At 41.7% G+C, this 144,179-nt stretch overlaps 3 protein-coding genes across 9 annotated transcripts; all 3 read right to left on the reverse strand.

Annotated features, from left to right (window-relative positions):
- Positions 1-1,079: 1,079 nt before the first annotated feature.
- LOC141782187 (contactin-associated protein-like 5) lies at positions 1,080-65,140 on the reverse strand. 4 transcript variants are annotated; one of them, XM_074658250.1, is made up of 24 exons: positions 64,936-65,140; positions 43,140-43,250; positions 40,479-40,672; positions 36,760-36,907; positions 35,034-35,237; positions 34,036-34,220; positions 32,731-32,874; positions 29,987-30,260; positions 24,377-24,520; positions 24,064-24,223; positions 20,205-20,311; positions 18,097-18,216; positions 17,586-17,786; positions 15,937-16,093; positions 13,540-13,667; positions 11,931-12,101; positions 9,946-10,161; positions 9,170-9,406; positions 7,623-7,850; positions 7,123-7,256; positions 5,064-5,151; positions 4,050-4,253; positions 2,207-2,281; positions 1,080-1,341 (listed from the first exon to the last, which is right to left on the reverse strand). In XM_074658250.1, the coding sequence occupies exons 1-24, from the start codon at positions 64,994-64,996 to the stop codon at positions 1,124-1,126; spliced, it is 3,909 nt and encodes a 1,302-aa protein (XP_074514351.1). In that variant the 5' UTR covers positions 64,997-65,140; the 3' UTR covers positions 1,080-1,123. The 4 variants fall into 4 exon arrangements, with proteins under 4 accessions (XP_074514351.1, XP_074514352.1, XP_074514355.1 ...); XM_074658251.1 differs by lacking the exon at positions 64,936-65,140 and adding an exon at positions 50,449-50,732 and having other exon boundaries at positions 1,119-1,341; XM_074658254.1 differs by lacking the exons at positions 40,479-40,672; positions 43,140-43,250; positions 64,936-65,140 and adding an exon at positions 37,222-37,379 and having other exon boundaries at positions 1,119-1,341.
- Positions 65,141-73,350: 8,210 nt separating this feature from the next.
- LOC141782225 (uncharacterized) lies at positions 73,351-81,724 on the reverse strand. 4 transcript variants are annotated; one of them, XM_074658315.1, is made up of 7 exons: positions 81,593-81,724; positions 77,423-77,442; positions 76,594-76,654; positions 76,202-76,489; positions 74,186-74,326; positions 74,002-74,088; positions 73,351-73,925 (listed from the first exon to the last, which is right to left on the reverse strand). In XM_074658315.1, the coding sequence occupies exons 3-7, from the start codon at positions 76,646-76,648 to the stop codon at positions 73,849-73,851; spliced, it is 648 nt and encodes a 215-aa protein (XP_074514416.1). In that variant the 5' UTR covers positions 76,649-76,654; positions 77,423-77,442; positions 81,593-81,724; the 3' UTR covers positions 73,351-73,848. The 4 variants fall into 4 exon arrangements, with proteins under 4 accessions (XP_074514416.1, XP_074514421.1, XP_074514418.1 ...); XM_074658320.1 differs by having other exon boundaries at positions 74,186-74,313; positions 76,198-76,489; XM_074658317.1 differs by having other exon boundaries at positions 74,186-74,319; positions 76,198-76,489.
- Positions 81,725-115,740: 34,016 nt separating this feature from the next.
- LOC141782076 (uncharacterized) lies at positions 115,741-120,108 on the reverse strand. The gene is made up of 8 exons (XM_074658117.1): positions 119,941-120,108; positions 117,955-118,656; positions 117,694-117,765; positions 117,317-117,555; positions 116,870-116,923; positions 116,645-116,755; positions 116,403-116,480; positions 115,741-116,295 (listed from the first exon to the last, which is right to left on the reverse strand). Exons 1-4 carry the CDS (start codon positions 120,101-120,103, stop codon positions 117,491-117,493), a joined length of 1,002 nt encoding a protein of 333 aa, XP_074514218.1. The 5' UTR covers positions 120,104-120,108; the 3' UTR covers positions 115,741-116,295; positions 116,403-116,480; positions 116,645-116,755; positions 116,870-116,923; positions 117,317-117,490.
- Between the last annotated feature and the right edge of the window lie 24,071 nt (positions 120,109-144,179).

Here is a 144,179-nt window from a genome sequence, read left to right on the forward strand (position 1 = left end):
AACAGTGCAGTGCAAAACAACTCAGTCGCCCAACGGTCAAATGGCTGATGTGGTTGAGTGACAGGGTGATCAATGTTTTCTACCTTCTTCTATCTATTTTCTATCGTGGGCTAAATTATCTTTTTCTACAAGTTCTTGCATATGGAAATGGGATTCCCTCATTCATTCTAAAATGTTGAAAGAAAAACTTGGAGTACATATTAGGCACTCGTACAGTAGGCAGTATTGGCCCCCTGTTCCTCTTCCCTGTCAACACCACAACATTCACCGACATACTAAAAGACGGCAGCGAATGTGGACATGTCCTACAGGCCAGGCCTACTTCTCTTGATTTCCAGATATCATTAAGTATATTCTACTAAAATGTGGAAATATTCAGCATTTAGAGTTAGTTAGAAAATGTTCATTCATGTTGTGCAGCATGTTTTGTTCATTCCTTTTTCGTCTTTCATTCATCTGCTGGTTTAGAGCAGTGGCTCCGTTTCTCACAGTTTCGGCAATGTCTGACACACATGTAGAGATTCATCCTCAGCAGGGAGGTCCAAGAGTGTTCATAGTGTCCCTGGTCAACGTGCAGGTCCACAGCTCAGAGATCTGTGTTTGTTAGGAACTCTGCAACAAAGCACCCACATTAACAGAGCACTGAACACCGTCACATCTCCCTCATGTGGTCAGATGTAGTACTCCATGTAGTCAGATGTAGTACTCCAGGTGGTCAGATGTAGTGAGATGTATTCATTCATGTAGTCAGATGCAGTACTCTTTAATATGGTCAGATATAGTGAGATGTATTCATTCATGTATTCAGATGTAGTACTCCTTCATGTAGTCAGATGTAGTACTCATTTGTGTAGTGAGATGTAGTACTCCTTCTAGTCACATGTCAAACTCTTTCATGTAGTCAGATGTAGTAGTACTCCTTCATGTAGTCAGATGTAGTAGTCCATGTAGTCGGATGTAGTACTCTTTCGTAAAATCAGATGTAGTACTCTTTAATGTAACCAGATGTAGTACTCCATGTAGTCAGATGTAGTACTCCATCATGTAGTCAGATGTAGTTTTCTTTAATGTAGCCAGATGTAGTACTCCTTCATGTAGTCAGATGTAGTACTCCTTCATGTAGTCAGATGTAGTACTCCTTCATGTTGTCCCTGTTGTGAAGGTGCAGCTCTGTCCTGTCTTCTGTCCTGTCCTCTGTCCTGTCCTCTGTCCTCTCCAGACTATGGCGGTGCTCCTTTTCCTTCATGCTGTTGTTGCTCCTCTGGGCCCGCCGCCGGTACAGGAGGCGAGTCACACCGGCTAGGATGCAGGCTGTGATGAACACCACCGCTGTCACAACACCTGAGGACAGAGAGGACACACACATTAGCAGGTGCCAGTCCAGTTACAAGTACAAATACTCTGTGTGGGTTCCAGATCAAATATAGCATATTTGTTTCAGTTAAACCAACTTCCAAACAATCCATTATTTATCCGATTCAGGGTCACGGCTGGAGCCGATCCCAGCTGACATTGGGTGAAGGCGGGGTACACCCTAGACAGGTCGCCAGACTATCACAGGGTTGACACATGGAGACAGACAACCATTCACGCTCACATTTAGACTCACAATTTAGAGTCAACAATGAACCTGCATGTCTTTGGACTGTGGGAGGAAACTGGAGAACCCGGAGAAAACCCACGCTAACACACTAACGAGGGGAGAACATGCAAACTCCACACAGAACACAAACTGGATTCAAACATGCGACCCTCTTGCTGTGAGGCGACACCACCTTGCACCACCGTGCAGCCCCTTTACCAAATTAAGTGACCAAAATATTATGGAAAACAAGTGCGCTTAGCTGTCGACCTTCTCTGAGCAGACTTATGCAAGACGCTGCTGGTTTAACATCGACACACCCTATACCACGCCTCTCCCACTGGGTTACACAACGAGTCACCAAGATACTGAACCGACGGCGACGCGGTCGAGGAAACCGACGTGCACCATATGAAAATGTCAGATGGCAGATGTTACGCTGTGTTCCGTGCCAGCACCAAAATAGAGCCCACAGTGTAAATAAGCTTGAGCTAAAAATTGCCAGAAATGGTAACAGACCAGAAGTAATTATTAAGATGGAGGCAGATTGGAGAGATTGACAAAAAATAACTGTTGGGACAAATATTCAAAAACCAAATAAATGAGCATAAAAGGAAAACAGACCTGCTATTACAGCCACATCATTTTGGGTATCACCGCCACGCTGCTCCTTATCTTTCTTTGTTGTTCCAGCTTGATCTGTCGAAACAGAAGTGAGAAATGAATTAACTTTGTATATGAGCAAATATACAGTGCTGTTTTCATTCTGTTAGCTCCACAACAGTGTAAAAGAATGAGGAACAGCAGAAAGTTGTCTGTTCAGTGTGATATCATTCCTGAATTATTCCCGAAATGTAGGCTAACGATGACACAGATATCGAACAAGTATAAATGTCTCAAAGCTGTGCAGCATCATGCAGACAAATTAATGTGGAGGCAGATTAAAGAATGAACGATAGATTTTAGTTTTGCTCCTTTGTTCGGGGATGAATCAACACATTCACACTCCCAACTCCTCAAATATCGACACTTGGTTAGTGGGCCTAAGCTTCAAACTATGACGCTCTAGGTTTCCCTCTAGCATCAGTTTTGGACATGTATTAGCTTGTTATATGAACAGTGTCTTCAAAATAAACTTGTGTTTTCACAGGAAGTTAGGTTGAGGCAACAAAACCACTTAGTTAGAGTTAGGAAACAGTCGTGGTTGACATTAACTTAACTGACTAATGACTCATGTGACTAACGACTGACCTGGACTCGGTAAACTGGTATTTCTATTAAATGTTGAACTGAGTTGCACCACTGGTGACCGGTAAATCCCGAAGTGACGTATTTTGTTGAACGGACTGAGCTGTATTGAACTGAAAACCTTATAAACTGAACTGATGAACTAGACTGTAGCGTGACAAAAGAATACCGAAAGATGAAAATAACAATGAAATAATTCCTTAATTCTTGGAACACAACAAGAGCACTCTGACTAGTCAAGTTTGTTCATTGAAGTACGGATTTGTTCATTGAAGTACGGGTCAAAGGTCCTGATGTCTGGTCTCTCCCAAAAGACTCAGAGAAGTGGTTTAGACACCAGTAAGACATTATGATCAGAATCAGAATAAAACTAATTCTGCCATTAAAACGTACATAAATTAATATGCTATATTTAACAAATCGTCTGAAAAGAACTGCAAATTGTGTACGGGTAGGGTCTTTCAAGCAGAATTGGAGAAACAAGAGAAGAAACAAAGGAGGTTTTATGGCCTCCTCCCTGGGTTTTACAATTATCTACACTCCTGAGATGTTGGACCCTGGCACACTAAAACACATGCAGCTGTGAATAAGTGACATTTAATACAAATTAACATGTATTTGAATTGATGTGGGCGGCTGTGGCTCAGAGGGTAGAGCAGGTTGTCCACCAATCGGAAGGTCGGTGGTTCGATCCCCGGCTGCTCCGGGTCACATGTCGATGTGTCCTTGAGCAAGACACTTAACCCTAAATTGCTCCCGGAGGCATAGCCATCGGTGTGTGAATGAGTATTTAGATTAAATCCTGATGGGCAAAGTTGGCACCTTAGTAACCTCTGCCATCAGTGTATGAATGTGTGTGTGAGTGGGTGAATACTGACATGTAGTGTAAAGCGCTTTGAGTGGTCGGAAGACTAGAAAAGCGCTATATAAGTCCAAGTCCATTTACCATTTACCATGTGTTATGCTTTGCCAATAATAGAAAGTTGTTGACATAACAAATTAAACCAAAGCAAGTTAAAATATTATAAGATGTAGATCAAAACCTTCCTTTTATATTAAGCACTTCGTAAGATCTTGCCAGCCTACATATAGATTATTACAATGCGTCCCTAGAGATCTTAAACAGAAATTCGGGTGCACACTAATGCCACAAGTAATCTTATATTTAGTTTTTGATTGGCTGAGTCTAGCTGCGTTTGACTGACAGCGTGGGTGTTACCTCGCAGATTGTTGGATGTGATGGAGTCTGCCAGTGCTCCACAATTTGACTGGACCAGTGGACCCCGGATGGTGACCAATGAGCTCCCTCGATTCAGCAGCGCTGCTTTCAGAGGAGCCACATGGTTGAACTGGACTGAGGAGAGGCAGCCAATGAAACCCTTCAAACCTGCTTGAACTACCTCTTCTTGGAAGTTGTCTCTGCCTGGATAGATGGATAGATGGATAGATGGATAGATGGATAGGATATAGGAAAGATAATATAGTACAATGCAGAGCCAAGCTGTGACCAACAGATTACATCTTACATTGTTTGATTTTCTGTCAGACAGGATGACACGGTAAATGGTACCATGATACAGTGTTGCATGTGTGACAGCTCTTCATCTGACAGCTCACTGTGTCTGCTTATACTATTCCTCCCTGCAATATTTTAAACTGATCCACTGACAAAATAGCGCCGGAAATGTGCATATTTTGCAGTGTAGGCCGATGTTATCGGACAGCAGCATCGCTAACAAAGCACTGCTAACCTCACTGCCAGATACAGTGCAAATCCTGGGTACGCTCATGCATACACACACAAATGAGCATATTGATCAGCCATCTAAAAAAGTTATCTACGCCTTTGGGAGAGGTATTGATACCGAACCTCGTCCGGGGACTAGTATTGAAACCCAGCCGAAGTGGAACAAAACAAAAGGTTTATTTGCACTACTTGGTCAGCAGATACGTTTTAAATATCACAGGGAGGAATAGTACAAACAGAAACAGCAACAGTGAGCTGCATGGTTACACTGTGTGACAGTCAAAAATGGCTTGGCATGTCAAGGCACGGCTGAAGTGGGCTCACGCAAAAAGGCTTTTCATGTACATGGTGTCGTCTACTTATTTGGAGTGCAGTGATCTCGGAGTACCGAGTGAAGAACGGAGAGGAAATGGTTGCAGGAAATGACACATTCTGTTGACTCAACCTTTTCTCAGGGAAAGCTTATAACATGATGAGATGACTTACTGATGACTTTGCCCAATGTCAAAGATCTGATTAGGATCAGGTCTGCATCAGATGACAGCGTGTACTTTCTGTGGACGTCCTGGTCGATCTGGGGGAGTGGACAGTAATCAAAGAAAAAGCTTGTTACAAGAGATCTGAAGACAGCAGCAGCAGCACATTGAGATACAAACCACAGCCACATCAGCCCTTAATTAGCTTTTAAGTGCTTCAGACGTTCCACTTCTGCACTTGCTAACTCAGATGCAGATTGGAGAATCAGTGCTGAACTGGAGATTTGTGATGCATAGAACCAAAGAGATCTTTACTTTTTTTTTATACGCTCGCCAAAAGGACCATCGTTTTTGTGAGCTCTCTAAATCCCTGTGGTGTTTTTTCTTGTTGATCTGCCAAGTCTGAAATGCCTGTGGTGGTAACATTTATAGATGACGTCTCTGCTGACTTCACTGCAGATTAAATGGAAATTGTATTTATTCATTTAATTAATTAGTCTGACATCTCACAATCACATTGCTCCTGTAGGGGTTTGGCTCACTGATACGACACTTGTTTGATGTTCATGTTTTGTGATAATGTGTTGTCACAGATTACTTAAATATAAATTTTAAACATTAAACATACTACAAATATATTAGCATTGTATGTCTTTTTTTATTTTTATTTTTTTATTGTGCAAGCAGTTATGTAATCTAAATTATTGTTGTAATTTTACTTTAAATTGTGTTGTTATTTTTTCATGACAAAGGTGCTAATCATAAATTGCTTTACTCAAATTCTTTTGATTGACAAGTATGCACAATTATGCAATTATATGCTCGTTAAATTTTCTACAACAAGCCCCACACTGTTGCAAAATAATCATCAAACTTGTGGTTTAGATTAATTATTCAACACAGTTTGACAGACAACAATGAGGAAAAATATCAGGATTGCCAAACTGTCAGGCAGTGTGTCAAGATGGGGAGATCCCTGTGTTAAAGGCCATGATTGTCACTATAAAGGGTGAAGAATAACCCAAAATCATGCACACTCATACACTCAAAGGCGTACCTGCCTGCTTAACTTGCACTCACCTAACATAGATAATCTAGTTAGGTGTATAAGCAGGTGTGGTGTTGAGTGAAGCTACAGCGGTCAGGAGCGCAGCACTATCGAGCAACGTGTGACTCTACACCTAACACGCGCGTCGTGTCTAGTGTGGCGTATCAGTGTATGAGGCGTGAAACGTTTCAGCACACTGACATAAAACGCCTCACTAGCCGAGCGCCTACTGAAGACACCTGAGAACTGACCAAACCTCTGAATGCACGCCAAAAATCGATATAGACTCACAATGGAGACACAGATGTTACACACATGTGATGTAAGTGTAGCGCTGGGGAGGGTGGTTTTTCAAATCAATGTGGTATGAGTATGGTGCGTTATTTGTGCCAGAGGACGAGATAACTTAGCTAACTGAGAGGAGAACTGACGTGTCTATTTTCGTTGGTGCCTCCCTCGATTTTGATGTGTTGATGTTGTTGTTGAAATACTCAAGTTTCGTAATTATGAGAAAAGAGCTCATAATTAAAGGTTAAGAAAAGGTTGTGGTGGTTATCAATCATCGCTATTTGAGAAGATAGAGGCATCATGGCTCTACCGGATTTAATTAGCCTATTAGATACTGATGTCACTGAATAATGTGGATGGTACAACATCTGCAGGCATCTAAAGTCCATGGGATTGTACAAGTGGAAATAGGTTTGACCTGCTCAATGTAGCTCTGTTCCTTCAGGAGCAGGCAAACCAGTACAGGGGGCTTCATGGATGCAAAGTCATGCATGTCAAATGCACCAATGGCTCTCACCCTATTCTGTGACCTCAATAGGGACTTCAGCTGTAACCTCGGAGTAAACATTCTTATCATACTTAATTGCATATTTCATTGCCAACATTTTTGTGTTTCTGTTACAATATCTGTGTCAACTATCTTGTGGTTAGGTTCTGTAGTAGAATATGTGCACAGTTAATAGCAAAGTGAAGAGCTCACAGCCTAGCCACATGAATGACTTCCATCGCTCACCTGCACATAGAGGTATTTGCCCTCGCGGTGGATTCTGATTCGGTGGAGTCGTCCATCTGCCAGGCTGCTGATTACGGGACTGAACACGTCTGGGTTCCTGTGTGTCTGCAGGTGATACCAGATCTGCAGACTTCCTACACTCAAAACCACACAAACAGCATGAGAAGATGCAGCTGGCCATGAAACAGACCTTGGAAATCCATATATGAATGCTCTGGATGGTTTAAGTCTGTGCTGGTAAATGTTGCTATCCAACCGCCACCTGACACAGGGTTGCTGCACAGTTTTTGAAATTAAATTCAATGCTTTTTAATACCTCAACAAAGAAAAAATGTTCACCCTCAGTGCTGCTGAATGAATGCATATGGGCTATATGTTTGAAATACAATAATGTTAAAGGTGCTAAATCTTTCTTCATTTCTTATGTATGGCAGTATTGTGTTCATGCATGCTGTTTGCTCGTGTTTAGTGTACTGTGAAATGTCAGATGTGTTGTGTACCGTTGTGAGCCAGGATGATAGAAATGTACTGCTGGCCAAAGGTGCTGACAGTCAGCAGCATGGCGGGGCTCTGGGAGGTAATGAAGCTGAAGGCCACGTGCTCTCTGGCCCTGCTGCTGCTTTCTCTGGAAACACCGGAGGCCTGCAAGCTTCTGTTCTGCATCACCGAGAAGGGCTCCTGGAAGGTAAAGGTCACCGAGGACTTTCTGTCGAAGGACATCGACACCTCTGTGCACACAAACGGGACAGGAGATAAATTATAGACAAACATAGCTCATTATTCATCATCACAGTGACACTCTAAAGTCCAGCTAGCCTCCCTTAGAGGTTGAAGTGTGTATTACACTCGGCAATAAGAGTTGAGTTTGACAGAACGTACAACATACTGATGATGTGCCTGTTCTTAGAAAAAAAAGTGCACTTTGCGCAAGAGGAAAGGTCATAGGGTCACTAAAATGTAAAGGATTGGAATCAGATTTTATGACTACTAGATTTTATACTATGTATTTGACTAGCCATTAGATTGGGACATTTCTTGTGTAGTGGACATTTTGGCCTAATCATAGTACTAAAGGAAAGGTCCTTTCTGTGATGTTGCAAATGGAGCTGCTGTGATGCAAAACTAATTTCAGACCTGTCTGACAATAAAGTATTATCGTATTATCGTATCTTATAGTACCATGACCGCCAAGATTGTATTGGCATGTTTCGGCATGGCAATTTAGTTCAGTAGTTGTTAGGATAGTGTCAGGTGGAACATCCTCTGAGGCACCCGACACTGTAACATCACCTCCTTTATTCTATCATCCATCTCTGTGACTGTCATGTCCTACTATTCACCTTCTCCCTTCATGGGCCACTTCGCTTTTACATGATTTATTTTGGCATCTAACTTCATGTCACAGCGTTCCCTCTTTATTTCTGTCACAGTACAGCGCTGCTCTGATTACACGTCTTGGCAGCCGTATTCTAATAGTTTCGATGCCCCTAATGTGATTTTTTTTGCGCCACTCCACAGCAGAGCACTAAAACAAGGCTACAGGCCACTTCTACAACGGTCACCGTTGCATCATTAACCAAGGACCTTAGTACAAACTGCCTGGTACTTGTGAGACCACATTGATCCTGGTGGTCTCCTGCTGTCATTTTTCAGAGAAGTTGTGTGCAGCTGAACCTTCGGGCGGGGCTGCCCAACAGAAACAACATGCAGTAGTCAATCAGTGATGCCTTCATTCCTTCAGGGTCAGAGCAGAGTCAACATCCATCTGAACAAACACTGTTCTGTGCTCATATTTTGGTCTTACACATTTGACGTGTAGGTAACAGCATGTTCTTCAAGATTAGAGCTGTGGATTTTATTTGAAGGTGATTGTTTGCATTGTATAATCTAAATTAACTATTATTAATTAGTCTCCTGGATGAAAGTTTGTTTGACACATCCATCACCCCGACCTGCTCCATATGCAGACTATCATTACAAAAGTATTTGTGATACATCAGAAAACAATGCAGTTTTGTTGGTAATTTTTGAAGAGAGAGCACTGCACCTTCTTTACAGGTGGGTCCTCCGTAGGCTGACTGCGAACAGTCGCAGGTGTAGCCGCCGCTCTTCTCGATACACCTCCCTCTGTTATGGCAGAGGCTGGAGCCGCTGCAGTAACCGGGACAACCGGAGCTCACCCCCGTCACCATCTTGGCCCTCTCCTCCAGGTCATAGGTCACACCGTTGACGGTCAGAGTCCTGATGCAGCCCAGGAAGCCTCTCTGCTGGGACGCTGTTCCTCCTGGGAACAACCATCACACACCGTTTACTGCACGGCACAGATTCTACCACGGCTTTTATCAAGGATGAGGAGGATTTAGCCTACTGCTTTTCATTCCACAGACCATTTCTGGAAGCACTCGCCTCATTAAAAGTCCGTTATGGACTAATGTGGATCAGGTTAAACTTCTGTATCATAATGTAGTCATTCCACACCGCTTTAATTTAATTTACAGGAAGTGAAAATTAACTTATGTGATTCTTTTTGTGTTAGTTTAATAGAGTTTAACATTCAGTATGTTTATATGCAGGTTACTCAGGGAAACCAGGTTACACAGGCAGGCTAATGGAAGAACGCAAACGCGTAGTAGCATGCGCTGTAGTAGCTGGTTACTGTACATCCCCATAGACATGCAGCAGGTCAGTAATCACATTTCTTCCCGTAATACACACCTGTATTAGCAGTAGATTTTTTGTTTTTTGGTGTGTGTGTGTGTCACATCACTGACTAATCTCATTTTATCTGAAATCCCTCTGTTCTCTGGTCACAAGCTGTCGTACCTACAAACAGCTGGCCGTTGAGGCGTAAGCGGCGATGCCCGTCAGCTGGAGCCTTCAGAGAGCGAAGAAGCTGGTCGACCTGCAACGACACCTCCTTTACGTTCCGTTCCGCCCTCACGTAGTGCCACTGTCTGTCGTTCAGGGGGAGGTGGGACTTCACAGCCAGGACTACTGGACCGTTTCCCACGTCAAAGGAGAAGGTCACCGCTGAAGGTGCTGGGAAGTCGCATAAACACACACACAGCAGCAGCAGGGTCAGATTGAATTTTGTGCTTGTTTCTTTATGTTCTACTATATCAGTGATATAATGCCGCTGGGCTTGATGACCTGTATGGATTTATGAGGGGGCTCGGCTGACAGCTTTTCAATATTTCACCAAGCGGCTGTTGCTGCAGGAATCTGTGGTGAAGAATTAAGGCTCCAAACACCCTGTGGAAAAGTCAGCTCTCCTTCCTACAGCTCTATTAATGACACGTAAAAGGTCATACAGCAGCAACTACAACTAAAATCCTACCTATATGATTCAAGGTATAGGTGTGGATGATCCGTGTCATATAAATACAAAATGTTGCATTCGCATATTTTGACAACACATCATTCTAGCAAAGAACACACACACCTACAGTATATGTTTCCTATATATTCAGGTTGTCTCCTAAGAATTGGCGTCCAGGCATAATTTAATGGATCTCTGTTTTGTCCACCTCAGCTCCTACGGTCGCTGATGCTCTCCTTAATGTCAGCCAGGCTCTATACTGCAAGCAGTGACAACTAGAGTGTGTTAATGTTAAAAAATGATTTGGTAGCACTGTTCTGACACCCGGGTTGGCAAAATACATGGATTTGCTGAACTTCGAACTATCAAAGATCCTCAAGAGGCTTTACCTTTTGTAAATAGGAATTTGTTCTTAAAGCTGAAGTAGGCGAGAATGGAGCAAATATGATTAAAAAAAGTTATTTTTATAAAACACTATATCGTGACAGTACATGAAACAGGTAACCTGGAAATAATCATGTGCGTCTGTGTCCTCCGGTGCTCCTAACGGCATCTGCAAGATTTCACAGACCGGAGGAAAACAAGCAGTCAGAGCTGATCTGAGGTCTGCTGTCCATCTGCTGTCTATGAGAGCTGGCTGTCAAACGAAGTCCGAACTCCGATCAAACGGTCAAACTAGGCAGCGCTGATCAAATATGAATCAATATTATGTTACTGTAATGCCTATTTCTCGGTTTAGCTGTAAAATGAGAAAGTTTGTGTCGCGGTAGCCATTGTGAATTCTCTTGAAGGAACGCCAAACTATCAGTCACATGACCGGAGCACAGCCAATAGGAACGCTCTCTCAATGAAATGACCTGTGATTGGTCAAAGTCTCCCGTCACGGGCTAGATTTTCTAAAGCCTGAAAACAGAGCCATGAGGAGGAGCAGAAGTCTAGTTATCTATCAGAACACTTGAATTACAATATGCTGAAAGGTTATTATGGAAGTTTTGCCCAATGATGCCAAAAACATACTGCATACTGCCACTTTAATTGCCTTGCCTGGTTAAATAAAGGTTTAAAAGATCAGTGTACAAAACATTGAGCTAACAGCTTCCCATGTTTAGCTGGTACAGACCGCTGCTTTCACCACTTGAAATGGAACGTTGCAGCGGTTGCTGCCGTAAAGTCTACTTTTTTGATGCCTATAATCATTGTTTTTGACACCGTCACAGGTGAGTTAATTCAATTACATTTAATTACATTCAATTACATGTACTGAGGACATTGTTAGTGGTGGCGTTGCACTGGACTGCTTTATATGCAGAGGTAGAGTTTGGACTCTTTGGTTATCTCACGATTCGATTCAGAATCCATTCTGTGAAAGCAAAAGAGGTTTTTGTGTGGTGCTGCTGATTACTGTTCACATGCCTCACGCTCTCCTCTGTCCTGTTTCATATCAGTTTTATTCCTCTTATTGGAGGGTGTCTGTTAAGCATTCACTCACAGCTGAGTTCCACTCGGATGAAGTCTCCATGGCCCAGGTTCTCCAGAAAGACTCCAGAGGGAGCGCTAGTCTTGAAGTAGAAGGAGATGTCAGAGGTGAGCTCAGCGTGCAGGGTGGAGAAGGGGAGGGAGGAGGACTCCTGGTAGAAGGACGCTGCGTTCCAGATGGACACTGAAAGACAAATCAAAGAAGAAGAGTACAGGAGCAGGCTTCATAGCAGGAGGCTGACAGCAAGGCAAAATCATCAACAAACACAGTATGTGACGAGGTGGGATGAGAACGTCTTGCAGCAGACATGACTTAAAGCTACAGTTGGTAACTTTAATAAAAATAGCTTTTTGTCATATTTGCTCAAACTGTCACTATATCCTGACAGTCCTGTGCTCCTAGCCTGAGAATCAAAGCCTCCATCTGCAGCCATAAGCCCAAACCAAAGAACGTATATCGCTAAGAAATTAAAGTCAATTGTTCGTTCAATTGCAGCGTCAGCTTCCAGGAGCAAAGCTACGCTTCCGCCATTTTGGACTGAAAGTGACTACCGGATGTGGGTAAAACGTCCGGCTACAAAGTGCCGTACATAAGTAAAACAAAATTATTTCTATTTTGTTGCCATAATTTTAATGTCTCTACCGAAATGGCCAGCGTTCAACAATAAAAAAATATTATAAATATGCATACTATTATAACTATTTACTTACTTACTTACTTACTAACTTACTTATTAAACTTTTTCCCTTTCCTTTTTTAAACTGCTTCCCAGAGGAGCATAAAGTGAGTGATGGACATAAATAGAAGTTAGTAAAATCCAGCACACAGATTTTGAGAGCAATCTCAATCTTTTTCATGTCAAGGAACTCCAAAATAGACCACAGACCATGGATGTATAAGAGGTTGTGTCCGGTGCTTTTGCCCTGCGTGTTAGTAAATAGACTACAGCTACATTAAATTCTGTTGATGTCATGCTTCTAGCACTACTAGCTACTGGCCGATAGCCGGTTGTTTGGGAACAGAGACGTTAATACATCCACCACGGTACAGGCTAACAGCATACAGCCCATGGGTGTATTACAAGATAATGAAAGTGATGAATTACAGCCAATATATCCATTATTACAGCCGCAGACAGCTAGCAGGAAGCTGGCAGAACGGGATGTGTCATATGAGCGTGCAGGGTGGTGCAGTCCCGTGGTTCTGATGCACGTTCATTATGCCGAGGGAAAATAACTCTGGATTTGTCTATTATTGAATTTTCCAACTTTTAGGACATAATGATTAAAATGAAGGCTAATTAAGTGTTCATACTGGGAAGTTGATTCACCTAAAAAAAAATTATTGGCTGAGTTACAGACGCCTCTTTCCCCATGTAAGTCTATGAGGAAAAGTATTTTTGGGCCCAATGGCATCACAGATAATAATTAAAATGACTCTCTGATTTACATACGTCTCTTTATACATCCATGGCTATGGACTTATTGGTGTTTTCAGTCCAAAATGGCGGCAGCGCTACCGCAGCGCCATCTAGCGGCCATTGTCAAAAAAAATCCTCAGAGTTTCGCCTCTTTGCTTCTATACTCTTTGCCCAAACTGGAGCTTCTACACGATCACCTACTGTCTCCATAACAACGCAGAGGGCCAATTTGGTAGACAGCCTCCGAGCCTGTTCTGTCGGTGTCTCCGATCACGATGTGGCTCACCGGCAGGTGGTCTTTGTAGGAGAGGACTCCCGTGTCATTAGCCCTGTGACAGAAAATAACAGAGTGCCGTCTCAGAGCCCAGATAAAGGAATGTAATCCTCTGCAGAGTAAACACATGAGAACAGAGTGATACATCACAATGCAGACAAGCGCCTGTGGAAAAATGCAAATTAAGTTCCCTAATGTAATATCTGAGAGAGGACTGGCTGAGGTAGAAGATTAATATACAGTATTCAAAGAGTTTCAGAGTGTAATACACCAAAACTGCTTGAAATCATGACTCGTTTGATCCTACTTTCAGTAATTTATGAACTGTAATTAATCATTTGAAAGCAAACGGTGGAAACAGGTTAAAATATTCTCTAATGTGATTCTGAGTGTTTAATCTCAAAGGGCTCCCACCCGGAGTAGCACACAGGTAATGTTTAGTTGGCCTAAATTCAACACTTCCTTTACAGATGCTTCACATTGAAAGCCTTCTAGAACCTCAAAGGGTATTTCCTGGTAGTTATTTGGCCTGAAACGTTGCAGAAATTGTTGATATAATTATGCACACATATATGTACACAATACATAAAATATACTGCAGTATACTGTACATATATTTAAACATTTTTAAATATATAAAATGTGCGTTGTTTTTTCATAATTCTGAGCAATAAGAATAATGTACCACACTCATGCATATTTTCCTAAAGTGGTCAGGTATGACCATTTTACAGATGTACTGAGAGTACTGTCATATCTGTGTTCCCAAAGCAAGGTGTAAACAAAGGTTCTGAGGGAAAGCAAAGACACAGTGGGTGGCCGTAGTGTGTCACTTCATTGTTTGCCAGACACCGTAAGACATAAAAAGAACAATAAGGAAGATGACCACAACACACTAAGCCCCCAGGAAGAGTGCCGGGCTTTAGAGACATAGCGGCCAAACAGTGGAATTACAACTTCCGGGTCCATCACATGATGCCATTGGGCACAAAAAGAGTTTTCCCCATAGACTTACATTGGGAAAGAGACGTCTGTAAAGCGATTTTGTTTTTAGGTAAATCAACTTCGCAGTATGAACGATTAAATAGCCCTTATTTAAATCATTAGGTCCTAAACGTTGTAAAATGCACTAATAGCGAAGGAGGAAATGTTAGTTCGCTTGCTCATGGGGCCCCACAGATGCAGAAGATCTGGGTAATTCTATACTCGGCAGTCAAACCATTTTTGCTTCATGTGCCACTGAGCAACTTTCATAGAACTGAACGGGGCCTCCAACGCTGTATCCAGTTCTCTTAATACATCCATGCAATAAACAAAAATGCAACAGCCACGGCAGAGTAAGAAAAGAATAATCCTTGGTCCAACAATAACACAAAGGAAAGAAGCAAAGCCTCGGAGAGCTGTCATTGCTGTTTGTGGCCGCAACTCAATATCCTAACATTAGGATGATGACTGCTACAAAGTCAACTAACGTTAGAGTTATCTTTCTTTAGAGGAGGCATAGGTAACACTAAGCTACACGCAGCGTAGTGGTGTCAGCGGCCTTGTCAGTGGGGTGTGGGTCGAGGACATACTGTATGTATGGTGGTGTCATGGTCTATGCCTTGTCCGTTCATGCGGTTTTATCTCTCGGACATGTCGGGCTCCTTTTCAGGGTCTGTGCTCGCTGGAACGATACAGAACTGGTGAAAAGGGTGAGGTGTGTCTGTCAGTTTTCTTGCACCTGACCCCCCTCTGTGCATAAGGCATCTACATGTTCCTGTGATCCTTGATGACTTGGGGAATGTGGAGTGCAGGGTGTCTACTCTGTTTTTGACCTCTGCAGGATTAGGTCATGACTTTACCCAAATCAGTCGCATACTATCTGGGTTGGCTAGGGCCCCCTACTTCTCCGCTGCGGCAGCCTACATTAGAAAGAATTAGGTGGGCTAATAATCCTTAGCTGTTTGGATTTGTATGGTTAGGTCGATGTGGTGTCACGGCAGGGCGTACATCCATCGGTCTTATGTGAGTTAAAACAAAGGTTACGATATTGTAACCCTAGTTCTATAAGCACAGGTGGAGCCCTCTACCAAGGAGGACCTGCTGCTCCTGCGCCGATAGCTGAAGAGGGCATGGGATACTGTGGTAATGCATATATTCGGTAGGCACATCCTGATTGGCTTACTACGTTTATGCAAATCTCAGCGGCAAATGCATGCTTGTGATTGGAGGAAGGTATTACCCATAGAGTCCAGTAGAGGGCTCCACCTGTGCTTATAAAATTAGGGTTATAATATCGTAACGTTCGTTACTGTTGTGTATATTGTCTTTGTTTTATGTACCATGTGTCTGTGTCGGCGTCACAGTTGCAGAAGTAGTTCATGTCGATGCAGTTCTCCTTCAGGCTGCAGGAGCACTGCTGGACTCCAGACAGGAAGCCTCCCCAGTAGCTACGCCGCTCTCCTCCCTGGTCCAACCACCAGGACAACGGGCGGCCGTCTGCAAACAAACATCACACAGTCGGAGAAGTAGGTCCTGGATTCACTGTAATAACACCAGAGCACATGCAGCAAAGACCTGAAAATGACTGTGGGGCATATCTATACAAGACTAGGTGGAAAACCAGTATATGGCTGGACCGTGTATCGTCAATGTGCTAAATTGTGGCCAAATTGTAACAGGAATAGTCAGTGGTGATGTCTATAATGTGAAGTCCTAGATATTAAATGTTCATCTTCAATTTTCTGTAGTGGCCCCAGTAATATTTAAATGTACTGTATAATGTATATAATATAATGTGTATAATATCACATGAAATTGTTTTGCTACATTTGAGTCATATAATTGCGGACTGTCTGCGCTGTGATGTGTGCACAGTGTTTCTTGTGGAACAAGAGGTTTGTTGCAGGAGCCTGTATGGAGGTAGAACAGTGACAGTCATTTTTGGTATCGAAAATCAAATTTGACATTGAAAAAGGAAACACTGGCACAGAAAAAAGTTCCGCTGAAAAATAAAAAACACCGGCAGGCTCCGGTACCGTAACTGCATGAATAGAAACACATCAAAATCGAAATGGCGGTTGGCTTGACCGCAGTAAGCCTCTGGTGTTGCCGTACATCTTACCAGAAAAGTACAGACCTGTGAATAATCATCCTATCAATTAACTTTGTATTACTAAAATGTATCAAAGAATTTAACAGGTATTTATTACATGCTTATTGGGAAATAGCGTAATGTGATTATTAAATAATGTTGGGGTCATTTTCAATACATTTTGGGATAAATGCTGGGCAAATTTGGAGGTAATTTCAGAGAGATTTCAGATACGTAACTTGGTAATTATCACCTACTTACCATGACATTTGCAGACCTGTAAGCCGGGTTCTTTTTGAGCTCAGGTGAATAAACACTGCTGTATTTCCCTCATAAATTAGCAGGATTACCGAAATGAACATGATCATGTCAAATAGGTCATTAGGAAAGGCTGCTGAGTGTGTAGGAAACGGGGGTTTGTTTGTGTTCACACGGTCGGCAGAGCGATTGACAGCCTTTGACATCTTTCCACAGAAGAAGTCTGTGCTCAGACAACAAAGGCAACCACTGAGCAAATTAGGGCAGCAGCAGACAGATCCATACAGCTTGTTCTCTCTCTTTGATCTGCTGTGATAATGGACTTGTTTGTTTGCGTTCACAAGGCACCGAGGGAATGGTGGAAATTCAGGACTTCATGAATGTTTCATGATTTGGGAGCAAATGTGTGATGTTCGGGACAGCAAAGGCTCCCAGAGCAATTCAAGATGAATTTACACAGACAGGATTGGAGATTGACTTTCAAGTTATTGTAAGAACACGGCGAGAATAACAATGCAGGAGGTAGAGTGTGAGTTGTGGTTCATGAGGTCAGAATGGGGTTTCCTCAGTGTAACACAAAAGGGATGGAGGAGGAGAGAGGGAAACATTTAGAGAATTATTTTTTTCCTTTCTTTTTACCTTTGGTGTTGAAGAGGCGGGACTTCCTGCAGTTGTAAACCACTTCCTGTTGGCACTGCTCCGACCCCGTTATGATGGTGCGCAGTTGTTCGGCCGAGGCGCTGTAGTTTAACGACATGATGTGAGGCTTTTGCAGAGACGAGCCCTGGACTCTGACTGGAGCTGTGATGTTATGGGTCAGTACTGTCCACACCCTCTCCTCTAAATACACACACACACACACACACACACACACAAATAAAACGTAACATAAAGATAAAGTACAATTCATTGAGCTTTACAAAACACATTGAGGTCACACAAATGAAGTTCCAAACTGTCAGGAATTGTTGTCAGGAAGCATGTCGAATGACGTATGTAATGATTTCTTCTGGATAGTGAAGTGTCAGCGCTGTAGATCGATGCAGTGTGATCTGTGAGAGACTTGACTCTTAGCTCTCAAGCTCTGGTCCCGGCGGAACTCTGAGAGAGTAAAGGTGACAACATGCATGGTAGAGTCCGGTGAACTCACCTGTCATGTTGCAGTAGACCTGTGCGGGCCCCAGGGGGCCGCTCCCATCGGGATCGATGGAGTAGAAGCCAGAGGAGCTGCCAATCAGCTTGTAGGCCTCACAGGATGACTCATAGATGGCTGGAAGGAGCACACAGTTTGTTTCTTCAGGAAAAGTATTTCTGGATGTTAGATATTTATGACTAAATAAGCAAGATCCGGGAGTATAGATAGATACTTTATTCCCCGGGGAGGAAATTGTATGTTACTTGGTGACACACATCATGATTTCTGTGAGATCGACAATCACTGTCTACTCTTTCTCCCTCTTTGAGTTTCTGTTTTAATATCTTCACTCTTATAATCTTCACTCCTTCACATATCTACTGTGCAGCAGAATGCAGGTCCTTTTCCTATCGTTCTCCCTTCCTCTAGAATAATCTACCTGCTGACATCAGACTGTATATTGACTATATATTGACATCACATCAGCAACATTACTACACTTTTAATGTTCGTATCTGTAGAATATGTCACTGACATGAAAAAAAGTAAAGATTTATTTTTAAATCAACATTTCCTGCTTCCCTTTCAAGATAAAAGCCCTGAAGCATTTGTTTTTCTGTGGACAGAATTCCTTCATTTGTTAAAACAAGGCTTTTATTCTGTTGTAGGGCATGCAGTGATTTGCAGAGCTCCATGAATGAATAAAGAACGGGGTTTTAATTGTGAATTATTACTATTATTTACAAATGAGCACACGCTTCTTAACCTTTTCTAAAATAAATATAAATGACATGTATAATGAAATGAAATGGCCATTACGAAAGGCAAACTATGTGTAAAGAAAGGGCTGGCAGCAGCAGAAAAGCTGCCGTTGTGGACGACACACGCGTGAAACACGCATTTATTATAAATATAATATATAATAATTCAATATAATATAACAAAATAATATTCTCTCTCTCCTCTCTTTCCCCCTAGAAAATAAAAGTAATGTGTAGAAATAATAACTATTGCAAAACCAACCATGTTTTTTCTTTTCTTCTGACCCAATATTTGCAATATACTGTATAAGGCAAACCAAATTGGACAAAGCACAACTGTGAAGTTGGAAAAAAGAGGAGCCTACTTTTAATTCAGGGGGTGTGTTTTTTCTGTCACGTTCCGTCTGACATGCAAGGACAGCTGCATCTGCCTGCATATAAACAGGTAATCAGCATTCTGGGGGCACAGGAAGTTCAACCAGAATCCTACAGACAGCTCTGCTGAATATAAAGGTGATGTCAAGAGTTGACACCAAGAAGGAAAAACTCCAACATGCAAGTGTGAGTCTGGAGATATTTATTTTTGTTGTTCTGGACTACAACCACATTTACTGTAGTTGTGTGCACGAGGTTTCCTGTGCAACATGGGATTATTACTGATTATATTTCAGCTGCGCTCACTTTCAGTTACTTTAATCTCAAAATAAAGTGGTTTAGATCATCTAGATAAACTGTTGTTTCATTTCCAACCTGTCTAATCGTTTTAGTGGCCCCCCTGTTCCCAGAGCTCTGCTGTTAACATGGTGAGTACAAGGTTATCATTACTGATAGAAACAAAGGAATTGAAAGTCAGAAAGTATTGAGAGATCGTCTAACACATTGTTGGCTCTGGTATTTTCATGGGATTTGTTGCAAATAAGAAAAAAGAACACAGAATATCACCAGACTTATCATTTTAAGTAAAAGAAATCAGGCAGTTCAGTAAGAATATTGCTAATAAAAGTAAACTTGTTTCAAATATTTTCTAAAATCAGTTTTCCTTTACTATACTTTTCTGTTCTAGGATACAAACCCTTATTTCTGTAAAATTCTTGAAAAAAAGTTGATAAATAGAGAGAAAAGGTTGACATATTTACACTTTACTTAAAGGAAATATGTTTTTTAGAATTTAAACAAAAATTGCTGGATAAAAATAATTTTACAGTCTGTCCCTTCGTATCAAATTAAATTGTTTTTATCGGTCATTCTCCTTTTTTATCCCTTTTGAGTTTGTTATGAGTATAATTAATAGTTATGAGTATAAGTTTCTCACTGAAACAATAGAAAACATGAAGTCAAAGAAAGTGAGACAAAGTGACTCACAGTTGTGACAGGTGGCTCCAGAGTAGCTGGTCCCGGAACAGTCGCAGGAGAAGGAGCTCCAGGACTGCCAACACCGACCTCCATGTTCACACAGGTTAGGAAGACACCTGCAACGTAGGACATAAGTGTTACTTTTAATAAATTTGACCTGTTTATCCATCTCCATAGTACAGTAGTTAGGTTAATGTAAGCAAGCTGGCTCAAAGATGGATTTTTACTGAAACAAATAGAATAAATATTTGGATTTATACAGTATTTTACACACAAGGTCAAGGGCCGTCCTGCCTTGGATGCCTACAATGTAGGTTTTTATAGTTTAAAGTTTTTATAGTTCAGGGTCATGGTTGATATTGTAACAAGTGGTTAATGTTGTGTTTAACATTATGAAAGCCACGTTTAACATTGTAACACATGGTTAACGTGAAAAGGTCGCGGTTAACGTTGTAACGCGTGGTTAATGTTGTGAAACGGTTGCGGTTTAGTTTGTGTTGTGGTTAACGTTGGGAAACGGTAGTGGTTAACGTTGGGAAATGGTTGCCTTTAACATTGTAACAAGTGGTTAACATTGTGAAACAGTTGTGGGTACATTTAGGCAACAAAACCACTGACTCATGGTAAGGAAAAACATCATGGTCTAGCTTGAAATAAGTATGCTTGTAATGCAACGTAAGCTACGGAGGTAACGTCATGTGACTCAGTGACGTAGTGTAGCATCACGTGACATAACATCAGGTGACATAACGTCATGTGACATAACATCAACATTTGGTTTCACAAATGTTTGTTTGACCCGTCCACCACCCCTCCCTCTCGCCTTTAGTGGACTTTGTCGTTCCTTATACTATGTCAGCTGCTTTGAGCGTCTAATATTGATGCGAATGTATTTATATTGGAGTTAGTCTAGAGGTGCATCTGTTACAGACGCTAAAGGATGCCTTCTGTTGTCGATATCAAGACGCCGAGGGCAACTGCCCAATCATTGGTATTTGACGCCCTGAGAGTGAGATCAGGCTGAAGTGAAAGATTACTGAGTCTTTCTTCCACTTGCTTCATTATCAACAATCTCCATCAGCATTAGAAACTTGTAGGAGCAAACCCAAGCAACCTAAGCTGACCAATCAAAGTTGTTGCGGTCCCGACGTGGTGTCTCCACTGTAGCCCCGACATGTAGTTACATGACAAGGTACACATCACCTAAACTGGCTACACACGACCTCTTAACACACCTTAATGAAGATAAATAAACTGAAACAAAGTAACAAACAACTGCAATCGCATGTTATAAGTCACTATGGAAATGTGTGTCTTCTAAATTAATGTTATATAATGCAATAATATCAAAGAAAAACCTAACAAAACACAAAGGAGGAGATGCCAAACATAGTATTACAGATACACTTCTTGGGAGATTTTATTTTTTTTTAGCAGCAATGTCGGTTGGTCCACCACTTTGGCCCAGACTGAAATATCTCAACAGTTATGGGATGGATTGCAGTGAAATGTGGTACAGATTTTCATGGTCCCCATAACTTTAGTGATCCCCTGACTTTTCATCTAGTGCCATCTTCAGGTACAGATTTTAATTTGACCAAATACCTGCAAAACAAATGACGTTCCCATCAGCCTCAGCTGTACGTTTTCTTAAGATTAAAAACATGTCAGTAGGAACATGGAGGTTTTATTTATACAAATGACATTTAAAAAACAAAATGCTCTAATAATTTATGTTTTAATTTATCCGCTCGTTTTTTTTCACACAATGTCTTCAGGAGTTGTAGCAGTAATCGTTTCTGTTGTTCTGCACCATGTACTGTCTTTGCTTAGAACAAACTTCACAGTCTGCTAAAGGCAATTCAGCAATTTTGATCAGAGTTTTCCTGGAGACAGTGTCAGAGCAACAGTTAAAGCATAAACAAATACTTGATGGAAAAATTAAAGGTCACACAAACCCCCGAGGTGATGTGATGACGTGATATTTTTCCGTTGTTAAGACGCTGTGGTGTTTTCTCCAAAAATAAAAGCATTACTCCTGGACCAGAGTTCATGTTGACTGGATTAGAACACAATAAGCACTTGAAGGAAACTCCAAACTGCTCTTTTTTGATTACAGTCCCCTCCTCAACCCTGCTTCATTTTCACATAATTGCCATCCTTTCTGGCATGCATCTATAATTTAATACTCTAATCTCTCAGCATCATTAATTGCAGCAGAACGGGCCAGCCGCAGCTCAGATAAGGTTGCAGCAGTTTAATTACCATCAAGCTTTTTCTATTGTTTGTGCTCACAGCTGCTCTCACGGGTCATTAAATAACAGTAGCTGACCTGCAGAAGTGCGCTTTTGCCAAAAAATTGAGTCTTGAAGTTTAAATGGACATAGAGGAGAGAGGAGATTAAGTCCCATAAAGGTTAATGTTCCCATCTTCTTGACAAAAGCACAAAACTGACCGTGGTCATGATCCTAAAACAGGCAGAAAATAAACATGAACCACAATCAGGCCAGCCATTATGAATTATGAACAGAGGGACAGACTTTCCAAATTGGGCCCCTCATCCACCCCGACTCCAGGTCTTGTAGATTCACATACCAGTGTCTTCACTCCAGCTTTAAAAATGAGCCTGCTACAGCTGGATATATTTGCTAGTCTGCCTAGCACCTCACCTTTCAGCTTCACCTGTCATATACCTGCTGCTTCTTCATACTTTTCTTTGGCCAAAGATTTGTCCATTGCCTCTCTGATCCTTTAATTTTCTTGTTCTCTCTGTACCCTGGCTTTTATTTTTTTTAGCTACAGGACATGAGTAGTTCATGAGAGTAACAAAAGCAGAAATTGGATATAATGGAAAAATTGAAAAAAGAAATAAAGAAAGATCTTATTTACATTAAAATGTTTTACCTTCAAATGGTCATCCTTTAAGACATCATGAAGGCTTCACTAGTCTCCACTACTATCTCACCGGATCAGTTGTTTTACTCACCGACAGTACAACGACCGATCTGGTACTTTAAGCTCAGGAACGTGCAACATTTGACAATTAGCACTATGTCAAAGTATAGCTGAGGATGATGGGAATATCATTAGTTTTGCAGTTTTTTGGTCATAAAACAAAGTAGGCTATATGACAAATTCACATTTGAACCTGATGATGGCAGTAGAGGGAAAACTCAGAATCACCGGAGTCATCAGGCTTCATGGCCCTTAGTCTAGAGTCTAGACTAAGGGCCATGAATATTTGCACCACATTTTAAATTCAGAGCATTAATATAGCAGCAAACAACTATTGTCCATGTAAAGATATAGAGGAGTAATGTCTACCTGAGTCTATTATATCAGCATTAAGTGGGACACTTGGGGGTATTGGCAAACAAACACTAACCAAAGTTCCAAGGATTCATCCTCTGGGTACCATGAATATTTAGATAATTATGTCAGGACAGAATATTATACATTTCAGTCTGGACCAAAGTGATAGGTGCATTCATGATGGTTTATCACCTGAGTACCCAAATATGTGATAAATACAGTATGTAATATACAGTAATATTCATAGGATGTTTTTCAAATTTAGAAGTTGACCAAGATCCCCTAAACTCAGATAAACAACTGATCTGGATACCAAGTAGAACACACTGGTTGTGTCATTTAAATTCAAGCAAAGGAAGGCTGCTTTTCTTGGCCTCATTTGAATGAGCTTTTGACATGAGACTGGCTTGATCAGCCTACCATGAAATATATTCAGTGTGAAATGCAGATGAACAAGTCACTGAATTTGGATACAGCTGACGTGTATCTGTGAGAGCTGTCCTTAGTTTCTAAGTATATTCAGCTATGAATGAGAACACCCAAACAACTTCTTTACCTGTCTCTTATGTTGCAGGTGTCAAACTGAAGCCCGTTATAATTCCCAAGCAATCCTTGTTGGACATGATTGAGGTTCATTGGCTGGCTGTTGACGGATATGAGGCGCATGCAGCCCTGGAAGGCCAGAGTCGGGTTCTGACAGCCCGCAGGAGAACAGCCTGTGTGGAGATGACACACATCAAGTACAAAGATCTTTATCTTAACATGCTACAGGACAACAGAAACCTTTGAAGGGTTATTCTGACAGTGTATGCAAGTCTGACAAATAAAGGCATCTCTCCAGTACAACTACACTTTGAGCATCCACACACCTCCAAAGTAGAAGCTGCCTCTGGCTTCCAGTTGTTCCCACTGTTCAATGGTGGCGGCCGGCTCACTGTCCAGAGTCAGAGTGATGTGTAGACTTCTGGTGTCGAGACTCACAGAGTGCCACAGTCCATCATTGACTCTATGACCTACAAACAGAGGGAAGGGCTCCACGTCACTGCCGATGAAAACGGTATCGTTGTCTACTCTTTGCAAGTTAAGGGTTCTGTCACACAGCATTTATAAGAGCAACATCGTGGTCCAAAATAATTGAATCATCTCTCAATCACCTGTCCCCTTAATGTATCTTGATTTACCTTTGGACAAGCCATTGTGGAAGTGTAAAAGAAAACACTTTGGTTTGGTGGAATTTCATTAATTTTCTGTAGTAATCCCGGGTTCTCAGACACAAATTGTTCATGGAGAGAAAGTCTGACATTATACAGTATATTAATACTGTAACAACCATGTCAGTCAAGGCAACCAGCAAGTATGGTACAGAGAGAGCTTGAGGAATTGTGCACACCACATACATCCTTTATACGAGTTGACCTCTTATCTTGAACATAACCTGCACCGGAGCAGGTTAGGTGTTCAGCATCAGTTACCATGGCGATCTGCCCCACCGTCGCAGGACTGAAAACCCTGGAGGGTTAACCCTGAAGTTACCTCCCTAACCGCAAATCCTGCTTCGCAGTACAGGCCTCAGGTGAGATGTGTCATTTTTCATTGCAGGGAATTAAGCCTGCGCATGTTTGATAAAGACCCATTTTCTTGTCCGTACAGACAGTTCTCCTACGCACACATTTAGAACTTATTCTATGCATGCTTTGATGACTGAATCTGCAGAGTGAGAAGCACTACCAACAGTGCTTTCCTCATTGTATGCATTTTACCATAAACAAAACTAGCCATAATCAACTATAGCTACTACACGACCCACAATTAGTCCCCGTGTCAAGGGAGTAGGAATGAATGTTGCCGTGCTGCTATCTGGTGTGACTTTGTTCTTCTGTTCTTACCAGCTGGTGTAACTGGAGCTCTGGAGGATTTAAATGTCTGTCTTTGCTTTATTTATGGTTAAACAATAATTCTGAATGAAATACAATTTAGGTTTTATTTGATCCAACTTTTCCATCAGTAATTATTATATTATACGTACTAAGTCAGACCTGGGAACACAGTTACATCAATAAAAAGTCGGACATGTGAAGAGACAGTTGGACGATCAGATACGATGTTATTGTTATTATTACTGATAGAAATAAGATTAAGATAGAATAAGATTATCCTGTGTAGCTCTGGTATGTTTTAAAAAGCTAATTTAGCCTAATCCATGTTCATGCTCCAGTGTTCTATAGTTATCAGGAAGTCCATACCATGATGGCAGCTGTGAATATAGATAAGTCACAGCACCATGCTCACGGATCAACTCCCAGGCTACAAGAACAGCTTTTTGGTTCACAATAAGAGCTCAGAGAGGACAAAAGGGGTTCATGCAGAATGCACATTCTCTGAGAGTTATTTCAATTTGTCATAAATATGGGCTATTAAGTCAAGTTTGTCCAGAGTCTTGGGGGTAATGTTTCCCTATCCCCTGCTCTCTCAGAATCTATTAAAATCCAATGATGCCTGTCCTCCTCCCAGAGGACAGCAAGAGCCGCGGGCGGTGGGGCGTCTCTCCACTCGATTGGCCGTTTCATGGAACAAGCAGTGTATAGCTGCAAAGGACCGCCGGCGACAGCTCGCAACGATCTCAAACTGAGCCTGAAGTAACAGAACAGTATCTATATGTAGGCTCTAATGTCTTTTATATCACATCAGTAATCTGTGTATGTATTGCTCAATCGTCTGAAAATAGAAAACATTTGCCTACAAAACACCCACAGAGCTTTTTCATGACATGAAAAAAAAATCTTTGCAGATCTGTTGTTCATAACTATATTCTATCTTATTATAGCTATGGGCATCTTGTTGTTTTCTGAGCTGCTCCTGTTTTCATTTGCTGTTCATGCAAACTTCACACTTCTCCATGTTTACCTGCTGTCTCCATAAATTCAGCACAATATACTTTTCTACAGCACTTTCATCTGTAAAACGACAGTCATGTCATACACTAATTTGAACTACTTTTCCATTTTGTCGATCTGTGTCAAGCTCCAGTTAATGAAACTCAGTAATTCCTGCACATATATTTCACACTAAAAGCCTTACAGAGGCTCAGCAGAGATAATCCCTCCCTTTACTGGGAGGCTTTTATTGGGAAACATTTGCAGGAAGTGTTGCGTTTCATTGAAAAACATGGCGTAGAAAAAGCAATGGCCTACTGTTAGAAAACTGTTGTTAAAACATCAGCTGTCTGTAATTTGTATGTAACTTTTATTGTTAATCCTTGCTGATTGGTCAATTCATAGACATTAAAGGTGGTAAATGTGAGTTTAGGAGCATTTCTATTGCCTCCGCACAGCTCTTCTCAGGTCTTCTCTTCATGGAGTCCTCCATGTTTCATTGCAATGTTTCAACAGTATCCCAGAACGGACACACCAAACTCAGTTAACTTTTCCTGTTTGGGTCAGAGTTGATAACGTTACTCCCGTCGCCGCCGCTCTCTCTCTCTCTCTCGCTTCACCACTCACTTCCCACGTACATACACACTCTAAGCACTCTACTCTTACAACAACTGGCTGTAGAGAGGGCCATTGGTGTTTTCACGTCGGCCACCGTGGCGATACACAATTGGCACACGGGAGAAGTTGTAATCTGCAACCTCACCGCTAGATACCGCCAGATTCTACACACTGTTCCTTTAATAGCTTTATTAGTCACACGCATCTATTTTTTGCCATTATTTGAATTTGTGTGAATTTGTGATGGTTATAGACATATTTTTGTAGCATACTATGTTCGGTGTCTCCTGTTATGACTGTAAGCCATTAATGTTTACTTGTGTGGGAGTTTGGCTTAAACTGTGCACGGGGGCACATTTTGTCCAAAGATAATCTATGAGCTGAATAGAGTAACATATATCTTTCCACATTAGTGCTCTTGCACTTAGTAAAGCACAACACTGTATCAAACTGGAGCTTTGAACGGTTCCTCAAGCTGTGCAATTATAACACTGTATCAAACTGGAGCTTTGGTTCCTCAAGCTCTGCAATTATTTAACGGTTGAGCAAAAGAAAATGTTTTCATTGACTTTACTGTTCTAATAGAACTGCAGAGTGAGACAAACGTGAGGTTAAGCGTAGAAGATTGTCACTATTGAGGCAGTATATATATTGATACTAAAGGAAGAGTTCAACATTTAGTAAAAGCGTCTTGTTCTCGGTCTTCTCTGGAATCAGGTGACAAGTTGAATATACTGAACGTTTCATCTCGGTGTGTCCAGGACATGTTTTGCCTAGCGTGGCACAAAGAGTGGAAGCAGGGGGAAACCGCTAGCCTTATATTGTGTATCTCATTATTGAGTTATGCTGTAAGTTTCCTCCTGCTTCCAGGCTAGGCTAGACTAAACATGCCCTGGACCTATCCCTGGACGAGAGGATTTCCCAAAATGTAATGCTGTTCTTTCACATTTTGCAGCTGCCTGGAACAACTCTATTAGGCTTGAGGCTTCAAACTACAGATACAGGTAGCTTTATCATTTCTATAAACCCAGAAACCGTAAACTGCACACAGCATGCTCATATTTATGGAACAATAAAAGATCCAACAATACAGTTTTCAGCGTTTGCTGCCTGCGATACAAACTTTTGATCCATCACTCACTGTGCAGACAAGATATCCAGTTATTTCTTTCATCAGATGAACAAGTATTACGCAGAGACCCTGTGATGTGATTTAAGAATTCACTCATGCCCTCAGTAATTACTTTGCTGCAGCCTCAATAATGATCCACCCAGAAGAGGAGGAAGAAACAAGAAAGCGTTGCTAAAATAATAATACTGCTATAATAGCGGACATAGCTGATACGCTGGCTGCACGGTGGTGCAGTGTCAGCCCTGTGATAATCTGGGGACCTGTCCAGGGTGTACCTCGCCTTCGCCCAATATAAATTAAGTTTATGGGAGCTGGTTAGGCATGTAGAGCTGAGGGTTAGAATTAGTGCTGAATGATTGGAGGAAATACTGAGTAGCTATCAAGCATTTCTTTTTTAAGTGCTGTGGCTCCAGGAGTGGCAATGTACCTAATATACCTAATACCTCATACCTAATCAGCTTCAGCTGTACTAGCTCATTTCTAGTATGCTAACACACTAAACTAAGATGGTGAACATGATAAACATTATACCTACTTAAAATCAGCATGTCATCAATGTCATTGTGACCTTTTTTAGCATGCTGGCATTAGCATTTGGCTCAAGGCATCGTTCACAGAGCCAATAATGTGGCTGTAGATTCTCAGACTTTTATTTAATTTAATTTTTTTATACCAATGTTGGAATTTAAAATGCAAATTTTCCCATAAACTGTCTTGTCAGCCGGCAAAGAATCAACAGTCAAAATAGACAAAGCCATGCTAGCTGGCTCTAGGGATGGCAATGTTAGCCTGTCAGTCTTTTGGACTGTTGGTCGGTCTGTGGGTGTGTCAGTCTGTCGGTCCGTCAGTCGGTCCACCACTTGGATCCAGACTGAAACATCTCAAAAGCGGATGGATTACCATGACATTTTGTAGAGAAATTCATGGTTCCCAGACAATGGATCCTACCATTTGTAGTTTTGAAATTGGTTCTTCTTAGGATGAATTGAGATTCTCTGACTTTTCATCAAGCACCATCATCAAGTTAAAATTAAAATTTTCTGTTTGTAAACACACCGCATAAAAATTTGGCCACACCTCGACAGCTCAACGAGCCGACAGGAAGAGAGAGAGCAGCGATGGGCAAGTGAGCTATAGAGTGACTGAAGAAAAATGCAGCGAATCAGAGATACAAAACTTTATTTTCTGATTGTTTCCTGGCGGTTACGTTCTAAAACACACAACTAACTCCGCACAACCCTGCAGGAAGGTGCCGAGTTGCCGGATTTTGAATGAATGCAGACTTCCTGTCTGCTGGCTGTGGCTCAGCGCTGCTCTTGTTAAGCTACAGACACACACTGATCATAGCTGCACTCACAGCACAGAGAGGAGCAGGGGATCACTGGAACACATGCACATAACACAACCCGTTCCCATCTGTAAAATACAGACGCTTTGTATCTAACAGAGTAGAGGGGGACTTGTGAGTCGGTATCAGCAGCCGAGGGGTGTGACAATGCGACAATATTTGACCACCTGAACTAAACCTGAAAGAAGAAAAGAGAAAATCCATATAGAGGGCTGCAGCGACTATGCAGGAACAGACAGCGCTACACACTTCTGGTGGGGCATAAGTGATGATTGAGAGGGATTATTTTTGTATCAGTCCATACATAAGTTTTTTTTGTTAATTTGTCTGTTATACCTTTAACAACCAAGTTCATCGAGGCAGTGTGGCCCGGGCATTATTAAAATAATGACTTTTAAAGAAATTCAAATCAAAGAAGTAAGAGAAAGAATTTGGTCTGAACAAGAGAATAAAGGTATACAGTACAAACATGGATGTGCATGTGTGTGTGTGTGCGCTGTGTCCTGACCAGCAGAGGCCTCCGATCTTTGTTGTCCCGAGCTGTGGAGGGTCAGGAGGAGCCGGCTGTTGCTGATCTGCAGCTCCAGTCTCTGGGGCTCCAGCCTCAGCTGTGCAGAGAGCAGCAGCCCGTCGGGGCTCCACGTCCTGAACTGAAAATGAACGGAGAACCCCCTCATGGTGGCGGACGGCGCAACCACCGGCAGCGACAGGAAGCTGCTGCTGGAGCTCAGGAAGGTGCAGGCCACCAGCTGGGACCGCAAGCATGAGAACGTCACGTTGCCCTGGAGGACGAGAAACACGCTTTGACATTACATGGTAATTTGTGTTTATTACAACTTTAGTTTATTTTTATAGTTTTGTCCATCAATTCTATCAGTGATAGTAACATGTTACTCACAAAGTTAAGAGCTTAGGTCTGGGAACACGGTGACATCGATAAAGGTTAGATAAAGATGAGCAACCAGATGATCAGACAATTTGGAAACAAACCAAAAGTTTATCCTGATTACCGCTTTATTTAGAGGTCAAACTGAAGATGTAAGTAATCCGTAATTGGCTTGTGTTAGAGCAGGATTCTGAAATTCAGTTCCATCTTGGTTCTGGGTCCCTGTTGGAAAACTTGCTAGGCTCTGATGCTTACAAATGTCTTATTGAACTTTTTGTCTCTCTGCTCTTTTTTTTTTGTCTCAGTGCAGAGCAGGAAGCAAGCTTCTCTTTTGTCTCCACTGCTGATGCTGCTTTCACCATTTAATGACAAACGCAGCAGATCATTCCAACTGCAGCATAAGCTAATGAAGGTTAACTCCGAAAGTATCTTCCAAAATGAGAGTTTTGCCTGTTGTCTGGTTAAGGCGCTCTCTGCGAGGCGGTGTCTGAACCCGGCAAAGATCATTTGTGAGGGAAATACTAAATACTTGCAAATGTTGAAGGCTAAACCTCATTAAATTCAACAAGGCAATCAGTCTGTGTACGACTGCAGTAAGCACAGTAGGTCAAAGCTGCAGCAGCTGGTGTTACAAGCAACAGTTTGGGTAATAAATGTACCATTCATCCTGTGTTAGTCCATCTGATTCCTAATTTTTGTTGAATATTTGGACTTTTTAATGATGTCACCATGCTTCCAGATTTCAGCTATATACTTGGTGTATACAATGTCATTATTACTGATAGAATCGATGGGGAAAACACATTGACAATAAGACCCAAGTTGTAATGAACTGGAATTTGGAAATGTATTGAAAAAGCAATGTTTCAGTTCTAAACATCTGACAGGCATTAAACTCATTTCTTTGCTCTTGAGCCACAGGCTGTGACAGCCAATCAAAAATAAAACCGGAGACAATTATAACTCCAGTAGACGAAAATTAGACCAAAAGCATTAGTCAGACAAAATATACAAAACTTCCACTGAAAACAAAAAACATTGTGGGAGAACACAGTGGTTAAAAATGTCATGTGGAGCCAAACATCTAAAAATGTAAAAGTAAAAGATCTAACAAACATTCACCTGGACTTTTTTTTGTTTTATTTTTATCACGTGTTTTTTTAATCTTTGAAATAGGACAAATGATCCTTCTGTCAGTTGAAAAATCCATATGGTTCAGAAAAAAAAGCACAGCTCAAAGCATCAGTTTGAAACAACATGATCTAATTTTGGAGTCGGATATAAAAGACAAAAGAAAAAACACAATTTCATTCAGATGTCATGTCAGGTACATTGTCCTATCAAACTCAGAGGCTGCCGGGCAGCAAAGAGCAATCAGAGCTCTTTGCCTCTCTTTTGACTCTCAATGTGACTCCTTCCCAACCCCATTAAACTCCCATCACTTATTCCATCATGACTGCCAGCCTTTCTCCATCTCTCTCTGCAACCCCTGTCTCCCACAAAATTAGATAGAGACAAACATAATCCGTGACAAAATACGTTTCCTTCCAAACGTAATTGAGAATGCAGTTTAGTTGTATGGGGAGGTAATTGTTAGGAGGTCAGGGTAGCTCTGTGTTACTCTGTGTAGCTCTGTGACACTAATCTAGACTTTTAAAGGTAGACGGAGTCTGAGATGAGATGAGGCTTGTGGCTCTTTGGAAGTGGCCTCTGCCCCGTATGTTCACATTTACACTTTGTGGCATAATGAGATCAGATTAAATGTAACGACAGTTTGTGTTCACACCAATTTTCTCTCTCCACTAACCAATTTCAGGCCAGAATGCCTACCATCAGAGCGATATGCAAATATCTTGAAGTCAATGGCTCACAGTTTTAGGAAAATGTGAAGCCCCAGGATTCAAATTGCTGTCACAAACACGGGATTGACAGGAAATGAGGCATGTGTCTAATCCAGTGTTATTGATCTGATTGATATCAGCCTCACTGTTTACTCTTCACAGCCGTATCAGAGCTGGATTAAGTCACTGCAAATGCTAACCCAACATTTCATGCTGCTGCTGCTTCACATAAAAAGTGGAACTGGTGAAACACTGGGTAGCTTTAACTGTGAAGTCCTCCAAATGAAAATGAAAAAAACGAAATACATCATTTGTCCTCTAGAGCAACATATACAAGTGTTCTCTGATCTGATGCTCCAATCAGCAGAAAAGCCGTTACACATCAATGTTGAAAAATAAACCTATCGTATGATGTGATAACCTTATGGTTAAGGTTTGGTTAAGTTTAGGCACAAAACCGACTTGGTTAGGTTTGAGGAAACATCGTGCTTTGGGTAAAAAAATGAATACGCAAGTCAAACTCACCACGCTGTAAATCTGTGGCTTGCGTCTCTTTGCCAGGTCGATGATGTTGATTCCGTTGTAGTAGAGGTTTTCGATGCAGCCGTGGAAGTTCTTCCTGAGGAAGGTGCCAGGTTTGCCAGGCAGCGGGATGCCTCCGAAGCTCAGCTTTAATGAAGAGACAGAAGCAAAACAATACGAAATACAAAAAAAAAAAAAAATTTATAAGTAATCATTTCACAATGAAATTCACATTCTGTTTTGGTATTTTTTATGTTAACTAGGATGGCACCACCTTGTTTTATAACCAAGAAGTGCTGGGGAATCTACACTTATCATTTGCCTTGTGCATTCAATATATAATGCAATGATACTCTGTCAGCTTTCCCCTAGCTATTTCAGCTAGAGAGTGATGGCAGCATTCTGTTCTACACAGTGTCTTACATGCACTTACATAACAACAGTAAGTAACAGTTAGTTTTCTCCAGAGAGCTGATTTATTAAACGTCTTGCAAAGGAGAAACTTCGTTTCTGTAATGGGGGAGGCTTCTATGGGGAAACCTGATTTCTTGGGCATGTTTACAGGTAACTGGGCTTCTAATTGACTTTTTACATAATGCAGGACAAAAGACTGCAGACAGGAAAAGTAAAGGAGCTGGAAGATGAAAGGAGAGATAATTACCTAAATGTTCTTGTATTTAAAATAGTTATTATACTTACAGTACTGAAACTCATACAAAGTAGCCTCTAGAAATCTAAATAAGTCGGTTTCCACTACTGACTATTGGTTAAATTGGTTCTGAGAGACAAAGCTCCGCTCTAAGGTAAAAAAAAACACTTAGTTTTAACTTAGTAACTTTTGTAGTAACTTGAAAGTCTCATACAGATGCTAAAGGGTGCCTTGTGCATCGGTATCAGATGCTGAGGGGCAATACAATACAATAAGTCTTTATTGTCCACCAAGGTGGAAATTTGTCTTCTGCTCACCAAATGCAGGAAACAACAACATAAAAAGCAGTTAAAAACAGGTCATATTACATATTACACAATTTCACATTTCAGTGTCTGTGGCATAGATCTACTCAGTCACATTGTTGAGTTAAGAATACTGAGGGCACTTGGGATGACAGACTTCTAAAAATAAATTTTTAGTAGCCAGGGGGACTATAGTACCTCTTTTTTGTACTGATTATTCAACCAAAGGTCCATCCAAGTCTTGAAGAGCTCCACCTGTCCTGAACCCTGGATACCTAAAATAACTCCTCCCACTGAATTAGGGCATCCCAGTGAACACTTGTTCAGTCTGAATGACTGGCAAAATGGACTGACCTCATAGTCAACCTCCAGTGAGTCTCCTTCCCCTCTGGTTTGGAAGTGCTGCGTGTGGGAGTCCACCGTGAGGTTCACCTGCTTGATGAAGCGCTCAATGGTGACGGAGTGCCAGTGCTGGTCGTCCAGAAGGCTGCCGACCGTGACGGCTACTCGGCTGCTGCTGAACCTGAGCCTCGTGTCGTCTGACAGAAACACACGAAAAACAACTCAATCAACAGATGATTAATGACACAATCACCAAAGTCATTTATCTAGTAATTCCCGTGTATTAAAGAGACATTTACTTGGCCATGTTGGGGATCGTTTAATTTGCAATTAGAGCAGCCTGGATTATTATGGCATGGATTCAAATGTAGCAGATTTGTCAGCTAAACATTCATTCTGTGAACCCTACTCCAGCGTAGTGAAAGACATGTAAGACCTACTTATGCATGTTGTCAGATCAGAAAAGGAGTCGTCCCCAACATTTGTTGTGTTATGGTTTCAGAATGATGAAGACAGTTGGAGAACAATTATATACAAAATAGGATGTAGGCAGTAAAAATCAGTAATTGAAAATGATAGGCTGTAACCAGAGTCTATATAAAAAACATGCAAATGAAAACATAGGTTTCTCAAGGGACAAGTTCATTCCTGGATTTTTATTTGCTGCTCGCCACCTAATATTGGTGAAGAAGCCTGGGTAACTCTCTCAAATCTCTAGTAGAGACACAGCTGACACGCAGCCGAGCCGCGCCTGAGCCGCGTTGCTTACAGTGAGTGTGGCTGCTCTAACCTGTTCAAATAGGCACTGAAATAAAAAAAAAACAGGTTCTGCAGCTGCCATGCACTGCTGACATTCCCTGTGTGGCCTTGGCCAAACTGGCACCCACCCACCATGGCCGATTGCTAATAGGCTATAACACAGCGGTCAATCAAGCAAACAGGCCTCAAAATCATATTAAAAAAACAAGCATGTATTTGGAGAGTGAGGTTGTGAAACTGCTATGATTTACCTAGGTTGAGGTAGAGGGCCAGTTTCCCTCTGTGAAGCTCCAGGGTGATGTAATCTCCCCTCTGTCCCTCCCCGTGCAGTAAAACGCCCTCGGCCTGATGGCTCTTGAAGCGCAGAGAGATCACGTCCTTCACCGTCGACATGGACTTCTGGTTGAAACGATACAGCAGAGAGCTTCTTCCGTCAAAGTTGGCCACATCTGACTCTAAAAGAAAGATCGTCAGAATAAAAACCAACGATTTTGATGGATACAATAATGTGGCTGTATGGAGAAAAATAGATTTTTAAACAAATCTGTTTTTAAGACTGAAAATAGACCTGAGTCAAATAAACATCTCTGCAGGGGTATAAGTGTGTTGCTTCAACAAGTGAGAACACAAAATATAAACTAAGAAACTAACTAACTAAGCACTAAGTTATACAAGGCTAAAAGGGATTCTATAGGTGTAGGCTACCTGATATGTGTGCTTGTGTATATTTGATAGGCCAACGCAATGTGCTGCCAGATGACATTGCACTGCAGAGGTGGAGTTAAACCACATCATCCTTTTCTTTCCTTTTTTCACACTGTTGCCCAAGTGTTAATGGAAAAACACACCGGTGGCATACGACACTGATCAAAATCCCTGCACCTACTGTTTACTATGTAAGCCATTACTGCGTAACACCAGTGCTATTTTGACGAGCGTCAATCTGCCAGGATAGTAACAATTGGCACAATCAACACAGTAACTCCAGGCTATTGTAACCTGACTGCTTATTTTATCTGAATTATACGTTGCGTGTGTGGCACAATTCTCCTTGACACCACAGGTGTGTGTTGTACATGAGTACCCAGTCAAACCAGAAAGTTGCTAGATTAATTGGCACATTCTCAAGAAATAAATGAGAAACTTTATGTAGTGGGAGAGTCAGGCAGCAGAGATGGCAGCTTATAAGCAAAAGGCTCTGCAGTTTAGGCAGCGTATTCCTCTAAATTAAGCGCTGTACTTTATATTTATTTTATTATTAAGTGACAAAATTATAGTTGAGGGTTTCTAGGTGGCGGCACAGTGGTGCAGTGGTTAGCACAGTCGCCTCATAACAAGTGGGTTCTGGGTTTGAACCTGGCTTGGGGTCCTTTTATTGTGGAGTTTGCATGTTCTCCCCGTGTTAGCGTGGGTTTTCTCCGGGTTCTCAGGTTTCCTCCCACGCTCATTACATCCTCTGTGTTTAGCTGTTGTCTTGATAGTATATTATTATTATAATATACATTTCTACAGCAATGCAACAACAGAGTCATATCATGTGGAAATGAGCATAATACTGAATTTATTATGTGAGCACCTTCATTTTTTCCCGTTTATTAGGGACCAGTCTTTATTGTTTATTATTTCATTGAGCTTTTACTCTTGTGCAGGTCATATTTCATTCTCAAAAATCCAAACACACACTCACACACACACAAATGAAAACATCCATGTGTGTGCGTGTGTAGCTTGTGCCAATAGAGTGTACCGTTGAGACCATGTTGGCTCTGTCCACAGCACAACAGAGACCCTATATGAATTCTTTGTTTCTCTGAAATAACAGAGGACTTATCATGCTTGAGCCTGGCAATAAAATACTGAAAAATCCAGGGTGTGTTGTGTTAATGTATTGTTACACCCACTACATGAATTGATCATTGTTGGTGTGAGTGTGGTGTTTAGATGTACAGACTGAGCTGCAGGGTGTGTGTCACTCACTGTAAGAGCAGCCATACACCTCCACTCTGAGGCCCAACCAGCCGCTGGTGTTCCAGTCCAGAGGGACGAAACGTAGGAAACGGGTTCTCACCGAGTGGGACAGCTTGTTCTGGGCGACGGCCTCCGAGTTCACGTTCCCCACAAACGTCTGAAGGAACAGAGACAAAGATTATGGCTATGATGCCAGCATGTAAATTGATGTCAACAAATGTGGCTGAGAAATAACATAAAGATCTGAAGAAAACAAACAGTAACATTTCAAGTGGGGAGTAGAAAAAAAAATCTTTTTTTAGCTGAATGCTTGAAATCCAAGCAGAATAAAATATCTAAATCTTTTGAATAGGAAAGTGCTGACAGGGCAAACCCGAGGGCAATGTCTTTTTCCTCTCCGTGAACATACCATTTGATGAAAAGAGATAAGAACCATCATGTGGTGCAGAAATATGAGAATATTCGGTTCACCGTGATGAGGAACAAATGGGGAAATAAGGGGTCTTGCACTGTCTTCTCTCTGGGAAATAACAACCCACACCTCTGAGATGTCATTATTCATTTCCACCTCAGCGTTCCTTTCCAAGGGAGCAAAAGAGTGAAGCAGAAAATGCCAGAGGTTACAACTGCAGCTCTGACACAGATAACCATGAACTGGTTAAAAACCTGCAACTCCATTTCAAAACAAGATTTTAAAGTGGCAGTAGGCAGTATATTTTTGGCATCATTGGGCAAAACTTTCATAATAACCTTTCAGCATATTGTAATTCAAGTGTTCTGAGAGAAAACTAGACTTCTGCACCTCCTCATGGCTCTGCTTTCAGGCTTTAAAAAATCTAGCCCTTGACGGCAGACTTTGACCAATCACAGGTCATTTCATTGAGAGAGCGTTCCTATTGGCTGTGCTCCGGTCACATGACCGCAGACTATGATATGACTTCAAAAACATAATTGATGATGCAGTTTCGTTGTATGTGAACGTAATTTTTAGGAGACCAGGCTGCTTTGTGACACCATAGAAGATCAATAAACACATCTATGCAGTGTAAGCAGAAATGAATCTGTGCACATGACATGGATTCTTAAAGGGCTGATTACCAGTCGTTTCAGGGAAAGGTCAATAAATCCAAATCAGTAATAACTTGTATCAGAAAAACACGTTGTTGACAGTGGAGCTTCAGGCTTTTGTGAATAGTTCAACAGAGTCAAACAAGACAAATAATTCAGCATTTCCCCCTGGCAGTAGGAAACACAAAGCTCCATGGGTAAGCATGCTGAGTATAGTGGCACAGACTGTCTACAGCAGCAGAGTGGAGGCTGAATGTCTCTCAAGACATAGATATACAAAAACGCTGCTTCTCCACAGATAATGAAGGCACTGTCCGACACGCTAACTGTTGAGGCTGTTATTGTGATTTATGCTTGCCGCTTTTCCTCCTTTCAGCTGTTTAAGTGGCTGAATCTACAAGCAGATGCAAGCGAAGCACTTAGTGCACAATAGCTCTCGCCTGCAGAGGAGGCATTCACTAGTTTCACCGGGGTTCACGGCCGTCTGATGTGTGATAATGTTCTTTGGCAAATGAAATTAAAGAATCAGCACAGCAACCTCGTACAAAAGACAACACGAGTATCCATGACACCCGCCATGCAGGGTTTCAGCCTGTTCAAGACACAGTGGACAGACTATTTATGTGTCCACAGCAGAAAAAGACACATTTAAAAGAGCCAGCTCACCCGAATCAAACAAAATATATTTTAGATTTATTGTATGAAAACTAATTCATTTTTGTTGTGTTTTAGGACTTCCTAAACTGTGACGTTTGTGTTTCTTTTCCCCTGTGCAAAGCCTCGCAGCAGCACATCCTCTCAAGTGTGACTCGCGGAGGAAGCAGAGTCTCTGGTTAGAGGGCCTCAGGGTGCAGATTGTCTCCCAAGTGACCAGAGATTGGTCCTCATCCATGTAAACAGTTGTCTCCCTGCCGTGACTTCACTATTTCTATTCTGGTATCAACTGACGAGCGGCCTCATTAAGACTCTTTCCTCTTCCTCTCCTGTGATGAGCTCCCTCGTGCCACTTTTCCTTTATGTCAGTGTTGCATCAGGCAGGCAGGCACATACAGTATGTTCAATTTACCCACAATCAATTCTGTATGGATCATAACAACGAGCAGTTTGTGTTCTAGAAGGTTATAGAAGGCCAGTTAATCATCTAAAGGGAAAAAATGACAGATCAAAACACAAACACATCGATCTACAGATCGTTAAACCACATGACCACACCCAACAGGAAGTGTAAGAAATGACCCTGAAGCCGTTCTAATCGGATCAAACTAATTACATTTTTAAATCTATACATTTCAAAATAGTTTTAATTTCTTCAAAGGGTCACTCCACTGATTTTACACATGAAGATCAGTTCACTCATCACGGTTATTACCTGTCAGCCTGTGTAAACAGCAGTCTAATGTCTTCTGTAAAAACTACATTAGATAGAGTCAATTCAGATATTTTGGTGTTATTTAATTTTGGTGTTATAAGTTATTTTAACCTCTCCCTATGATCCTCAGTCTTTCATATGTTTAGTAAAATAAGAATCAATTTCCTGTTAAAGGTCTCCTATTTGAAAATTGAGATTTTCATGTCTTTTATATTATAAGGCAGGTTTAAGTGATATATAAAGACTGTGAAAGTATGAAAACGCTCAATCCACAGATAAATACACACAGCCCGTATTTAGAAACTGTGTGTTTGAAACAAGCCGTCAGGATTTCTGTACATTTGTGATGTCAAAAACCTACAATATTTAGACAATTTTATTTAGACAATATTTAGTAAACATTGACCGAAGCTGTTTCCTAGCAACGCAATTCCGTTGCCATTCCGTTTAAATGCTCTAAAACGGAGCCTTTCTGATAGAGGGTGAATACAGGTATATTCAGACAGACAGTATGGAAAAAATTATGTGTTGTTTGAACATTAAAGCATGTAAATATGTTCTAATAGAAACCCATAATACAAGTATGAACCTGAAGATGAGCATGATATGTCCCCTTTAAATTACCACGATGAATGAGGTTTAAAAAAATTTCAGCATCCTGGAGTTGCCAACAAATGAAGACTTTCTATAGGTGTTATTTATAGGCCGGCACATTTTCATCCTCATTAAGAATCACAACTAAGATACCAACAACTAATCCAAGTGAATGAAGCCTGTCTACTCATGTGTGTGTTTGACCTGCGAAGGAGCCATTCATGAGAGAGCTGTCACTGTTGGCAGAGACTCCAGTCGGTTCATACACGTCATTGATAAACCACAGAATTATACTGCATTACATCTAATGATTACCAAACTAGAAATACCGCCTCGCGGTTGTATGCCTCCACCAACCAGTCAAGTTTACATCCATGTCTGCTCAAAATCACTTTATCATTTTATCCTGTTATACATTTGTGTGAAATAGTCATAATGTCTTATGTGAGGTCACAGTGACCTTGACCTTTGACCACTAAAATCGAATCAGTTTGTCTTTGAGTCCATGTGGACGTTATTCAGACCACTAGATAGAGCAACAGCATCTGCCTCATATTACTCCCTAGTATGATTACATTGCCACATGACATCAGTAATAAGTGGACCTTGAATGGTCACCGAGTGTAACTTTAACATAATAGCCAAAGCTACTAAAACATCACAGCAGAAATGCTGAAATGAAACCGTAAAGACTCACCCCTCCTCCGTCCTCCTGTCTGTACTGTTTCCAGGCCTGCCCCGTGTCACTGTAGAGCAGCATGTATCTGCTGACCCAGTCCGAGCTGTCGTAGCGCCCCTGCGTGGCCACAGCCGTCACCTCCATCCGGTCTCTGAGGTCCACCTGGAGCCAGGGCTCCCGGTCCGTCACCATGGGAACCCAGCCTCCTGCCTCTTTGGGGGAGAAGAAAAACATACAGAGAGGAGATCCATTTAAACGATGGAATGTGGATAGTTGTTGTGAATTGGAAAGCACATTATCTTTACAACTACAATGAGGTCTGTGCAGCTCAAAAACCTTTGTCATTTTAACAAGTTAGCCACTGATTACTTTGTGAGCAAAAAAAAAATAGAGTTCCCACGAAAAAACTGTAAGCCCTCAGACTATAGATAATATCTAAAGAACTCACCAATGCTCTCTTCTAAAGTAACTTCAATCTCTGTTCTGCTAAAAAGCCAATATTGAAGAAACATTGAACAATATTACATGATCGTTTTTCAAAATAATATTGTCCTTAAAGTGGCAGTGGGCAGAATATTTTTGGCATCAATGGGCAAAAATCCCATAATAACCTTTCAGCATATTGTAATTCAAGTGTTCTGAGAGAAAACTAGACTTCTGCACCTCCTCATGGCTCTGTTTTCAGGCTTTAAAAAATCTAGCCCGTGACTGTAGACATTTGTCATTTCATTGAGAGAGCGTTGCTGCGGTCATGTGACCGGAACTTGGCGTTCCTTCACCAGATTTCACAATGGCGGCAGCGCCACAAACTTTCTCATTTTACAGCTAAACCGTGCACTACAAAATGATTCTGAAAACATTTGAGGAGAGAAATAGGCATCACAGGGGTACAGTATTACAAATCGAGGACTTTTCGTGTACATCAGTGTCTCAGGACAGACTGTGAGGACTCGCTGTTCTATCCATTGAAAAGGATATTGCATCCAAGATGAATTAGACAGATCCTACTGCTGAGTTTGCTGCCAATGAAGCAAGAAAAATGACTCCCACATAAGTCATACCATGTATGAAGAGTCCACCTCATTTATTTACACTGATTTCTCATAGTGATGCCATATTAAAATGCCAATCTTCTGAGCAAGAAAAAATTGTTAAGACGGAGATTGAGGACGATCATATGATATGCAGTGTGACGGTCCAGATCAGGGCCACTTGAAAGCACAAAGATACACACCCCAATTTGCCCCATTGAAATTAGGACAGATGAACATTTTTGCCTCCAAATTGATTTGATGTGAGGTTGAAAATTATATGAGGATAAACAGTTTTTTTTTTTTTAAGTTTGCATTACAGCATGGAAATATACACTGATCAGCCATAACATTATGACCATGAATTAGGCAGCAAGTGAACATTTTGTCCTTGAAGTTAATGTGTTGGAAGCAGAAAAAATTACGACTGGGTCAGAGCATCTCCAGAACTGCAGCTCTTGTTGGATGTTCCCGGTCTGCAGTGGTCAGGACCTACCAAAAGTGGTCAAAGGAAGGAAAATCGGTGAACCAGCGACAGGGTCAGACCCAAGGCTCATTGATGCACGTGGGGAGCGAAGGCTGGCCTGTGTTGTCCGATCCGATAGAAGAGCTACTGTAGTTCAAATTGCTGAAAAAGTTAATGTTGGTTTCGATAGAAAGGTGTCAGAACACACAGTGAGGAGCAGTTTGTTGCATATGGGTCAGGGTGCCCATGCTGACCCGCGTTCACCGCCAAAAGCACCTACAATGGGCAGGTGAGCATCAGAACTGGACCACGGAGCAATGGAAGAAGGTGGCCCGGTCTGATGAATCACGTTTTCTTTTACATCATGTGGATGGCAACGAGTTGGAGGTGTTGACTCGGCCTCCAAATTCTCCAGATCTCAATCCAATCGAGCATCTGTGGGATGTGTTGGACAAACAAGTCCGATCCACGAAGGCCCCACCTCGCAACTTACAGGAGTTAAAGGATCTGCTATTGATGGCTTGGTGCCAGATACCACGGCAGACCTTCAGAGGTCTAGTGGAGTCAATGCCTCAACGGGTCAGGGCTGTTTTGGCAGCAAAAGGGGGAATCAATATTGGCAGGTGGTCATCATGTTACGGCTGATTGGTGAATGTTTTGTCAGCATGTCATGCTTTAGAGATAATGTATTTGGCCTTACTTCAAAACAGAAAGACAAAGGGTCTCTGAGTTGGTACGGTGGAAAGCCGTATGGAGGGACCAGTGGCAGATACAGCAGCAGAATGACGGAATTAAAGGAGCACCAGTCGAACTTTGAAGGGTGGAAAAAAATGCATCAAACGCAATGGAAATATGACATTTCTGTTAGTTTCATGTATTAATGTAAGGAAGGTTACAGTCTCCTCATGGCTCCACACATATCTGATGTTTTTGTCTTTCTTAGGAAGCTTCAGTTTAAATCACATGCTTCATGTATAACATGATTTATTCACTAAATCTGTTTCTATAGAACTTTGTTGCATTTTGCTTTTATCAATTAATCAACTTTTCCACCTCAGCCAAATTTTTTTCCATCCATCCAACCACCTGCTTTTAATGCGCAAATTGAAAATGTGCATAAAAGCATCTGGATGGAAACACACCTACTATGTAAAATGACTGAACATCCTCTATCCTACTTACCATATCCTGTGTTGAGCTTGGCATTGTGAGCAACATAACTGATGGAGGACTGTGAAGAGCTCTGGAAGGATGATTGTGGTAACATGGACACCAAAGGACTGTTGCAGTTATCTATAAGAGAAAAGAAAAATAACAAACTGTGAGCCATTAACAACATGTTTGGCTGGACCGCGGAGGGCCAAAGTCTGTCACTGAGTGATAAAGCTACACGATTGGTCGGCCGAGTGTTGGAGTTCCCTCATTGGCCGTTGCTCTTTCGAAATGAAAGCTTATGATTGGACGAACGCAAAGAGCATCAATATATGTTCTTTGCTCGTGGGCTGCTGCTCCCAGCTTTCAAACCAGAACCAACATGACGGCTCGTTTGGAAACTTTATTCTCTTATATCACGGAAATAGTTACAGTTTCTGAAAACATTTTATGCGAGAAATTAGCCATGCAGTTGCCAAGTCTGTCTTTATTTTGGATCAACAACGGTTAGTTTAAAAGTTTCTCTGGAGACTGCGAGTCGCACTGGTTTCATCCAGAGACCAGAATCCCAATCTTGGTTCTGTGTCTGTCAAACGATCTAAAGGTTATCGGCAGATCGATAACGTCATGCACAGCAGACTATAACCTTTGGCAGGTAGATTTGTTCTTGAAATATTATAATTTTTTCTCATTACTGTGTTTACCAGGATGTGCAGATCTCTTTCTGGATCTTCTGCTGAATTCCATCTGACCAAGTCTGACTGCTTTCACATCACTTACTAACAGATTCTTTCTAATGCTGATTGGAAGTGTGACATGACTGGATCAATCTGTTTTTTTTAAGGTCTAAATTACAGCAGAGCTAATTTGTAGCCTAAGATGTCGATCAAGGAAAAACACGAGGACTGGTATCCAAGCACCAGCGGAACTGTGATTACGATTATACAAGCACTGCGCTCGTCATCTGTCTGTGAGATCCTACTTGACATTTTAAACCCTGAGGAGGACAACTCTCACCCCGCCAATCTTCCTCCGTATCTCTCCATCATTTCTAGCTTCACTGGCTGACGATGTGCGAGGTCACACTTTTTGTCTGTTTTTAGTTGAGGCTATGAAGTTTTTTTTACTGTTTCCAATCGTTTCCATTTGGTTTTAAAAATCAATGATCAGACTCTTGAAACTTGCTTGAGCTATATAATCCTTCACAGTGGACATCAAGGCTGCATTCATTTTTGTCAAAGTTCCAATATCTCCCCAAAGAGAAAAGCAAATACTTTATTCATCATCATTATTTATTATCTATATATGATGAATTGTATGTTTGCCTAGATACAAATTTGACCAGCTGTGCTCCAACGAAAAGACTCTCTGCTATCTTAGAAAATAATGGGAAGAAACTGTCTCTATTTTTCCTGAAATTGTCAAACAAAATGCATACCACTTTATTTTACAGGTCCATCATTTCCTATTAATTTCCTAGAAAGCTTCCTATAGAACAATGTAATTTGGTACTAATTATAGGTAAAATATGAATTGAAGAATGAAGAAAAATATCCTTTAAACTCAAGCTCAAACTCATTTATTCATCATTAACTCATTATTGGAAACTTTATTCTCGTTATATGTTGAATTGTATTTATATGTTTTTCACAATTGTTTTGCATGTTCAGCTGACCTGTGTGCACACATTTAATAATGTCTCCATTTAAGTAGCAAATTAAATAGCTCTTTCCAGAAAACGTTGTAGGAAATCAGCCCAGTCGTCTAGGAAAAAAAAATGTTGGTATGTTTCTGTAAACCAGGGATACGTTGAATGTCTACGTTTTTGCACTCGGTCAGAACAAGGGACGTAGTATAAAGAGCGACACAGGTTCACGTCCCGTGTTCACAACGTTCAGCGTCATTTTCACTGTACAAACGTAGTAGTTTTAAGCCCAACCATGTAGTTATTTCCTAAACCTAACTATAGTGGTTTTGTTGTGCGTTTCTTAAAGCATGATACGAGGATGAGATGAAAAGTATTCATATAACATATCCGTTAATTTGAAACATATTCATGACACGCATCCCATGGTTTGCTGAAACGTACAATCCCAACATTTTTTCTGGCAATTTTTCTGGGTTGAGGAAATTGTTCTCAAATGTATTTTTTCTCCAAAAATACATTTAAACCAATAAAACACAACATGATTGCAAAATGTTTTGCTGTAATGTAAAGCACCATTTTTTTTATGTTATCAGCCAATTGAATGGGTGTTATCAGTGGTTAAGCGCTACCATTCTAATGCTTCAGATGGGCCAAACTGCACCTACCACGTTGTAAAAGTGAAACTTGACATTGTGAACTGAAGCAAAACAACTCTAGGTTTGCCAACTTTGTGTAATCTGTACACTCTGTGTACACAATGATTGATATTTTTCTCCATTTTTTTATCAATATCTGGTGCCAACATTAACCGAAATGCAACTTGACTGTCAATAGTTTGGTCTAGAATTAGGTGTGTTAAGGTTGTAGCGGTTGGCAACCCATGCTGTAGCTGAACACGCTGCACAGAAGTACTGGGCGGATGGATACGCCATTGTTTGTCAAGAAGTGGTTCCAGCACCTAACTCCCCCCTAAAACCAAACATTATCACTTTTTAACTTCTGTTTGTGTACGCATTAAACAAGTGAGACACAATGTGAGGCTAGCTGTTTCCAGTCTTTATGCTAAACTAGGCTGCATCCTGGCTCCAGCTCTGTACATTACGAACCGACATGAGATTGATATCCATCTCCTCACCTCACTCTCAAAAAGGAAACAAAATGCAATTTGTCATTATATTGAAATATATGTTACTATGTTAAACATGCAAAATCACTGGTTTGATCCTGTAATCAGCTGCAACTACAGTCTCTGTAGCGCTCAGATTACTACTTTAAAAGCTTTGGTCCATTTCTTTTCCTTTCCTTTCCATCTGCACTTTACACCCCCAAAATACGACAAATGAGACTTTGACAACCTGGAAAAGCAAAAACAAACCAATACCATTTTATGGCATACGACATGTTCTCAAATTGACACATGGAGCCATAACTGTCAGCCTCTGCAGGCACTAAAATCACTTCTCTATGTGGAAAATGTGCATCTTATAAACCTTGTTGTTGTCTGGGCCTGGTGGCGAGCCAGACGGCGGGCTGTCAATCACACAGAGACTTATGGATGGAGGCTGATTTGGATGCCGACTCTTTGGCCTGTGGGATAATTGAAAATCCTCTACAGCCACGGATGTGATTGTGTTATGGCACACTCTCTATGCAAAGCTCTAAGGCTTAAATCTCATATTCATCAGATCCAGCTCAGATGTGCATCTGCATGCGACGGCACAAACACATGACTGTGAAAACTCTCCAAGTCATAAATACATCAAGTGTCAGAGAAAGAAGCAGAGTGAAAACTTTCAAGTGCTGCAGAGATGTTTTCTTGTGCAGGCCGACAGCGTGGTCGCTCTCCACACTTGGGTTTGTGTCACACCACCAGAGGTCATCACTGATTGTGTTTGGGATAAAAATAATAGATGCCACCACTCCCTCTGTCCTGTTGGTTCCTCCTGGGGAGCGATCGTGGAGTGATACATACAAAGATGGATGACTTTGAGCACATTCAGATTCAAACGGTGCGCTCTTTGGCCTCTAAGATGTTCATCAGTTAATAACAAGCTTAACATGAAGATGTTTAAGAACCCACGGGTGAGCTGGAATGCGGCAGGAAAGAGGTGCAGGCAGGGAGGCAGGCAGGTACAGATACCGGTATGGGTACAGGTTCTAGGGCACAGGGTACACGTCTCAGGGTTCGGGGTTCAGAGGCTGGTAGTCATGAACTTGTGACAACACCGGTGTTAGCGATTACACTGGTGTTGTCACAAGTTTATTAAACGGTGGCAAAATTTCATCATCGTCACATCCCTAACCCATAAGCCACAGGGCACCTGATTGACACAATTTACCACAAATGTTACACCACTTCTTCTCAAAGACAGAACTCAGACAAACTGAAACACACATACATCACACATGCTCACTGCCTTTACAGTGATATCAGAATCTCTAATATTTAGAAGATATTGGTATCAGTAGTAATGCAGGTGGTTGCTTTAGGCTAAAACATATGGTTAAAAAACTGATAATTAGACATTCAGCGAGGATCGCCCTCAATAACTTTACATCAGTTGTCAACAGATTATAGCTGTGCAGTGCAGGATAAAGCTGAACCACTGATCATTTCAAAATGATGCACGGACGCAAACAAAGTCTGCAGATTTTTACAGTTTTCAGTGGTCATTGAGGACTATTTGTCTTTGAGTAGAAAATAGACCTTTGATAGCTCCACAATTTGCATAATAATCAGTGAATACGAGTGTCAGTGAGTGAACTTGTTCGTTCATCCCTGATTTTCAACAGTGTGTAATGGACATACTTTGCCCAGCTGCTTTAGATAAGTGCCCGACAGCCTGTACGAACGATGTCGCTGATTGTAGGTGTTTTTTACGTCAATAAATGAATTCAAACATAATATTGTAGACTGAAATCAGCCTGCATGGTCAGGCCTTAGTACTTTGAAACCACAATAAATGTGCCTGTTTTGTGCCAAATTTGCCTTTTGTTTTGCTCCTCTCTATGTCCATTGTGCTGAAATAAAATATCTAGATAGCAAAAAAATAGGATGAAAGGCGTTTTCACTGCTCTCGCTTAGGCTTGCATTATCCTTTATTATTGGAATAGAACTTTTATATATACGTAGGAGGAGTATAAATGACCAAGGGTTTAGGATACAGCCCCAACAACCCCAAATGGCAAGTACACTCTTATAAATGGCCGTAGAAAACAACTGAACATGGGAAACGAAGAAATATTGACAAGTTGTAACAACTTGTGGTGTCAGCCCCACATATTCACAGTATACATTTGAATGCAGATGTTTTTACAGCATTAACAGATGCAGATATATAGAAAACACCCCTAATATTAAGTCTCTGGAAACATGCAAACAGCTGGACATAAAAACTGTTGTAGAACATCCAGGAGTGATCAGTCCAACATGATCCCCTTCACCAACTGGATCAAACACTTGTGCTTTAATATTCCATCTGTACAGTCCAGCCTGCTTACAGAGGCAGAAAGTTATCCACAGATTTTAGTAAAATTCTTGCACTGACCCAGAAACTGCAATGTTTACGAGTCTCTCTGGGTCTCAGCTTATGACACAAACAGTTGAGTCACATTTCCCAACAGAGAAGATGAATCTCACTCCAGTAGACTGACAGAGAGTCAGGCCATTTATCACTGAGCTGAGTACTGGAAGATTTATGAGGCTTTGTGATTTTGGCTCAAAGACAAAACGTGTTGGAAAGCTGGCTACCCGCTCAGAACATCCGTTTTCTAATTTATGAGTTTATGAACACACAACATCTAACTATAAAGCAACGAATCTGTCTGTCTGTCCCTCCCTCCCCCTCTGATCTACTTCACACAAGGCGGATGTGTTGCTTGGGAGCCAAGGAAGTGCTTTGTCAAATTTGGTGCAATTTGGACACGTTCAATATTAATAAACTTTAGTAGTAGGTGGGACTTTTAGTTAATTAGGAGATGACAGATGAGGAATTAGGAGCAGGTGTGTCAGTGGGAGGTGTTTAGGTAAGATAAGGCCAAGCTGGAAGTGTGGTCAGCCTCCTTGTCTTTCACCTCTTGTTTGAGGCTGTGACGGTCCACATGTGATCGTCCTGTGTATTTGTCTGTTTAACTGTGGTGCAGTATTTCATTCATTCTGTCAATTAAAGCTGGCCAACACGTCACTCGCTCCTCTGGAGGGATTCCTGCCTGGGCCACACCTCCGGTCCGTCCCACCTGTGTTTGCGCCCAGTTTTCCTGACTGGCCCCTCCCCCCTTCGGTTCCAGCCACCAATCAGCAGCCTGCATGGTCCGCCGCCTCACCTATAAAAGCACCTTTGTGAAAGTGTCGGGGGGGCGGCTGTGATTTAACCTGAGCAGTCCGCTGCTGTGTCTCTCTGTAATGTTAACCTGTGTGATAGTTAATTAGAGTAACTTTGGTAATGTGTCAGTTTAAAGGTTAACTTGTGTATGAGGCACCCGATCAGTGGTTCTGGGACCTGGGCAGTAGGACTATTTATTTATCAGTACATTCCTTACAATAGTTCGCAACACATGTAGTGTTTTCATTGCCTGTCTAACATTAGGTTTATTGGTGGATGTCAAAATGTATTTGAGTTTCCCACAGGTAAGATATAGTGCAGTCAGGCAGGTTTTTATTTTCGTTTCTTTCGGCCGTCGAATGTTTATAGCTGGGTTAGGAAGCTGTTTGTTTTATGGTTTGGCGTCACCAGTAGCCCTTCCTTTGTTCCACACCTCTCTTAACTTCTTTCTGTTTTGTACTTTGGAGCAGCAGAAGCTCACAGTTCTGTACTTTTTGTGTTAACACCGTGATCTAAACAATATGGCAGCGCTTGTCTGACCACATCGGCAGTCTTGTTGCTTCCCTTATCCCTAGACACCTGCAGGGTTGTAGCAGAGGCACACACTGAGATCTAGGGAAAGCTGCTTTAACACAGCCTCCCCACTCAAATGTATGTAGAGCTTTCTGCACCTTTTTATAAAGGTAGCGCTCTGTGTTCGTAAAACTTAATTCCCAGTTTGGCTTTAGTTAAACCCTTATTCCTGTTGTTGCTTTATTTTAATAACCCATAATTATTTCCTCCCCATTTCTTATAAGTGACTGCACTGTGGTTATGTTTATACCTAATAAAAACCACATAACAAATGTCCCCAACAATTTACTCAATTTATTAACTAAAAGGGAATGATGTCAAAAATATGTAAAATAAAAAAGGCTCACATACTCTCAATAACAGTATACCAAGAAAATAGTACTTTGACCTTTCACAGAGATAAACAAGTCAGTATTAACCCAAGTCAATCTTCTATGTTCCTTTAACCTTCTGGGGTCACTAGCATATATGTCACCCTTTAATGTACTTGGTCTAGCCCAAAATAACATAAAGCAGTACCAAAGGATATGCAATGAACTCTTATGGTTTCTTTTACTTTCACCAATAATAACCTGGTGGGCCCACACACACTCTCACACACACACACACACTCACACACACACACACACACACACACTCTCACACACACACACACACACACACACAAGCCGCAAACAGAAAAGGACCATTAATGAAAACAACCCCGTTGCAGGCCTGGTCGATGCTCGGGAACGTGGTGACCAAAAACAGTTGAGACCGTTTCACTCTAACAGCCAAATAAAAGCTGAGTACTCACGTTAATGTAGCAGAGTTTGTATCACAGAGTCCTAATGTTGCACCTCCAAGCTTGGTGCAAACAGCTAGAAAGGCTGATAGCTGACCATGGCAGTCCGATGGGTGAAACCTTCTTTCTCCCGCGTTGCCAGAGGAGCTACCAGGCTTTTATCCAGGTCACCTGGAGGCTATCTGGGCGGTCCAGAGTGTCCTTCGGCGGTAGTTAGCTTGACTAGTTAGCTGGAAAGGCTAACGGCGCAATATCAGCTACAGCGTTGATAGCCACTTAACTACTCGCAAGTATACGGCGTTTCACTGGCTTGCAGTCCTAGGCTCTAGTTTTTACAGCACTATAACTTACAAACACACTTTAAACCATAAATCTCTAATTACTACATCTCTTTTCTTCCACTTTCTTCTCTCCAACCTCTCTGTTGCGCCGCTCCCTCACTTCTCTCGCTTGACCACCGCTCCTCGCTAGTCCCGCCCACAGCCAATCACAACCAGGTAAAGTCACATGACACATAAACAACCAATTACATGTAATAAAATTAAACACATATAGGTTGTACTCAAAGTAAACCACATGCTCACCAAGTACACTGCAACCAGCCTATTTAAAGTGACACATACTGTATGTGTATATTGAACTGAACATGTAAATATTAACCAAAACATATTTATTCTGAGCAGAACCACCAGGAAACTGGTAGTAGACCAGGAAACCAGCCACAATAGAATCAGGGGCAGAACAAATTGCCCTGGGGCTACATGTACATTTGTGGTAATTCAAAGTACCTTCTGGTGACTGGTAGCCCAGGCCCTTTCCTGGAGGACGTGCTGAATACTTTGCGCTATTGCGACCACATTTGGTGGACATGGTTAGATATGATGTCCGAGTGACCATGACAATTTGATGCCTTTAGTCAATAGATGGCGCTGTAGCAGCATCATCTAACTATAAAGGAAGTATTCACTGGCTGTCTGTCTGTGTATGTATGACTGTCCTTCGCATATCTTGATAACCAGATATTCAACTTCACACTTGGCGGGTACGAGCAGCCATACCACGGTTGTTCACAAAGCTGCAAGCAGAACTTCTGGGGGCAAAGCAATCGGCCCGGTCCGGACGGGCATACAATCTGGCATAAAAAAAATACTTCAGCTTCAAGAATTAACTCACATTAATACTCATTTGAAATTCTACATCTTGTCTGTCTGTATTCAGAACTCCTCCAGTGCTAAAAATAAAGTGTGCATATCACTTTGTGTGCTTTTATTTTTGCAATTATTGGATTGATCATTTAGTATATAACATGCCAAAAAATTATCCCAAATTCCCATTTTATGTTATCAAAATTGAATTAAACTGACACAAGAAGATGAATTTAGTTCTTTAGTTAGCAATTTTATCGTCCAAGTTGTGGAAAATAGTGTTCTTCTTCACTGCATAGTGTTAAAAAGGAGAACAGAACAATTGATAAGAACTAACAGCAGGAACACAGTATCATCAGCATACTTTAGTAAGCCAAACTGCCAGTCTTGGATTCTAAATTAAAAGTTGCCAAAAAAACAAAAAAAAAGCTGATGAAGGCCGTAAAATGTGGTTGCAAGTCAAAACGTAATGCATTGTTAAAATCAAATTTTAATTTATCAATTTATGATTGTTTCTTTCATTGCTGATGTATTCATTGATAATAATGAAACATTGTTAATATATTAGGTTCAAAAGTCACATATTAAGCACCTCAGATATGGAGTGTCTGTTGGTGGATTAGTAGTTTGTTTGTCACAGACCACAGTGTCAATAATCAATAATGACAGTGTAGCAGCACGGCTCCAGACCTCTGGGTGGGATCTATAAACCTCATACCATCCCTCACGTGGATTAATAGACTAGTTGGGGCCAGGTGACTTCTGCTCAGCAACACTCTGAATGGAGCTGAAGTATTGGAGACAATTAGTCCCAAGTGCCAGCTGAATTCGAGGAAGCTCACATCGATACAAGTGATTGAGAAACAGACCCGTTTACTGTAGCACATCAGCACTGTGGAAACAGAGCTGAGAAAGTCACAGTGCTGTGTTTTAATGGACAGGATGTTGTTCTTTAAAAACATTTTTGTTGCATCTGTTGAAATTCTCTTTACATCCTGGCAGCAATCAAAAAATCAAATGCTCTGACAAAACAAAAAGGAAAAAAATATGGTATCTGTGGCTGTCGCAGGACTGTAATACATTTGTCCTATCATTTTATGATTGAAACCCAACACTGGGCTGGGTTTATAGGTTCGTTCATTTTTATAATGAAGTGTACTCTTGCTAGTTTCTCAACATTACTGACCCTGCCTTTAAGTGACCCTTCACACGTGTCAAGGTAGTATGCAAGTGTGTCCCATATCTGAAAAATGCAAACATGCAGTACATCCACAACCTTCTAGTAGGCCTATACTGCTTCGAAGCGGTATTCAGAGAACATCCCATAATTCACCGTATTGCCGCTTCTGCCCAAGCAGCAAAATATGATGAGTGTGGATGAAATCACGTTGCCTGCAGACAAAAAAAAACACTGACAGGTTTGGGGAAGTTTCCCAGCAGCCCCTGCAGCAGACGCTGCTTCTGACCCAGTGAACACTCATGGAATGTCACACACAAGTCTCTCACATTTACACTGAGTTGGAGTCACAGTCTGACCCTCACAGTGTGGGAAAGCATCGCTGAATCACAAGAAGCAGCAGGTCCAATGAGGATGAGTCACTTTGGCCCTGACCACACACACAGCAGCCTGGGGCATCCTTTTTGTAATTGTTTTCAATGAAAGTGAAGCGGTATGCACGCTGCTTTTTTTGCATCTCGCGTTTTTACAGGAGTGCCCTGAACGCCTCGAGTTGAAAAACTCAGCAGAAATGCGCCCAACATCATCAGCAATTGTTCTCATTCTGCTGGATACCAAGAGCTACGAAAGTTACCAACCGTAGTTACCATGATCCGAACAGACAACAGCAGGAGAATTGGTCAATTTGTTTTGGGTAAGTTGTATTCATTAATTTAAACTGAAGCCTACTATTAACTATTATGTAGCGTAAAGTTCACTGTACTGAATGTAATTATTTAGCCTCGGAACAATAAAAAAAAAATCCCTGCTTGTTCGGGCAAGAAAAAACACGCTCTGTTTGATCACTTGTGTGCTTTTCTGCAAAGAGTTAGATGAGAACATCAATATCACTCTCATGGCTGTACAATACATATAAAGGTGGTGCACATGATTATCTTAGCTTAGCATAAAGACATGGGGGGAGAGATCAGATATCCTGTGAAAGATTAATCTGAAACAGGTTGCTAACTCTTTCCTTAAATTAAACTTTTTTGCTTCATTTCATCCGTGACCAACTGTTATCTCGACAGGCAATTCAACGACTACATTCTGACAATTTTCCTGCTGGCACAAAGCCAGCAGTCCAGCACATGCAGTCAATTTTCTTTAGGCCAAACAAATCCACTTGTGCCGAGGTGGGAGGAGAGGTGCAGTCAGTCAGTTTTGTTGTGTTTGTGTTTTCGCCTGATCAGACCACCTCTTATTGCAAATGTAAACGCAAAGCAAGTTGATATGTGCATCATAATACAACTTTTAATTAAGGCAGCCTGTAACAGGCAGATTACTGACTGAGTCTGACTAATAATATAATTCACACATCACTGAGTGTAATCAAGTGACACAGAGTTTTCTGATATTTAGCAGCAGGATTGATACCTGTGTTCCAGTCTCTTACGATGTTGATAGTGTGATCAACTCCGACAGACTGCACATCTGTGTTTCCCCTCTGAGGCATCAAAGATAATCATAATCAATATCTGAGCGTGACAGAAAACCTGTGTCTGATTCACAGCCATTCTCAAAATGAATACAATATCAAATAATGAAACAGTGATTTCGAAATTGTTTGATACAGTTTCAAGTGTGAAATCTTGTAATGCAGGTCTGATTAATAATACAACTGCCAGAAGCCTCCTCGCTGCAATTTTGAGCCTCGGTGTTTTTCCCGAGTTTAACTCCCCAGTTGTTCATTGTTGGAGACTGAATGTTTCATTACTGTTGCAATCCCTTGCTGATTATTGCAGTCGTCTTATTGGCACGGAAGAAAATGCAACACTGAAAAAATAAACAAAGGGTGAAACTTGTGGACTCCACAGCTATTTCAAGCGCATTCATTGCACTCTATAGATCGGAAACGGGTGCATCATCTGTGCGAGCAACACAGTTGGAAATGGAAAAGGCCTCCACCGGCGCCACATTCATCAAAATAGATTTTCTGCGCTCCCAGGAGGCTGAGCAGAAATTGTTGCTCCAAATAGCCTAATATCATGTATCCATTGTGCCTTCTCTCTGTAAATTACTCACAACAACACAGAGCCCTAACAGGAGAAAAACACATAGCCCTCTTTAGTTACTATTCTGCTCATGCATGGCATGCAGCATTAAGGGTCAAGGTTCATTTATTGTCATTGTACAGCTGAGGGTTGCACAACTAAATGCAGTTATATAGTCCCTTTATGCTACACAAGAAAAACAAAAACAGTAGTGCCTTCTTGTAGTGAAGTTTGCATCAGGAGGAATTTAAAACAGCAGCAACAAAAACACTATCTCTGGGCAGATAATATGAACGGCATATTAACATTAAAAAGTCTACATCAGGTAAACATTGTCCATCAACTTTGACTATGTTTGAACACCAAGCATTGTTGATATAAACCGATAACAGTGGCAGGTTTAGTCGTTCAGTCATTTTTGAAACAATGGGTCCTTGATGTCAGACAGAGGAAGACAAGAGTAGTTTCTTATTTCTTGTCAGTGACTGCCAATTTTGCTGCTGGCATATTTTATCAGTTGGACAGCCAATTAAGCTAATGTTAGCTGCATCACAGGACACATCAACATCTGCGTGCACAATGTTGTTTCAACACGGACTGTAACCATATGACCCAAATAATAAGCCCTGGATCACCAGGGATATTGAGGATCAATCCTGAATGGAGTGCAGGGAACAGGGAGAAGCTCATATTATTATTCAGAAAGAGCTTAGGAGTGAGATCAACGAGGACAAAGAGAAACATGGAGGCCAGACTGCTGCAGAACAACATCAGGGAAGTGTGGATGTGGGACAGATTCCACATAAGGGCCCCCGCCCACCAGCCTCTCAACTCACCTTGCAACCACCCTCCTCTCCTAGCCGTGGCCCTCACCTCAAGAGCCCAGCACCCGTACACACCATCCACCATCCACCCCCCACACCCCCAATCATTAGAAGACTGCAAAGACAGCCGGGAAAGGCTATCACCTACATTATTCCCACCTGGACAAGGCTGGGAACCCAGTGAGGATCACTGTGTTTATTACTGCGTACAGCCTCTGCTGTTGGAGACACGCTCAGGGCCATGCAGGTGATAACAGAACTGTGATGAGCAACACCCAGACTCTCCCTTAATGTTTATTCTATACGCCTCTGACTTCAGCTACGAGTCAGCGAGTCATGTGGGAGGATGTCGAGGTGGTTCACTCCTCTAAATACCTTTGGAGTGCAACTGCAGGCTAGAGAGAGGGCTGGCAACACAGCGGCTCTCTACAAGAAGTGCCAGAGCCGGTTCTACATCTCACGGAGGCTCAGAGGCTTCAACGTCTACAACAAGATGCGTCTAATGTCTGTCGTGGCCAGTTCAATCTTTTATGCTGCCGTGTGCTGGGGCTGGACATGTCCAGCCCGTTCTCATTCTCAGGGCGTTGAATACCGGCGCTTTGCTGCGCCTCTCAGTGTGTGTGATACTGACGCACAAGGCCATCCATGCATTCTCTGATAATAAAACATCCTGCCTTCAAAAGGCAACACAAGACTGGTTCAGTCCGCTGCTGCTCATTTCCTCAGTGTCCTTGATGCCCTTTATCGATAGCAAAGCTCTGTCCCATCTGATATCCCATGCATTGGCATACATGTTAATCCCAAACATCCAGATAATTCAAAGATTAATAGGGATGGAAAAATAATCTTTTTAGCCCTTCACAAACGCTCAGTGATCAGACCAGCATTAAAAAAAAACATGATATTATCCTCCCACAGCTTCAAATATGACAGTGTCTCTTTGATGCCACCACTAAAAAGTAACACCTTCTCATGTAAATGTAACGGCGTGTCCACACAGGGAACGTCAGGAGCGCGTGGCTTCTGCGGAACCTGTTGTTTTTTATTTCAGCGTCCGTGTTAACAGGTTAGAGCAGCAACAGCGCGTCTCACGCGCGTCTTGGGTGCGTGTCAGCTGCGTCTAGAGATTCGAGGTCTCGCCTATTTTTACCTCGAGCCGCACGGTTCACAGCAACAACAGACAGTGAAAGTGATCGTTTGACAGTATATTAACATCATACCAGCAACGTTACTACAGTTTCAATGTCTGTATCTGTAGAATATGTCACAGACATTAAAAAAGTAAAGATTTATTTTCAAATCAATACTTCATGCTTCCATTTAAAAATAAAAGCCCTCAAGCATTTTTTTTCTGGGGACAGAATTCCTTCATTTGTTAACACAAGGCTTTTATTCTGAAATATGTGCAGGATAGTGTTGTAGAACATGCAGTGACTTGCAGAGCTCCATGAATGAATAAAGTATGGGGTTTTAATTGTGGACTATTTATTTCATTTATAATGAAATTAAATTGCCATTATGAAAGGCAAACTCTATGTAGAAAGAAAGGGCTGACAGCAGCAGCAGCAGCAGAAACGCAACCGGTGTGGACACCACATGCGAGAAACACGTATCAGTTCAGCGAGGCAGCCGCTACGTGCTGTTGACGTTCCCTCTGGTTTTCATATCCATCCATCCATCCATCCATTCACTTCCACTTATCGGTACGGTTTAGCTGTAAAATGAGAAAGTTTGTGACCCGGCAGCCATGTTGAGGTCAGTTGAGGAAATACCTAGCACCGCCCACCAACCGGAGCACAACCAATAGGAACGCTCTCTCTCTGAAATAACCTGTGATCGGTCAAAGTCTTTTTTAAAAAGATTTTTTAAAGCCTGAAAACAGAGCCATGAGGAGGTGCAGAAGTCTAGTTATCTCTCAGAACACTTGAATTACAATATGCTGAAAGGTTATTATGGAAATTTTGCCCAATGATGCAAAAAATATACTGCCTACCCCCCTCTTTAAATACAGATGAGTACAGTAGGAACTTCCTGTGAGCTGAGGCTAATTGTGAGGAGAGTCATTCACCGTGTATATTTTGATCTCCCATTAGTGGCTTTATCTTTTCATCACATGAATCCTGGTGCTTTATTTATTCATCAGTGCCTCTGGATGTTTGGACTGGATACACTGATCTGTTACTTGTGTCTCTGTGGGGAAACATGCAGCCTGTTCAAACCTGCGATTGAAAGTGTCAGTGCCGTCACACCGCTACGTTCTGCCTCATTTGCCTCCTGATAAATTTATCAGATCTTCATGAATATGAACAACAGCAGGAGCTCCTTCAGTGGCTGCTGTGAAGCTGCGTGCCGCCTCTGCTCAAACACGCACAGAGGGGGAAATAATTAGCTGTGAAGTGTCTGCACACTGAGCCAATTTAAAGCATGAATGTTTAAGTAAATATAACACACAGTATAGGTATAGGCCGCTGAGCTGACAGATTGTTAGTTATATAAAGATAGCTGCCGGTGTAGCGTGCTCCACCGGCTGTAAGGAATTCTCTGAGAGCGCAACAGTATTCCACCCACAGACCCTCGGTGAAGAGTGTCATATCAGACAGCACCATGGTAATAAAAAGCCCCTGCTGTCTCTAGCCAAAAGCAGTCTCTAAAAACCTCCATTCAGGAAGAAAATCCCCTTAAAGTCCAACTGAGACCCCTTTATTTTTACAGTCAAAATGTTGCTTTATGCTCTTTTAGCCTCTGAGTGGGTCTGTGTGGGTTTCACTGACAGGTGAGTTGACAGCTGTTGTTTCCTGTTGTTGTTGTTGTTGTCTGGATACATCACAAAGTCCTAATTAATACCAAATTCATACAGTTGGATTAATGTTTATGTTTGTTTATTTACATTGTTACGGGGATATTTCTGTAATCCCAGTCTGCCTTGTCAACAAATCCCACATACAGAGCCAAACCAGCAGTGAATGTATCTACTAACAAACGCTGTGTGTGTCACAGCTTGTTCTCTCGCTCTGAGTCATAGAGCTCCATTAAAAATTGTTTAATAGAATAAACAATTCAAAATTGTTGTTCCTTCATTACTATCAACGCACATACTGTAATTTATTTTGACTCAATCATACCAAACGTGGATTCAGCTGCTGCTGCTGAAAATAGTCTCAGACAAATATTATTCCCTCCTGTTTGAAATTATAGTCTTTTGTTGATTATGAAACTAGATATTTGTGAGTCATTTTTATAGATTGACGTCTTCAGCAGGAACCAGTGGGGTTGGAATAGAGCTTTCTTCCTATCTCTATACTGTGGGGAAGTTTGGGGTAACACTTATAAAAGCAACTTACAACCATTATGCATTCTACAAAAGAGAGCAATCAGGATAGTAAATAATGTGGGATCTAGGGAACACACAAACACACACTCTTTTTTAAAGTCACAGGCATTGAAATTCATGGATTTGGTCAAATTTAAAACTGCTTGTTCAAAGCAAGAAATAATTCACATCCAGACAATATTCAAAAAATGTTTTGTGACAGGGAGGGGGGTTATAATTTAAGAGGAAAATTGTAATTTAAAAAAGCATTGTGTTTGTACAACAAAGAAGAGTTTGTGTATTTCAGTCAGTGGGGTGGATTTGTGTAATGGGTTTGGTGATGGGTTGAAGCAGAGCACAAATATAAATCCATTTAAAAAGCTATACAAAAAAGACATATTTGGGAGGTATATGGATGAGGAAGAGTTGCGATAAGGGTTGTCTTAAGGGTTGGTTTATATTTATTTTCTTAGAACTCCCGATGAATATGTGGGTTGTAAATAAACTTGGGATTTAATTTGGGATGTTAATATATCTGGGATAGTTTATATATCATATTATATTATCATTCTATGATATATGAGTTAATAGAGGAGAAGTGAGAAAGGGGTAGGGAAGTAGTTTTACTTCTAAATACTCCTTTTTGGACGCTATTACTTTTTTTTTGTTTGTTATTATTTTGTATCTGTTTTTATTTATTTTTATATTCGAAATAAAGTCATTCATTCATTCATTCATTAATTCAGTCAGTCATTCATTCATTCAAGAGTGTGGTCTCGGAATTTGAGAGCAGGACTTTGATTTCACATTCAGATTTTGTAATGTGGAAGTGGACGAACCTGGTTAAGAATAACCGCCCATCAGGGATGCTCTAAAGAATTAACGCGAACGCACCCGCAGCGAGGCAGGGATCATTTCATTTTGTCAACACTACATCTGGCATTCTATTGGCTGGGGAATTTTGTAAGGGTTATTGCAGAAAAAATCCAAGAGCAGAGGAGAAATCTGAGAGTGGACGTTTGGTGTGCACACAGAAGCAGCCTGAGTGAGATGAGAAGGGCTGAAGCTGGAGCAGGAAATCTGTGCAAGCAACAATATATCTGAGTGTGAGCATACAGTTAGAGCAGAAGCAGAGCTAATCCAAGCACAAGCAGGGGCTGTTTGAGTGTGAGGACAGGGTTTTGAGGGAAAGCAATGCAAAATATGAACGTGAAATCATTGAGTCATGCTCTCGAATTGAAAGACCACGCTCTTGAATACAGATAGGAATAAAGCTCTGTAGATTGGGGCCGCAGACAGGTTAGGGAAGTTGGAAATAATGAAAACACATTGTTGGTTTTGGTCTTTCATGGGATTTGTTGACAATAATAAAAAGATAGAATATCACCAAACCTGTCCAAAAAAAATTAATTGTATTAGTTTAAATGTGTCCCTTATATGTTCACTTTGAGTACCCCTTCTTTCTCTTGCTGTATAACCTTATAATATTGTTGATGACTCATCCTGAGCTCAGGGGCAGACACACACATTAACTTTACAGGTGGAACAGGGACAGCCAGGCATCATTTTGTGATATAGAATTGCTCCTATGGCCTGTCAAAAATGTTGATATTGGACAATTCTGCAAAACCCCACATTATGAACAATGATAACAGTCTGACTGCTATATGATGATGCAGCTTAGAATGAAATCATTTGATTGGCTTTATGACAAGAAGTGTTCAATCTAGAGAGTAGCAACAGCATTAATGCATGGAGGGGTGCTGTCATGAAACCAAAACATCTAAAATCTCAATTTCTGATCTACTGATTTTTTTCTCAAAAGAGAGCACAGGAGGCTGTAACTTACAAAGCAGATGTGTATGCAGTAGAGCAGAAAAAAATGCATTTTATTCCAGTTCAGGACTTTAGAAACAGCCTCACTTTGGCCTCAATAAAAATATGATAAAAGAAACTTTTGAAGGCACCCAGCACTTCCAACTGTGAAAAGCTGCCATGCTGCCAATTATGTGGCACTGAAATGGCATGAAAATACATGCGTATCAAAGCTTCTGATGAGAGCCGTATCCAATGCTTCTCAGTGGGGGCAAGAGCAGAAAATACTTCTGCTCGTCTCTTTGTAAAGGCGGGGGAAGAGCGACAAGACGTCGTCCTCTGAGAGGATGTGGTTGCCATTATACAGTATGTGTCACCCGACACAAGGCCACCGAGAGCAGCCGTGATAGATGTCTGCTCCCCCTCCTTTTGTTTCTCAGAGGTAAATATGAGAGCAGTTGCTTGTCCTCCAGGAGCATCTCACCATTTCATCTCAGCGTAGCATGTCAATCCTGATCACTGGATGCACTTGAGAAGCACAGGAGCATCATAAATGAGTAATGCAGCTGTCGGTTTGGTTCAGTTCATCGGCTTACATCACGGACATAAACTGCCTCTGTACCCCGACACAGGCCTGGTGTCATGGTCGTCCCCCGGAGAGCACAGACAGACCAGAGGAGCAAAGAAAGGCATGCCTGTGGCACAGTATATTCACTTACTGATGGCAGTGCTGGCAAAACATGAACACATACAGTATCTTCTACTGTATCTTTCTAGACTTTGGTGCATACCAGGTCTGCACTGGTACATAATGCTTCTAGGAAGTAGCCACAGCCTGCACCCTGAGTACAACAAAGGCTCTGGCCTTCTCCCATGTACTCAGCTTTTATTTGTTATCAAACTAACTGCCAGTCATATAAATTGAAAAAAACAGTGTCCGTTCACTACAACAAACCTGTATACTCGACTTGAGTTGACCTGACTCAACCTGGACTCGGCCGCTGCCGATACCAGCTCTGCACATGCTCGCTGCCATTGCCACTTCCTGTACATGCTGAACTGCAGCCTGACTAGAGGTTTCATTCCTGCACCTGCCAGGCAGAAGCTCAATACTCGTCAGCCTGTAGAGTTTGGTTAGTAGATTACTTATTGTGATTGTTGACGGGATATATATGTTTGCCATGAACTACGCCACAGCTGACATCTGCTTAAATATTCTAACTAAATCGTAAAAATGGTAAATGGACTTGCATTTATATAACACCTTTCTAGTCTTCTGACCGCTCAAAGCGCTTTATGTCAGCATTCACCCATTCACACACCGATGGCTCAGCCTTCAGACGGGACAACAGCGACACAATGTGACTGTTGTTAATTTATATAAATACAGGAAATTTCCTTCATTTCATGTATTGGTTTATTTAAGACAGGAACAGTGTACAATAAATGAATTGCATCAGATATAGCACAATGCAGACTTCCATCTGTTGTCTCTGGGTATGTATAAAATGCACAAATAACAATATAAAAACGATAAGCCCACAATAACAAATACACCTATAAGACATATATCAGACCTTAAAGGCAGGGTTGGTAGAGATTTTAGAAAAACAAATTGTTATATTAGTCGAAATACTCATTACACCCCGACAGCAATCAATAAATCAAATGCTCCGACTGTCGTAGGACTGTAATAAACCGTCCAATCATTTCATTCGGGCGGCCTGTCTGTCTACCTACCTGCGTGCACTCATTACGCATCACCAGAGTACTAACAGTAGCCATGATGGTTGTTTATGTTCATAATGATAGTGTTTGGGGAGTGTCTTTGGAGCGAGGCCTGAAGGGACGGACCGTCAGTGTTGATGACTTGGAGACTTTCTCTCTAGATTTAGGGACTTTTGGAGCTAGTGCTGCTAGATACTTTCATTGGAGAAGAGTTAACAACACTGGGCTGGTTTATAGGTTGGTGCATTTTCAAATCTAGCATTGACCCTAGCAATATAACAATATAAAAATGATAAATAAATCCACATTAATAAATACACCTATAGGACATATATCAGACCTATACCAGTGTATTTCAACCATTTTTAACATTAGTTTTAAACTGACTAAGGCTAATACACTCTCTTATACCTATAGGGATAACATTCCACTGTTATGCTGCTGTAATTGAGTAAAGTGTATTTTGTTGAACAACGTTTTATGTTTTATGTCACTCCTCGTGGGTGATCTAGTTTTTGTCTTACGTCACCATGGACTGTAAGAATAAATTGATTAAGATGTGGTGGATCTGAACCATGCAGTATCTTGTAAAGTAAACAGACATTGGTCATAAAGGAAACTTTTCAAAGCTCAATAAGTTGTATTTTTCGCTAACATTGCAATAGTGGTATGAGTTTGGTTTTCTGTCCAGTGCTTAATGAGTGTATTTAAACACTTTATAAAGTGGTTGTATCCTTATTGTACAGAGGTGATAAACAATATTACAGATGTGATAATAACAGTCCGGAAATAAATTCTGTAGTGAACAAAGACATTTTGTTAAATTAGAAAATCTACACATATCGGCACACCACTCATGTACTTCAAATAACTAGAAAGACAGCAGTGTTACACCACTCAGACTGCAGCAGTATTAGTGATGTTTTACTACTGTCATTTAACATACAAGCTATTGGTAAGTTCAGCTTTAAATGAAGGACTGGAACCTACAACTCAAACACCTTCAGAGTGTTACGGCTGTAAATGGTCCCAGATTAAAAATGCGTTAGCTGAGATGCTGTAGTATACATGATGTGATTAAAGCTGAAGTAGGCGAGATTGGAGCAGATATGATAAAAAAAAAGTTATTTTTATATTTTAACGGTAGCTATATCGTGACAGTAGTTCATGAAACAGGTATCCTGAAAAAAATCATGTGCCTCTGAGTCCTCCGGTGTACGGCATCTGCAAGATTTTACAGACCGGAGGAAAACAAGCAGTAAGAGCTGATCTGAGATCTGCTGTCCATCTGCTGTCTATGAGAGCCGGCTGTCAATCACTCGTAAACTCCGACCAAACGGTCAAACTAGGCAGCGCTGATCAAATATGAATCAATATTATGTTACGTTAATGCCTATTTCTCTCCTCAAATGTTTTCAGAATCATCTTGTAGTGCACGGTTTAGCTGTAAAGTTTGTGACGCCACCGCCATTGTTAAATCTGGTGAAGGAACGCCAAGTTCCGGTCACATGAGCCAGCCAATAAGAACGCTCTCTCAATTAAATGACCTGTGATTGGTCAAAGTCTCCCGTCAGATTTTCTAAAGCCTGAAAACAGAGCCATGAGGAGGTGCAGAAGTCTCTCAGAACACTTGAATTACAATATGCTGAAAGTTTATAATGGAACTTTTGCCCAATGATGCCAAAAATATACTGCCTGCTGAAGCTTGAATGTTCTCTTTCTATATATGTTCCGGTCTCTTGTGTTTTTGTTTTCTTCATGTGGAATGGGTCAAAGGATAGGGATGACTCTAGAAGAAAAATGAAGTTGACTTTTGCTACCAGAGGCAAACATCTATATTAGTATCAGCCAGGAACTTTTGAATTATATCTCCATGAAACTTCATTTAATAATTGACTTAACGCTGTATTAATTGCGCAATTAGGCTAATTGTGTCATAAACATTCATTTGGAGAGATGTATGAGTAGCAGCCCCAGGTGTGTGTTTCACACCCCCAGAGGCAGAAACACGCCGTCTAGCGGCGGGAAACTTGTCCCGGTGTCCACCGGAGGACTCCAGCAGACTATACAGCTGTGACCAAACACTTGTTTTGTCTTTTTAGAAATGTCTCACAAAGCTTTAAGAGAAGTAAGTAGAGATGAGCTGTGTGCGTAATAGAGGCTGCAGAGTCTCCTGTTTGCTTGACCTTCATTCATCTCATGTAGAGAACTCATAGTGATACTATAATGACATCACCAACTCCTCTTAACGCACGATGCACACGCACACAGCAAGACCCCCTGTTGACACCAGATCGACGAGATCTATGCAGAGAGAGATAGGAGGACACCGGACACAGAGCTCCACTATAGGGCTACAGTACTTCTCCATTCTTGGTTAAAACCCAGAGAGAGACCAGAGAGAGACCCAGTGTGCAGGTGAAGTTAGAGGTGAGCTATAGGTGAACACACATTGGGCTGTACTCACAGTAGGTGGCGGCGGACGCAGCGCTGAAGACGTTCAGAGTGTAAAGCAGGAATAAATCCATCTTCCAGCAGAGGCTGAGGACCGGTCTGTATATATATAATATATATATATTTATATATCCGAGTGACCGCAGCGGGTCGATCAGTGTCGGGGAGGAAACAGCCAGAGCGCAGAGAGAGGTCCTCCAGCATGGAGGAGGCTGCTGGTGTGAAGGAGTGAAATGCTCCCACGTCGACACTCCCTCACTGAGAGCTCCCTCCCTCTCCACCTCTACCCGTCTCTCTCTCTCTCTCTCTCTCTCTCTCTCTCTCTTCCTCCCCCAGGTTCAGAAGAAAAGAGTGCGTGATGCAGAAACATTACTGGAAAAAGAACCGCTGCAAAAATGATAATAATCACAAAGATCCGGAGCTGCAGCAGCAGCAACAATTGGCTCACCAGTACATCTCATGACAGACTCCTTTGGATGGGTCATGTCTTGTTATTTGTACTGTGTGCTGCTCATGTTTTGGACACGATGCACTAAATTCCCTCTTTTTTTGGCCCACTTCTCTCCATCCCTGTAACTCAAATGAAAATCTATTTGCACCAGTGCTGGTGATCTTTATTGGAAATGGGAATTATGTGACCCCATATGCAGTGAAATCATATGTAAACCAGACATGTATTAACCACTAATTAGATAGATAGATAGATAGATAGATAGATAGATAGATGGATAGATGGATAGATATGTCTATGTCTATTGTTCACTTAAATAAATCCTAGCAGCTTTTGAACATATTTATGGAAAGTTTGTCCCTTTTCTCATTTTATTGTGTCTTTTTTGTCCTGATATTTCAGTAGTTTTTTATATTGTTCTTGTGGTCTTCTCTTTTTTCTGGGTCCTGATTCCAGTAAGCCTTTGAGTACTCTTTGTCGTGTTTTTGGTGTGTCTGTCTCTTGTCTGTGCTCTACTTTTATTGTCAATACGGATGTCATCCTCTATTTTTGCTGCAAAACAAATCTACCTACGGGTACAAATAAAGTCACCTGAACTTGAACCTGAACCTGAGATAGATAGATAGATAGATAGATAGATAGATAGATAGATAGATAGATAGATAGATAGATAGATAGATAGATAGATAGATAGTAACTTTATTAATCCTGAGAGAAATTCAAGTTTCCAGCATCACAGTTCCATAGTGCAAAACATGTTAGTAAAAAGGCAGTAAAAAAAAGTTAGTAGTGCAAAGTATAAAGTACAAAAAAATATACCAGATATAAAAATACAAGGAGATGAAGAAAACTGTTAAAACTGAATATAGTGCAGGGTAACAGCTGTGATACACGACTATTAAAAAAGTGAATATAGTGCAGAAGAGACTGTTAAAAGTGAGTATAGAGCATTATTATCCGTCTGTAATTAATAGCCGGGCATCAAATGAAAAGTACATACATGGATGCTTCTGTATGTGCATAAGTATTTACATTCACACATACATACATGTAAATACTGCATATAAACTACTGTCACCACTAATACTCTGAGAGTAGATGGTTTCAGCACCACAGTGGTGGACAGCTCCCTCTCCCTCTCTCACACACACTCAACACCATTATAAATGGTAAATGGACTTGCTTTTATATAGCGCTTTTCTAGTCTTCCAACCACTCAAAGCTCTTTACACTACATGTCAGCATTCATGCATTCACACACACATTCATACACTGATGACAGAGGCTGCTAAGGTGCCAACTTTGTACATCAGGATGTAATCTAAATACTCATTCACACACCGATGGCAATGCCTTCGGGAGCAATTTGGGGTCAAGTGTCTTGCTCAAGGACACATCGACCTACCGATTGGTGGACGACCTGCTCTACCCTCTGAGCCACAGCCGCCCCTATATAGTATACAGAATGTATACAGGGGACACACTTTGGGACTTGATCATATCAAAGAGCCTGAACATTTCCAAGGTTGTAGTGATGGATGTCGCTCTGTCCGATCATCCCTGTGTATATTCCTTTGAGAGTATCTCTTCCTGTGCACAGAAATGATCAGACAAGAGGTAATCACAAAAAGGTATATCACTGAAAAGCTGATGAGCTTGTAGATCATTTCAATTCTACAATTACAAATGTTGTTGATGCCATTGCACCCACCACGGTGAAGACTCCATGGAGAAATGCCATGTTAGTAAGAAATGAAAAGAAGAGAGTGTCGAAAAGCTGAACGCCACTGGCGGAAAAACTAATCCACAAGTTCATTATGACATCTATAAAGAGAGACTTTGCATTTATAATTTAGAACTGAGAAATGCAAGGCGGTCATTCTTCTTTGACATCGTCACCAAAAACAACAATAATGCACATGCACCTGTTTGCTACTGTCGACAGGCTAACAAACCCTCCTGTGTCAGTAGCCTCTGAACTTTTATCCACAGGGCCTGCAATGAATTTGCCTCCTTTTTCACAGAAAAAAATTCACAAAATCAGACTAGCAGTCACTTCCTCCTTATCAGGTACAGGATGTTTGTTGCCCCCTGCATTCACTTTAACCTGGTGCAAATAAATAAAAAAGGTTATATGTTAATATATTTATTCACTGTTATAGTTGTCTTTTATATCACATAGAGGTTATATGTTTATATATTTACTTTTGTAGTTGTCTTTTATTTTACATAGAGGCTATATAGTAATATATTTACTTTTATAGGTGTGTTTTATTGTGTACTTTCTGTTTGATTACTTCTGTTTCATTCCCTTTAAAGCACAACATGTTCTGGAGTGATAACCTTAACCTTACCATAACCTTACCTTAACCTTACCTTTGTAAAGGGAAAGTGAAAGCAGTGCTAAGAGACACCATTTTAAATTCAGTTAACAGTTCAAACAAAGAAAATGGACGTCTGAGTTAATTCAGACAAAAAAAAAAAAAGACAATCAGGTTGGATTCTGGTCCTACTCTGCAAAATAAAAATCATAGAGGACAAGTCAGTCACACAAAAGGAAACACAAGTATTCCAACAAGTATTTCAACAGGAGTCTGAAGAAAACTGCCTCCAGAACGTAGAATAAACCGTTTGAGATCGTACACTTTACAGGTTTACATGTGACTGAAACACTGATGTGCACTGTTCACTTATTCTTCCTTTTCAAAGTAAAAGACTCACCATTGCCTCTTGTTAGGGCACAGCGTAGTTCATTTTATTTATACACACACACACACACACACACACACACACACACACACACACACACACACAAACACATACATATAAATATATATATACATACATATATATATATACATATATGTATATATATATATATATATATATATATATATGTATATATCCGTCTGCCGTCCGGGATTCTTTCACAACAATGACCGGCTCGCTGTACATCATTCCTTACAAAGAGAAGCAGCATCTTTACTATTTTCGTATAAGTACATGTTTACACAAGTGCTTTTATTTGATTAGTACTGAGTGTTAGGTGTTGTGCTTTTACTTTGAAAGGTCGTCATGCTGTGCACTTATGCTCAGAGAGATAAGTAGTTCAGAAGAGACATAGTCCACTTGACTCCTGTTGATTTCAGGTGAGTTGTTTTTAGTTGAGTAAATGATCTTTTCACACCTGAGCAGGCGTGAATACAGCATGTCTACAGTATACATATATATACATCAGTATGTTTTACTACTTTTTTCATTTCCTAGTAAGAAAATACTGTTGTGTGTCTGTTACTTTCACTTTTGACTGTGATTTGGTGTTCTGATGGAGGAACCAGCTGATTGTGTTTGACTTTATCAGAAGTTTTAAAGAGAATTCAGATTCACTAGAAGTTAAAAAGAAGCCACGTTGAGGGTTCGTTTAGGATGTTTTATTCTTCCACTTCTAGTTTGTTTTATGTTTAACTCTTTATCTTATTTTAGTCTTGGGTGTTTTACTCTACTATGATTAGTCTGACTTTCTCTGTATTGTATCTGTACTGAAATTGATTTTTCCATCTAAAGCTCTTTGTAATGTTGTTATTTGCCTGTATTATGGAGAGACTACACCTCCACCTCTGCAGTAACATGTCAGTTCTCAGGGCCGTCCTACTGCCACATCAACAAGTCATTGAGAGCTCTCTGTGAGCCCTTTATGACACACCTGGTTTATTCATTAAACTATATGACATATCTGGTTTATTCATTAACCAGTTCTCTTAATGAAGTTTGACAAAAAAGTAGGTAGATGTTTTGACAGAGACCTCTATAGTCTCGTAAGGCCAGAGCCTGGAAGACGTTCAAATAGACAGAAAAAACGTAAAATAAAAACCCACAATTGGCATCGTCAAGGTCGCCGTAAAGTGCCGTCATATTCTCACACTTGTCATTCTCAACCCTGTACTCACAGTCTCATAGAAATTGTGTAGTTCTTGTAATAAACATATCCTTCCATCCGTTTGAGTGTCACACTTTTGTTTCCGGAGCAGAACTTAGAAACTATTTAACTTAGGAACTTCAAATTTGGTATGATGGTTGACAGTGTGAGCTAGTTGTGCCTTTTGGGGGTTAGAAGTCCAGGGTGCCCAAAATAAACAAAAAACAAATGACATAAACTGTGAATTGGTTTTAAACACAAACATTCACATTCAGAGTCTCAAAACTACCATATCACACAACCCTTTGTTCTGACTGAACATGTGTATTCAGACAAGACAAAGAGACCATGTGGTGAGGTCCCGAGGTCTTTGATTCAGTCGTCTTTGTAGTTTTACAGTGCCAGCCATATTGATTTGTAGTTCTTTCAGCCTCAGTTGCCATTTTGAGACAATGAGCCATTTTTGGGCCGCCCGGGAATAGCCTTATTCCATTCCATAGTTCCAAAAGGGCAAAACCTTTGGCCCTACTTTAGTAAGGGTCAAGCAGTGAGCGGGAGTATGTGAGCCATGCACATTTTTGCCTTGTACAATATGATAACTAACCTACTGTGAATCATACTTTAGTTCAAAGTAATAGGCTTCTAACTGGGTAGAAGCATGCTGAAGTTCAGAGGGTACCAACAATTAATCCTTCCTCTGTGTGTGTCTTCCTATCGGCGTGGTGAAAACCAGTTTAGAGGTTTTCAATAAATACAGATAAAGCCTTTGAAACGTACTGAATCTGATCCTTTTCTCCAGCAGGTTTTCTGATCCTCAGTCATGAACCCAGATCTTCATCCAGATCTCACCATCGTCCTGCTTAGAAAAGCAGGAGTTGGTAAAAGTGCTTCAGGAAACACCATCCTGGGACGACCAGCGTTTCAGTCAGAGACTGCCTTCACATCAGTTACGGAAGAAATCTCTGAACAAAAAGGAAATGTCCTCGGGAAACAGATCTCAGTGGTCGACACTCCGGGAATATTAGACAGCAAAGACAAAGAGGAGGAGATCAAAAAGCGGTGTCAGGAGCTTCTGCAGTCGTCCAGACGTTGTCTGTTTCTGGTGGTGCTCAGTGTTGGACGGTTCACAAAGGAGGACCAGGAGGCTGTGACGGCGGCTATGAGAGTCCTCGGGGCCTCAGGGGTTGAAAAAGAGTTACCTGCTCTTCACCGGTGGTGATGCTCTAAAAGGAAAGTCATTGGAGGATTTTATCTTTCAAAATAAAGATAAAGATAAAGTTCCGCTTCCAGATGTTGTTAAAAAGTTTGCGGGGGTGTATCACCTCTTCGACAACGAGGATGACGATGAAGAACAAGTCAGAGAGTTGCTGCTGAAGTCTACCAACCATCTACCAAACCAGCAACAACCTGATCCACCAGGTACCTAACCTGTGATCTAATTCTTACATGTATTTATTTTAAGTAATGCCATGGTTTTCGATGACGTCATGTAGGCTACTGATCATTATCAGAGTTAAGAATGAACCCTCACAGCTGGAAGCTGGTGGTGTCAGTTGTTGCAGCTCCTATCACTGGTTGGAGCAGTGAAGTCACTTTTAATCAAAGGTTGACAAACAGTGACAACACAGAGTTTACATGTGAAGAGGAAACTGGTGCACAACATGTTTGACCATTGGCGGGTGATCACCAGATTAACCATGTTATCAGCCTTGTGTGTTCGTGGTCACTAACCTGAGTTTGCCGGCGACAGCCGTGGCTGGATGCATTATGTTTTTGGGTTGTGATTTTTGTGAACGTGATAATTCAAAAACACCTGGAGAGAATCTCTTCAAATTGGCACAAACGTCCACTTGGACTCAAGGATGAACTGAGTAGAATTTGGTGGTTAAAGGTCAACGGTCAAGGTCACTGTGACTTCACATCCGTACCACTGTCATGAACGTGATATCTTCGGAACACATGAAGCAAATCTCTTCAAATTTGGCACAAATGTCCACTTGGACTAAAGGATGAACTGATTAGATTTTGGTGGTCAAAGGTCAAAGGTCACTGTGACCTCACAAAACACATTTTTGGCTAAAGCTCAAGAATTCATCTGCTAATTATGATAATTTAAAACAAATGTCTAATAGGAAGAAGTGATGACATTTTGGACAGACATGGATGTAAACTGACACTTGGCTGGTTGGCGGAGGCATACAACCGCGAGGCGGTTATTCTAGTTTAGGAGATGACTGATGTTTCAATGTTTTCAGACTGTAGTTATGAGAAGGTAAACTCATCTGATTTATTTGTTTCCTATCTTTCAGCTGATGTTTCCAGAGACAGGAGGATCGTGCTGTTTGGTCTACCTGGAGCTGGAAAAAGTGCATCAGGAAACACCATCTTAAAATCTGAAAAGTTCAAATCAGCCGGTAGTTTTGATTCAGTCAGTAGAGACGGTCTCTAGATCAGCAGTGGTGGAGGGTCGTAAGGTCACAGTGGTCGACACGCCAGGATTCACTGATGAAGTTCTGACTCCTGAACAGCTGTACCTGGAAATCATGAAGCCGATAGTGAAGGCCAATCCAGGACCACATGCCTTAGTCATTGTGGTCAGAATAGGCAGAATCACCAAAGCAGACGTCACACTGTTTGAGCTACTTCTTAAACTGTTTGGCCTAGGAGCTTGTAGGTACTCCATGGTGCTTTTCACTCATGGAGATGAGCTAAAAGACAAGAGCATTGAGGATGAGATAAAGTCCAACAAACTTGTGTCAGAACTGGTCTCCATGTGTGGTGGTAGATACAGTGTGTTTCACAACAGAGCCAAAAGAAGCAGAGAGCAGGTTAGAAACCTCCTGAATCAAATAGATGAGATGGTCACAGCGAATGGTGGAAAACACTACACCAATGAAATGTTCAAGATGGCCGAGACGTTCTTGAGGGAAGAAAGGAACCGGTCAGGCGGCGGCGGTGATAACAAAGATCACAAAGGTCACAGAGATGACAAAAATCACAAAGGTCACAAAGATGACAAATATGTCAAAGATGACAAAGATGACGATGATGACGATGATGACGATGATGACGATGAGGAGGATGCATGGAAAAGAATTATACGCTTTTTATTGATTGGAGCAGGTGTAGGCCTTTGTGTAGGAGCATTGATAGCGGTAGGAGCAGGAGCAGCAGTATGTGCAGGAGCAGCAAAAGGAGCAGCAGTAGGAGCTGTAGTAGGAGGACTACTAGGAGCAGCAGTATGAAAAGTAACAGGAGCAGGAACAGGAACGGGAGGAGTCTAAGTATGCTTGGCTTATACTTGTACTTCATTTTTTGATCAAGATATACTTAAGTAAATTATAAGTTGGAATACTTGCAGCATAAAAACTATTTAAGTAGTAGTTTACTGAATGTACTAGTTAAAGACATATTGTCCGTCACTCCTCTGTTATTCAGTGCCAGACTTTAATAGTTTTATATTTGATTTGATTTCAGTAATTTGAGTGAGTTAATACATTATTCTGTTTTAATTACAATACTTTTGTGTTTTTCAGATGAGTCTGATAGTAATGAGTTTATTCATTGTTTTTTTTTACCTTTGACCTCTTGAGTGTTTGTATCAGCTGCACTTTGAGTTCAGAGGAGGAATCACTGCTTCATCATTTATAACTTACTGTCCATATATTCATGATTATAGACTTGTTTTTATTGTATTTACACGTTATTGATTTAGGCTTCTACTGAAAATGAATGACACATAGTGAATGAATCAATTAATAAAATTTTTAAACATTTCTGTTAATGTTCATAAACAGTAATTTGTTGTATCGATAAATCACTTTGGCATTAACATGAATGATCGGATGTTTGGGTCCCAGAGCGTACCCAGAGGATGTCACGGACCGACCGAACTTCCTGTACCGACCGGTTGAATACAATAACAAGTACCTTTACACCCCTATTGATGATATAATCAGAATATAAACAATGTCAGATGTTAAGAATTTGTTCAACATGATTCTGTAATATTGATAATCTGTTGTCTCTTTGATTCATACAAATAAACAGAAACATGTATCTCCACTTAGTTTTGCTTTTTATTAAATTGTTTGATTTAAAATAATTTGTGCTTATTATTTATTTATTAGATAGATAGATTAGTTATTATTATAATAAACAACATTTATTTTACAGCTCAAGATGTTTTACATTATTAATATGTACCAAAACAAACAACATAAACTACTTGATATTAAAGGAAAAGAAACATTAAACACATTTTAAATGTTCGTACAGTAGTGAATCTGAAAAGATCTGTTTTATGTGCTTTAAAATATCAGCTTACTCTTTCAGAGTTCAGAAGCAAAGAAGAAAGATTTTTATCTCATTGTTGTTCTTGTATTGTATAAAAACAGAATCATCTAAAAGGTCAACATCCAAGTTTACGTTATTTTTTTATGAAAAACTAATAATAGAAAAGTGAACAACAGGTAGAAGACAGTGGATTGCAAACTAAAGGTGAGTGGTGTCCAGGTAAGTCACAGCACACAGAAAACAAGGTGAGCTCTGATTGGTTGTCACACGTAGATGTCTTCTACAGCCACAGCCATCTGCTCTGTGATTGGTGTTTCCCTGGCAACAGGATAACAGGGAACTGTAGAGAGTGGAACCAGTTAGCATCTGCTAGCACCTGTTAGCATCGAGTGTGTTGGTTTGTGTGTGTGTGTTACCGTAATGAGACTCCTGCTTCTCCTCATCTTTCCTCTGGTTGCCATGGTGACTGTGCATCGCCACATAAACATTTTCCTCCACCTGACCTGAAGTAGCAGAGCAGATTTAATTTATTAACTTATTATTGATAACAATCTGATGAGATTTTAGAGGCACATTTATGTCTCTGATTGGCTGCTGTACCTGTGGTGCTGATCCTCTGGCTCCTCCTCCTCCTCTTGAGGATGAAAGTGGTGATGAAGAGCAGCAGGAGGAAGACTAGGAAGCAGCAGACCAGCGTAGACACCACCATACTGCCGCTGCTGCTGCTGCTGCTGCTGTTATCTAACAGCAGCAGTATGGACAGAGAGACAGGCAGACACACAGACACACAGACAGACAGACAGACAGACAGACAGACAGACAGGCACTACTGTTAACTAGTATACTCAAGGGTATATTCACATATATCATTTATAATATTTCATAAAATCATTGTCAGGGTCGTCTGTTTCAGAATTCAGACCTCTGTAACTGATCCCTAGATCTCTGTAGCTAGTCAACAGAATTCTGCAACTCGTCCCCAGACATCTACAACTCGTCACCAGACATCTGCAACTGGTCCCCAGACTTCTGCAACTGGTCCCCAGACTTCTGTAACTAGTCAACAAAATTCTACAACTAGTCCCCAGACCACTGAAACTACTCCCCGGACCTTTGCAACTAGTTCCCAGGCCTCTACAACTAGTCCACAGAACTCTGAAACTAGTCCCAAAACATTTGCAACTAGTCCCAAGACATTTGCAACTAGTCCACAGACCTCTGCAACTAGTCACCAGACCTCTGCAATTAGTCCCCAGACCTCCACAACTAGTCCTCAGACCTCCACAACTAGTCCTCAGACCTCCACAACTAGTCCTCAGACCTCTGCAACTAGTCCTCAGACCTCTGTAAATAGTCAACAAAATTCTGCAACTAGTCCCTATACCTCTGTAACTAGTCAAAACATTCCTCAACTAGTCCCCAGACCTCTGCAACTAGTCCCCAGACCTCTGCAACTAGTCCTCAGACCTCTGCAACTAGTCAAACAAATTCTGCAACTAGTCCCTAGACCTCTGTAACTAGTTTCCCAGACCTTTGCAACTACTCCCCAGAACTCTGAAACTATACTCCCCAGAACATTTGCAACTAGTCCCCAGACCTCTGCAACTAGTCCCCAGACCTCTGCAACTAGTCCCCAGACCTCTGCAACTAGTCCCCAGACCTCTGCAACTAGTCCCCAGACCTCTGCAACTAGTCCTCAGACCTCTGCAACTAGTCCCTATACCTCTGTAACTATTCCCCAGACTTCTGTAACTAGTCAAAACATTCCTCAACTAGTCCCCAGTAAACTGCAACTAGTCCCCAGACTTCTGTAACTAGTCAAACAAATTCTGCAACTAGTCCCCAGACCTCTGTAACTAGTTTCCCAGACCTCTGCAACTAGTCCCCAGACCTCTACAACTAGTCCCCAGACCTCTACAACTAGTCTCAAGGCCTCTACAACTAGTCCCCAGAACTCTGAAACTATACTCCCCAGAACATTTGCAACTAGTCCCCAGACCTCTGCATCCAGTCCAGAGACCTCTGCAACTAGTCCCCAGACATTTGCAACTAGTCCCCAGACCTCTGCATCCAGTCCAGAGACCTCTGCAACTAGTCCCCAGACATTTGCAACTAGTCCCCAGACCTCTCCAACTATTCCCCAGACCTCTACAACTAGTCCCCAGACCTCTGCATCCAGTCCAGAGACCTCTGCAACTAGTCCCCAGACCTCTGCAACTATTCCCCAGACCTCTGCAACTAGTCCTCAGACCTCTGCAACTAGACCCCAGACCTCTACAACTAGTCCTCAGACCTCTGCAACTAGTCCCCAGACCTCTCCAACTAGTCTTCAGACCTCTGCAACTAGGCCCCAGACCTCTACAACTAGTCCTCAGACATTTGCAACTGATCTAAATATAATTTGCAACAAAGTGAAGTGAAAATGAAAGTGAAAATTAACCTTCACAACAGCTACGTTTCAGTATTGGAAAATGAATCACAGAAAAGTCTGAAGCTCACAGTTCAACACTGCAGATGATAAATAGAGACCAAAACAGCAACAGTAAAACTTTATATCCTGTAAATATATAAAAGAAAAAGAGGATGTGGTTGATATTCCTTCAGTCCTGGACTCACCCTCCACTCTGAGCAGGAAGTCTCTCTTGATCAGTCGTTTCCCATTTTCATCAAACACCTCCAGGCTGTAGTTTCCTGCGTCTGCAGTCTGAACTCGGCTGAATCTCAGCGAGCCGTCACTCAGCAGCTCGCAGCGCCCGTGGTGACACGTCTTCACTTTGTTCTCCCGTGACATCACCAGGTGGAGGTGAGTCCACCTGGCGTCCTGTCTGGGCTTCAACTCCGGCAGGTCTGAGGTCAGCAGGACGGCCTCCCCGCTGTGTGCTGTGATGATCTTTGCAGAGGCAGCTGGGGTCAAAGGTCATAGGTCAGACACACAGATCAATTATCACGTTACTGCACTGAAAGTCCCGTTACCATAGAAACATGAAACTCAGATCAAACTGACTGACCGTCACTCTTCATCATCATCTTCATCATCAGGATCAATAAGCAGACCGGAACCATACCTGTTATAAAACAATAGTAAGCCAGTAGTTAAATTATTACTACAGTATAAATTATCTCTAAATTCAACCCAAACGTCCAGGTTATTTCTCAGCAGATCACCCTGTAATAAAAGAATAGGTACCCAGTAGTGAAATAATAACTACGGTATAAGTTCTCTCTAAGTTTCTCTAAAAACGTGCAGGTTATTTCTCAGTAGGTCATATCTGTAATAAAAGAATAGGTACCTAGAAGTTGAATAATAACTGTAGTATAATTTCTTTGTAAGATCCCAAATTGTTACCCCCTTATTCCTTAAGTTCACATCTTGTTCCCCAGTACATACATATGTGTGTTGGCACATACTGAACTGGTACTCCTTAAGTACAAAAGATTACACCATAACTCCAGCTGGCTCCGCCCCCTCAGCTGTCAATCACTGTGAGGAGGAAACGCACACTTTCACTGGTGTGTGTGTGTGTGTGTGTGTGTGTGTGTGTCTAAATCAAATAGAAAAGAAACAGACTACTAGTGAAAACTTTTACTTTTAGACTTTATAAGTACATTTTGCAGATAATTCTTACATACGTTCACTGAAGTTTACAATGTAGAACTTACCTACTGAAAGTATTTCTAAATTGTAATATTTCTACTTTTACTTCAGTAAAAAATATCCCACATATACTGTGTATATAAAGTATAATAGTAGTATACTATAGTAGTAGTAGTATAGTAGTAGTATATATATATATATATATATATATATATATTGGGGGGGTTTTGGTCTTACCTGTCCTGAGTGACGCCGTCTTCAACTGGAATAATGAGACAAAAAGAGAAAAACAACAAACAAAATTTGAAACAGAGATAAGAGAAGGCGGCTCAAACAAACAAACTGAACGAATCAGGAAACAAGTAATGAAACGGTCATGTCTGGTCTGGCTCCCCCTCCCCCCCCCCTCAGACCACACAGTCTTTCAGTCTGCTCACATGAAACTAAATTAGAAACGCTGAGATACTTTCACTCTGTAACTTCTTCCACGTATAAATCATTGCGGGTCGGTGTCCCATGCACGCTCGCATGTGGCTACGCTGTTCAGACTCAGACTCCAACACAAACTACATGGAAGCACCAAAACCACAAAGTTCTAGTGAAAGACGTCTTGCAAAACAGTGTTGGCCGCGGTAGGAGGATGTGGCAGAGACCGTAATCGTCTCCGACCAAAACTCCGGTGTCTCCCCTGTTCCCCCCGGCTGCGGTCTGGAGGCTGAGGCAGGAAAAGCCAACACTAGGATCAGCATTGATTCATGGAGAGACCTTCGTCTGGTCAGCTAACATTACTGCCAAGCAGATGAAATATAGAGTGATATTGTGGTTTTAGCTGACGTGTCGCCTCACTGTTTTGAGCGATGCTCGTTCATGTCTATGTAGAGCGAGCACAAGCGCGAGCAACAGGACGCTGACTTTCGTTGACTTGGCGGCCACAGGTGTCGCTGTTAACAAGCAATTTCTGATGGATGTGAACATTTACTTCACCTTAATGAAAACGACTCTGATCTCAGCGTTGATCCATGCTTACTATATAATGATTAATAATTAGTACTTTACTTTGATCCATACTGACAATATCACGTGTCACACTTTCGTTTCCGGAGCGGAACTCAGAAACTATTTAACTTAGGAACTTCAGATTTGGTATGATGGTTGACAGTGTGGTCTAGTTGTGCCTTTTGGGGGTTAGAAGTCCATGGTGCCCAAAATCCTTTGGCCCCACTTTAGTAGGGATAGTCAGCTCATCTGATGAACTCGTGTTCGTTCATAGCGATTCTCACCAGGTGTGAATGTTTCTGTCACAAGGTGTCGCTACAGCGTTCGGTTATAAACGAGGAGCAGAACGTGTCAGAAACATAGACTGTATAACATCTGGATGTAGTCTGACGTCACCCAGAGGTTTCTGAAGAGCCGTTGTAATCATGGATGCATTAAGAGAAGTGGATCCAGCGTTGGTGGCGGGACCCCCCGTTCATTCCTATGAGAGTGTCTCAGTGGAACATGAAGTCTAAATGACTCGACCTCCGACTGGAAAAGTACCCGGATCTTCTGGCGATCTTCCGGATCCATCGGGCTCATAAAGCAGGCGAAGTAGTGTCTGCTCAGTCACATGGCTCGGTCACGGGGTCACGCTGTCGTCACGCTGTCATGATATCACTTTGGCAGTCTAGTGTTTCCTTGTGTTTCCTCTGTTTCCCTGCCCTTTTGTCTCCTGTGTGTTTTTCCCTGGTTTGTCTAGTCTGTCAGTGTGTTGGGAGGTGTGGCCTTCCTCCTCCTCCTCCTTCTTCTGGGCAGGCACTGCTGGAGCAGCTGACAGCAATTATCCAATCATCACACACACCTGCAGTATATCTACCCCGGTTTTCCTGCCAGTCATCGCCAGATCGTTCCGTCGCCCTCAGTGGTACTAAACTAATTCAGGCTCCCTAGTATTTGCTCTTGTCTTTGCTGTTGCTCTTGTTTTTGGATTGTTTGGACTCACCTCGTTTTTGCTCTGTGCTCAGGTCTGTTCACCTGCCAGCTGTGGCTGCTTCCAACCTGCCTGCTCACTCCTACACTCTGCTCCTCCTCAACCTGGAACCCTGTTTTAGTTAAATCCTGCCTATTCACTCTCCGACGCCATTCCACCGCTCGGAGCTTTAGTGGATTCATCTGTTCCTCCGGAAGGATTCCTGGACACCCCCTCCTCGTGCCTCCCGTTCCGTGAATTAAGTATTAACTGTGTTACTGTCACGTTTCGGACCTCCAGGATCTCCAGCCCTGTTCATTGAACATTTAATATTGTGTAAATAAATTCTTTGTTCACCTTTAAACGAATTGAGTCTGTGTCTGCATTTGAGTTCAAGCTATTGTTGTAACCAGAACATAACACATGCTGTCGTCACGGCTTGCTGACTCCGCCTCCCAGCCCTCTATGTGTGATTCCTTTTCCTGCTGTTTATAGGTACTATAGGTATAGGTTTACTTTGGATGTCTATACTGAAACAAGATTTCTGTTTTTTTTCCAGATAGATCTCACTTTGAAAAGTGACCACATACAATTCATGACACTCACTGATATAAATACAACATGAGATAAACAGAGGTATATATAAATGGAAGAGGTGTAGCGATTTTACAACGATACGATACGATTTCCACGGTTTCGATAAGATTCAAGGACGATAGTTTCTCTCATCTAGAGCGATACGATTCAATGATTTGAAATCAATACAAAAACTTTTTTTTGCCAAAACTGCAATCAGTGTGACTGTAAAATAAATAGCTGATACTGGACAGTGCAGGTCAGGATTCCTCAAAGTTTTTCTTGTAAGGGAATCAGGGATAAATTAATTATGGATATAAACAAGTAAACAACGATTAATGGCAAATACATACAGCTTTTATTTGAAAATAATAAAAAGTGCAACTGCTGGACCTGCTGATTCAATTCTCAAGATACAAGGCAGTGCAATATTGAACACAAAATATAATAAACCAAATATATTCAAGTTAAATGAACAGTGGTTTAACCTGCTGCTTCTGTCCTCATTTTCAATATAAACGGCAGATCAATAATACAGTGATCAACCGCTTATAGTGATCAAACAGCTTGGGACAGAATCATTCCTCTACAAACACTGTTAAATAATCTGCTTATAGTAATCAAGTAGTCCACCTACACTGTTCATTTGGGGTCTTTTTATACATGAAAAGATCTGGAAAAACATTTTAAAACTACGTTAGACTAACGTTAGTTGAATTTCTGTTTACTCCCGTGATAATTTGCCTCGCGGACCGTCTGCTCTCCGGCTGAATGCGTGAGGCTGATGCTGCGTGTACATAGATATCAATGACGGGGAAAGAAAAGTAATTTTCTCTGGATGAAAAAACGACAGCACACGGGGAAAGCGCCTGAGGGTGAAACCGATCAAGTGGATTGATAGCAACTGAAACTCTCCTCTACACCGCAGCGCCGGCAGCGCCGGCGCCCACCTCCCTCTATGTGGCTACCAGGTGCGAGGAGTCCAGTGCTCCGTTCGTCTGCATGTACGCCATGGATGCATGCTTCGCTGCAGAGGGCGGGGCTGGCAAGCTGCCACATGTCTGGAGAGTGAACCGGAGTAACGTTTAACATTTCTTTACTAATAAAAGTGCTAAAAAACACTTTCATATAACGTTTGTCGTCCTTAATACAAGGTGCAAATTCTTAGTATCGATACAATCGATTTTTGCGTTTCAGATAGATTTTATATTGATATACGTCTCCCGTGAAGTACAACTTGCCGAGTACCTATCGATGTAGTTGGATCGTAGGAATATAAATCGATATATCGATGTAGTAGATGAATCGTTACACCCCTAATAACTGGACTTACATTTATATAGGGCTTTTCTAGTCTTCTGACCACTCAAAGCGCTTTACACTAAAACGATCACCTGAAAATAAGAGTCAATAACGTTACTCAGTCCGGAGTTAACACAGGAAACCAATGTTGGTCTGGAGGAGCTGCAGCATTTATTTCTGCACAAACTGCAACATTCACTGATATTCTCAGAGCTAAACTAACTCTGTCTTCTGCTCCACTAGCTCACAACATCACATACATTCTCTCTCTTGCTTCACCACTCACTTCCCACGTACACACACACTCTACACACTGACTATGCTACTCTCTTCTGAACGCTTGGCACACAGGAGAAGTTACAATCTGCAACCTCTCCACTAGATGTCATTAAATACTACACACTGTTCCTTTAAAAAGGACAACCACATTTTTTTTAAAAGTCCAACTGAAATTAAATTGCATTCTTTATGTTTGCTACAGCAACACATGTGCTCTGTAAATCACTAATCTCGTGTTCTCCTTTGAGAAACTGAATGAAACCGAATGTTACGACTGCTAAACCCACAGAGCAGAAACAGGACTCACCAGCACGACTCAGAGCAAGACAAGTGGAATCAAACAGTCTTTACTTGCAAAAATAGGCTCGGTACACAGGTGAGCAGTCGGATGAGGGCAACCCCGAGCCGAGGCAAAAAACTCAGTCAGGAAAAAAACAGGCAGAGATCAGAAAAAACAGGAACACTAATAAATAGGTGGGCCACTTGACTCGGGGAACAAAGACGAACTGGCACAGAGGTAGTTGTAGTTAGTTCCTCGCGATTGCTTCCTTATTTGTTGTGGTCCTAGAGCCAGACCATAACAGGTGATGAGACAACGGACATGAGTAACTCACCACTGGTGTTGCGTCACGTCACTAACAGTGGCGTGACGGAGAGATTTCTCCAAATTGAAGATGTCACTATGAACAAGTGAACTTCAAAGTGGTTGCTCAGTGTTATGACGGAGCTGCGGTGATGGCCTCTGGTTTAGTTCAGCCCAGGGTAAAGGACACAATCCCATAAGCAGTGTTTGTTCACTGCTATGCGCCATACTGAATTTGGTCATGTCTCGAGGTGCTGCAAAGATCAGGGAAAGCAAAATCTTTTTTAGCCATCTCAGTGGCCTGGCAGCATTTTTCTCAACATCACCGAAACGCACTAAAATACTGGATGACGTGCCAGCGCCGACTACCCAGAGTTGCCCCAACGCGGTGGACGAAATCATCTGGCATGGTCAACACGGTGTACAAGAGGAGAGAAGAGACTTTGAATACAGCCTTTGAAAAAGGCCTTTACCATGCAATGATGATCATGTAGCACTAACCGCCGCCATGAACTGCACAAAAGATGCTGTTGAAAAACTAATGAATGTTTTAGACACTGTTTAAAAGTGGACATCCATTCCAGCTGACGTTACTGCAATAATAGGAGAGCTGCATACATGTGTTTTGAAAGCAAACAAAGAATCAGGCATGGGTAAATGTCAACCTGCAATCAAGACGCCAGATAATGCATGCACATTTAGGCCATTGTTTCCAAATATGAAATGTTTATCCAAGTTTAAAATTCCAACACAGTCCATAGCTGTAACAACAATCTTTGGAAGAGAGTTTGAAAAATCAATACCTGATAAAAAGTACCAAATCCTATGGAGCAACTGAAACCCTTTTGGATTACCCAACAAAAAAGAGAAATGTTAAAGCTAAGTGTCAGCACAGGCAAAGTTTGCATTGAGTGTAATTATAGTGCCAGCTCCATGAAGAGAGGACCCGCTCCTTATGTAGATATAAACGGCTCATTCTAAAGTAACAATAACACAACTCTTATTTTCAGGTGATTACACACACTAAAGGAAACATACTTATTAATATTATATTCCATTTCTGCTAATAGATCCCCCCTAAATGTTACTCACTGGTCCTTTAACACTATAACCCAGCACAAAATGACAATTATCAACATAAAGCAACATGTTCTGAACAGACATATTACATTAACACAAACAAAAAGCAACATTTGAACTTTGGAAAATAAAATATATTGTAAAAAGTGGGATTGTCATGTCTTTTTTATTATAAATCTGGTTTGAGTGCTACACAAATACTGTGAAAGTATCGACACACTCAATCTATGGAGAAATACACACAGCCCATATTCAGTTCAGTCCAGCACTAGGCATGATGGGAAATGTGGGCCGTTGCTACAATAATAAAAAATAAACTTAAACCTTCCAAAGCCATGTAAATAACTTCAACTTAAATACATTCAAGCTTTTTGCAAAGGAAAGAAATGACCAGTGACTCCATTTACCGCTGCTTCACGTTCCCCTGGATGGAAAACATGTTTTCATCTACTGTAGTGTAAAGTGACTTTGAGTTCTAGAAAAGTGATATATTAATCTAATTTATTAATATTATTCTAATGGTGTGTTTGTCAACCAATATGGTGCAACACCACAGCTCATTATATTCCCAAAACGACATTGTCAGGGATATTGTGACCCCAAGTACGCCATATTGAACATCTATATATGTCATTTAAAATTCAAAACTTAAAATCAACAGCTTGTGTGAACATGATGCTCTTTGAAATGGTTGTTACTGTTGGTACTGCTTATCGTTACTCTGATATTGAGATACCTGCTGTCAGCCACTGACAACATACTGTATGTCTTTGGTGGCCAACGCTTTAAATTATAAACACTTATTACTGTGTAGAAATAATCAGTGCAAAACATTGAAATGACTGCACTCGGAAAAACAAAAATTGCTTGTGACAGAGCACCCAGACACGAGGCTGCTATCAGTCATCCACCAACTCACTTTGATGCATCATCACTTGAAGGATCGATGCCTTCGCAGACCATGTCCTTTGTCCAATCGTGGGCCAGTCTACCTGCAAAGCCAAGAGTCAGCTCCCCAACATCTTCTTCGCTCACCGTCTGTCTTATAGATAATGGTTCACGTCGGTTGGTGGGGGTTTCACTTCCTTGAGTGGCTGTGGAGTCCAATCCTTGAGCGGCAATCCTTGCTGCACTTGCTGCATATGTAGTCTGTGGCTTGGGGGGTTGCTGGCATAAGCTTTCCTCCTTTGCCTCTTCTCTTCCAGACGGTTCTGTCGTTCCTCCTCGGCTCTTTCACAGCATTCTTTCGCCAGTCTTCTCCACTTGGGTCTGTCTGCTGTGGCTTCCTCCCATGTGTCCACATTGATGGAGGTGGCACGGAGGTCGCGCTTACAGACGTCTCTGAATTCCTGAATTCTGCGCTTGATCTCATATTCTGTGACGGTATATGTTTTCTTTTTGGAGCCTGATGCAGATAAACGACCAGGTACTATGTAAACTGCCCGTCCTTCAGAGAATTCTGGCTCACTTGTTAGATCCTCAGCTGTATCTTTGTCAATCCTGTCACCATCATCAGCTTCGTCAGTGCTCTGACTCTGACTCTCTTTCTGTGTCTTCTCCTGTCTGAGTATGTTTGTCTCTAACCGTGACTCCTCCTGTCTGACTTCCTCCCTCGTCTTCTCCTGTCAGTCTTCCTCGGGTGCCTGCTCCTTTCAGACGTTTGCCATTGTCCCCTTCTGTCTGATGTTTTCTCTTGTGTTTTCCTGAATAACCGAATGTGGATACCTTTCACTGGCTCCTTCCAGCTGTTCTTCCACTAAGCCCTTTCCCTCTTCTGTGCTGTGTTGTGCTGTGTTACACAAACAACACATTATATCAAGTACACTACGTCAATTAGTATGATACAGATACCGCAAACAGTCCGTGAACAACGCATATGCTTGTATGCACCAAATTTCTGGCACTGCACCTGAGATGGAAAAAAAGCTAATATTGTTTCACTGCATTAATGATATAAAAAGAATTCCATGAAAACTCACATAGCGTACTGTACCTGGTCTTTCACAGTCATTGTGCCACAGCATTAGCTGCACTTCATAGTTTGATCTGCAGAATATTTCCAAGAGATTTGTAAATTGCAATTTCATTATTACAAGGGCCCAAAAGATAGCAGTAATGTGTGGCTAGTATGTTTATCTATTCTACAAGATACTTTGGCAGGCAATCAACCAGTATTTTCCATTCTAAAATTAAATTGGGCTGGTAGAAGAACTGAATAAACAAGTGGATGAAAAAGTTAAATTCACTGCCCTGAAACAGCCCAGTCCTGAAGACAGTTAAATGGTCCACAAATAACCCAACAACAGAGGAAATTGATGAGTTTGCAATGAAGACACAGAGAGATATCTGGGCCTCAGATAATGATGTACTATTTCCCTATTATGCAATTACAGGTTTGCTCATATTTGCTCACACTCGCAAAATGCACCCACAGCCAAAAGGGAAATGAATTGCAGCTTTGTAAAAATCTACTAAAAGCTGCTTATATCTGTAGTTACAATGTTTAGTTCTGCGTTCTTCTTCCCATGTTTTACTTTTGTTTTTATTAAGCTGCTGCAGAGAATTAAATGGTCGTTTCCATGGTAGCGCATTTCATGAGGGGTCATCAGAAGAAGATGATAGCGGAAGTACACGTTTTACAGATGGAGCTATTAAAGTACAATTTTTACAAAACTGGGGTTAGTTCACCTTTTCACACATTTTTTCCAGACTATATATAATAAATCAAGTATCTGTACTTGGTATGTGAGTGCATTTTGTGAGTTTGAGCAAATATGAGCAAACGCCTAAGTGCATAGGGAAATTGTATGACATTATGTGCGGTCCAGATATGCGCAAGCAAGCTGGGACACTATCGGGGCTACATTGCACGTACGTATGCTTGAATAAAGTAAAGCCGATACTTTGTTATCTAATAATCTTTGTGTCACGTCACATCCAAATTAAAGACTATAACCAGAGAGTCTATATAATGAGGAGACGGAGCACTGTGGCAGTTTCGAATGGAGAAATGTGTATCTGTATAGACGGCTGCAACAATGAAAGCACTTGCTACAAAATATAGAAATAATTAAAGGTTATGTAACCTGTTAAGTAACATTAAAATGTACTGCCGTTTGAGGTGGATATTTAGTTTTAAAGATGTTTTAGATTCATAATCTTTGCCCAAAGGCTGGGAACCATGCAGTGACTAGTTGCCATGGTAACGCCATCCAAAGAGATAGGGGTCAGGGCTTGTTAGTCCCCGTTATCAAGATGGAGGCAGAGTGAACACACTTCTCTTTGGACAGATTTTGAACTATCATCAAACCAATGCATTACTGTCTACATACTTCTTGAGCCCAATGAAGACCCAGTCTACATATCGGCAGATGTTATAGAAAAATAAAGCCCCCAAATTATCGTTATTGGACACCAAATTCCCATATCGATCGACTGTAATCATTACAATAATTGAGGTAGAGGAAGAAGAGTAATTGTATATTTACCTAAAGAGCAAAACAAATGACAGCAAAGCTGGGACCCTGAAGATTAATTTGAGATGACATCACAAACGTTGATTGGTTGAGGCAGTTGTCATACAAAACCACTTGGCAAACTCAGGACCTGCGCTGCACAACTCAAGAGCTACAGCGCAAGTTTTACTTTGTCTCTCATTCTCTAGCAGCCTTCCAGCTGCTGTCAATCGGTTGGTATCAGCAATCTCTTGCTCCATATTTTTTTATCTATTATCTCTTTAAGCATGTTATACTGTGTCAGTCATAATCAGTTGTGATTTTATGCTATATTATTATACTTGTATAGTATATAGTATAGTTAAGTATTCCAACTGAAACATTATAGGGTTAAGGTGGTGTGTTTGTATGTTTACCCTTAGTGTTAATACTTAAAGTGCTTTCCTGTGTTATTTGTAGTATCTCTCTGTAATATATTATGGGATGCCTATCGCCTGGTGTGCATGCAGAGCTGAGGTGTGTGAGCTCTTCCTTCAGGTTTTAGGAGCAGTCAGGAACACATTCTGAATTTCTACAGTGAATCAAAGGATACTAGGAGATCTTGGTTTGGGGGTCCACCCATAAGAAAATTTGACTTAAAATTATGCAATTTTTCATAATTTTGAACTATTATTATTACTATAGATAATTCCAAAAAAGCGTAAAGACAAAACTTACTATAGCTAGTTAAATAATCATTTTATTATTTACACATATCACAGCCTTCGTCTGAACAGTTAATTCTTCTAGAAATGTTTGTCCTGCAAAATCATATTCTGTAAATCAAAAGAGCAGATTCAGAAAACTTTGAAATAATGTGTCATTGATTACATTTGTTCACAACTAAAAAAAAATTATGATAAACTGTTTTATTATTTTACAAAAGGGACACCACCCTCGTTCTACCCCGCGCCCCCCCCCCACCCCGCGCCCCCCCCCCACCCCGCCCACCCCCACAACCCCTCCATTGTACCGTGCGTTGGCTCCTCCAGATGCTCTCCACATAGTTTTTATGTTCATACGGCTTACACCTCTTCCTAAAATACAGCGACCAAGCGAAATCAATGTCCAGATGCTACGAGCGATGTCACTCTCTATTACTTAGAGAGAGTGATATTGATTAACTCTCAGTTGCTGTCAGCGTCCATGTTGACTAGTTAAAATAGACTTAGCATAAATAGAGCCAGGGCAAGCGTTTTTTCAAACAAGCGACACGTCGCTTTGCCTGTTCGCTGACGCACGGAGCAGGTTAGGACATCTTCATTACGAAAAACCTGAAACAATCTAATGTCCGCTCATTCTCAAAAAATCCAGTTAGGAAGAGATGTTATGAGGGGCAAATACGCTTATGACTCTCCTAGATGACCGTACAGGTGAGAACACTGAGAGGGACACGCCCCTCCTGCCGGCTGAGACCAAAAGGAGCATCTCTGATTTCTGAAATACCTTTGGTTTCTTTTTTATCATAAAAAAAATATATTAAGAATACATTTAAAAATCACGTTGACATTATTTTTTGACAACAACAAGGGATGACTAAATGTGAATTCATTTGGACTTTAAATTCTTTTTACTTTAACCTACTAACATACGCACTGTCTGTTGGTCCGATATGTGACGTTGTGTCAACGGACTGAAGATCTCTGCATTTACCATTACATTTAAAACATTTTACTCACGAGTCCTTTTCATGATTCAGTGATATTTGGGTTGTACTCTTTTATACTGATTCTGTTTCTACTGATCTCTGTGTCTTTTTGTTTCACAGCCAAAAGTAGCCTACTGATGTCCTCAGCTACCTCTGTTGGTCACATGACCCTCTTCACATCTGCCATAGAAGACTGTCATGAGACAATGAAACAAGAGGAACTTTTAATGTAATGTCAGATTCATAAATGTGCCACATTGGTAAACATTGGAAAGAAACTCAGGGAAAGAAATTCAGAGGCACTGTAGAGTTATGCGTTCGAGCTCAGTTTCCTGCTTACCTATAGCCACTGGGACTGTGAAAGAGAATAATCCCTTCAAGGCCACTGTCATTGGAAGCGCTCAGCCCCTAAACATGAGAGTTATTTGCATCTGAAAGCTCCTGCTCATTCATCATCTGATCTGTATGAGTGAAGCTCTCTCTCCTCCACAGTGGCTGCATCAGAGGACAGTTCACTCCGGAGGTTATGTGCCAGACAGAAGATCCTGTGCGTGCTGCAATCAGAGAGGTGTCACAGATTCAGGTGATGTGTGTGAGCCTTCTTTGGCTTACTTTGCTCCAACAGACGGCAACATTTCACAGATGCCAAGCTGGGGGAAAAAAAGCCCTGTAATTCCAGAGCTGGAAGGGAGACATGAAATTAGACTCAGCTTGTTGGTGCTGGCAAGTTGCATCACTGCCCAGGTTTAGTATTTTGATATGTGACTGGTAAAAAAAACAAAAACTGAGCCAATTGGAGCTCAGTTTGTGGGGGGGGGGGGGGGGGGTTTAAGTTGGATGAATTGAAATAACATGTCGAAGTTACATATGTTCCCAAAGGGTGCCCAGGTTTAAAGTGTAAGCTGGCAACATAAAATGTGATTTAGTTAGACAGAGCAAGAAGGTCCGGGATTCGATCTGTGGAGTTTTCATGTTTCATCTGGCGTAAAAGCTACCAACGAGATGGCTTCAGATGATCTGCTGTGGTGACCCCTAACGGGAGCAGCCCAAAGAAGAACAACAAACAAGTGAACAAAGACTGATAACAACAGCCTGGTTATGCTGGCTGGTTAACATTTGCTAGCTAGTTAAGTTAGTGTACCTACTAAGTTACTTGTGAATCCCCAAAAAGGTTCTGGTGTACTCATTGACGGCTGTAACACCGGTTGGTAAACTTAATAAAACCATAATAGATTTGTCATATATATACAGGTACATGGATGAAATGTAACCCCTGCATTTACCTCCCGCCTTAAGAGCAACTTGGGGTTCAGTGTCTCACTCAGGCACTTTGACATGCAGACAGTAGGAGCCGAGGATCGATCCGCTCAACCCACAGCTGGACCAGAGCTTATTAAGGGGAATGTGCTCATGAAGAATGGTGACATGAAAAATAGCGACAGTAAAAAGGTCACAAAAAAGTTTCGATGACATAGAGTCTCACTCGGTAAATGTTGCTTTTGCAACAGGAACTTATACTGAGTTTACAACACAAGTTGCACTCAAACGCAAAGTTTGTGAAATCATTTCATTCCTCCATACTTAAAAAACTAATTTGTTTGTAGCAGATTTGAACTGTTGTAGTAAACTATAACTGCTTCTTTCATACAGGCCAGCACATCACTACAGTTATAACAGGATGACCACTGTGTGACGTGAGAGCTCTTTTCCAGCTGATGCAACTTCAGTATTTAGGAAACCCTTTATTCTGATGGAGGACATGATCTGGATAGTTCACATAAAAGGTAAAGCCCCCGTCACGGAGCAGGCTGCTCTGTGGCGGATCCCCGCTGGGAATCCTTGGCTGACAGGAGATCCTCCTCGATGACAAAGTGACTGCAGGGCCAACTCGTAACGCCCCTAAGCTCCATGTGTGGAAACTAGTTGCAATAGTTTATCTATTATTAATTATTGAAAATGAAACAGTTTAGTCTCCCACACAGAGCGAGAAATTATCAAATTGTGGTTGCTGTTTACTGTAATTTAGGGCTGCCAACTATCACACATTGACAGTGAGACTCAAACAACACGTTTCACACGCTCTCACGCCACACGTCCATTTTTTTGGCTGCTTTCTCTCAGCCAGCTGCTTAGTTTACAACAATCTGAAGATACGTGTCAAACTAAGCTAAACAGTTAAACTACATACAGACAGCTTTTGTTTTAGCTTGTCTAGCTGACGGTTACATTGCACCTATACTTTATGAAGGTAATAAAATAACAACACTGAGGCTCCGTAGTCTGCAACAAGACGGCAACGACTTTATTACTCCAACCTTGTCACCAACCGTTCCACTGTTCACAATAAACTAAGAGGCAACTCAACAAAATCCAGAAGACACAAGAATCTGGCACAATTTAGCAAAAAAAAAAAAAAAACGTTAAACTTGCTTTGACAGATTTTGGCCACTTGCTGTAAACACAAAGAAGCTGTGAGTTGATTTGGCGAACTTGCTAAAAAACTGTTGCTTTCTTACACATAAAGCCGACACAGAGCAGCATTAGCATTCATTTGGAGTTGTTGACGCCTGGGCTATCCACTCGATTATGTTGCTCTCTGTATGCTAACGCAGCCTCAGTGCTGATGAACAGTGACACCAGAGCAGCCGGATACATCAGTCAGCCGTCACTGGTTAGAAAGAAAAACAGCTACCAAGAAGGCAATGTCAGACTGAAAGTGATTGTCAGTGTGATTGAGGCATCTCATTAATTATCCCTCAGTGTGCTCGTCCCGCCTTGACCATGCCACAGAGCTCCACAAATGGATCAAAGGAATGAGCTGCTGCAAGGAGTTAAATGCTGCCATTGTCAGCCATTTCATTTTAATTGCATGGATTATGGAGCTCGTTTCCAAAGCTAATGTTTCTTGTTTCATTGCCTTTTCAAGTTCTGCCCTGATTTATTGTTCTCTCCCTCTCTGCTTTTCTTTGCAGTGAAAAGGCCAATTCACTTCCTTCATGCTTTCATCTGAATCACATGCTTCTTTTCATTTACTCCAAGGCAAATGCCCAAATGGGAAATTTGCAAAAGTGCTAATCATCGCCGACTAGAATTCATCATAGAAGAACACAGAGCAATCCACGGCAGTGAGTGAAGCAGCTCCATACGGAACGGAAGTATCTGCATTTGGGTGACAATTAGTTATTATTATTAAATATCTTGTTCCCTTCAAAACTGAGATGAAATGATTACAGAAATATTTTTTTTTAAACCCTTGTAGTCACAATTGTGTCAGTTATATCACATATTTTATTGTTTTGCTTTATTAATCACGCAGGCTGCCAGCCTTTATGCTAAGCTCTGTACTCGATGTGTAGACATGGTGCACCCACTTCCAATGTTATCAGCTCATTGAATGTGCGTTATGGCCATGGATGTATTAAGAGAACTGGATACAGCATTGGAGGCAGGGCCCCGTTCATTTTACAACTTTAAAAACAGAATTTTTTAAATAAGGGCTATTTAGGTGTTCGTACTGGGAGGTTGATTCACCTAAAAAAATATATCCTTTGAGTTACAGACATCTCTTTCCCAATGTAAGGCAATGGGAAAAAGTATTTTTGGGCCCAATGCATCACGTGACTGACACGGAAGTTGCAGTTCTGCCATTTGGCCATTACGAAAGTTGGGATCGACGAACGGTGTTCTTCTTGGGGGTTTGGTTACGGCACTGATTTAGCAGCCCAGGAAACTCGTAGACCACTTGCGTGCATTGTAAATCATCTCAAGTGATGCCGATCAGCCAATTAAATCTGTACACCCCGATAAGCACTGCGACTCAAGTCAGTGAGCGAGACACACACACACGCACACACACACACATACACACACACACACACACACACACAGGGGAAAGACGAGAGACACAGGTATGAGAAATAAACGAGTCAGAGAAAAGTAATTTCACATGCGCACAGGAAGTTCAAAACCAGCATGTTCAGAGACCGTGGTGATTATTAAAAGCGTCAACGTGAAGCGCCACTAGTATATATATAAGAAGATATTAATAATAGAAGTTCCTGTCATGAAGTGTAGCAGCTTCAGATACAATTGTGGTCTCTGTTCAGTATGAGCAGCAGTGAGGCTTGAACCTCCTCAGGCTATGAGATAACATACAGTCCTTCTGCAGAATAAAACACCCATTAAACGCCATCACACTATAATAACTGCCTGCTGTATGTACGTTACAGCTGGATGTAAAAAGAAGAAAGAAAAAAAAGAAGCTATGTCAGGAAGTTGAGTGAAGAAGAGGCTGGTGTCAGTGATAAGAAAAAAGTGAAGCTCTGAAAGCCACCATCCTTTTCCAATTAGCAGGAGTCATGTAGAGAAGTTGCTTTTGATCGAATGGAAACGTTTCCTTTTTAATGCAGATAAGTTGATGAGATGATTTCAGAAGTTGTTCCAGTGCTGATTATGTTCAACCTTGCACACTTAACCTCGCAATGTCACTGTTGGGATCAAATGTCACACGAAAATGACATGGAGGCGACTGTTCATTCTGAACAGCGATCGAGAGATTTTTGAAAGCCTGAAAACAGAGACATGATGAGGAGCAGAAGGTTATTATGGAATTTATGTCCAATGATGCCAAAAATATACTGCCTACTGCAGCTTTAAGTGCTTTTTTGTTGAAGTAGTTTTTTTCAGTAGATACTTTTGTATCTAGCTTTCATTTATGTCAGCTTTTACCATGTGTCCATTTGTTATTACACAGTAATAGTATTTTTCATCGAGCATCAATTGAGCATGGAGTTTTAACTATTTGTTAAACGTCTCCAAAATCATCGAGTCCCTTTTTAAAATCACTTTGCCTAAATTTCCGAATTAGCTGGATGATCAATAGACACAAACAGCAATATTAACAGACCTTCATGGTTCATTACACATCTGTCCTAGATCCTGACAGTGGACCTGTATAACGCTTGTATAGTAGGTTGATTCCCTTTTTTGCTGATGGAAGGGTCGAAGAACGTATGTCTTCCTAAGTGAGACGACGGCAGCGTGGTTCAGAGCAGCGCAGCAGTTTTTAGACGTTCAGCGGGGAGAAATGATCCTGCTGATGAGAAAGCAGAATGTAACAGTAGGTATAAAGTCAGTTGTCTCAGCAGAAACAGAGCCTCCATTATGAGGAGGTTATGTGGTTTGGCAGTGTCAGCTGGAATCCCCAGCTGGGAGCTTATAGCTGCTCTCAATTAAATCCACAGCAGAGCGCTCTGATGGCGAAGGGCTTCACTGTGAATCAGACTCCATGTGACCCCTTATGTTGCTTCACCATTGGCTGAAAGCACTCTAACCTCAGTCCTGTCCTCAAGCAGAGACCGAGACAATTATAATGGAAAGAACAGCAGCCAATGTCAGTGATTCATTTATGGAGCACACTGGTTTTAATCAGTGTTAAATTATGTTAACTGCACACATTATTATTTTCAGAAAAATAGAGGGTCTGCATTCTCGCTCAGTAGATTCTATTAGATCCTCAAGAAGATCTTCTATGCGAGATTGTACCATACCATTTCGCCGCACTGCATTTGGGCAATCAGCTTTTTCTGTAAAGGCCACAAATCAGGTGAACACCCTGCCTGACGATGTGAGGAGCTGCAGCTCTATCAGCACTTTCAAAACCAATTTAAAACGTCTGTTGAAAGCTGCTCAGCTCTGTACTCACTGATCTCTAGTTCTACTCCATGGTCTCCTTCATGACTTGCTTTTACTTGACAAGCATACTTTGTGATGTGCTATTGTGTGTAGCTGTGTATTGTGCGTTTTGTATGTTCTTTCTTGTATGACTGTAGTATGTTTCTTTCAACCTTCAAACAACATTTATTTGTACAGCCCTTTACAATAACCAAGAGGTACCCAAAGTGCTTTACATTAACATCAAGAAATAACAGGAATAAACACACAACATATCATGAAATCATAAAAAGGTACATAAAAAGCACAGGGAAAATGTCACAGCGCTATTAGGTATTAAAAGCAGTGACAGTGTGTAATGTCGGAATGTGCAGCGCGCTCTCTGAAAAGCTCACATGTAATGCATCGAGAATATATTTGTAAACAGAAAACACGAAATGTCAAAAATATCCTGAAGATGCAACAACCGACAAGCATAATTAAAAAGTCCTGTGTTAAAATGTTTTTCTGCAGCAGCTACAGAAACAGCCACTTGCAGCTGTTCAGTCTTACTGATGTCCTCTGACTGTTTGTGTAGTTGGCTTTAATGATCGTAAAGTTATCGAGTATGACGTATGACACTGTGATCATATTCTTATTAGGTGTGAGACTCAATATAAGTGACAGTGTGTATATCAGTGGGTAACTTGTTCCATAGTTTAGGAGCAGCGACATCAAAAGCACGATCAGCCCACAGTTTATACTTCGACCTCGGGACTTGACTTGCCAAGGTACTACAGATGTGAATTAGCTTAAAGCTATAATCTGGTACGGTGCATCAAATGAGATTTATGGTTTAAACTGTACATGGTCCCTTTTACATAAAAATAAATAAATAAATACAATTTTCTTGGCTTTTATTTTGACGTTTGCTTTTACTTCCGGGTCACCTGTCTGCCATAAACCAAAAACGGAAAAACGGTCAATGGTATTTCCATTTTTTTGTTTTAAAATAACAAATGAATTACAGTTTAACCAATGATACCCAGACCCACAAACTTCAGCCCTGACAGTCAGCAGGACTCACAGCCTTCTTCTGTAATTGAAGCTGAAAAACAGTGATGCTGGAGCTTGTTTTGATCCAGGTGGTCTGAATAGAAACGTGTCAGAAGTCAGGTCCATAAAGCACTCAGCCACAGCAACACAAATCTTAGTTCTGCTGAGAGCACTTTAAACACAAAACATTCTTCTGTCATTCACTCTCAAGTGCTTTTCATCCATTTAAAAGGATGATGTGAAAAAAAACAGAACGGGCAAAAAGAAGGCTTTCATACTCGTCCCATTTCTTTCCTCCACCAGTTGAATAATAAAAAATACGGAGAATAAATGCAACATATGAATCATTTAGAGCGATGCCATTTAGAGAAATGGAATAAATGTCGGAATGTGCAGCGTGCTCTCTGAAAAGCTCACATTAAATGCATCGAGAATAGATGTGTAAACAGAAAACACGAAATGTCAGAAATATCCTGAAGATGCAGCCGGGCTTTTAGATTCTGAAAACGGCAACAACCGACAAGCAAAAATAAAAAGTCCTGTGTTAAAAATGTTTTTCTGCAGCAGCTACAGAAACACTGAATCACGGTTCAATCAAACAGCCACTCGCAGCTGTTGAATCTTACTGATGGACTCGTCTGATGTCCTCTGACTGTTTGTGTTTTTGGCTTTGATGGAAGATGATCGTAAAGTTATCGAGTAAGACGTATGACGCTGTGATCATATTCTCATTTGGTGTGAGACTCAATATAAATCTCTACATCCTCATGTTCTTGTGAAATGTCTTCAGCCCAAGTACTGTCCCAATTTTATGTCCACATGTAGCCAAGTACGCTCCAGACGCCCAGAAGTGTTCTTGCCCTGCCCATTTAACCCAGGATGCTTTGGGAGCTGACTTGTATCCCAGTATGCATTTAACAACGACTAAAGGCAGGGAGGGTCAGGAGTCTTACATACTATTTGATTTATCAAAATAATGTCTACTTTTTAAAAAATTGACTCCATCGGTTTTCGACACGAGGACCTACAAGTCAGCTGGTGAGAACATTCAGATCTCAGCAGCACTTAAGTCATTTTCTGCAGGCTCTGTTGTCTCCTTCATAACATTTCATTTACACTTATAAACTATCAACCTTTGCTTGACTCTCAGCTGCCTGGCTCCATCCCAGCAGCTGCTTAGCAGCCTCGAGCAAGCCCCACTGTGCTCTGCTCCTTTGCCAGAGAACCAAGAGGGAGGTCATCGGCTCGCGGTCTCGGGAAAAAAAAAAATTACCGTTGATCGTACCGGGTAGCCTATATAGAATAGAATAGAATAGAAAGCTTTATTGTCATTGTTATAAAATACACCGAGATTCACAGTTGCCACTTCTGGTCAGTGCTTTAAAACAAATACTTGACAAGACTAAACGTGGCAGATAAAACATATACAGGTAAAACACACAGAGTTATAAAGCAAATAAAACAGGTAGCAAATAAAACAGGTAACCATCGGAGTGACATGATGTCTGCTGCTGGGCTCCTGTCTTGCTCACCCTGTCTTTATCTGATCACATGGTACATTCCAGTTAAGATAATGCTCAGAAAGTAAAATAATATAAAATAGAAATTAAAAAAAAAATACTTTTTTGTTGTTCAAAGCTGTTGTTACTTTGACCCCTTATTTACTAAGACAGAACATATTTTAGATTTTTGATATGCATACTTTCTTCTCTATCAATTACACACCAAAGGGAAGCAGCACCTCTGTTTTCTCCTCCTTTTTTAATAATTGAACTGTTAACTGATTGATGTAAAAGGCAACAAGAAGCAAGTAGAGGATTAAAACATGAGAGGCAGGCAGCTGACAGAGCCTCTGAAAGGATTTGTCACAGATCAGATATGGAGGAATGTTTCACACAGAGACAGGATGAACAGCACATTTCCTCTTGATTTGCGTTGTGGAAATACTCCGAGACGTCCTGACAGTCAGCGATATTCCGGCTAAATGAGTTTGCTCTCGTCTCGGGGAGTACCAATCTATAAAGCAGCTACTTTGGCATTTAGAAAATCCATTTACCATGATTGAAACTATCCAGCTGAAACCACAACAGTCAGTCTTTTCTCTCTCAAGTGCCACAACTATCTCAGATATGATTTTTTTTTTTTTCAAAAGAGAGGCAATCTCCATATAAATACAAAAATCTCATCCTTGGATCCTGGCTGCAGAGAGCAGCATTTCAAGCACTGTGTAAGAAGCTTCTCTGCATTCACTGGGGCTGTAGTCGACCACAGAATATCGTGGTTGACTGAAATTCTGCCTCCTCTTCAACCAATCGCACTGCAATTTGCAGCATATGAAATAATTTTTAACCCAATTATTTTATACTTAAATGATAACAAAAGACTCAAAGCTGACTGGCGTGCACCTGCTCATATTCACATGATGAAAAATAAAATGAGCCGTCCTAGCTGTCGCAAAGGGATGCTATAAATATTGTAAGATTTCAAACAATAAAATAATGCTGTTTATTAGACCAAACATATTGAAATATGCCAATTCAGATATGTTAACACTCATCAGCCTATTAATTAGTGATGCATGGGTCAGGGGTTTTTACCAGCCCACCACTGTCGGGAAAAGGCTGTCTGACGGCGAGCAGGAGAAAAACGCATTTAAGCCATCTATAAAAATCTAAATCAGTTTAAGTGTATGCAATTTTTGGAATATTTTCACCATCATTTTACCTCGAGAAACACAGGAGTAGCTGGTCTACCGCTGCGTTGATCGGTTAGTTAGTTTGTGTTATTTTGTGACTTTTGGAACGTGGCGTCCACAGCAGTATGTCGCTTAATTTCCTGCCGGTACTCCTGTATGCTTCTCCAAACTGAGAGCACGCCGGCGGCTATCTAAGTTACTGTATGTAACATTAATACATGGACTATAAGGATGTACATGAAAATAGCATTTTGACACTAAAACATAAATACTTTGAGCAAAATTTGAATGTTCAGATTTGAATACTTAAGGAACACCACTGTGAAGCCACAGGATGATATAAAAACCTCCAAAAAATAACACTTAGGAGATGTTTCTGTGGCCGATTATCTCCTGACAGCTCTCCTTTGACCCCAGACTGTCAGAGAGTTTTCCACAATTTGTCATTTTCAGGTTTTATTGATTTTCACAGAAAAAGCGAGACTTTTTTTTGAACCAGCAGATTGGTGTAAACTCCTTGTTGCCCTGATTTGATGCTTCAAGACAGCAGAGTGTTGTTTGTTGCTGCTAGACAAAAGTTCAGCTCAGCTCACACGCAGAGCACGGACTTTGAATCTGCTTCCACTGACAGAAAGTGAAGAGAAACATGGTGAGAAAAACAGTACAGAGCTGCTGAGTCCTTACAAGTTACTGAAAATACAATAAATGATGAAACTACATAATGTTTGACTCGCTAACCCTGTTTTTTGCATTTTTGTTTCAGCGTTATTAAATTCCCCCACAACTGAAGCACGCTATGGAGATGTAAAATGAGCATAACAGCAAATCCATGACCTGCTCTTATCACTTTAATTCATCAGCTGACGGTGACGTTATGGCCCAACTGAAACTGTGAAAATCAAGTAAAATCAGCTGGGATACAGAGGGGTACAGCCATTGGATATGAATAGCTTACAATGATAACAGCCGATGTAACACACCGTTTAAATACATTTTTCGAAAGAACGATCAGCTTCTCATTTTCAGTATAAGTCTGGCGATATTTTTTTATTTTATTCTGGTCAAGAAATCCCATAAAAAGACAGAACATGTATCTACTAACAAGTGGTGTGTGTGTGTGTGTATATCAAAGCCTGACATCTCTTCTTCCTCTGTGCCATCGAGCTCCATTGTTGTCCAACGACTATTGTAGTGAGCCTCACTGTGTCACAGGGTGACATGTTCCTTCATCACCATCAACACACACACTGTAGATTCTTTTGAGTCATGCCCACGTCCCGTTGCCACAAAAACTGGGTAAACGTGGGTTAATCCGCCGCTGAAAATAGTTCCAGACAATGAGTAACATTTGCTAACTACAGTGACCAGATGTTTTAGGAAATGACTGAGCCTTTTTAAAAAATTGAAACTATATATTTGTGAGCTGCTTTAAAGATTTCAGTAGGAACCAATGGGCCACAGAATGAGACGTCTTTAATGACCAGTAGTTTTACTCGTCTAGACGGAACATTAACTTCATATGAAGGGCATGTGTTTGATGTCCTCTATCAGTGGAGCCTGACTACAATATGTTGGTGTGTAGCGTCTAATGGAGCCTCTCCTGTCATTACTCCCAGATCCAGTGCTCTCATCTTCCCCTTTTTCTCTCAAAGTAAAAAGGCTTTCAAAGTTGTCCAGGAGCCTCCAGAGCCACAGGGCGACAGATCGGGTGTCTGCAGGGCTGCAGACGCACCGCAGAGAGCCGACCTTGTTATCTCGGGGTAGGAGGACTCTCTCCTCTGAGAGGATGTGGCTGCTATTATCTCTGTCACCTGACACGAGGGACACAGCCGCCATACATCACCCTGCCGCTGCTGCTGCTGCTGCTGCTGCTGCTGTGTGGTTTCCAAACACATCTGGCCCATCTCATCTGTGAACAACATATTATTAGTCATATGAAAACCGCAGCAGATAGTGGAGCTGCCTGCGAGCCAGTCACTACAAAACCATGGAGGCTCACTGCTGAAAACAAAGAAAACATGGAAGCCCATCACCAAAAACAAACCACATTAGAAAAGAGAGATAATATACAGTATATCTATGATGTGTCTACATCCACATTAACATGGGATCATTAGCCTGAACATGTTAGTCCTTTATGTGTTTCTGACTCTGGGATGAAGCAGCGGGATGTGAAGGCAGCGGTGTTCAGCAGCTCTCAGCTCCGTCGTGGTTCTGGAGGTTACAGCGCGTCCCTGAGATGACAGGTCATTAACCAGCAACACTCTGCCCGACTGCAGCCTCCTCTCTCCTCTTCCGGGAGGTGAGCAGACCGGTGACCTGCAACCGTAAAAAAAACACCATCCGAAAGCAGATAGACACGGCTTCAGTCCAGGTCAGGAAAACAACTGTGTCCTCCAATGTGGCCTCTGAGAGAGAGTCACCGTAACATGCATGTAGCTGGAGGACACAAGTCCAGTTTCAACTCAAGACAACAGCTGGAAAGAACAACTTGGGTTTTGAAATCAACATGTGCCAGAGAAACCGACGCAGTGTTTGAGTCTGTCCAGCTGAATATTATGATCTACAGTATCAAACGCAGCACTGAGATCTAACAGGACAAGCACTGAGAGCTTTTTCTCATCATTCTGAGGTCATTCACAACCTTGACCAGAGCTGTTTCCATACTGTGCTGGGCCCTGAAACCAGACTGGAATCATTCAAACACATTCAGCTGTTAAAAAACATTTCATTCTAAAATCTTACTCAGAAAAGGCAGATTGGAGATTGGTCTGTAGTTGGGGATGACAGAATAATCCATGTTGTCTTTTTTGAGCAGTGGTTTAATTAAAGCGGTTTTAAAAGCTGTAGGAAAGGTGCCTGCGAGTAGCGAGTGATTAATCAGAGTTAAAACCATGTCATTGTGTGAAGGACCAAGTTGTCCATCCACGGAGAAGAGAGAGAGCAGGATGTGGTATTATCCAGTGTAACCTGGTGAAATGAGGGTGAGCCAAAGGATTTCTTTTATTTTTGACGTTTGATTGACTCATTACGGTGCCTTCATGTTCCCGACCATCTGACCTGCCGGACTTCACACAGCTGCTCTGCGCTCTCAGCCGCAGGGCTGCAGCCTTTGAAGTCGGATCTTTGTGGAAAAAGAAGTTTGATCCCCAGCTGCTCTGGACCCCAACCAGTCAGGAGAGCAAGGAAACTCGCTTTTGAAATTATAAAAACAGCTGAACGGAAAATGGAAAGGATGATACTAACTCTATCAATTTCAGTGTAAAATAAAAATGGTAAAGATATATGTAAAGGTGCATTCTTTACATGATAGTGCAGTGGGTACACTGGACCTGTGGGAAATTAGAGAAACATTTACAATAAACATCAAGAAATTAGCTTAGAAATAATAAGAAACCCCCCTTATAACTTCATATTTTGCCTTACCGTCATGAGATTTAGACGTCTTCTTTAATAATTCAGGTGATTGCCTGTACATGTATGGTTACAGTGACTTGTTAGCAATGCACTTGGCAGAATATGGCACTCCTTAGAAAGTATGAACATGACTTGAATTCAATTGGGCTAATTTTAGATATAAAGTCAATCCATGATATCTTCATTTAAATAGAAGCAATTCATCTGATCTAGGTTTAAAATGGAAACTGGTCTGAATACCTGTTCAGACATTCTGTGCACATGCTGAAGAAGTGACAGAAATGACAGGAAGCTGCCAGGATGCCTCTGAAATCAGAGTGTTGGCCTGCAGAAGTCACCTCTGCAGAAGCCTCTGGAGGACTGCACAGGTTGCACATACTCCTGCTTGGACTCTTGGAAAATGAGGATATCATGGAAATAAACACACACGAATTGAGCAGATCAATGAGGATGTTGTTCACCGAAGCCTGGACGCAGGGGCATCGGTCAAACCAAAAGGCATGATCAGGTACTCATGATATACACTGGTGGCCAAATTCACAAAGAATGGATTGCGGCTGCTGATACACAACTATCTACTCTGTCTCAAGGTCTGATTCACAAAAGATATTGTGCTAATGATATTGCATCACAAACACCCATATAATTAGTTTATTCATAAATATATATATATATATATATATAAAATACATTTATTATGCATAAAAATGACATGTAGGGGAGCTTTATTCATTTATGTTCAACTCAGCTGGATATAATAACATCATGCCTGTTCTCCGTGGGGGTATTGAAAGGTATTCTAGGAACACTTCAACAAAGAGTGGGGGAGTGAGGAAACCTGTAATACAGGGCAACACTGATATTTCAAAAAGTCACTCATAAGAAACAAAGCTGATCTTTGGAGACCCATAACAAATGCAAACAAAAGGAAAAATCACTCTTGAATCCTGAGTATAGTAGAAAAGCCTTCTGCTGACACCGATGTGTTTTGGCTTAAAAGACCCTGTCAGGGTGTCTCGTTAGAATACAAACAGAAAAACACATGACACAAATGAGTTACAGGTGGATGAATGGAGACCAGGAAAAGGCGGGGCTACAGGAATTAGCCGAAAGACGTTTTTAAAATCATATTTAGGGCTCAGAGTCACTTAGATTGTTCTGATGTTCAATATTCAGTCCTGATAATTGATGTAGAATCATGTTTACTTTTCAAACTACCTCAAAACCTCCTCTGACCTCATCAGTGCACTTGATGACAACATAACATAATGTACATTAAATACAACCCAAACAGGAGTGAAGTAGTCTCAGTATACCTTTCTATTGTGTCACTGTGACAGAGGTGCTGCTCTTCACACAAAGTGTAACCCAAGTCGCTTCACAATCAGCTCTGCTGCTGCTGCTGATGACGATCAATACTTTTAAATTATAGATGAGTGTGTTAATTGATTTGGCTGCAGAGTGTGAGAAGTGTGTCTGGTTACCTCAGACGTCCAGTTGCTGTTTAGCTCTGCTGTTTGCTTATAGACATGTCATCAGTGAGTAATCTTATGTTTGTAGTGCTAACGAGATTGTTGAGAATAATATGTGTGTGTGTGCGCTACCCGTGGGTAATATAGCTTTTCAAAGAAATGTGGTGCTAAATGAGCAGACATAGGTCAAAAATGACACATGCATGGTTTTAAATTTCATCAACAGAACAATTGAGATGCTTACCAGAGAAAATCGATGGATGGCAACAGCTATAATCTTAGAAACAAGCTTTGAGAGAATGGCTCATTAACTTACTATTTAATTTATGGCAAATACAATATAACTATCTTTTTAATCATTAAAAATGCAATTGCTTCATAGTTTCACTAAAACTATCATGTAAAGCAAAGAAACATCTTTGTTTCATTCCAATAAATTGTCACAGAGAAGAGTTTAGAGAACATCAGCTGGATGAGATTAAGAATACCAACATCAAATATATTAAAATTAGATTAAAATTACAACAACGTATTTGTTGACCTGAGCTTCACCTATCATAACAGTGTTTTATTATTATTATTATTCTTTTCAAGTTACCGTTTCTCTCCGGTAACTTGCATCTGATTTTCATCTCACTGAACATTAGGGCTGTGCTCTACCAAAAAAAAATCTTAGTCGACTAACATTCATACAATTTTGTCAACTAATAGATTAGCTTATTTAATTGACAGATCTGTGACACTCTACTCTGTTTCTCTACAAAGAATCACACAAAAGCACCACTTTAAATCTGGTGTTTACCAGAGATGTGCTCAGAAGTTTCTTAGAAATAAATCATTCAGAAAAACAACTAATCGACTTAAGAAATCTTAGTCAACTAAAACCAAAACAAAGAGGGGGCAGCCCTACTAAACATCAAATCATCTATGCAAAAAAAACAAAAAACACTCCATATTTTCACATTAATAATGATGAGTTCTTTAGTTTTCACTGGCGAGGGTACAGAGCAGCAGACACTGGAGTTTTATGGGTCAGAAAAAGAGCCATTGATTTTTCTAAACTCCAAACAAGCTCACACATTCATACATGTCAAGAAGATGAAGAAGAAGAAAGAGGTCCTTGGTTGTCTGATACTCCTACAAGTAGAAAACATGCTTTTGTACCATTTGTACCATGTTTAAGAACAAAACTTGGTGAGTTGGTGGTGTATTGCTGCTCGTGATCACCGCAGTCTTTCTTCTACTTTCTATATGCTTCAAAATGTGGACCGGCTCCAGTCACAGTCAGTACAGGCCATAGATAGTTCTCATTAAAGCCGTTAAAAACACAGGAGTCAGACCAAGGACTGTCTTTACTGGAGGACTCAACATTTCATTACCTTCGGCTGCAATCAGAGGTGATGTAATGACATGGCACTGTGCCATATAGTATGAGCCGTAGAATGGTCAGAACTTGTAGGACAAACGAAGGCTCATTTCAGATTTACACCCCGAGACTCAGGACATCGGCAGTGAGGCAGAATTTTTATTGTTAACAGGAATGATCCCCCATATTGCTAACAACCTAAATGTGTCCATAGCACCAGCACAAGTATCAAACACTGTCAAGGACTGAAAGATGACAATGTCTGGTCAGATTCATAATCTTGTTTACATACTTCTTAATTTCAATAATCATTCTCCCTATTTTAGACTGTATTTTATCTAGTGAAGCTATTGTACAGCTGTTTAGACAGCACTTACCATTTGAGGACATTGACTTCTTTTCTTAAATGAAAAATATACAGAAAACATGTCTAAGGTATCAAAATAATTAAGGGTCAGATACTGGGCTCATGTACTCGTGCTCGCAAAACGGCTCCGATACAACGGCACCGATACCACTTTACGACAGCGTGACGTTCACCTCTCGTCACCATCTTTCGGGTCCTATCGCACGCGCTCACGCTCCACTTCCCCGAAGGTGCGGGCGAGACGGGCCGGTGTCGTGCCCGACCCCGATCCCACCTCAGCCGGCGTGCGCTGGCCCTCACTTTCATTGCGCCACGGGGTTTTGATTGCATCCTCTGACTCGCACGTGCGTTAGACTCCTTGGTCCGTGTTTCAAGACGGGTCGGGTGGGTTGCAGACATCGCCGCAGACCCCTGGCGCCTTATACGTGGGCCGAGCCCTGCCCTGGGGGCACGACGTGGTTGGGTTGCACTAAGGACAGTCTGCCCCGGTGACACTTTGGCCACGGCCCCGGGAAGCACCTTCGCCCCGAGCCTTTCCAAGCCGACTTAGAGCCGGTCACGGCGCACCGCCTATATGCAGGACTCCCCAGACTGCCGTGTGTCGCTCACACCCTCCAGCTGGCTGTTAACAAGGGTCTTTTGGCACAGCGAAGTACTCATATCGGGACTCGGTATCGGCGAGTACCCAAATGTAAGTACTTGTACTTGTACTCGGTCTAAAAAAAGTGGTATCGGTGCATCCCCAATAATTAACATTTGGTTTTGGTACCATTTGGGCACTGGTATCTTTACATCATTTGTGTTTTTGGTGTATAATGCTTCAGAACCTGCAAGGGTAACTTGGTTAAAATAGATATATTTTAATATGTATTGTATGTATGTATACAATTTAATAATTGTACACAAGTTTAAGGGTTGATGATAGTATGTTAAATATTGGACTCACACAGTGCTGCAGGACTTTTCTCCTTTGGTTTTGTTACCTCTCCAGTGACCCTGAAGTAAAAACCTGCAGAGATGATTTCAGCATACTGATGAACTCCAGCAGCTGACAGCAGCGGGCCCATTAAGGTGGTGAAGAAGTGGGCCGCGCTCAGATCTCTCAGGTCCTATTGGTGGGACTCCCCTCGCCCTCGCACTGTGTTCTTAAGTGATAACAGCCACAGCCAATGTTCATGCCTCATTTCATTTCATTATCGCGTCCCATTCGCCTCATCGCCTCAGTTCCCAGGCTACCCTTTCATCTCAGCATGCAAGCAGTCACTCATAGACGGCAAACATAATGGAGGTAGGGGGGTGGGGGGGGGCATCTAATACAAGGTTTGTGAAACCAATTTTCGGCTCTCTGGAAAGAATACTTGAGATAGAAAACACTTGCAAACTAGACGTGAAAACTATGCATAAATTTCTGGCAGATGCTGCAATTTGAGCGCACTACTTATGGTATGGACTCTGAGTTAGCCCATTAGATTGTTTAACAGCAAATTGAGTGCGATGCATGTAGTTCCAGCTGCATTCAGCTTGTTATTTGTGGATGCATGATAGTAGGAAGCCGAGGCTCTCTGCTGTTTGCACGGAACACTGAAACATTGGCTGCTTCCTGATTCATAATTTACCTTAACAGTACAGGCAGACAGAAACATTGTGAGAGCATGGTGGTGTAACTAAGCTATGCTGTCTCATATTCAGCCTCCAGAACAAGTCAGAGGCTTTCTCATGGGACAAAACAACACGAGAGATAGAACCAGTGGGCAGAGCTGCCAAGGTCAGAGTTTCGTTGGCCCCTCATATGTCATCATTTGGAAGTTTCATTGAATGTCACCTGGTCAGATGGAGCGTGGCAAATTTTTCCCCAAAGCGAAGCTCAGAAGACGAATGGTTCATCCATCAGATCAATAACATTTATCCAAACACCTCAACCTGTTCCTCCAGCCCATCTGGAAGGTCAGTAAAAACTGTTTCATCATTGATCCATAAAAAGTGAAACAGTAAGGCATCGCTCTTATTTTCCGTTAGGTGTATGTTTTTCCTTTCTATTATTTTAAATACATTGTTTAAAAAAAGTTTAGAAAGTTAAGCTTCATGTATTTTGGAAGGCTTTCCACCAGATGTTAAACCCGGCTGCAGGGATTCACTCCCATTCAGACACCAGAGCTTCAATGAGGTCCAACAGTGATGCTGCTGATGAGGTCTGACTCACAGCTGGAGTTCTAGTCCATCCTAAACACGCTAATGGGGTTGAGGGGCAGAACTGTGTGCAGGCTAGTCAACTTCTTCCACACCAAACTGGGAAATGTATTTCTCTACAGACCTGGCTTTGTGCATGTCTGGCAGAACAGACGTGCTTCAGTTGTCATCGGTCGGTCCGCTGCTTTGTGCCCGACTGAAATATCTCAACATCTAGATTGACTGATTTAATGGATTGCCATGAAATGTGGTTCAAACATTCCTGTTCCTCAGGATGAATTGTAATAATTTTAGGGATCCTCTGACTTTTCATCTAGCGCCATCATCAGGTCAACATTTTTAATGTGTCCAATACTTTGGTTTCTGACCAAATACCTGCAGAACTAATAATGACATTCCCATCAGCCACAGCTGTACTTTGTGTTTAGTGATAATGAGCAAATATTAGCATGCTAACAGAATAGGATTATACATCAGCCTGTTAGCATTGTCATTGTGAGTGTGTTAACATGCTGACGTTAGCATTTAGCTCAAAGTCATTGTGCCTATAAGCACAGCGTCACAGAGCAGCGAGCACGGCTGTAGAATGTAGAATATCTGACCTACAATCCAAAGGCCAAAGACTTTCAGTTTCAGGCACAACAATGAAAAGCATCAGATCCTCATAGGAGAAGATGGAACCAGCAAATGTTCTGCATTTTTGCTCAAAAACTGACCAAAACGATTATTCAGTTATAAAAACAGCTGACAAGTAATTTCTGTGGATCGACTAATCGATTAATGGACTAATAGTTGCAGTTCTATTCAAGTGCACTGTCTGTTTCACACTCACAACTACAGTGACTGGTGCCTGAACACCTCCTGTGTGACACTAATGGAGGCCTGAAGCTTCTGCTGCTGACGTGCTGCTTTGACTACACTGTCTCTGAAGACAGCAATGACTACGTTTACATGCTCACATTATTACAGGTGTTGCCCTTATTCTGAAAAAGAGAATATTCCTACTCAGAGCCGGCCCTAGACTTTTGGGGGCCCTAAGCAGGATGTGGTTTGCCCGACCCCCACCTCCCCTCATTGTAATGCGTTGCCACTTCACATGGCACTGAACCAACTTGTGTATAGTAACTATTAGTTTAAGCTCATATAATGTACAATTAAGGACTAAAGTGAGACCTATTAGCAGCATCACTCTCTTTAAATAGACTACAGTAATGTGATGTGTATTTTAGTGTTATGTTCTCATTAGAAAGGAGGCAGGGCAAAACCTCACCTATCTTCATGTGCAAGATGTCCGAATGAAGAAAGGATATGACGCAACCAAAGAGATATGATGCACAAGGAAACCATACGGTGAAGAAGGGGCATTTATTACAAATAACTATTAATATTGTGCAACGTCTGTGCCTGTACTGGCTGATGATCCAGCATCTCCTGTAAATTATAGATAACAACACTATTATTAATTGTATCAGCTGCATCAGGCCTATTTCAACTGGCTCCCACAGATTTCCTTTTATACATTTTCAAATATAAAATACTATTTATAATATGGCTGAATACTCGATGGTTATTATTTAGATGTGCATCCATATTGCCCAGCATGCCTAGCTAATCAGCATTTTGAATACAATATTTAATAAACAGTCAATTTCAATCTATTGCTTTCCATCTTGCATTATTCCAGAGTTGTAACTAAATCTTGACTGAGAGATTAGATAATCTTTGTGTTGTTTTAAAATGATGTGTGTATACAATGGAGAAAAAAACCTAATAAGGCACAGTCACCATAGGCGCAAATGCAGGTGAGTAACCATCGCCTGCTGGGGCGATATTCACCTGAAAGTTCACCACAGTTGAACTCCACTTCAAATGCGAAGATGCAAATTTGCTTTGCAACCAGAAGCAAATGTTTGCCGCCCCTTCGCTGGTATAGAATGGTAGTGAACATGTAACTGCCTATCGGCCTACTGCATTTTTTCCAGGAATTTTGCCACAGACACACAGCTGTAATACTGAAAACTTATAAATATTGCAATAATAATCATTCACTTCATATTGATAGAAAGTGAAAGGAAAATTATGCAAGAATTAACTAAAAAACAATGTATAGACTGATACAGAAATAATCCCTCTCAATCATCACTTCTGCAACGCTGTGTGACAGATGCAATAGTTCAGCGAGGTAGCTGTGAGGCGCTGCTCACGCAGGCAGATTGGCCAAGGTGTTTTCAAGGCATGAATTAGTCATCAGTATGCCCTATTCCAGGAACAACAACCTGAACTTTACAACTTTGAGCAACTTGTTTCATGATTAAGATTCAGTGTCTGAATCGTCTGAGTCGATCAGAGCTCACCGGATCGGTGAAAGTTATGAATGATTAGGCGGAGAGAAAGGAGGGATATCGGACGACTGATGATTGAGAAGCTGGAGTACAAAATGACCAATAGGCTGCAGCTCTGTGGCGGTTTCAAAGTGACACTGGTGTGATTTATAAAGTGAGAGGAGACCTCTGGAGAAAAGCCAAGGCTTAGACAATTAGAGCAGAGCAGTCAGGTCCGACCGTCTCCCAACACTTTAAGTCCATCAGTCAGAGAGAAATTCGCTCCACTTTACTTTTGTGGGATAATTATTCATGCGCTGTCATAATTGCATCGGAGCATGCAGCCTCGACCTCACTGTACTGCTTAAGCACTCTTCAACCACTTTATTTAACAGTCAGCCTCACGCTGACAGTGGCTCGTATGCTAACTATTTTGTATAAGACATTTTCATCCTAAAAAAATGCTGTAGTTCTGTCATGTTGTTAATGACATGTTGCTAGTCTTGGGTCCTTTATTGTAACATACACCGATCAGTCATAACATTATGACCACCGGCGCATTATCCTGCTGAAAGAGGCCACTGCCATTAGGGAATACCGTTTCCATGAAGGGGTGTACTTGGTCAGCAACAATGTTTGGGTAGGTGGTACGTGTCAAAGTAACATCCACTTGAACAGAAGGACCAGCCGAACATTGCCCAAAGCATCACACTGCCTCCGCGACTTGCCTTCTTCCCATAGTGCATCCTGGTACCATGTCTTCCCCAGGTTAGCGACGCACACGCACCCGGCCATCCACATGATGTAAAAGAACAGACCACCTTCTTCCATTGTTTCGTGGTCCAGTTCTGATGCTCACCTGCCCATTGTAGGTGTTTTTGGCGGTGGACACGGGTCAGCACGGGCACCCTGGCCGGTCTGCGGCTACGCAGCCCCATATGCAACAAACTGCAATGCACTGTGTGTTCTGACACCTTTCTAATGGAACCAGCTTAACTTTTTCAGCAATCTGAGCTACAATAGCTCTTCTATTGGATCTGACAACACGGGTCAGCCTTCGCTCCCAACGTTCATCAATGAGCCTCGGGTCTGACCCTGTCGCCGGTTCACCAGTTTTCCTTCCTTGGACCACTTTTGGTAGGTCCTTACCACTGCAGACCGGGAACGTCCCACAAGAGCTGCAGGTCTGGAGATGCTCTGACCCAGTCGTCTAGCCATCACAACTTGGTCCTTGTCAAAGTCACTCACATCCTTACGCTGGCTCATTTTTTCTGCTTCCAACACAAAGTTAAAAATTCTAAATGTTCACTTGCTGTCTAATATATCCCCCCCACTGCCAGGTGCCATTGTAACGAGATAACAATGTTATTCACTTTACCTGTCAGTGGTCTTAATGTTATGACTGATCGGTGTATATTCTGTAGTGTTTGACAGTGTTTACTGTGATCATTTGTTCTTACTGCATAATTAAACAGTAAGAACTGGGGAACTGTGTAAACAGTGTACACTGTAAGTCGTGGGTTGTTTAAGTGTTACCCCATTTTTAATGGCCGCCAACAACACTGCCCAATCAAATTGCAGTGGTGACATTAAACGAAATATTCCTACATATAGTTTCAGTTTGACTTTAATGGTTGGTCATGAGGTCTGGAGGACTGTGAATGACGCCATCAGCTGAGTAAGTTAACAAGGTGTTTGTGATTCTATCTGATCCTGTATTTATTTGGTTATTACTATACGGACTTGACAAATGCAGCTCATGAGGTGTGTGCTGCCTTTGTTGAGGCTTAACCTGCTTCACAGGATGAAAGTCGTGTTTCCACAGAGGTCACTGAGGTCATTCATGTAAAATGTCAGAGTGTGAAGAGCTGCTGTCTGAGGTTTATTCAACCATGACTGCTGTCAACTCCAAAGATATGAATCTGACATCTCCCTCTCTCTGAGAGACACACGCACGTGCGCACTCTCTCACACACACACACACACACACACACACACACACACACGCACACGCACATAAACGGAAGGTAAATGTTAAACAGTCACATGGTTCAGTGACATTAGGAGGAGCAGCCGAGGGGAACTGAGTGTCATGTTCCTCCAGGACACGCTGAGAGGCAGATACCAAAACCACCACCGTTACTGCTGCTGCTGCACACAAACACAAATAAAAAGCTTTGTCTAAATTGAAAATAACTTTAAATATTTTACACTTTTCTTTTCAATACTCGATGCTGTAAACATATTTCCATTGGTACTCAAAAATTTATTTTTTCCACCAGAAATATGATATTCCTGACAGGACAAGGGTTTAAATCAGCATTTAATCCCTCTTGTTGGAAACAAATTTGACAGAAAATATAATTTATAAGTGTAAATAAATATAATACACAAGCAATATGAACATTTAGAGTAGGGGTGCATCTGGGGGGAATTCTGACCTCAGTATTTAAATGATTTTTCTTAATAAATGAGAATGAATATTGGACTTGAATTCATCAAATGGGCACAAACACAACTTCAATGGGATGATCATGTTGCTCTGTTGCTGCTGGAAGCAGGCAACTCTTTGCTAACATGTTAGCCACAACTATTCATGAAGTGATAATATGTCATGTTGTGTTTCCGTAAGGAGTGATTTACTCTGATTACAAAGTTAATTATGATTAAGACAACAAGCTGTTTACATAGCGGTGGTCTTTCTCTGGTTATAATCTCATCATTGGAGTGTATGCAATGATTTAATTCAACTATAAATCATGTTCTCTTCATGTTGTGAACTTTTGGTGTTAACAGGGACACAGAAACTGATGCTCTAGAAAGTCACATTCATCAAAATTGATCTCTTGACTTGTTTGGCTCATGCAGCTGCTCTGTTGTGAGAGGCTTGAGTTGTTCTGTGCAGATGCCAGACAATAAGAGCCCGAGCATCAAAGAACAAGTGAGATAAATGACTGGTGATCATCTGCCGGAGTTTGGCTCATCTGACTCTATGGCAGTGTGAAGGAGATCTCCTCTGCTCGGCTCACGTACTGTCAGGAGGCAAAAATAGCCTTTCAACACCGACCGTCCATAAACGGGAGGCTGGCCTGACTGGGGCCCACATGGAAAAGAGCTGAGGCGGCAATGAGGTCCTTGAACGCACCGCCGGCTCGCCCGCTGCAGCGGACATTGTGTCACTGTGTTTCCTATCTCTTTTCTTCCATGTGGAGTACTCCCTCCCCCCCGGGTGTTACATCCCAGTGTCCTAGTTAAGGTCATATTTTTTGTTTGTTTTCAGTTTTGTTAGTACTTCCTGTTTTATTTTGATATACTCACCATGTCTCTTCTCTTTCAGATCCTTCACTTCCTGCCCATGTGTGTTTCCCGCGTTTATGATTACCTGCCCCGCCGATCTCCTGATCCTGATTACCCCTCCTCTCTTGTGTATTTAACCCTCGTGCTGCCGCTTGTCTGTTGCCAGTTCGTCTGTTCTTCCATGTCAGCGTTCCAGCCTTTGTTCCTCATGTGCCTCTCGTGTGTTTTTGTTCTTTGCCTGTCTGTACCACGGTTTTGCCCAGCATTTTTTGATACCTTTACTTGCCTTGGACTGATTACCTGTGTACCAAACCATTTTGCAAGTAAAGACGTTTTATTATACTTACCTGTTTCTCGAGTCCTGCTATTGAGTCCTTGTCTGTTGGCCCAGTGTGATCCCAGGGCTGGACTGATCTGTATTTACCCCTGAGGTAATACAGTTAGACACCACGTAGTTAACCCAGGGAACGATTTGTGCATGTAGATCTGTGATAACACCTCAACGACAGCCATAACGAAGGGTAGCGAGCAGAAAAACCAAGCTGACTCTGAGGTCCTTGAACGCCTGATAGACAGCTCGTCTGTAACATCATTCAAAGCCACTACACCGGGTGTGTTTTATCACAGCATCACGTCGGGTCTAGCATTCATGATCGGACACAGCCTCATGCCACCAAAACTGTCCGCTTATGTCATCGTGACCGTGCCGGGCAGTTGGGGCGAGATTGTGTTCTAAGGAATGTCAAGGAATGTGATTCTAGCTTATTAATAACAGGTGGAAAATAAGTATAGAACACTCTCTTTTTCATCACCACAGCGTTACGCCGCACCTCAGCTCTATTTTTTTGATGAGCGAGCGGCTGGTAGCGGCTATAAGCTGTGATTCCTCCTCATTCAGACGAAAAAAGTGCTGAGTGACTGATGAAATCGGTCCAAAGAGCCGTTCCGTGGTGAAGCGGACCCCAGGAGATCATCTTGATCCCTCCGCGGAACAGCTGTGAGTCCCAGCCAAGTATGACGGGCTAGAGATATCACACGGCCCACAGCTGTTGCAACACCTTGAATCAGATACTTAATTTGGCCGAAGCTCCGGTCCAAAATGTCAATCTGAGACGGTGAGGCAGGGGCGTCCAGCTGGGAAGAAACCAGCGTGACGCCCAACACATCTAAGTTATTAGCAGCTGCAGCCCGCTGCGCTCTCAGTTCAAACCATGGCGAAGATGGCTCACTCACCTGGGTGGGAGTGGCAGCTGTGGTCCAACACGTGCTGCCGTAGCAGATGACCGGAGACAGATACAGATACAGATACAGATAGCTTTATTTACCCCCGAACGGCAATTCAGTTTCTGCAGTCCACCAAGACATATACACATTCATACTGCACAATTGTCAATGACAGAGGGAACACAGTAGGTGGCATATGGGGAGGTGCAAGATCAATAAAAGTACAAGAATAACAATATTTGAAATAAAAACAATAAATAAAAGAATAAAAACAAGACAAGATAAAAGAATAAAGGAATAAATAGAATAAAGTGCCACATTGCGAATTACATTCCACGAATGTACCTAATTGCAAACACGGACAACCTTTATATGGTTAGTACAAAATAACTCAAAGTAAATAAAAAAAAAATTGTTTTCGTTCATTCAAGATAGTTAGTCTGCGTTCAGCAGTTTAATGGCGGAAGGAATGAACGACTTGGAGTAGCGGTTTGTCTTTCTGTTAGGCGGCAGATAGCGCTGTCCTGAAGGCATTAGTGTAAACTCACTGGACAGGATGTGGTCGTGATTACAAATATTTTTGGCCTTCTGGAGAACACGTTTCTCCCAGAGAGAGTTTAAGTCGCTCTGCTGGGCTCCGATGATTTTGGAGCCGTCTTTCACAATATTATTTAGGCAATTCCTGTCCTTCATAGACAAACCGTTAAACCAACAGATGAATGAAAAAGTTAACAGGCTCTCAATATTGCGTTTATGCAAAATTGAGTGGGCGAATGCATGCGTGTGTTTGGAGGAGAGTGTCACCCATAGAGTCAAGTTTAAGGCGGAGCCTATGTGTGTTAGAACAGACAGGCAGCACTATTTTGTCAACTTTGGAAAAAAAATATCTCGTCAGGAAAAACAACCTGGTTTGGAGGAAAGTCCGAACACCCATGGAGGTGTTGTTGGAGTGGAGACATCAAGAGTAGCTGCTACCAAACTTGAGGCTGACCTTTCTAGTTTTCAGAAATATCTGGCACCATTACCTTCTGTTCCACATGATTAATAGCCTGCTGTTTCAATCCCAAGGAGACTGGCCTGTTTATTTATCCACAGTCACTTGTGTGAATTCCAAATCCATGCAGGACATCCATCACTAAAACATCACTAATGTGTCCACTCAGTATCCTTTACAAAAAGCACACCCGTGTTCTGGGGTGCAAACTGTATAACTGATGTTTCAAAATAAATGAAATGAGCTGACAGTAAGTTTTGGGGATTTGGGGAGGCTATTGAGCAAATCAACAAAAGCTTCGCAAAGTTTTTATTGAAAGATGTCTTAACCTTTACAACTTCATTGATGAAAAAATGTCTGCCCTTCTCAGAGTCATAACTAAGGCAATCTGGAACACACAGATATTATTCACGTACTGCTGGAATAATCATGGCTTACTCTTCTTTTCAGTTTTAGTAGTATCTCTGATGTCCATTAATGATAAACGTCTATGGGTCTGTTTTGAACTGTCTTGATCTCATGGGTGTTTTGACTCACACTTGAGTAGGGGTTTCATTTTTTCCAATATTTTGTGGAAAGGAAGTTGTACTCTAGAAAATGAACCAGTAAGATATTTTAGTGGTTTGACAGCTTCAGTGTACAGCATAGAAACAGACCAAACTGTACACTACGTACATGTATTTATACTAAGTATACTACCTTAAAGCTTTTCTGACTACATTTGAGGTGGATCTGGTCAACCCGGTAGGGGAACTACATCAAAGTATAAAACATATAATTTCCTGTTGCCAGTAGGTGGCGCTATGACTATGAGTCAATATTGGCATGTAAATGTCATCAGGCCTGGACCCTTATCAATCTAGAGAAATTTGGAGCAGATTGGAGAATATCGTAAAGTTACAAAAACTTCCTGTTTTATGGCGAAAGGCACTTTTTCGCCGCCCCGCCACGATGCGTGAAAATGCATCGCGAAGGTCTTTACAGTGTACTGACCAAATTCGAAGTCGATCCAATTAATTGGCAAGGAGGAGTTTGTTAAAGTACAGCACCTTGAAATGTAAAAGAAAATGACCTCAAATTTGTAATAGGTGACTTCCTATAGGGCGGCTGTGGCTCAGAGGGTAGAGCAGGTTGTCCACCAATCGGAAGGTCGGTGGTTCGATCCCCGGCTGCTCCGCGGAGGCAAGTCGCGTATAGGTGGCATACACTGACAGCCAATGAAATTGCAGACTTATTAACGCTGTCCAGGGTGCTGAAAACGCCGCTCTGGTCCAGCAGTTTTCTCCTGAATATTTAAGAATTATTATCTGGAGCATGTTCGAATCCCACTTGGTACAAAGTCTGTGATACATTGTCAAAGATAATGAGCTATTTGGGAATCAAGAAATGTGAGTCTTAGTTTGTTATTTACTTCTTCTGATTATCATTAGATTAGACTAGTCTGGTTATATCAAGTTCTTGACTTACTTAAAGCTATTAACCAATTATATTAGAGTTTTCTTCCTATGTGTAACATTTAAATTGCAATTACTTAATTACTTCAATTAGAGACTTTACTGTTCACTATAAATTATTAATTTATTAATGAGACATGTAGACATTAGTGAATTAAATGTATTTATTAACCACAACTGTAACAGTAAATATTCAACAGAGCCCATATTGCAAGGTCACACATATATCACACAAAAATGTAAGGTAAAGTAAATATAATATTGTATATAATAAATGTAATAATTATTTACATGAGCAAAATATACAGTATATACAGTGGAAACCGGTTACAGTGATCACGGTTACATTGATAAACCGCTTATATGGGGCAGTGGTGGCCCTCCCTCATTACCACCACTGAGATGCCCTTGAGCAAGGCCCCCCCAACCGCTCCAGTGGAGTTGCTCAGTGACCAGCAGATCAGACTGTGGTTGTACTGGGCAGCTTCCAGGTGTGAATGTGTAACTGTGTGAATGTGATCAGGGCGTTCCTGAAAAAGAGAGCATTGCCCTCAGTGAACCTCCCCCTGAATAAAATAAAGGTAAAAACAAATAAATAAAATATGGATCAAAAAGCTTGGGACAGAATCATTCCTATGCAAATGCTGTTTAAGCTGTGGAGGAGGACAGCTGGGGACAGCTGATGGCCTGGGTAATGGCTGACCTGGTCAGGCAAGAAGAAAGACATAGCAAATTATTAAGATTGTGTGTTGACTTGATTCTATCTCTTTGACACGCACACAGCCAAATCAAGAACATTCAAATACTTACTTTGAGCTCTTGGCGGTTGCAGCGGCGGTTGAATGGGCTCTGCAGACGTCTCAGGAGAAATCGGAAGTGCCTCTGACACTATATAGAATATTAAACATTTCATTATTATTCACAGTAAGATAAATAAAAAACTTGACTATGACATTGTGCACCAGTATCTGATTTACATCAATGAGAACAGTTCCGATGGACACTACATATGGATATTTTTAAGATGCAAATACAGTTAAAATAATACACACCTGGAACAGTGACAGTTGTCTCTGTTGGCAAGGGTCCTGGTGTTTCTGGCATCAGGAACATCAGCTCCTGAGGAAGGGGCACAGGTCTCTTTACCATCGGCAGAGCAGGGGCTGCAAGGAGATAAGGACCACAAAAAGTAATCAATTATTGGTTTATAACGGACATAATCAGAGGGAATATGACAGAAAGGTTTAAATGGATAAAAAGAAATATAATGCATTTACCATCTACTTGTGAACCCTTCAGTTCAGTTGGTGTGGACAGTGTAGCAGATGGTACTACAACAGAAAAAATCTTGTCAGTCATTTATATTTTGACAATATAAAAAAAACTGGTGTTAGTAAAGGCATACATTATCCATCTTTTACTTCACCTGCTTATCTCAGCCTTATATAGTTAAACAGACTGTTTGTTACATTAAAGTATAAAGAATTTCATTCATACACATGCAGTTTAGTTCTGTATGGATAAATATTTAGTAGTCAGTCATTACAATTTAGCCTAAGCAGGGGAAGCAACATGGCACACTGCAAACACATGCATACAAGTGTTAGTAACCACAGCAGTCCTATATGTATATATATATATATATACATATATATATATATATATATATGTATATATATATTCATCATATAAGTCTAAAAACTGGAATAAAGAGTGCTACTTACCCTCGCCATGACTGGAATCAATTCATAGTCACTAGGACAACAAGTTGAACAGCAAAACACAAACATGACCAGAACATGGTCAACATGAGAAGGAACGGTTTATGTCATGCTTCGGTTTGGGATAAGAATTCATGGTCCCAGAGTCTCTGTCGACGACAGGACGTTTTTGTTTGGTTAAGAACCTCTTTCTGTTCCCGAAGCCTGTCGTCTGGCAGTTGATGCTGATGGTGCAGAAACAGCTGTAAAACACAAACAAAAACAATTAAATATAAACTATATAGAATACACAATTAATATTAAACAGGCTGAACTGTAAATTATTTTGAATCTTCAGGCAGTAGAAACAAACCAATATAAGACAACAAATGTTTACTCACAGCTCTGCACGTGTTGCTTAGAAGGACAGATACCCAGCATCGCTCTCTCCAGCTCTTCATCTTCATCCATCACTGTGATGCAAACAGACAAGAATTAGAATGTACTAAAAATATGGCTTTACTGCACTTAGGATAGTATGAATAAAATCACCACTGAAATAATGGAAGACGAAGTTTACTCCCTTTGGTGTACTAAAATACACTGGATACCATGACAGCATATACATTTTTTTGACAAAACAAATGGAAAACAAGACCCACCCATGGCTTCAGCAGGGGCCTGTGAGGCATGTGTCACCAGAGAGGAGCCAGAGGGGGAGGGCAGCTTCTTCTGCAGGTACACTTGTAGTTTGTGCATCTTTGTTCCTGGAGCACAGCTTTTCCTCATAATAAAGGCTGCATAGCCATCATCCCTGCTGTCCCAAATCTCTCTCCAGGTGCTTTTGGCACGAGAGCCAAAACCAACCAGCTGGTCATCCTCTGATGCTGCTGCTGCTGCTGTCACAACTGGCTTTTGTTTCTCATAATTGAGAAGAGACTGGATTTCTTGAAAGCTGAGGGCATAGCTCACAAATGACAGCAGGCTGTCCTTGCTGTGCCTCCCTGCCATGAACACTCCTGCAGTCTCCTCCTTTTGCTGGTTCTTGATTAGGTAGATGGTATACCCAATGTCATTTTCAAGGAGCCAGCGGAAGGACTTCCCTTTATATTTCCCAAACTGCAGGATGTATTCTCCAGCCACATCAGTTTTATCTGAAGCATCCCCTCCTCTTAAAATGATCACAGTCAGTGCATTTTTCCTGACCAGCTCCTCCTTCACGGGTGCAGACTTGTCCTGTAGAGAGGGGTTGTCTTTAAGGAGTTTGGCTGCATCCGTTGGATCCTGACGGAGATATCCGAGTGGTCCCTTGCGGAATGTGACACTCATTCTCCCAGGGAAAAAAAACGTTTTCTGCATTTTACCTGTAATGAAGAAAAGCATATTGATCTATTAATATGTTATAGACAGGCATTGTTTTCATAACAAATGTTAATAGTGAGGGTCTCAAGGGAGAGCAGGAATTAGGAGGTTCACATCTCAGCTCTAGCCCCTTTACTGTCTACATATTCTCACTGTATTTATCAGGGTTTTGAAGAAAGAAAAAATGATATCAAATACCTTTACTTTAATATTACCTTTACTACTTTGTATAGTACCTTGATTAAGTGCCTGCCTTTGTGTATGTCTTAACGATGAGCTCTGGTTGTTGAGGCAGATCAGCCCCCCCCACCCCCAACCAGTGATTCAGACTCAAGTAACACTGAAGTGTGAAGTGTCTTATCCAGCAACGCCCTGCATTCAATTCACCTTTCCTATCCCAAACAGACATGCATTAGACTATATTTGATATATTCTGCTTTTGACAAGCTCAGACAAACGTGGCCTATTTAGTATTTTGAAAATTGTAATATGGTATAGAAGCATATAATAAGTGTTAAAATTAAGCATGAATAGTACGTTGTACACAACATGACAAAGTATGAAAAACCCTGAGACATTGGTTCTCAATTAATAAACAATATTCTGGTGTTCTCTCATTTTAACAGAGGTGGAAGAAGTACTCTGATCTTGTACTTCAGTGATAGTACTGATACCACAGTGTAGAAATACTCTGCTACAAGTAAAAGTCCTGCATTAAAAACCGTAAGTATAAGTACATGCTGTGACAACAGCGTTAAGTGCAAACACGACGACTTTATGATTCATATGAAGCTTGTTCATTTATCATTCTGTCAATGTGTGTATGTAAAGTAACGTTAGTGTGTCCAGAGTAACGTTATATCTAACCTTACTGCTGATGTAAGCTGCTGATATACCGTAGTTAACGCTACATTAGACATTAATGTTAACTAACAACGTGATGCTTTCAACCTAAGGAATGTTAAGTTTCGTTAGCTTGTAATTCATCCGAATATACCGCAGCAGCTCGACACAATAAACTGAGGAAACACGGCTAATGACAACTTTATAACACGTCAGACAGCGCCAGGATACATTATAATAACATGTTGGTTCATTGTTAATAATGTTACGTTAGCTTGTAGTTCATCCCAAAGTCGCCAACACGGCCGCGGCGACACAATAAACTGAAGAAACACGGCTAACGTTAACTTTATAGCGTCCACAGAAGCAAGAACACGTCAGACAGCGCCAAGATACATTATAGTAACATGTCGGTAATCTTTATTTATCTAAATATAACTCACCGTTTGGCGTAATGTCCACACAGCGCAGCTCAAGCTCAAGTCGATGCGAAGTGTAGCTCATCCAGACCAACACTGCCAGAGTGGCGAAGGAAACAACAACTCCTCCTCCTCTCCTCGGAAAAAGGGCGCCAAACAAACAATAGCGGCCAAAGATATATTGCATCCGTAGTGGTTCAGCACTACCATAGAGAATGAATGGAAATGTGTTTAGGGGGGACATGTCGATGTGTCCTTGAGCAAGACACTTATCCCCAAATTGCTCCCGGAGGCATAGCCATCGGTGTGTGAATGAGTATTTAGATTAAATCCTGATGGGAAAAATTGGCACCTTAATAGCCTCTGCCATCAGTGTATGAATGGGTGAATACTGACATGTAGTGTAAAGCGCTTTGAGTGGTCGGAAGACTAGAAAAGCGCTAAGTCCAAGTCCATTTACCATTCCTGTTGGCTTTACCAAGCGACTTCTTTGTACGTCACACCTCATGCCACATACACCTACCAAATTTCATAGATATAGGATATATGCAAGGGCTACTAAATGGGGAGCACTAGCGATATGTGTGCAAGTTTCACAACTTTTCTGATTCATTTAAAAAAATAATAATAATACCTTCAGTTTCAATAGGGCCTTCACCGACTGAGGTTGTTGGTGTTCGGGCCCTAATTAACGTTACTTAAATTAAGCATTAAATTCAGTATTGTTAAATGTCCTACACAATTTAAATGTAATGTTTATGTTTTTATTTACAAACATTGGTTAATTTTTTTTGATAAATAATGAAAACTCTATTGCTTTCTGATGCAACACAGGGGGGGGTTCGGACCGGCTGAGTGTATCCTCCAGAGATGCTTTAACAACGAGAGGCGGTGCGTAACACGCGGATCCATCAGCCTCAAAACGCCGTCGTTTAGGGGAGAAGACCTGTAAACTTTGAAGTAGCCGATACGTCTACACTCACACAGAGGGAAGAAGAGTAACAGCTGATGCGAGAGTCAATAACTGTCGGCGTAGCTTCGGTCCTTCTCGCCAATCCAACCTTTCCAGCCTTTGTAATTTGTAAACTGTGAGTGTAGTACGATGGAGTTAGTTATCCAGCTTCGTGTTAGCCATAACCATTTCCCTGTACATTTCCTTGTGTAGATAGCGGTCGCTACAACGCTAACATTTCATTTGCCATCGTAAAATATATCAGACTTTAACACAGAGAAGCAGTAGGGGTGAACTGTTTTCTCTTGTTTATGTTAAGTTAAGGGAGTTAGGCTTAGTCCAAGTATTTCCATTTGTTTCTTTTTTTATAGAGATTAGCCAGAGCTCCGGGTCGGTAAGTCAGGATGTTTTGTTTGTTGTTTTGGCCTCTGGTTCACCCTGAGCCCACGCTTCACTTTGTCCAATGTATTAGTTTATATTTACTGTGTGCAGCAATAAATGCTCGTTGTTGCATTCATCCACTCTCCGTTTTTCCTTGTCCTTATGTTGCGCTCCCCGACTGGGGCGTAACATGAACCAATGGGATGATTTCAGCCCCCAGAGCGACTCTATGTGCACATTTATTAGAAACCTTTGTCTTCACAGCATGCAGACAAGCTGAGTGTTGCAAAAGGGGAACAACAGAAGCCTGGCCGACATGAAAATAAAATGTCGCCTCGGTGTTCTCATTAATATTGATGAGTGAAGGCCTTTTGACAGAGTAAGTGGCTCTGACACAGTTAAGGTTGACACTGAGGAGCAGCTGAGTGCTGCAACAAAGCCTCTTTATTATCCCACAGCAACACACGATAAACCTGATCCGTATATCTGCCTATTAAGTAGGTGCTTTCATCAGAGGTAATATAGTCGGGAAAGTTTGTCTGTATAACATGCTGTCACTTTTTCTTTTTTTCATTCTCTTGATGTTACGGAGCCTGTGAGTATTTGTACTGTTTGTGTTTTTTTAACAGCAGCGACTCTTCACATCAGGCAGCTTCTTTACAACTCTACAGTTGCCTCCCCGTCTCTTTGGTGGTGTTTTTATTGTTTAGAAGCGGTCTATTAGTGCTATCAGGGTTTATGCCACAGCACATGAGGACAATAAAGGAAGATGATGGGGATTTTACTGTTGTGCCTTCTGGAGGAATCATCACCACCTCCTGAGATGTAGGACTCACCCCATATGACATGTAGATTTTCACTATTATTGGTAGCCAAAGTCAAGTATTTGTGTTCCATTTGCAAAATAATGAATCATAAACACATGAATTGTTGTAAAAGATGAAGGAGCGTGACAATGGACTTACAATGTATTTATATATCACTGTCCGATGAGTAGGTGGGAGGTTGTGCTGGTTACCAGGATTGGTAACACATTCTGTCTGGACCTCGGCCTTTTGGATCTGTTGGATCCCACAGTGCAAACTTTTTTTCCATCAGTGGCCGTCTTCGAGGTCCTCAGGCACCTTCCGATATGGTCGGCTGACACGTTCCCTCGGTGCGAACTCGCTTGAGTAGTTTTATCCATCTCCATCTCTCTCTCTGGTGCAGTGTCTCTGTGCCAACCCTCCCCCTCTCGTAGCTGGAGGGGTCTCCTGGTATCATTACCAATTCAAAATGTCCTGGTAGTGACCGTGCTGGCCTTTCAGGGAACAGAGGGCCACTAACACAGCTAACAAGTTCGATGGAAGAATGTTAGAGGAAGCCATTGCAGCTGAGTAGCTATCTATCCACTTGTATATAAGCCTGCTCTGCTGGAGTATAAACTGCTCCATCTTTGGGGTGATGGTTTGTAGACAGTAATGAGAAATAACTCTATGAACCAACTGTCAAATTGTTGATCGAACTAGTAAGTAAAAGTGCACCCGAATACATTATTCAGATATGCACAGATAATGTGCATATCTGAACAGATTCTCTGATCAGAATTTGTCTTCAGTCTCACAGTATTATAGGTGATTGTTGTCTGTACACTGTGAAAAGGAACTGCTAGCAGCCAAAGCAGCAAAACGTTTCATGTGCTTTAGGTTATCGGCTAAAAACAAGGAGGTGTTCTTAAGTTTGAGTTCAATACTCAGATATTCAGCAACGAGTTTCATCAGCTTTCACCAGATTAATTGTGCAGTGCAGGATAAAGCTGAAGTGTTATTTTTACCTCATGATCCAATATTGGAGCCTGCATTGTGCGCAATTAGATGTGAGACAGGAACTGTCTTAAAAGTGCATGCTAATCGAATAAGGGAGCTTTTCAAATTTTTGTCAATAGCTTTCTCAATTTTTATTATTATTTCAAATACAATTATTTCACAAAAGATTTCCTCCTATTTCATGCACAATTTCCTTTTTTTATTATGCCATAGGGCCCCACTAAAGTCTATTTCCACTCATTAACAGTTACACAGCTTTTAGTTAGAATTTTAAAGGTGGGATTTAAATATATTTTAATATTACATTAATTCAGGTGGCATGGTTAAAATAATATATTTTGTTGACAGCTAAACACATGCATGAGGAGGATAAATCACAGTAGAAAATATGATGCAGAAAATGATGCAGACTGTACAATTTTCGAACAACTTCACAACATATCAGAATGCTTTTGGTTGGCAAAGAAACCCTAGTGAGCTCTACCAGCTCTCCGCTGCCGCTTTTTAAAGCTCTTTCGATTTTTAATGACCCCATGACCTCTCCGCTAGCACCACCCTCAGCACAAACTGTACATTTTTAGCTCCACTACGGGCAAGACTCTAATGGCCCTTGCAGACACAACATGGGGCGCAAATCACAGCCAGGTTGAACATTGCTCATTGCAGCAAAAATCCATCGCGGTGCAGCGCACGCCATTGGAAAAAAAGGGTTTGTCTTGTTGTGTTTGAAAGGCCTGTAAGAATAGAGAAGTCATCAGTATGTTTTTTACTTTGTCCACACTTTCTGTTGTGTGTAATGGCCTTTAGAGACTTCAGCAGGGCTTGATGAATGTTGTCAGCAATGATTCAGCGGTGATCAAACATTTCAAATGATAATACGTCTACCAAAATGACGAATCATGTGGGCTCATGGTTGATGTTGTTGTTGATCTAAACGCGGCTGTTATTGGCAGTATCAGTCACAGACATTTAGAGAGCAAATACCGTCCCTGGTGGGGATTTCACTCCCTCCAACATTAACATATTGCAGGTGGTGCGATCAGATTAGAGATGTCCTCCGGCACCCAAAACACACATTAATCCTGTAATGGACCGCCGTGCTGTGCTGAACGCCATTACTGGTCAGGTGACATGCAGCAGGGGGACAGTTATCAGTGCCGTGACTGCCTAATGACTTTTTAAGCTTCTCTGCAGAGACAATGGCTCTCATTAATCCAATTGAAAGCCACTTCAGCGAGATTCAGTGTGTGTTGGTATCCACCACAGATGGAGAGACACTGCACTGACTTCTTCCCAATATTAGGTTAAATCTGTTTTTGACAACTACAGCCCAAGAGTCTTAGCCAGGCCTACCCCCTGATGTGTTTGGAGAGTGAGTTCCAGAGGGTGGGGGCAGCCCCAGCTCTGTTGCGGCTGGAGGAAGGAGTGTGGTGGTGGAGTCGGTCTGTGAGGTAGGAGGGTGTCTGGTTATGGTAAATGGTAAATGGACTGGCATTTAACCACTTTTCTTTTCTCACAAATGGCCCCCTGATGCTAATAAATGACATAATTGAAATATAATTGAAACTGCAGGTACAGCTGTCAATCATACTTTTATAAAAAAAGATGGAGTGCTGTACCTCGTTTTGTTCAGATTATCCATTCATTTTAATCCTACAAGTGAGCAGAAATATCTGAAAGCATATAAAGTAAAGTATATATAGTCAAATGCCCCCTGGTGGAATAGTGGTAAAAACACAATGAGCTTTTTTGATTTAAATTATAGGTTAGGCATGTAGATGCGCAGGCGTTTGCTGCTGCGCTCCACTTACAATGCCTGCCTGTATGCACGCCTAGTTATCAATCAAACTGTCAGGTGTTGTGTTGGTGTGGCGTATGTTTGCATATCAGATTACTCGTACAGGCAGGTGTGGCGTATGTGACACTAAATCAGGTGTAGCGTATGTTACACGCACGCACTCTAAAAATTCATTGTGAATGCCTCATAATTTTAAACCACCCTCACCAGCGCTCCATCCACGCCATGTGTGTGTAACGCCAGTGTCTCCATCTATGTACATTTTAGGCTTGCGTTTACAGGTTTGTTCGCTGCTCAGGTGTCTTCAGTAGGCCGTAGTGAGGCGTTTGATGTTAGTGGGTTGATACCTTTCACACCTTATATCAGCTAACATCTGTAAAGTTGAAACATGTGTGACAAATAAACAGTCCAACTATTAATTCTGTGTGAATAACACCAGAGGAAACCTTCTGTCTGAACACACCTCAAGTCTTTTTCACTCAGTCATGGTCAGATTATCCTTCTGTTGGACAAACTTGGCCCACATTCAGCACACAGAAGGAGCTCACACTGAAAACAGGAAACTCATTCTTGAATTTGTCTTGAACTTTCTACTGATCACAGACTCAGATTCACTTTGGAAAAGGGGATGTGTGATTATCTCCGGCAGTAAAGTCTCCTGGCACTCACTCCCCATTCATCCATGTAGCAGCAGAATGAGGGCAGATATTCAAACACAGATATTCATCTTTATTTGAAAATTTCACACAGTTGAATCAGTTCCGTGGGAGGATGATCTCACTGTCGTTACTGTAAAACTTTGATAAATATTTAAAGCAGCAGTGAGAGTCCCCTCCAGATAACCCCTCCAGTGCTGTATACAAACCACAGTGAAGTTCATTTGAAGAACATTGTTTTTTTTTAAAAAGCAGACTGTGGAGGTTCAGTCCTGCCAGCCCGTTCTCATTCCCAGGGCGTCAAATACAAAACGCTAAGTCACGGCCATCGGCGTTATATACCGCCGCACAAGGCACCCTTTCCCGGTGGTAGATGTACCTGGCGTTCCATTAACTACAATGTAAACCCATCCGCGGCAACATTAAACACTCAGTTTAAAGAGTGAAGAGACACACAGGACGGGCGGGAGGGGAGGTGGATGGGTCCAACAAACACAGGGCTTTCATCCAGGAGATTGCTGTTCGTTAAGTTTCACTTTAACGTTACAATCAGTTCATCGTTCGCGTCCCGTGATCACAACGTTTAGTCATATTTGCACTGCAATAATAAGTAAGTTATTAGAAGCCCAACCATGATGATTTTTCCTAAACCTAACTGAGTGGTTTTGTTGCCTCAACCCAAGCATTTTTGTTAAATTCACAACATTAAGTATGTGTTTAGTGGGAAGGAAAAAGTGACAGGGGTCTGACATCAGTCAGTATGTGACGAGTTGGGATGAGAACATGTTGGTCCTGCATAGTGAAGTGATCCAGAATCAGGAGCCTGAAGAAAGTCCACCAGTGAGCTGCATTTAGGAAAGCTACCGAAGCCTTGGACTGTGTGTGTGTGTGAGTGTGAGTGTGAGTGTGAGTGTGAGTGTGGAGAAAGTGATGTAACAGCAGTTTAGCAGGTGTATTGTTGACCTTGTTCACCATGCTATAGTTTAGCATATTAGCATGCTAACATTTGCTAATTAGCAATAAACACAAAGTACAGCAAAAAGCTTTGCAGGTATTTGGTCGAAAACCAAAGTATTGGACACATTTTAATTATTAAGTAAAAAAAAAAATGAATTCATTTATTAATGAATTAATTAAAATAAGGCTAATTGAAAAGCAGTAAGCAACGTACAAAAAGAGATGCATATAAATAACCTAAAAACATATTTTATAGGTTGTGAGTATCATCTACTATATACAATGTGAAGCACTATGTACATCATATATAAATAGTGATTATGCTGTGTTCTGTAAACAGCTGGTGGAGGACAGGAGGAAACCAACCAGAGGTCTTGCCAGAATACCATGATGTGAGAACAAAACTGTTTCTGAATATTCATCCCAGAAAGAGCAGTTTGTGTTAATTTTTTAAACAGATTGGCCGGGTAATATTTATGAATAATTTTGATAGTCACTCCCTTAACCTTATTCATGAAGTATTTATGAGGAAGCATCCAGACCTTCTTCCTATATATATCATTTACAAACTGATTCCAATATGCCATGACATCTGGAATAGAGACAACATCTCTTTGAAATAGGGCAGCTATGGCTCTATTATTATTATTAAGGGGAAGCAGTGAGAAACTTCCTACTGGGGAGTCAGCTGGGTTGGGCTTATCTCTACTTTCTTATGTTCAATGAAAAATGAAGCAGTAAAATAACGTCTTACAAGATTTCTCAAAAACAGTCACTGCAGGCTCTGGATGAGGATGAACTTTGTGTGTGCGTAATGTGTTACTAGAAACCTGTCAGTCCAACGAGGGGTGACGCAGCACCAAGTATGTTACAGTGGGAACACCCTCCATGCCCGGCAGCAGTCCATCCCCCATACCGGGATATAGTCAGTCAGGGTGAGTGAAGAACATAAGCGTGTTGGGCCGCCACATGCCATCGTATTCCTGTCGTGTATTCTGGTTGTTGATTGGTAACGAGCCCAGGGAGGACGTGCTCCTTTGGAGCATAATTTTACATGTTTTGGCCAATCCCAGATTATCATGTAAGAAATTAAATACAATTGTTGTCATTTGATGTAAAAAAGAAAAATGTTGTTAATTAATGGTAAACTGGGGTTTTGTCCAATGTCTATATTCTGAGGGCCAGGAGCCAAAAAATAATTCTGACCCACGTTGTGAAAAATATGATTTTTTTTTTTTTTTAAGAGTGCTCGCATTGCATGTTTCACTCAAGCATGAGTCATTGTTTTTAAGAAGTTTCCTTCTGGAGAGAGTAAAGATGCCAAAGCTCTACCTTCGGTGTTGCACATCTCAAAGTGAAGTTGATTTCAACTTTGAACTTATCAAGGTGCAACCAATACGAGGACAGCTTACCTGAAAGCAACTCATGATGAACTTGACACTCATCAATTGAAGCTCGTAGCAGCTATCAGTGATGTCATACAGACAAAAGATGAAGTCAGTGTACAGTCGATGGGATGTGTTGATACAGAGAGTGAATCTGATAAAATGACTGTTTTCCTGTTTTCCTGTTGATCACTCTGAGAAGCTGAAGTGAGGTGTGTGTTCTTAGACAGGCTTTACATGGGCTGAGGGTGTTTTGACGCAGGCTACATGTCAATGTGTGTTGCCGTTAAGTTTCAGAGTGAAAACAAGCCATGCTAGTGTGTCTGTAAGACTGTATGACAATTTACAATGTCACAATGAATATCAGGTATAATGTTCACCATGGTCACCATCTTAATTTACCGCAGAGGTCAGCAACTACATTTGTGCAAGGGTCAGAATTCTTCAAAGCAGACTCCCTTACAGACGTCTCTTTCCCAATGTAAGTCTATAGGAAAACGTATTTTTGGGCCCAATGCATCACGTTACTGACACGTAAAGTTGCAGTACCGGCGTTTGGCCACTACGAATGTCCGGATCGACGACCGGCTTGTATGGACAACAATTACAGTAAGAAGTCGTTGGCAATGAACATCTTGGGCCTCAGGTACCTTTCGTAATGTAAATTTATATATAAAAAAGGAAAATCACACAAGTAAAAGCAAAATGAGATTTAAAGACATAAAATAGTGCAAGTTAAAATAAAGGGCTTTAAAAGGTTAATTTCAGGTTCAGGTACAACCTTGAGACTTGTGTTGTATGTCATACCCTTCTCTCTCTCCCCCATTTCTACATTGTCCTCTGTCAAATAAAGGCAGAAATACCCCAAACTTAATCATTTTGTCACATCACTGCAGGTTATTGGAGTTCCAGTTCTGATGTCTCAGCAGTAACACTGAGCTCATTCTACTGGAGAAACACTCCTCAAGTTAGAAAGAATCCAGCGGCCTTGCAACTTTTTCTTAATGATATTTCATACTCAGCTAGATGTGCAGTATTAGGTTACGTCCCACCAGCTTTAACCATTAGAGAGTGATTAAAACCTGGCACCAGGAGCTGATGGCATTAGCCAGGCTTTGTGATGATAAATGACCTTCTCATCCAACTTATTGTCCGGAAAAATCAATGGAAATATTTAGTGATGATGTGATTAGAGAGGTGCTGAGAGGAGAATGAGAAAAAGTGAGAGGAGATCAGAGGGCAGACTGGATTTCTGCATCATTAGCGCATACCACGGAGATGAAACAAGATAGAACACGTTACCTTTACAAAATGGAAATTCTGATCTTTAGAGAAGATCTTCAGATGACTTTTTGAGGTCACCTTTTGGCATTGTATCGGCAAGACGTAATGACCAGATTCATCTTTGTAGACGTGTATTGTTTTTTGTTTTTTTAGCTTCACTACTGAAAGTCACTCTAAACCAGATATGTTGCATAGTAGTTGGACTCTTTTATTTGTTTCATGGGGTATTCATTTCAGGATGACGCTTCCTTGTCTCTCAACTTCTGAGGGTGGGATGAATAGTTACGATCAGTTGCTCTGTCACTCGACAGAGATACAGAAAAGTGGTTAAAGTCATCACACATGCTCTGGTCTGGTCGGTCAGAAATTGAGTTGAAAATGAAGGAAACGTCGAGATGGAGGACCCTGTAGTGTTATGTAGAAAATCATAAGGAGGCGACTGTATTTATTAGCTTAGGTGTAAGGCTGTCTCTCTGTGTCAGTGCTGATAAGACACGCCCCTGAGCTGTGATTGGACAGTTGATTGTTTTTCAATTTTGGCATGGATGATGTGTTATAAAACCTGTCCATGTAGCGGCTCTGTGAGGCTATAGTTGAGCTAAATGCTGTTTAATCTCAACAGATAAATGCACAATGGTGTCGCAACCATGTTCAACTAATACATAACTATCACATCTGGCCATGTGAGTATGTCATAGAGTTTCAGAGTAAAACACTACAACTGGGCAGTCAAAATGGCCCCAAAACACAAACACAATGGCTTCTGGGTAAAAAGAGACACATGTGCAGCTGCCCGTGAGCCCATGTGACTTTTCATAACACAGCTACTCAAAAAAGTCAACTCTACCGAAGCAGTTCTGACAGTCCATCCATCTATACTGAGGTCTCATCACATCTGGAGCATTCCCTGGATGTCGGACATATTCCAGATGTTGTGTTTCCCGCACACCTGTCACGATGACGTCCCAGTGGCTCCTTTGAGAGACAAACTGGTCCTGGGGGTAAAATCTGTTCCACATCTTAAACAACACCGAGCTGTTGGAGAACCATGAGGAAACTAAGATAACTTTTATTCGAGTCATTATTTCACTTCTTAAATCTGTCGAGGTCAGTCATGGCTCTCTCTCTCTGGTTGGCTCAGCTCAGCTCAGCTCAGTGTGGATGAGGTACCAGTTTAGACACAGAAGGGGTCATTTAGCTGTAATGACCTCCCTGTGAGCTGCTGGGAGGGTGGAGGCTGAACATGTGCTCTGTCTGCTGCTTCCATTAGCTTAATGGTCCATTTGTTCCCGTGTTGTGCTGAGGTGAGCACAGACCAGACCAGCACTGTGGTCTGCTCAGAGATAACCACTACCACAGTTCAGCAGAAAACCTCCATCCCTCCACTGACTGTTCTTCTTCACATAATAAGAGGTGGAAAAGGGACATCAGTATACGGAGGGCAGCATGCAGTTTATGGAAATACGTTCCCATGTGGAACAATTAAAGAGGCTTTTGTTTGCAGCAGGCGGTGCATGTCTCTGGATATAACCCTCCGTTATTAACATTCTCATTATTTTCTTATAGTCTATTCTACAGGATGAAAGGTGGTCAGTTCAGTAATCAGTGTGTGCCCAACCACTGTGTAACACTGGTTAACACTGACTACCGAGACAAGCCTACTTTCCATGTTAGTCTCCCATGGGCCTGCCTGTCCTGTACCGAATGGTTCGGGACAAATCCACGTACCTTTCCACCCCTAGCAGGCAAACATCTATCACTGTATATAAGGCAGCACTGGGCGCTGCGGTAGGCACGTCCTTATTGGCCGGTTACATTTATGCAAATCTCAGCGGGCGACCGCGTGCGTGTGATTGGAGGGGAGTATGACCCTTTGAGTCCAGTAGAGGGCGGAGCCTGTGTGAGTCAGAACAAGCAATTAACAACAAGTTTGTGCAATTAAGGGCATTTAGAGAATTTGACTTGGAACACAAATATGATGGAGGAAATAAAGAAAGATTAGGCCTGATATGATAGCTTCCTCCATCTTTGACTGACGTCTGAACTTTCGCTGTTATAAATGCTGGTGTGACTGAGTCCTAAGCACCCACCCTGACACATGTTAGTGAGCTCAGAGGCTGACCACGAGGACAAGGACATGGAGCTCAGGAACAGCCGGTCATCTGACTTCACCTCCATCACATCACTGACTTTGGGAGCAGTTGGAGGTGAGGGATGAAGAGGACGGTTGGTTGATGAAGGTTTTTCACCCTGAGCGGTGAGGATGAACCCAGGTTCATCTGAAGCTCTGATAAAGAGGCTGCTGTTGAAACGCATTGAAACTGAGCATCAGCCCAGATGAAGGAGCAGGAAAACGACCTTACTCATCATAAAAAGCTCTTTAAATGTTTAAACAAAATGAATTTGCCCCGCAGTATCTGCATTTCATCAAGATGGTGGGAGGAGAGCATCGCAGGAGACTGTTACCTTCAACATTATCATTTTACTCATTAATCAGAACCTGAATGAAACTCTTAAGTAAATCAGGTCTCATTTGTTGAACACACAGCTTCACAACTGCTCAGGGAGCGAGCCGATTTATGCTAATTGACAACATCATTTGCATTTCAAAGCAAAGGTTTTCCAGTTTTGCACGGAGGTGTCTCAATTGAATAAAGCTCGTGGTTAAACGCAGCTCGCTAGTTTCCTTTGGAAAACCAAACAACCTGGACCGTTCTGCCAGGTTGTTTGAAAAAATCGAGGTCAGCACCTCAGAAATCAGATGCAAATTGTCAATCGATTGTTCAGTTGAGAAAAATTTATTTAGAAGTTTTAATTCTAATCTCAGTTTTAATCTCAGGATTTATCTATTTTCAGACACTATAATCCACACCTACTTCTGGTCTTCTGGTCTGAATACAGAGACAGATAATGTTGTTGGTTGAACAGATAGAGATAATGACATCTCTGTACACCTCTAAGATGAATATTATACTTACTGAACATCAGCATGTTAGCACTGTTTCTATAAAGATCTTAGCGTGATGACAATAGCATTTAGCTCAATGCACTACTACAGCTTCACAGAGCTGCTGGAATGGCTGAAGCACTTAATCTTGTCGGACAACAATGGAGCTCTCTGGCACAGAGGAAGAAGATACATCCGATCTTAGATCACAGAATATGTTACCGTTTGTGGGATTAATTCATTATTGGTTTTGGACTTACAATATGTTGACTAACAGGAAGAAAAACATATTACCCGACCTATCCTCAGTTACTAAATGGACACATTAAAGAGACTCTATGTAAGAACCAGAGATTGCTTGTTAACAGCGACACCTGTGGCTGTTAAGTCAACGACAGTCAGCGTCCTGTTGCTCACGCTCACACTACGTAGACGCGAGCGAGCATCGGTCAAAACAGTAAGGTGACACACACGAGACTTGAACAGGCATCATTTTGATTAACGTTAGCCACATTAGAAGCTAAAACCACAGTATCACTATATATTTCACATGCTTGGCACTAATGTTAGCTCACCAAACGAAGGTCCCTCCATGAACCGGTGTTGATCCTAGTGTCAACTTCACCTTCTTCATTCTCCCCGACCGTGATAAGAAGGCTCAGGGGACACACCGTAGTTTTGTCTCCTGGGCCGGAGTCCATAACGTTACTTGGTCCGGAGTTAACCCCCGTCACTCCACTCAGCAGCAGGGAAACAAGACACAGGAAACCTCTGTTGGTCTGGAGGCCCAGAGTCAAGCGGCCCAGAGAAAAGATGTGGCCTGGGTAGCTGCCCTCTCTGCCTCCTCCCATGACATTATCCTACAGCCCCGCACACCCCTCCATGAAATAGGTCATAATGAGTTGGTTCACGCCCAAAGGGAAGACCCCACGATTGGGGAGATCATAAGGCTCAAAGAGGTGAATGATAAACTGACAGATGGTATCCGGAGGTCAGTGAAGGGAACCGCTTGCAAGCTCCTTCACGAGTGGAACCGACTACACCTTGAGGATGGAATCCTGTATCGACGGACATCAGAAAGAAAACAGTTAGTCCTACCTCTCAAATACCAGTCGGTTGTCTTGAAGCATCTTCATGATGACATGGGGCATGTGGGCACAGAGAGAGTACTCCACCTCGCCAGAGAAAGATTTTACTGGCCTTATATGAAAAGGTGCATAGAGGACTATGTAACTAAGAAATGCTCTTGCATAAAACAGAAGAAGCCCACAGTCCATGTGCGCGCACCCATGAGCGGCATGAAATCTAACTCACCCCTGGAGCTGGTCTGTATAGATTTCTTGCATCTTGAGAAAAGCAAAGGGGGCTATGAGTACATCTTGGTGGTAATCGACCATTTTACAAGGTTCGCCCAGGCCTACCCAACCAAGAATAAAGCTGGCCGGACAGCAGCAGAGAGGATCTATAATGACTTTGTACCTCGTTTCGGGTTCCCTAACAAACTCCATCATGACCAAGGACGGGAGTTTGAGAATGAACTCTTTCGAACACTCGGGCAGCTCTCTGGGGTAGGTCATTCCCGAACATCTCCATACCACTCCCAAAGTAATCCAGTGGAGCGGTTCAACCGTACCTTGTTACAGATGTTACGTACACTGACAGACAAAGAAAAGGAGTCATGGAAAGAACATCTCCCGCAGGTTATACATACGTATAACTGCACCCGCCATGAATCCACTGGTTATTCACCACACTTCCTGCTCTATGGTCGACACCCTCGCCTCCCTGTTGATCTCCTGTTTGGGTTGTCAGAAGAGACAGATCCGGTGACACATAAAGGATATGCTGAGAAGTGGCATAAAACAATGACAGAAGCATATCATATTGCTAATGATAACAGCTTGTCATCTAGTGCCAAGGGCAAGTCCTATTATGATAAGAAAGTGAGAGGAGTGGTTCTAAAGCCAGGAGATAGGGTGTTGGTGAGGAATTTAAGTGAACGTGGCGGGCCTGGCAAACTGCGTTCCTACTGGGAGAAGAGAATATATGTGGTAAAGGAACAGGTTTCAGATAATCCAGTGTATGTCATCCATCCAGAAGGTGACAACAAAGGGAAAACAAGGACGCTGCACAGAAATCTGCTCCTGCTGGTCAATGACTTACCAGTGGAGTTTCCACCACAGCCAACCAAACCTACTTCAAAGCCATCACAGAGACAAGGAAAAGTGAGAGTGAACGACGTGAGAGACCAAACTATAAGGGCGGAGACATCTGACTCGGATGATGAGTCTGCAGGAGGTTACTGGTTGAGGATACCGGTGAGTTGGGCCGAGCCAAGAACAGCAACTGCACCTGAGAGAACAACCATGTCCCAGAGAAAGCGAATGCCAGTGTTGGAGACACAGTCGTCCTCTGAGAAAATGCCTGATGAGACTCCCAGGAAACCTGTCAGACTCCAAAATGAACCAGCACACAGAATATGTGCCAGAAACACCCAATACAGGGATGGAAATCCGCCTGAGTCAGTCGAAGTGTATGGGGAAGATCTGGAACGAGTGGAGGTCCGAACCTTACCTGAACTGGACTCTGTACCACTGCAAGCTGAAAAACAGGATCAAGAGGAAGAAGGGCACTTACCAGAGAATGGTGAACTACGTCTTGAGGAGGAACAGGATATCCCTCGTCAAACTGAGCCAGAGGAGAACAATGGGCGTCAGTCCGACGACGAGCGGGAGTTGCCTCAATATGCATACCTTGATGAGCAGATACAAGGTTCTCAACCTGGCTCCCCTGTCCCACTGAGAAGGTCCACTAGGGAAAGACGACCAGGCCAAATACTCACCTACTCATCCTTTGGTCATCCAACTTATCAGTCACGACCTACAGTAAACGCGGTTAACACATACCCACCTACTACATACTCACCTGTGGTACTCACAGCCGTACCCACCAACATTCTCATACACACCCCTCATTCAATGTCCGTGTTTACCATTTACTTACCCCACACATGGTTATTGAAAGCACACACATAATTTGTCCTCATGGCCAGACACTCTTGAGGTGTGAGGATTTTGGTATATTGTAAATATTTGTTTATCAGAGGATGTTTAAGTATTTTGAATGGAAATTTGTGTTCAAAGTAAGTGTCGGGAGCCACTTTTGTTGTTGGGGAGCGTGTGGCACACCTGAGACAGTGTGGCCACATTTCAGTGATAATATGGTGTGTGATGATTTAACTTATTATTTTGGATCATTATTTGCATTTATGTTAGGACCTTTATTTATTTTCTTACATTAATGGAGTAAGGACACTGTTTTAAAAAAAGGAAGTTGTGAGGCGGAACGTTAGCGCACGCTTCCGCTGTTTCCTCAGAAGCAATTTGGCGCGAAACAAGATGCACCGTCTCCTCATTGTTTACTCTTCTACCTGCTTAATACAGGTGACATTTCTGTTACGGTGACACCCGTCCCTGGGACCCGTAACATAAGAACCAGAGATTGCTTGTTAACAGCGACACCTGTGGCTGTTAAGTCAACGACAGTCAGCGTCCTGTTGCTCACGCTCACACTACGTAGACGCGAGCGAGCATCGGTCAAAACAGTAAGGTGACACACACGAGACTTGAACGTGATTGACAGGCATCATTTTGATTAACGTTAGCCACATTAGAAGCTAAAACCACAGTATCACTATATATTTCACATGCTTGGCACTAATGTTAGCTCACCAAACGAAGGTCCCTCCATGAACCGGTGTTGATTCTAGTGTCAACTTCACCTTCTTCATTCTCCCCGACCGTGATAAGAAGGCTCAGGGGACACACCGTAGTTTTGTCTCCTGGGCCGGAGTCCATAACGTTACTTGGTCTGGAGTTAACCCCCGTCACTCCACTCAGCAGCAGGGAAACAAGACACAGGAAACCTCTGTTGGTCTGGAGGAGCTGCAGCAGTTATTGAAACTAGTTTTCCACCGTCGGTCACATTCCTGTTTTGCAAGACGGGCTTCAGTAGATATAACTTTGTCTTTTTGTGCTTCCGAGTTAGTGTTGGAGTCTGAGTTGTGGTGGGGGCTGGTCATTTGTTGGCGTTAGCGGCCTCCATTTCTAACCGAGCATTAGCTATGGTTGCACATTGTTAGCCCTGTAGCAGAGCTGTAGAGAGTAAAAGCACTTGCGAGTGTGCATGACGTCACATCCGTTGGATTTTCACATTAAAAGCAGTCTAAGGGCTGATAGAGGTAACCCATTTTTTAGGTTAGGTCTCATTTTTTAGGTAAGGTTACAACCTGTTCACACATAAAAAACTAGTAAAACACATTTATACATGTAAAAATGTGGATTCACCATGTAGTACTGATGATCACTAAAGTTTCTCACTGTAAGTGGCAACCAGTGCAGAGAGTATAGTGTTTCATAAATCCGGCCCTCCACTAAATTAAGTAAATTTTATGCTCCTCATTATTTACCAAAACTACATCCCTAAAAAAAACATTGAAACTAACAAAAAAACTTTGCTGCACTTCTCTCAGATTTCATATGGAAATAATAAGCAGGGAGCCACACACAAACTGTAATACCTTTCTATATCGGGGATTATTATAAACACAGAAGCGACGTTAATTTTCCCTGCAGGCTTGATGTTTTCTTTGAGCCATGTTCAGCTTCAGTAAAGCTCATTTGGCTTCGACACAACAACCGCAGAGCCCCGCTGCTTCCACGCTGCTCCACTAACCATCAAAGGAAAGTCATTTACCTCCTCGCCTCAGCTCTGTCTCCCAGGGATCTATTAAGTTTATAAATTAATGTGGGGCCCTGCTAAATAAAGGCCCTGCATAAACATGGCGCTGATGGAGGTTTTTCGGGGGGGCCTGTAAATTAGCCACAGTGGGAAAATGACACTACTGTGTTTAGAGATTTCAACACCAGTTGGATGAAAGACTTCAGAGAGTAGCATATGGCTGAATTTAAAGCATGACATGAAGACTAATCAGTTTCGCATGATGCCACACATCAGCCACACAGTTCACTTTGACTCCAAGGTCAGGGCTTTTTAAAGCTGTCTTAAAGTGGTAGTGGCAGTATGTTTTTGGCATCAAAAACTTCTGCTCCTCCTCATGGCTCTGTATTCAGGCTTTAGAAAATCTAGCCCGTGACAGGAGACTTTGACCAATCACAGGTCACTTCATTGAGAGAGCGTTCCTATTGGCTGTGCTCCGGTCATGTGACCGGAACTTGCCGTTCCTTCATCAGATTGCACAATGGCGACGGCGTCACAAACTTTCTCATTTTACAGCTAAACCGTGCACTACAAGATGATTCTGAAAACATTTGAGGAGAGAAATAGTCATTAACGTAACAGAATATTGATTCATATTTGATCAACGCTCCCTAGTTTGACCTTTTGGTCGGAGTTTCCGAGTGATTGACAGCCGGCTCTCATAGACAGCAGATGGACAGCAGACCTCAGATCAGCTCTTACTGCTTGTTTTCCTCCGGTGTGTGAAATCCTGCAGATCCCGTTAGGAGCACCGGAGGACACAGAGGCACATGACTTTTTTATTGGAGCGACACACAAACAGTGGATTAGATGCATGATTTAGTGATTATTGTGTTCAGTGTCGCTCTGTGCTGTATGTTAAGAAGTATTCAGTATCACAACAAAGAGCCAGTATTTACAGCGTAATGTAAAGAGTGCTACTTGTGCCGGCGGTTATAAATAAACAGCGTTTCTTTGGAACTGAGCTCGTTGAAAACTTCCGACAAATTGTGCCTTTCATGCCGGATTATCATCAATGAGATGAGTCGACATTAAAGTTGCATTGCACTTTACCTACGCGCCTTTCAAGGTGCACTTAAGGTATGAGGAGCTGGAGCAGCTGCATTAGAAGAGGCTCTGTAGTAGACTGCAGGGGGATGCGAATGTTAATGGGTCTGTCCAGGTCAACGGCTCCCACTGAGAGAAGTTCCTTTATTAAACTGCCGCCTTCATGACCGCTCTACTGCTTCTGCTGCTATAACTGCAGTTCACCGAGGTCATCTTCATAGATATGCAACGTAAAGCACATATGTTTCAAACTATTAAAGTATTGACATGAAGAAGTAATATCAAGGCGAAGCAAAGTAGGACCAAATATAAGAACATAATGTCAAAATGAACACATTATTGGATAGAATCTTACAGAGGATATAGAAAGATCAAAAAACACAACATGCAGTATGTGCATATGTAACGGAGTCAAAAATGCACTTTATTAATAGGTCTGATATGCAATTTATATTTGAGAATTTTATTTTTCATTTAATTCTGTTGAGTATTTTATCGCCTTTTGTGCACTTCATGGCTTCTGTACCTCCTGGGTTTCCGTAGCTCCTCCCGTCCGTCCCTCCCAGCTGTTTGCTTTTGTTTCTGACAGTTTAATACAAGTTTAGACAATGTTTTGATGTAACGTTTTGGGCGCCATTTGCGATACAGCGTATCGCCCCGTGTCATGTGACTAAAATAGCGCTGCAGAGATTTCCGAGTGTAAAATGTGTTATTTTGCATGTTTAGGAGCAGATAATACAGAAGATGGAGACTAGAAGACAACTAAAGAATTTATTTGTCTTCTGCACGTATGTTCTTTTTCAGAACTTTCTCTGTTTCTGTTGCAATTTCAATGTTTTGGGATGTATTTGTAGAGTGGAGTGAGTCCCACACAGTGTTGTTTTGCATTGTTTAGGTAGCAGAGGTACAGAAGATGGAGACAACAATTAAAGAGTTTATTTGTCTTCTGCAGGAGGGAATAAATGCTGGAAAAGAGTCCACGTGTCGCCTCCTTCGATGCCCCACTCACATCTGTTACACATACTGTATACCGATATAGGGACAGCTTGATATAAAAGAAAGACAATTGATAACTTTTTAATACTAAGAAAAGAGACCAGGTTCATGTCTGTATTCAAAAAGACTGAGAAAGTATTTTGGCTATGTCATTTTCAGGCTTGTTCACGAAACAGGGGGTGCTTGTTAAGTTGTGCACAAACAGGTTTAGTTGTTGATGTATAAGATGGTCTGATACATCAAATACATCTTCTGATACCGCACCACGGTGTGAACAGTGATCAGTCTCCAGCTGCTGTCTATGAAAATGAAAATCCAGCAGTCATTTTTGTACAAAAGCATCTAAAAGTAAAGTCTTGTAAATCTGACATGCTGTCGGCGGTACTCACAGCGTCAATTACACACCTAATACGAGTACAATAGAATGTCAATAGAATGTTAAACGAGGAATGATTTAGTGTTATTAAGGTTTTAATGTCGCAGAGCCTCAAAGCTTAAGAGCCAAAAAAGACTGTGCAGCACCGTCTCGAGGAGTGACGTTAGGGGACAGCGGTTATAGTAAGTGGCAGATAGTCGTGGGAGGTGGATGTTAATTCTGAGCGCGCTCCGGGGCGATCACGCTGAAAAAACATCAGCGCTGAGCTGACAAAACACCTGAAGCTAACAGAGGCAGCGACAGGCTCACGGGTTGAGAGGCGCCTTCTGCTCCCAAGAGCTGCTGAATAAAATAAAGGGGGGGAGTCACCGGGACGCCCCCCCCCCTCCCCTCCCCTCCCCTCCCCTCCCCTCCTCCCCCTTCCTCACCATGTGAAGCAGCACTAACAGGATAAGCCTGTGAATTACTGCACTGTGAAAGACCAACCTGTTCTCTCAAATACCGCCGATTGGGCCCTAAAGGGGATACCCTTTAGCGACAGTATGTGACGAAGCATTAATAGTGTAAGAGTCCACTCAGGGTGGGGGGGAGGGGTGGTGGATGGGTCTTACACACACAAGACTTTCAATCAGGAGTCCGCTGTTTGTGTCTCGTGTGAAACTAAAAGTAACATTGACCTATTATGTCACGTCAGTCATTAGTCACTTGACTTGTCGGTATTGTGAGTCCTGTGTGTCACATGAGTCATTGGATTATTATTAACCGTTAACCAACAAGATTTGTACATCGCATGCAGCGGTGTACCAGCTGCAGGAGCACAACAAATATTGTTTGACGGGAGTCCCCAGTTCACCGTCCGGGAGCGTTAACTTAGCAGCCACAATGCTGCGTGTAGTGTCGTGGACATGCAGCCACTTTCCCAGTAAAAGTCTCCACCGCACATTTAGTTTAGTTTAGCAGGTTGTCAGCTGTGTGTCTGCCCGGCGGAACGACACTTTGTCTGCCCGGCATAACTTTAGCGAGTGTCCACGACCTTTCCTAACCCTACCTAAGTGGTTGTGTTGCCTAAACCTGACTTCCTGTGAAATTAGAAGTTTATTTTGAAAGGACACTATGCATGTAACAAGCGTATATTGACACGCTGACCCTGGTCCGTCCAAAAGTAACGCAAGAGGGGTATCCCCAGTGTTGGACTCCGATCCCGAGGGGCACTGACCGAGCGGCGGTATGTGATGAGTTGAGAGTGAGAATGTGTTGGAAAGAGAATTATCCCGGGGTATAAGCACTTCAATAACGCCTCACCGTTCTACTGCACAGCCCCCTCGTATGAATGTTGAATGAATGTGTGCTGTGCTAATGAAATCTACATGGCCTTTATTTTCGGCTGCAAATGAAAAGTGTCTTTGTGAAGGAGAAAAAAAAACCTGCGGAGCCTCACACTGACACTAGATGTGTCGAAAAATGATGGGAGAGCACTTAGAAGACAAAAGCCCATCATACTTCTAATGGGGTCATAAACATTTCTGCTGCGTTAGTCCCATAAATGATTTACAAGTATGCATAGAAGCCAAGCACACAGTCAATGAAATATTGAGAGGTTACATATAATCAGCTCTACAGCTAAATATTTGACAGTGATAACAAAGAAATGTAGATCATAAGAATAGAAGATACCGCATGTCTCCTAACATCAAATCCTCCATCAGTTGTAATTCTACCCATGTCGTATATATCCTGAAATGTAAACGCCCTCTCAAACAAAGAATATCGGAACATAAGACTGCTATCCGCACCCAAAATCTGGACAATGCAATCGCACATCACAATATTCAATGTAATCACGGTTCTCCTGCGACTCTCAAATTCTGGGGTATTGAACGTATTACACCATCACCTAGCGGTGGAGATAGTATCAATACAGTTGTATAGGTAGAGAAGCGTTCTGGATCAGTGAACTCAACACTGATGAACCATCAGAACTTAATGGAGAACTAAGCCGGACGTGTATTTTTTATGGCCCATACCAAGCCTTACTTGTCACTTTACATTTTTTTAAAACTCTCATCTAGTGAGGCCCCCCTGGTACTCGGGGCCCGGGGCATTAAAGCTGAAGTAGGCGAGATTGGAGCAAATATGATTAAAAAAAGTTATTTTTATAAAACGAGAAAAAAAATGTGCCTCTGTGTCCTTCGGTGCTCCTAACAGCATCTGCAAGATTTCACATACTGGAGATAAACAAGCAGTAAGAGCTGATCTGAGATCTGCTGTCCAACTGCTGTCTATGAGAGCCGGCTGTCAATCACTTGCGAACTCCGACCAAACGGTCAAACTAGGCAGCGCTGATCAAATATGAATCGATATTATGTTACGTTGATGCCTAATTCTCTCCTAAAATTTGCACGGTTTAGCTGTAAAATGAGAAAGTTTGTGACGCCGCTGCTATTGTGAAATCTGGTGAAGGAACGCCAAGTTCCAGTCACATGACCGGAGCTTTAGATTTTTTAAAGCCTGAAAACAGAGCCATGAGGAGTAGCAGAAGTCTAGTTTTCTCTCAGAGGTTATTATGGAATTTTTGCCCAATGATGCCAAAAATATACTGCCTACTGCCACTTTAAGGCGCCATGGTGTCCATCAATGTTAGTTTGTTAACAGAGATGATCGCTTTCCTTTTTTTTCTCTCGACGAACTGCTTGCGTAAGGGGTAAATAATTTTGCGTCTATTTCCTGATGAACCTGTCATCATTGTGTAGTAGTTGAACCAGTGAAATCCTCAGTGTATCACTAACCTCAGACAAGTTCACCACGTAAAAGCGGTCCCCAGTTGATGTGTCATGGCACATTAATTGTGTCACTTCCTTCATCGCTGGTGGGTGAACTTGTCATGGGTGACAATAGTGGCCAGAATCGCCGTGAAGGATTTGACTCCCTGCAAGCCCATTTCAGCCCAGGCGTTCTGAAAACACGACACAAAGGTTAATGCCATGGCAGCAAAGACGAGGAAGCCCGACGGCCACTTTTTTCTTTGCCTGTCCAGCGATGGTGGCTGTGGGTGACTACTAGGCTCCTCTATTCACTGTCCACTGAGTCTTTCAAACAGAAAATCTAGAAGCTTTCATGAACTGACGGCAGGTTGAATCACTCTTGTGATGTACAGTGGAGCTTCCCAGGTGAACATACATCTAATAACTTCTAAAATCACTTTCTGTGATTGTAAACTGAACTTCTCTATCTGGTGCTTTATTTTTCTCCCTCTCAAAATTGAGCACTGAAATGGTGTTAATGGTGTGGTGTGGGCTTTTTACTTTTTACAGCGTCCCCTGCTCTGAAAACCTGATGATCACTTGAGTAAGAGCTTCTTGAGCGGGGCCGGAGGAGAGGTCATCAACAGTTAACCTCAGAAAACAAAGAGATCATCAGAGCTGCTGTGGAATAAGTTGAAGGTCTGAGCGGACCAACAGAAGAGCCGACCGCTGGTTTAGAGGCTCTTTACAGCTGGGATTGTCTTTGTTCTTACTTTGGAAAAGAGGTCAGCCCCCAGTGGTGGTGGTAATGTAGTGTGTCCACTGATCCATATAGTGTAGGTTATTATTACCTCCTGCCTTTTGCCTCGGGCCAATTTGCATTATTGAAGGTGGCCAATTCCAAGGGTTGCCAAGGTCTTGTGCTGCTTAAAATTAAACATCCTCATGAATATTAACTCAGTCAAGGTCTGTGGCTCAGTGGGTTTACACCTGAAAGCTCAGAGCACCTCACACCACATACTGTAGATAACACCTGATACTGTGAGGCCCACACAAAGACAACACTATGCTTTACAGCACAGCTGAAGTTGTCCAAAATACAAACACAACCAAACAGGAGTCTGAGAGCACTCAGCAGCATTATTAAAGTTCACTCAGCAGTAAATATCACTCCTAATGGGAACAGTGGTGCCAGACTGATGAATTGCCGTCAGGTCAGGTAGAAGTCTTGTAGTGGAGATTGGGAGGACATCACGAAGGTGACTGTCAGTCATCTTGGACCTCACTCACACTCTGCTTTTGTTTGCCCACATGTGTATGTCAGGAAATAAACTGCGCATCACTTTGGAAACCTGGACTTTTCCAAACCCCTCGTAGAACTGTGACAGTGGGAGCTGCTGGTGGAGACTTCCGAGAGTGATATATCATCACATTGAATTTCATTAAGCTCCAGCTGCACTTCTTTGTGGGATGCCGTTCTATTCCACTCACCTGTCATGGCTGGAGCACCATTGCTGGTAACTCACACAGTTTCTCCCACAGACTGACTTCATCGACGGCATCTGACAGCTTAAAAAATGACCTTCTTTGCATGTGTGTCTCTATAGCCACCGTGTCTTTTTTTTGCTTTCTTGTTATTGCCGCTATGTCGTTCACAATAGGAACTGCATTTAAACAGGCTAAATATCATTACATTTTTAAAATAGCTCACTGGTCGAATTATGTATTTGTTTATTTAACAGCTACTACACAACTACTATTGGCTGAAATCAAAAACAGTATCAGGACAGGAAACACCATACACTGATATTCAGTTAGAAAGGAGGTAAGAAGTTAGATTTTACTTTTGTACCATTAAAGTAACTGAAAACATTACGTGATCATTCATATCAGTAGTTATAGTGAAAATGTAATAAAGTGTTACCAAAAAAGTGACTCAGGACACAGGGACGTTAGTAGAGAGATAGAAACTCAGCAGAAACTTTACTGGTTATCACTAGATCATACTGGAGGAACCACTTCCCTAAATTGATAGCAAGTCCCTGCTAATGATGATACTGATGTGTTGAAGCTGATCTCTCCCAGATCCCAAACAACAGCTGTGCCTTGATACACAACGTTAGCCAGGTAGTTCATTCAGTGGCAGCTGATAAGACCTG

Source organism: Sebastes fasciatus, chromosome 14 (genome assembly GCF_043250625.1).
Source record: "Sebastes fasciatus isolate fSebFas1 chromosome 14, fSebFas1.pri, whole genome shotgun sequence".
In the NCBI taxonomy this organism is placed as follows: Eukaryota; Metazoa; Chordata; class Actinopteri; order Perciformes; family Sebastidae; genus Sebastes; species Sebastes fasciatus.

Bases quoted from the DNA above. Each gene is read 5' to 3' on its own strand.
- LOC141782187 (XM_074658250.1), bottom strand. From the start codon at position 64,996: ATGGATTTATTCCTGCTTTACACTCTGAACGTCTTCAGCGCTGCGTCC. The intron at 7,257-7,622 runs GTACACAACACA...TTTTGAGTGTAG, and splicing joins TATCATCCTGGCTCACAACG to GAAGTCTGCAGATCTGGTAT. The intron at 1,342-2,206 runs GTCTGTTTTCCT...CTCTGTCCTCAG, and splicing joins TGATGTGGCTGTAATAGCAG to GTGTTGTGACAGCGGTGGTG.
- LOC141782225 (XM_074658315.1), bottom strand. From the start codon at position 76,648: ATGGTTCCGGTCTGCTTATTGATCCTGATGATGAAGATGATGATGAAG. The intron at 76,490-76,593 runs GTCAGTCAGTTT...CTTTGACCCCAG, and splicing joins GATGATGATGAAGAGTGACG to CTGCCTCTGCAAAGATCATC. The intron at 74,089-74,185 runs GTACAGCAGCCA...CTGCTACTTCAG, and splicing joins CCAGAGGATCAGCACCACAG to GTCAGGTGGAGGAAAATGTT.
- LOC141782076 (XM_074658117.1), bottom strand. From the start codon at position 120,103: ATGCAATATATCTTTGGCCGCTATTGTTTGTTTGGCGCCCTTTTTCCG. The intron at 118,657-119,940 runs GTGAGTTATATT...TCTTCATTACAG, and splicing joins TGTGGACATTACGCCAAACG to GTAAAATGCAGAAAACGTTT. The intron at 117,766-117,954 runs GTGGGTCTTGTT...TTTGCATCACAG, and splicing joins GGCCCCTGCTGAAGCCATGG to TGATGGATGAAGATGAAGAG.